The following is a 115461-nucleotide window of genomic DNA, read 5'->3' on the forward strand; positions in this document are numbered from 1 at the left end:
AGGGACGTGGTCACCTGGAGCTGGCAGTTAGTAAATGATAGCAGCCCCATATAATGTAAATTTAGGGTTAAAATGTAAGATCAAAAAGCTGCAAATGTGCTTTATTTACTAATAACCCTTGTGAAGGTAAAATCATTAAGATCTAACTATGACGCTGCTGTGCCAATGTCTTTTCTCTGTGCCCCACTCAGGCCTTGGAAGATACAGAAGTGGCACCTCCGCAGACGGCCAGATCAGACATCACACAAAGGTGGGGCTTGTGGACAACCGTGAAGTGTCGTCTTTTGTATGTGAAAGTTGGGGCGATAAAATGATTATTATTAATTTGAAAAAGGGCTACAGGTGAGCCTGAAACGTCATGTTTGTTGCAGATCCTGAAGCCATGTGCAAATAAAGGCTTTTTAGATTATTATCTTGACTGGAGCTGTGTCATATATTGGAATACTTCGTGAAGTCGGTTGGACAGTGGGCCACTGGACACGTGCACCACCAGAATCACTAAGAGGTTAATAAGTGGGTGAGTGCTGACTAAAAAACTTATTTCGATAAAATGATTATTACAGGTATGGGCAGGGTCGGACTGGGGGCCCAGGGCCCACCGGTGCTGCTGTCCCAGGGTCCCCCTCCAAACCCTTGCCCCCCGACGCACGAACTCAGTTTTTTATGCGTGCCCCCCCCCCTTTTTTTTTTTTTTTACAAAAGTGCATGTTGTTTTTTTTGCCACAGTAGAAGATTATCCAGGGATCGGGTCTGGGCCGGCGTGGCCCACAAGAGCCGGGGCCCACTGGGTTTTTTCCCGTTGGCCCACCGGCCCAGTCTGACCCTGGGTATGAGATCTGTTATGCTGAAAACTGTTGTCCAAAAAGCAGTAGCTTATACTTGATCCCAACTAAGGTCTGAACTACACAAGCGCTTTTGTAGGATGGTGTCGGATTAACAAAACGCATCCTACAAGTCGTGTGGGTTAAAATAAAATGGGACTGATACAAAAATCGGATGTAAAATTTGTAAAATTTTCCATCCAACATGACACGACTGTCGGATGTAAACTCTGCATCTTCATCAGACAAGATAAAAACCGATGGTGTTGGAAAGACTTTTTTTCCTCATTGGAATAAATTGACAGTCTGATATAAACGCATGAACTAAAGACTCAATCCAACTTATCTGACTTTACATTCTAGCCTAGGGGCACCAGATTTTGTAGCATCCTACAAAAGCTTGTGCTGTTGCGTGGTGTTGTGTGGCGTTGCACAGCATAGTGTGGTGTTGCATGGAGGATCAGGTAAAATATGAGTCATAAAATCTGATGAAAAACACTTGTGTAGTCCTACCCTATTCCTTATTGGAAGCAAAACGAGCCTATTGAGTTTATTTCATGTTTACATGATTTTTAGTAGACTTTGGGTACAACTATACGAGCATATTCAGCGTGATTCTTGGGGATCTGACACGTTACGCGGATGGTGTCGCAACGTTCATCCGACACGACTGTCGAATGCAGACGCTGCATGTCGGATGAACGCTACGACATGATTCAACATTTGTATTTCTTACCTTATTTTCCGTCGCATTCGACTTGATGCCTGCGTTTTGGCGCAGCACATCGGATCCGCCAGAATTGCGTTGAAGACGCTCATGTAGTTCTACCTTTAAGGTATGAAGAACCAAACTACCAAAAGACACGTTATTTGGAAAATCCCAGGTCCCAAGCATTCTGGATAACAGGTCCCATACCCTTACGGTTATTTAAATCAGGCTGGGAGATGGCTGCTATGCATAATATTAGGAGTTTTCTCCTTTGAAAAAGTCCTGAAAATGTACTTCTACTCCTAAACTCTATGCAGAAATATTCCATTCAGTAGGATTCATCCAAAAGAACATGAAGTATAAAGAAGCCTCTATCCTCGTGCAGATACACAATCCACTCACACAAACATTATTTTACATTTACACAAAAGGAACCCGTTTTAGTTGTCAGCCGGAGACGTTTAGCGAATTAAGACTCTTGTTGGTTTGCGTTGGTTTGCGTGTTTACATCCAGACTCCAACTTGAAAAAAAACAAAAAAAACACTTTTATCTATTTGGAATTAAGAATGAAACACACTTGGATCAATAAAAATTTATGCACTCAAATTTCCGACAGCGAGAAAAAAAAAATATGGATTATGCTAATGTTTAAAAATGACTAAATCTGGTTATCATTCAGTGTTTTTTTTTTTAAGTTTAATTTAAAGCAATTTGGCATGGAAGGATTATTACGTTAATTGCCAATAAAAGCTGTTCTTTTAACGTAAGTGTACACCGGGCCCTAGGGTATGGGCTATTATCTTTTTTTTTTTTTTGTTTCTCCCCCCTTTTTTTTGTCATTATAAGATATTCTACATTAATGTTGAAAAACTTGCAGAAGAAATTTCAGAGGCACTGACTTAGATGCAATAATATCAAAGTTAAAAAAAAAAAAAAGGTTTAATAGCAAGTTCATGACGTAGAGGAGAGTTACACGATGGGCTAAGGTTTCCTCCTAGAGGAATTATGTGGCATTACACCGTCTATAGATTCCTGGTGCGGTTTAAGGAGCATCGAATACGTATTTATCATTTGTACAATCAGGGGCATATTTATTATGATGTGTAAAAAACAGCAGGATAGTACACCACACATCAGGGCACATTTACCTAGGGTCGAATATCGAGGGTTAATTAACCCTCGATATTCGACTGCCGAATTGAAATCCTTCGACTTCGAATATCGAAGTCGAAGGATTTAGCGCAATTCGTTCGAACGATTAAATCCTTCGAATTGATTTTAATCCATCGGTCGAAGGATTATCCTTCGATCAGAAAAAACTTGTAAAGCCTACGGGGACCTTCCCCATAGCCTAACATTGGCCTCGGTAGGTTTTAGGTGGCGAACTAGGGGGTCGAAGTTTTTTTTAAAGAGACAGTACTTCAATTATCGAATGGTCAAATATTCGAACAATTTTTAGTTCGAAACGTTAGATTCGAAATCGAAGGTCGTAGTCGAAGGTCGAAGTAGCCAATTCGATGGTCGAAATAGCCAAAAAAAGATTCAGAATTCAAACTATTTTTCCTCTATTTTCCTCTATTCCTTCACTCGAGCTTAGTGAATGGGCCCCATCATCATCACGCTTTGCAGTGTAAAAAACTGCATCACAGTTTAGAGTTTTTTCCTTATTTGAAGTCAGGGTCGGACTGAACGATTGGGGCCCACTGGGCTCCAAACCTCCGGGGCCCCCCGGCGTCCATGAAATGCATGCGCAAATGCGGCATCAGCACACATGCACGAGTGTCAATGTGCATGCGTGAACACAGACGTGTATGCAGGGACACCGGCGATTATGCACGGATGCAGCCGGGACACATTTTATTTTTTTTAATGGGGCCATCGAACGGGGAGAGGGTCTGGGCTGGCGGGGGCCCATCGGGTTTTTTCCTGGTGTCCCGCTGGCACAGTCCGATCCTGGTTGTGGCTTTCACTAGAAGCAATGTAAAATCTAGTGATCGCAAAAGTGAAGCCAATGCACTCATGCAACCAGTCTGATCAGAATCTGCAATTTGTCTGCCAGCACAAGGAAAGTCCCATTATACTAATCTGCAGCCCAACTGCAATCAGGAGTCTGTATTCTAAACGAGTACAGGTATGGGACCTGTTATCCAGTATGCTTGGGACCTGGGGTTTCCGGATAATGTATCTTTCCGTAATTTGGATCTTTATATCTTAAGTCTATATGAAAATCATGTAAACATTAATAGTGATGGGTGAATGTGTGCGATTTGCGAAAAGATTCACGAAATGGCCGCGAAAATTTGCTGCCGAACATTCGCCGGCGTCGAAAAAAAATTTGCCGTTTCGCGAATTTCGCAAATTCGCCCATCATTAAACATTAAATAATCCAATATGCTGGTTTTGCTTCCAATAGGGATTAATTATAAGGGATTAATAATAATAGGAAATAATTTTTGAAAATTTGGATTATTTGACTTTAATGGAATCTATGGGAGATGGCCTTTCCATAATTCTGAGCTTTCTGAATAATGGGTTTCAAGATAATGGATTTCTGTTCTACTTCGGGTTCTGAAATGGATTCTAACCTACAGGGATGAGTAGTGTTTAGGACGATGCTGGATAGGGAAGATAAAGGTGCTTTTACATTGCTAAAGGACAAGTAATACCTCTTGGGGGAGGACAGTAATGGCAAGCTGATGGTCCTCTACTGACAATTGGTCTCCCTATCACCCTTTATGATCTAATAGTTGGCCTGGAGACCAAGCAATAGGATCATCCTGATTTTATCCCACATATTGGTGGCTAAACCAGGAAAATATCTCCTCATTTGGTATCACTGGGATCTGTATCCAATTTAGCCATGAACAAATCAAGACTTCTGAATTTAGTTTGTTTGCACAATATACTGGAGTCTATGTGCTTATCACTTATGAGGACAAATCAGGATGATTTGGTAATTTGGCCTCACGGCCTAACAAGTGGAGCTTATAGTGTATGCCTACCTTTACTATGTGATTGTGCAACATAAAAGGATGTGGTTACTGTTTATAAAATAGATAAAAATAGGGTGAACAAGTTTGCAAAAAAAGGTATCGTAATCAGATCTGGACCAAATGCTAGGGATGCCAAGAGCAGGCCCATGTCCGTCACCACTCTAGCCCTTCCCACTGTGCTAGCCAACTTTCCACTAACCACAACTGCATACTTATTCATCTGTATGTGCTGGAGCTACAGCAGAGGTATGTGCCTAAGGGTTCCACTGCCCGACGTACATGCCTCTGCTGCCTAGTGATGGGCAAAGGTTTCACCTCCAAAAATGACGGCCATAGACTCAAATAGGTGAAAAAAAATAGACTCCAATACATTCCGGTGAATTTTCGCCGTTTAGCAAATGTTTGGCAAAGGGAAATGGCTCAGATTAGACCATCACTACTGCCTACTCGTAGTTCTGGCCCTGATCATAATAAATACCCCACTTTAGCTCTAGGAGAGCTTCCCAGCAGCTATTTACGTTGGTACTCCAGCCTACTAGAGGATTACACCATCCCAGTGTCAGAATGCGGGCCCTTGGGCCCACTGAAGGTCCAGAGCTCAACTCCTCTATGGCACTGACCAAATGCTATTAAAATCGACCATTCCACCCAGCCCCCACCAGCTGACATCTGCCCCACCGGCACTAGGAATGCAAAATTCACTAATCCAGGGGTACGGATTTGGGGGAATACCAAACTGAATGCAAACCCTTCCACTGGTAGAAATACCCAATGGCCACGCCTAAATGGTCATGTGTGAGTAGCGTGCACACCAAATTTTTTCAGTTATATACTGTTCATATTTGGTTTGGCCAAGTTCTTAGATTCAGACAAATCCAAATTCTGCTAAAAATAGGTTGATTTGGATGAACCAAATCAGTGATTTGGTGCATCTCTAACTGGCACAACCAACCATGCACAACAATGTATTGCTCCTGTGCAAAGTGAACATCGGGCAGGTATCGCTGAGCTGGAGAGAGGGAAATAAATCGTGGCATACCTATGGTTTCTAACAGTGTACGTGAAAGATCATTTTAGTGTAAGTGGGGCAGAAGCATGCGCAGTTGAACGAAATAGGCGACCTTTTAGTTAAAGTTCGGCTTTTCGTTCTACTGTGCATGTGCAGCCGCGTGAAGAAAGAAGAAACCAGAAGTGGATCGCTCCGTGGTGCTCACTGGTATAACCCCGGGCCAGTGCAGTTTTCTGCTGATAGGAGCACCAGCCTGGGGTTTCAGGAAAGTCAATACAATCACTTGGGGGTGCCTAACATTTGGCACCCCCAAGTGCACAAAGACTTTCCTTCTCCTTTAAAGGAGAAGGAAAGGTTAAAACTAAGTAAGCCTTATCAGAAAGGCCCACCTAAATACACCAGTAAACCCTCAAAGTAGTGCTGCTCTGAGTCCCCTGTCAAAAGAAACACTGCATTTCTTTCCTTCTATTGTGTCATGGGCTTCTGTATCAGACTTCCTGCCTTCAGCTTAAACCTCATTGCCCTGGGCAAGAGCATGCTCAGTTAGCTCCTCTCCCCACCCCCTCCCTTCTCTACTGTAATCTGAGCCCAGAGCAGAGAGAGACTCAGGCAGGAAGTGATGTCACACCACATTAATACTGCAACTCCTATCCTAAAAAAACAGAGAGTTTATAGAGCTTTTTACTCAGGTATGGTAAAATATTCTACAGAATAAATATAGCATTCTAGCTTGCACTATTGCAGCTAATCTATTGGCAATAAATAGCTTAGCTTATCTTAGCATAGCTTTCCTTCTCCTTTAAAGTAAAGTAAAAGCTGCAGGTAGTCTTTCTAAATGAAACCAACAAGATTTCAAATGTCTCTTTTCTGTTCATTGTTTTTCCATTCACCGTGTGTTTTCTTTTCAGGGTTTTTGTTCCATTGAGTCGTTTGTAATTGGCAAATTCTCTCTCTACTGTATATTTACTAGAGGCACTAAATAAGCATCACCCAAATACTAAACAAACATCTCTCTGGTTTGTTAATATAATGAACTTCCCCATAAAATGCAAATAACACCAGAATCTGGCGGCTTTGCACTTTTGAACGTTCGGCATATTTTCTAGACATCGTGCATTTTATTTTGAATACGTTGACCTTCTTTTTGTAAGGCTTCCTGACCCAGGTCATTAATATGTATTAGCCAACGCTTTGTTTAGGCAACAGATAAAATAAGTCTACAGACAGCAGAGTTAATAGCATACAGAGCAACAAAAAGCAGGGCTTCTGCACTGGAGAGAACATGTTTGCAAGATGAGGACAGAATTAACCGCTTTCATTTCATCTTTTACTATTTTTCTCTTTTACAGGTCTATACCTGGACATACATGGATTGTTAAAGGAAAACTATACCCCAAACAATGTAGGTCTCTATAAAAAGATATTGCATAAAACAGCTCATATGTAAAAACCCTGCTTCATGTAAATAAACCGTCTTCATAAAAATATACTTTTTTTTTGTAGAAAATTGCCATTTTATGCACTAAGGACCGCCCCCCTGGGATCATATGATTCACGGTGCACACAAACTAAGAGCACAACAACATGTTATGTCACATGAACCAATCAGTGGACAAAGTTCTATCTTTTACTCCCACACTACTTCCTGTTACAGTTAGAGCTGCAGTATTTCTGGTCAGGTGATCTCTGAGGCAGCACAGAGAATATCATAAAATGGTGTCTCAAGAGGAAAGCTTTAAAAGGGCAATATTTACTGATATCTATATTCCAGTTTGGCAAGAGTCTTTAATAGGCCACTTAATATGATATAAACTTTCTATTGGTTAAGTGTTCATTCTGTGAGTTGTGCCATGCACAACTATGGGCAAAGTTTGTCCTGGTGCTGTAACCCATACCAGCCAATCATTGTTTGTTTTTATGAATCTTACTGAACTTGACCAAAATGGTTTCTAGGGTTACTGGTCTTGCGTAGGTTTATGCATAATGATAATAATAATAAAAACATTGAATCAAGCATGCTTGTAATAAATTAATGGACATAACAGATGTCAGGGTTTTCTGTATATTTTTCAATTCAGTGTTATATATATATATATTTTAATATGATCAAATTTTTTATTACAGTGTTCTAAAATGTAAACTACAAAAACGGCAGCCCAAAACTGCCAAGTTATGCCCAGACACTCCCCTGATCTGCAAACAAACCCCACCCATTATGAGGGGTGCAATCTGCAAAGTAAAGGGGTGGTTCACCTTTAAGTTAACTTCAAGGGGGTTATTTATCAAAACCCAAATTTTTCAGATTTTTTAAAATAAAAAAGTCAGACTAAACTAGAATCCGTGATTTTACCTTAATATCAAAACAGCATTACTTTATCAGATCAGGGAAAAACTCAATAAAATCGAATGAAAACCTGAATCGTACAATTTTTCCGGAGGTTTTTCCCAAATCGCTCAATATTTTTAGGGACTTTTTCCCAGAAAAGCCCGAAATAGTCGGATTTCCAGCGCAGACCACAGAAACTTCCAAACAGGATAGGGACCTCTAGGGACTTATGTACAACCCCGGCAGGTCTGAGATGGCAGATTTTTGGTTCGGGCTTTTTGCAGCATTGGACTTTAATAAATCCTGAAAAGTTTGAGTTTATAAAAAATTAAAAAATTTAGAGTTTTGCACCAAAATGTCTGACTTTTGCAAATAAGTGACTAATTCTAAGCAACTTTTCAATTGGCCTTCATTTTTTCTTCTTTATAGAGTTTGAATGATTTGCCTTCTTCTTCTGACTCTTTCCAGCTTTCAAATGGAGGGGTCACTGACCCCATCTAAAAACAAATGCTCTGTAAGGCTACAAATGTATTGTTATTGTTACTTTTATTTAATCATCTTTCTATTCAAGCCTCTCCTATTCATATTCCAGTCCCTTATTCATATCAATGCATGGTTGCTAGGGAAGTTTGGACCCTAGCAAGCAGATTGCTTGAATTGCAAACTGGAGAGCTGCTGAATTTAAAAATAAATAACTCAAAAAACACAAATAATAAAAAAAACAAATGCAAACTGTCACAAAATATCACTCTCTACATCATACTAAAAGTTAATTCAAAGGTGAACATCCCCTTTAAGATGTAACGCTTACGTAGGACTCTATGGGCTAAAGTGGTAATATGTTCCATGGTATTGTAGTTGCTCTAGAAGCTGAGAAGAGCTGGTATTATTGAGACTTTGCAGCAGTCATTTTCCAAGGATTTTTGAAGAATTCTCTGTTGTTTATCACAACATGGTGCCCCTAGTGGTAGAATGCAGAAACTACTGTTAGGTTGACAAAAATTAGGAACGTTATTTTAAACTTTAAGGGGCCGATTCACTAAATTCGAGTGAAGGATTCGAAGTAAAAAAAACTTCGAATTTCGAAGTATTTTTTGGGCTACTTCGACCATCGAATGGGCTACTTCGACCTTCCACTACGACTACGACTTCGAATCGAAGGATTCGAACTAAAAATCATTCGACTATTCAACCATTCGATAGTCAAAGTACTGTCTCTTTAAAAAAAACTTCGACCCCCTAGTTCGGCAGCTAAAAGCTACCGAAGCCAATGTTAGCCTATGGGGAAGGTCCCCATTTCATTTATTTCCTACAAATACATATTAGCTGTAGTGATATGCGAATTTGGGGAGTTTCGCTTCGCTGAAAAATTCACAAATTCGCGAAACTGCAAAAAAATGACAAAACGGCGCCGGCGTCTAGTTTTTGATGCCGGCGTCCATTTTTTTGACGCTGGTGCAAATTCGTTGGCGAAAATGCGCCAAAAAAAAGGACGCCGGCATCCATTTTTTTTATGACGCCCACTAATATTCGCTGGTGAATTTTCATGGCGGTGTCGCGAATTTATTCGCCGGTGCCGAATTGCGGGAATTCGCCGCTAATTAGCTGCTATATGTGCTTATGGTTTTCCTCTGGCAGAGCAGAGATGTCCGTTTCGGTAACAAATGCATTTGCTAATTAGTTATCTTGTTTAGTGTCCCTCTGCATCAGCTAACGTATTTATAAGACAGGAGGCACTTAAATGGTTTCGGAGCACGTGTCCTACAAAAGAGGGAATGATTTAACTTAACAGATTCTTATTCCAAACCTTGTTACGCAGAACTAAATGGGATCAGACACTTCTTTATACATGCGGATAGAACATGCAGAATACAAGTTAAGTGGGAATAAAAGGTAAATGGATTATTGAGTAGTTCTGTAAATAAGTGCAATTGCACATGGCCTGTGCCCCGTCTAATAGTTTCTCTTTGTTTTACTTAAACCCACCACCTAGATCTTTTAATATACAGGTATGTTTTCCAGAATGCTCGGGATCTGGGGTTTTCTGGATAACAGATCTTTCCATAAGTTGGATCTTCATACCTTATGTCTATTAGAAAATCATGAAATAAACCCAATAGGCTGGTTTTGCTTCCAATAAGGATTAATTATATCTTAGTTGGGATCAAGTACAAGTGACTGATTTATTATTACAGAGAAAAAGGAAATCATGTTTACAAATTTGGATAATTTGAATAAGATGGAGATGGCCTTAACCTAATTCTGAGCCTTCTGGATAATGGGTTTCCAGATAACAGATCCCACACCTGTACTAGCAGACCTACCTGTGTGTGCATCTTAAAACTCACAGCTTTTTTACACTATGGTGTGATACCATTGTAGTTCAGGCAGGGCCGCCATCGGGGGGGACAGGGGGGACAAGTGTCCCGGGCCCGGGCATCAAGGGGGGCCCGACAGGGCTGCACTTTTCGAAGAGCCGGACCCCCCTTGACAGCTCCGAAGCGGTGTCGCTCGATCTAAGTCACGAACAGTCGCCGAATGCGGAAGTACCGGACAGACGAAGTCCTGAAGCCGCGAAAAGACCCAAAGTCACGAAAGGAGCTGACACTGAAGTCCTGAAGCGGTGAAAAGACCCGATGTCACGAAAACAGCTACAATTGAAGTCCTGAAGCCACGAGTTCAATTCTACTGACACCAATCTGGGTTTTTTTTGTTTGTTTTTTTTTTTAATCCCCTGGCCGCCAATGTTTTATTTTAATACTCTATAGGCCCCTGCCAATTTTTTAAAAAAAATATTTTCTGTGGCCCCAATTTTTTTTAACTGGTTAGGGGGCCCTGGCGCCAAAGGTTTTTAAAAAAATATTTTATGCGGCCCCAATTTTTTTTAAAGGAGAAGGAAAGTTCCAAGAAAGTTTATTGGCAACAGATTAGCCACAATAGTGCAAGCTAGAATGCTATATTTATTCTGCAGAATGCTTTACCATACCTGAGTGAACAGCTCTAGACACTGTCTCTGTTTGTTTAGGATAGAAGCTGCCATATAAACTTGGTGTGACATCACTTCCTGCCTGAGTCTCTCACTGCTCACTTATAGCTCTGGGCTCAGATTACAGCAAGGAGGGGAGGAGGGAGGGGGAGAGGAGCAAACTGAGCATGCTCAAGCCCTAGACCTGGAGGTTTAAACTGAAAACAGGAAGTCTGATACAGAAGCCCATGAGTACACAATAGAAGGAAAGAAATACTGTGTTTCTTTTGACAGAGGACTCAGAGCAGCATTACTTTCAGGGTTTACTCGTGTATTTATATAGACTTTTCTGATAAAGCTTACTTAATTTTAGCTTTCCTTCTCCTTTAACTGGTAAGGGGGCCCTGGCGCTAAGGTTTTTTAAAAAAAATATTCTCGGGCCCCACTATTTTTAACTGGTAAGGGGGCCCAGGCGCCAAAGTTTTTTTAAAAAACATTCTTGGGGCCCCAATTTTTTTAACTGTAGGGGGGCCCTTACAACCATTTTTTTAAAAAAAACTTTTATGGAGGGCCCTGGCACCACAGTTTTCTTTTTTACTTATAAGGGGGCCTTGACCATCAATAGCTTTTTATAACTTGTGTGTGTGGGGGGGGTTACCTTTTTTAGTGCTGATGTCTGTGTGGTCTTTTAACTGTGATGTGCAGGTGGCAGGGTCTGGGTGGAAAAATTTTGTTTTATGGGGCCCTGTTATTTCTAGTGGCGGCCCTGAGTTCAGCAATAAAGAAAGGGTCCATTTTGAGGCTCAATTATAATGATAAAAGTTACTTTAAAAATTATCATTGAGAGATGGGCAACGAATAAATTGGAAACAGTGCAGCTATTAAAAATAATTAGCTCTTTTGAAGATCCTGGTTGGGTCTTCAAAAAATGCTTTAGACAAAGCAGAAACAGTGGTGGGTTATAATATGGGCATTTAAGGCTTGTTACATGTAGCAGCAGTTATTTTCTCCAATTGTGGAGAAAATAAAGGCTCAACGGCCAAAAATATGGTTAGTTCTAAGTTCAATATCCTCCCATCATGGCCAATGAGAGCATGCTACCTTATTAGTGCTGTTTAGTTTAGGGGGCCAGGAAATTATTATAACTATCAAAAGAGGCACAAAGTACCCCAGCTATCATACCGCATTTTTTTACTTTGGTTTATTTGAAAATGAGAAGAAATGCTGGAGCCACTGAACTTTGTGGAGCAGATGGCACTGCAGGGATCCGAGGTTCTCTTTGTCCTCCACTGAACAGAAACATGATAGAATGTCTATACATTGCACACTAAGGGGCAGATTTATCAAGGGTTGAATAGTAAATTTGAATTCGAATTTACGAGTGTCAACATTTAAACAAGGGAATTTTAATCCCCCTATTCAGATGAATATTCAAATGTGAGATTTATCACACCTCGACGATGGAAACAGTCCTAATTGGAATTTTCGCCACCTAAAACCTGCTGTGTTCATGTACAAGTCAATGGCAGAGGTCCGTTAAGCCATTTGGAGATGTCAATAGCCTTCCTGACATTCAAATATTTTTCGGGAGAAAAATTTGATTCATGCGAATCGAATACGATTCGAATTTTTGGGTCGGAACCATTCAATCAAATATTAGACATTCCAGTTTTTTCTTAAATAACCTTTAAATCGCATGAATTCGAAATTCGACCTTTGATAAATGGGCCTCTTAGAATAGGAGTTGTAATTTAGCCTAAAGGTATTCATTAGGGCAGTGGTTGTTAAACCTTTTCACTTAAAGTGATACGGACACTAAAAAAAAACCGACTTTTTAAAATATGAATGTACATTAAAAGTTACCTATAGATCGCGTTGATTGTTTTTTGCTGAGAGGTTTGTTTTTGCAAGCAATTGTCAGTTGAAGTTTTTAAACCTGACTGTTTTGCCAACCTGTAAGTTAAAGTTTTTAATACTAACGGACTCCTGCTGCACAAATATGGCAGCCCCCTCATACAGGAACATGGGGCATCAGACAGGTAATGTAAAAGCATTGTGCGAATACTTTATGGCAAAGTTATAAGTAGCTTTCAAAGGCAATATTATGATAGATGTAAAAAAGAGTTTAATTTTTTAAAGTCCCTCTTGAAGGTCACTTTGTTCATGGGACCCCCTGAAGGTCCACTCTTTGGTCAGGGCCCACTTTGCTCATGAAATGGGTACAGATATAGGAAATGTGTTAATCATATAGCCATAGTTCTCCACAAGGCCGGAAAAAATGTAAGTAAAAGATTATATTTATTAGTAGAAATTAAAAATAACACAATCTCCATGGCTCCTACATGTTTTGTACCCTAAGGGCGTACCCCATGACAAAGTGCCTTTAGTGCACGAAACACATAGGGCCCATGGAGAGAATTATTTATTTCTATTAATAAATATAATTTTGTACATACATTTTTTCTGGCCTTGTGGATTTCTTTGAGTGCCGACTAGTCCTGGTTTTTTTTCTATTTGCACATACTGGTTTGCCACTCCCTGAAGCTGAGGGTCTGGGGCACCTGGACCTCTGGATGTACTTAGTGAGCTATTTATATTGATATTCTGGAGCACCTTTTCTTTTTCTGTTCATATCTAGTAATCTGCCATTCTTCCCAATTCTCACCCAAACTGGCCTTCAGGCAAGGCCGCCAACCAGGGCTGGGTCAAGCCAGCTGGGCGCCCTAAGCAACTCACTCTCCATTGCCCCCCTCCTGTGCACACATACCCCAGACAGAGGGGACAAAGGGTGGAAGAACAACATAGGGGAAGGGGGAGAGTAACAGAGGGAAGGGGGAGAGTTAAAGAGGGGAGTGCAAGGGGGAGAGCGATAGAGGGGAGGGGAAGGAGGGAGAGCGACAGAGGGAAGGGGAAGAGCGACAGAGGGGAGGGGAAGAGTGAAAAAGGGGAAGGGAAGGGGGAGAGCAACAGAGTGGAGGGAAAGGGGGAGAGTTACAGAGGGGAGTGCAGGGGGGAGAGCGTCAGAGGGGAGGGAGGGAGTTACAGAGGGGAGTGCAAGGGGGAGGGCGATAGAGGGGAGGGGAAGAGCGACAGAGGGGAGGAGAAGAATGAAAGAGGGGAAGGGAAGGGGGAGAGCGACAGAGGGGAGGGGAAGGGGGATAGTGATAGAGGAGAGGTGAAGAACGACAGAGGGGAGGGGGAGAGCGACAGAGGGGAGAGAAAGGGGGATAACGACAGAGGAAAGGTGAAGGGGGAGAACGACAGAGGGGAGAACGACAGAGGGGAGGGGAAGGGAAGAGTTTGGCGGAGGGAAGGGGGGAAACCAAAGAGGGCCAAGAAAATGGACCAGGGGTGGGCAAAAGACAATTTAAGAGGTACCTGTCCAGCACCCCCCTATCATTGCACCCTAGGTAGGTGCCTCTTCTACCTACCCCTAGTTCCAGTCCTGCCACCAACCTCCCACTGCTACAAGCCCATCCCCCAGGGTTGACACACACACAGTTTGGGAATTACTGCATTACAAGGTTACCATAGCTATACAGTATATTGCTTGTGTTCATTACTCACAGCAACCACACAACCTATTGCAGTTATAGTAAAGGGGCTGTTTACCTTGAAATTAACTTTTAGTATGGTGTAGAGAGTGATAACTTGCAGTTGGCTTTCATTTAATTAATTATTTAATTATTTTGCTTTTTATTAAGCAGCTCTCCAGTTTGCAGTTTCAGCAATCTGGTTGCTAGGTTCCAAATTACCCTAGCAACCATGCATTGATTTGAATAAGAGAATATGAATAGGAGAGGAACGAGGAGAACAATGAGGAATAAAAAGTAGCAATAACAGTAAACATGTAGCCATACAGAGCATTTGTTTTTAGATGGGGACAGTGACCCCCATCTGAAATCTGGAAAGAGTCAGAAAAAGAATAAAATAATAAATAAACTATATATAAGAAACTATAAAAATATAAAAAAGAAAAAATGAAGGCCAATAAAAAATGTTTAGAATTGGCCATTCTATAACCTACTAAAAATTAAGTTAAAGGTGAACCACCCCATTAATGAAAAAAACAGATCTGACTGGTACATACAGGTTATAAACTGGAGAAGCCTGCCTTATACTACTACCTCAAAATTCCAGGACAATGTATAAAAAGAGACAATGAGAATAAAACACAGTAGTTTCAACAATTATATTTTATTGTAACAATATTTTCCAAGAAAAAAAATCCTTAATTCTACTATAAAACCTTCTGGATACAGTATTTCTGGATACAGTGGATAATAGATCCCCTACTTTACACCAATGGCATATATATATATATATACATATATATATATATATATATATATATATATATATATATATATATATATATATATATATATATATATATATATATATATATATATATATAGACAAATATATACAAGAGTCCTCTGCACTCAACCCATTATCAATATATTTAAGACAGCGACATTTTGTGCATACTGCTACTAAAAAATGCCTTACCCTTTAAACAAAACAGGGATTGTTTGTCCATATATTGCAATGTATTTAAGCTGAACAACAACTACGTCAAACTCATCCCATATCTGGCCAGTCCTACTCTTAATTTTCATCTGATTCATTAAGAATTCAATTGCTTAATTATATATTTTACAAAGGGACTAAGTTTTACCTGCAACTTAACTTGCTGCTTTCAAAGTAAAACTGCCAAACTTGGCTGCCCTTTTATTAGACACCAGTGGGATCACCTGACTATAGCTGGGAAGGGTGGGAGCTACAACATGGAGCTGGTCACTGCTCCTGTATAAACCATAAGAAACAAGGGAATATGGGATCCATTATCTGGAAACCCGTTATCCAGAAAGCTCCAAATTCCAGAGAGGTTGTCTCCCTTAGACTTCATTTTATCCAAATAATCCAAATTTTTTAAAATGATTTCCTTTTTCTCTGTAATAATAAAACAGTAGCTTGTACTTGTTCCCAACTAAGATATAATTAATCCTTATTGGAGGCAAAACCAGCCTATTGGGTATATTTAATGTTTACATGATTTTCTGGTAAGGTATGAAGATTCAAATTACCCCCAGATCCCCCCCCCCTCAGATACCGAGTATTCTGGATAATAGGTCCCATACCTATATATACACACATATACATATCCATGAATCAATACAGCTGACCAAAGCACAGTTATGAACCAATGCCCCTGCTCACAGTTAAACTCTTTGTGCCCATGTTAGCCCATATTATAGGTTTCATACCAGTTATTGGATCCATTATTATCCATAAACCTGTTATCCAGAAAGCTCCGAATTACAGTAATAGCATCTCCCATAGACTCTAGTTTATCCAAATAATCCAATTCTTTTAAAAATAACTTCCTTTTTCTCTTTAATAATAATTAATCCTTATTGGAAGCAAAACCAGCCTATTGGGTAGACTTAAGGTATGAAGATCCAAGTTACACAAAGATCCATTATCTGGAAAATCCCAGGTCCCAAGAATTCTGAATAGCAGGTCCCATACCTGTACTACACTCCAGGGGGGGTTTTATAGGGGACAACATACACCCTATTATAAGTGGCATTTATCTGCAGGTTTAGAGATGACTGGCGCCTGTCACATTGATCTATCGCCCATAGACACCAAGAGTGCCGTCATTTTATGCCAACTACGAGTGCCTAGGAGGGTGCTTAGTGCCAGCGGAAATGTAATTGGTGCTCTTTTACATGTTGAAATACAAATATGCCCTACCTCCTACATTATTACCTTTAGAAAATGGAAAATAAACCTTATTATACATGGAATACCGATTCCCTACGGTGCTGAGAATAATCATCCGCTTAGGATGTAATATCATTTTGCAGCTATTATCCAGCATTAGCCAATAACGCACCTGTAAAAAAAAAAAAAATACACGGAAGAAGCATTAAGCAAATGTGTACTCTGTTGTTCCATTATGATAGTAATAATGCTACAGTAATAATCCCATTTGTTTGTTTCCTTAAACACAACAGTGACAACAGGTATCTTGGGTTTTCTTTGAATGAAAAAGGGATCCTTTTCTCTGTTCACGGTCTTTCTACCAAAGGCTCTGGCCTCCTTCAATGACTAAATTGTGGCCTGTCATATAATCAGAGGCTTCGGATGCCAAGAAGACGACAGCAGCCTGCAAGTCTGTTACTTGAGCCAATCTTCCAGCAGGAATATCATTCAACCAGCGCTCAACAAGGGGTTTTAAAGCATCGGAGTGGATGAGTGGAGTGTCCACGATGCCCCTGAAATACAAACAAGATACATTAACAACCTGTATATTATAGCAAAAATACACAGCAAGAAATGCACATTAGGTCAAAGCTGCCACTGATATATATTCACTAGGTTCTCAAAACATACTTTTAAAGGGGGACTACAGTTCAGAATTACGCTAGAAACCTAATGTTTGGGGTTATGTACCAGCCCAAGGCCACCACAGCCCTTTAGCAATGAATATCGTATGATGTCCCAGTAGCTCTCCATCTACTTCTTTGATTTTTTAGAACATGTTTTGGGCTGGTGTCTCTTGACCCAAAATATACTGTATATACACAATATAAAATGCATTATAAAAAACAGATAAGTAATTAATTTAGATAAACAATACCAGTGCATTCTACAATATCAGTGAATAATAATCCCTCAATTTCTTCAAAATTTTTGAGGATATTCAACAGCAATGGCTGGAACTACTGGTAGACAAAGTAGACAGCTGCCTAGGATGTGTTGCGTGGAAATGTGCATTTATAAAAATGTAATTGTATAGTGTCTGTGCTCCTCCTGCCACTGGAGAGGGAAGGACAAGAGGTACTTGCCTTGGGTGTAAGAACCAGGACTCACTTGTGCAGTGCTAATAGCACACATAAGATGGGCCTTACAAAATCCAAAATGGGGAGTTGCTGTGGACACTTTAAAGGACTGAATAATTACTATTATTGGGCTGCTGAACCTCTAGGATTGAAATTAAATAAAATACAGCATGAATAGCCATATTTTTTAGACACTCTCTTTAACATGAGCAATTCACCTTGAAGTTAACATTAAGGGGCAGAGTTATTATAGACGAAACTTGAGACTCCAGAAAGATTCTCAGAAGTTTCTTTCCTAGAAAAATTATGTTTTTTGGTGTACAGGCCACCCCCTCCAAGATCTCTTACCCAAGACACCTCAAGTCTGCCATCATCATAGTCCTCATCTCCAGTTATGTACCTGCCACCAAAGCTGCTTCATTACTTGTGAAAGTTCCTAGGTTGCTGGGTAATGTAGATGCACTAGCAGATATGGGAGCACTAGAGGCATTGGGAGTACCAAGGTGAGGCTACTGTGCACTGGATGGAGTGATATGGTGCTATGTTATGTAGTAGGGATTCACCAAATCCAGGATGCAGCTGAATCCGAGTCTATCAGATTCAAATTCATTTGAATGGGTAAAATGGGTAAAAATTGCTGCACTCAATTCAAAATGCATCGGGAGTTTCTGCCTGTAAGCTGTCAATTTCTAGGTGCAACCAGGATTCAGGTTTGGTATAAGGCTGAATCCAGAGAAGAAGATTCCGAGTTTGGTGCAGTTGTTTTGCAGTTGGTGGCCAAACAGCGGACTGAAGCATAATGCATGGACATTGAGTGGACACTGGGACAGTGCTGCATATTGCTTACGATAATTCTGTAGATAAAACAATTCTAAACACATTGTGAATTGCAAGTGCTTTTTTAAAGTCTCTCCGAGAGCCAAACTGCATGTTTCCGGATCCATTTTCTTTGCTATTAAAGCCCATAAGAGGATGTTAACTTTCTCGATCAATCAATCTCCTGTACACATCTGTGAGCAACAGGTATATTAAACCCAATATGCTGTCACGCAGCAAATCTTAAGGGGCTGGGCTGGTCATTTTTCAGTCCACCCATAATATAAATTCCTTAGAGAGAGATACAATTGACCAGAGACACTAAGAGGAGAGTTCTTCAAATCATTAGATAAATACAACTCAATTTCTAAATACTTCGTTTATTTTTACTCTAAAATGCTCTTCTGTAAGCCCAGTTTTCCCAAGAGCAGCTATCCGGTAAATACCTGAGATCTACCTGGCCAAGGACACATTCGGAAAGCAAAGCCTTCCGAAGGGTATTGGTAACCTGTTTGTTAAGACCAAATCCCCCCAGTAGCACCATTTAATACAATTGGGGTTATCTTTGACCTGTCCTTCTCCTTCTTTAATCATATAAATAATTCTACTAAAACCTGTCGATTCATCCTCCGCAATATATAGACAAGATACGCTAGTTTCTTTGACAAACAACAGCCAAAACACTAATCCATGCCCTTATCTTATCCCGTTTAGACTAATGCCGTCTCCTGTGTCTTCCTGACTCCCATCTCTCACCTCCAATCAATCTTAAGGTGGCCATACACATAGAGATGTGTTTTGCGTTGATTCTACCAAACAAGCAGATCTCTTCCCGATATACCCGCCTTGAGGTGGGCGATATCGAGCTGATACGATCATGGGCGTTTCGATCGCATCAACAAACCGATGCACAACAGAAGTTTTACCCTTGCCCAATCGACATCTTGGCCAGATATCGATCAGGGAAGCCCGTCGGAGGGCCCCACACACAGGCCGATAAGCTTCAGACCGGGTCTATCGGCAGCTTTTATCGGCCCGTGTATGGCCAGCTTTAAACTCTGCTACCAGGATCCTTCTGCTCTATCCTAGTAGGGAACCTGCCCAACCTCAACTAAAATGCTTAGCATGGCTGCCTGTTAAGCAAAGGATAACATATAAGCTCCTTCTGCTTCTGCTCGTCACTGCATTTCTTCACTTGTCTCACTCTATGTTCCTGCCATTTCCTCCTCTCCTCTCAGAGTCACCTTCTCTTCACACCTTCAACATCCACTGCCACCTCTTGTCTCAAACCTTTCTATCTTGCTGCTCCTTACCTCTGGAATTCCATCCCTGAATCCCTCCGTAAGGAATCCTCTCTCAATCTCATCAAACTAAAGTCTACCTTTTGGATCACTAGAACATTAGCCTAGTCCTGTGCCTACTGACTATGCCTTACCTTGTGCACTTTTTCATCTCCAATTTGTGCCTGTATGTTAGCCTCCCATCCACTTAGACTGTAAACTCTACAGGGCAGGGTCCTCCTTCCCACTATGTCTCTTACCGCATAGCACAAGCTCTTTTTCCTGATATGAATTCTGTGTATATTTATTATTTGATTTGTCTTCCCCGTGTATACTTTTATATATATATATATATATATATATATATATATATATATATATATATATATATATATACAGTATATATTGTACTTTAATTCACAGAGCTGCGGCTCCTTAACAGTGCTTTACAAATAAAGTTATACATAGATACATACATTAAAAACGTAACAAACAGCATTTCCACCCCCTTGAATTAATGAGAACAGGCCACAATAAAACCAACACTTCCAATTTCGCCCCGCTTTTATGAATTTAACTGACACTGATTGGCGATATCCTTCCCCGGCGACGTATTTATGCGTTCTTCAATCTATAATTTCTTTTGCCCGAGAACAAATCTATTTACATAACTCTCCCTAACAGGAATTGCATTTAACTTCTCAGGGATGACAGTCACAAAAATCTGAACTGGCAATTCTAGTTCATTAGTGTGGCAGGAATGAAATCCAAATGTTAATAAAAATTCCAACATGCTGATAAATTAGCGCTTCTAAGGAACGTGTGACACCTTGGTTAACATATTCAACCTCAATTATATTTGCCTTCAGCACCCTGTTATCTGGAACCTTTGCTGGCAATCAGAGGTGCTGTTTTCAACGGCCAATTTTCTAGATAATGTAGCTTATCAACACAGTGGGTAAACTTGCCAATGAAATCAGGCGGCGCTGAGCCACGCAAGCTAATTGCATGCCTTTTTTATGCATATTTACTTTCTGTCATTTCAAAGAAATCAGTGGCCCATTGAGCCACCCAGTTAGCCGGGAGAACTGACGCTTGCAAATTAAAATTAGCAAACAAACCAGTGATAAATATGAAATGAGCAAGTATGAAAAAAAATGTGTCTCCCCCCCAGAAACATCATCTTAATTCTAATTTAAACTATTGAGGCTCCTGTGGATTGGAGAAAGTGTCGGAGCTCAGAGACGTGGGGGGATTCTTGTTTTGTGTACAATGCAGCTGACCGGTGACTAAATTCACCTTATAAATACCAGGCAATTTATAGATAGGCTCGTTTGCTTTCAGCAAAGGTTATTGCAAGAGCATTTGCTCAATCTCGCTGATTTAAAATACAATTCAATTATTAAAGTACATGACATTTATACAAATGTGTTTCGTTACGCACTCTCCATATAGGTCACATTCAGGAGGGTCTATAACCCTTTGATGGCCAGAAACGGTGTAGCTGTAAAACTGATCCCCTTATTTCTCCTCGCGGCTTTCTCTGTGTAATATTGTGTTTTACAGCAAAAATGTATAGCACCATGTTGTCTTCATGGTGTTAGCAAGTGGAAATAATTATGGACATAGATGGATGGTTTAGAATGGTGGCCCCCATGGGCCAATGCGATATATTGGGGGCCAAGGACTGCATCTATGGCTCAATGCAGTCCTCACCCAATGGAATCTTCCAGACTCTCCAACCAATGGCGTAACTAATGAAGCCGGGGCCCCCCCTTCCATCCCTCGTGCCTGGCCTTCCCCCCCACTGATTTCAGTACAGTGCTGATGGGCACCAAGGGGTGAGCAGGTCCAGTTGGGCAGATCCGTGTCCAACCTGGACCCACTGACCTATAACCTGACAGACACCCAATAAGTTCCCCTACCTAGACCAGCTACCCGCACCAGCCCACAAATAGTTTTATTACCTTCCGACGCGGGAAGCATGAAACTGGAAGTGACATCACTGCAGTGATGTCACACTAGAGCCGAAACAGATCACTAACAGGACAAATTTTGCACACACTCAGGGGAGGGCCCTATACCACACCTTAGCTGCATACCCAGTCGGGTTATCGCCTGATCGTGGAATCTAAACTTTCTACCCAAAACTTGATCACTTTGCAGGTATTTTGCGGGTACTCGACCCAATGCAGAACTCTAGTTGAAGGCCCAGGTGGAATCACAACTCCCACACCCCTGGTATTTACCTCACTGTCCCCAACTGATAACTGAAAGAGTCTTGATTGCCAATGTTTTGTCCATATATGCTGGACAACATCTTGACTTGGTCAAGACTGATTTAGGGTTAATTTATCAACACTAGACAAATTTGCCCGTAGGTAGCACCCATAGCAACCAGTCAGTGATTGGCTTTTTTTCAGCCATCTACAGGCAGAACAATGAATGCAACAATTCAATTGGATTTTATAGATTACTGCCCATGGCCAAATTTGGCCAGTCTTAAAAAAAGCCTCCCAATAGGTCAACAGCCAATATCTGATGATGTATAGCAAGGCTTAGAAATCAGGTGAACCCTAGAAATAAAATAAGGGTCCCACATGGGTCAGAGGTGGAAGACAAGGTCCTTGAAGTGTTGTGAAATCAGTTACTAAAGTGTGATAAAGTGAAGGTTTATATATATATATATATATATATATTTTAGCATGGGCTCCAAAGTACAGGTATACAGATGAGGGTTCTTTCTGTAATTTGGAAGTCCATAGCTTAAGTTTACTAGAAAATCATGTTAACACCAAATAAACCCAATAGTCTGGTTTTGCTTCCAATAAGGATTAATTATATCTTAGTTGGGATCAAGTACAAGCTCCTGTTTTATTATTACAGAGAAAAAGGAAAGTCTACGGGAGATGGCCTGTATAACGGGTTTCAGGATAACAGATCCCATAGTGTAGTGGAAATATTTTTTCAATCACAGTAGGTTTTTATTTCTCTTTATCCTGCAATTTACTACTTTTTTGGACAAACATCGTTATTTTATTTTCTAATTAAATCCTCATGTCTGTGTTATATAGATCTTGGGGTTCTAACTTATGGCTGGTAGGCAGAACGAGAAGGAAACTTTTGGAACAGGCAACTGTAGGAAAATATAATCAAGTTTTTTTTTTCTTGAAACTTTGGAAGTGTGCCACTCTGCATCTTCGAGAGGAAGATTCATTTGAATTATGTCCAACATACCTCAAGCAAGTGCCAATGCACTAATGCGATCGTGTATTGACTGTGTCTTGCTAACAACCTATTAGCGATTTCTGCTCCATGCCAACATTTCATTAAGGATTGCTTTTCCCTCCAACAAATAGCAGCCGTATATTTAAACCAAGGTAGCTTTTTATAGCCTGCTATAATCTAATAACATCAGACACTTCCAACCAGTACCTCACTGTTGTTGAACTACATTTCCCATTATCCTCTGATGATTAGCAGCTTTTTGAAAAGGTTATACACACAACAGCCTATAGTTTTGATGTAAGCAGGAATGAATTGGGCAGCAAACTGGAAAATGAGGTTCAATGTTGATAAATGCAAGGTTATGCACTTTGGCAGAAATAATATAAAGTTATACACTAAGGGGCACATTTACTTAGTTCGAGTGAAGGAAAAGAATAAAAAAAACTTCGAATTTCGAATGATTGTTTTGGCTACTTCGACCATCGAATTGGCTGCTTCGACCCTCAACTTCGAATCGAACGATTTGAACTAAAAATCGTTCGACTATTTGACCATTCGATAGTCGAAGTACTGTCTCTTTAAAAAAAAACTTCGACCCCCTACTTCGGCAAGTAAAACCTACCGAGGTGCAATGTTGGCCTATGGGGAAGGTCCCCATAGGTTTTCTGGTTGTAGAAAAATCGTTCGGTCGATGGATTAAAATCCTTCGAATCATTCGATCAAACTAATTGCAGTAAATCCTTCGACTTCGATATTCGAAGTCGAAGGATTTACCTTCGGCAGTCGAATATCGAGGGTTAATTAACCCTCGATATGCGACCCTATGTAAATCTGCCCCTAAATGTCAGTGTGTTGGGAGTTTCCTTAAATGAGAAGGATCTAGGGGTCTTTGTAGATAACAAGTTGTCTAATTCTGGGCAGTGTCATTCTGTGGCTACTAAAGCAAATAAAGTTCTGTCTTGTATAAAAAAGGGCATTAACTCAAGGGATGAAAACATAATTCTGTCTCTTTATAGGTCCCTGGTGAGGCCTCATCTGGAGTATGGGGGCAGTTTTGGACTCCAGTCCTTAAGAGGGATATAAATGAGCTGGAGAGAGTGCAGAGACTAAGTGCAACTAAACTGGTTAGAGGGAGGGAAGACTTAAATTATGAGGGGAGACTGTCAAGGTTGGGGTTGTTTTCTCTGGAAAAAAGGCGCTTGCGGGGGGACATGATTAGACTTTACAAGTACATTAGAGGACATTATAGACAAATAGCAGGGGACCTTTTTACCCATAAAGTAGATCACCGTACCAGAGGCCTCCCCTTCAGACTAGAAGAAAAGAACTTTCTAGTTGGGGACAAAATACACACAAATGCTACTTCTAATTCAGCTTTTTCCATAGACTTCAATGGAGTTTTCATGAGAAAAACAATGAACATTTTTCTCATTGAATTGCATCTGACTGTATGGAAAACTCTGGTATTGAATAAGAAGAAACGTTTTTCTTATCTAATTGAATATGGCTCATAGTATGAAGCAGGAGAAAGCTGGACCCTTGGTATCAAAGGCAGGTAAATTGAGTGATGGAAACAGATTATTTCACTATCTACACAAATAAAACAATTCCTGGCTGGTTGACTGGAATTCAAACAAGACTAATATGTGATATGTAAAACAAAGGCCCTGGACCTGATGATATTTACCCAGGGATAATAAAGCAACGTAGTTGCCAAGTGACTTACTGTATGTTTCAAGATTATCTGCCTTTCAGCCAAAAGAACACAGAAAAAAAGAAACTTTTTAGACTTCTTAGTGCCTTCAATAGGAGCTGGAATGACTTCTTGAACAGGCAACGAGAGAAGTTTAGAAGAAAAGGATTAAAACCTTGTAGGGGTGGATGGGAGAGAAACAAACATCCCTCGGGGGCAATTTTATCAAACCACCCCAGACAATGCTGTGACCAACCTAATCACAGTCAGTCAGTCTAAATTAAATATTTAATCTGCCATTGCCTCTTCTCACTGTGTAGATTGGGCATTGGCAAAGGTTTAAGTGAGCCTCAGCAACTCCTTCCTCAAGCTGGCCATAGATGTTGAGATTTTTAAAAGATCAGATCCTGATCGTGAGACCACGATCTTCTCAGAACGAATTGTCCATCAACTAAAAAGACCAATTTGCCAGGAAAACAAAGGGGAGCTGCCTGCTTGGCCCTGCAAACATAGATAGATTGCACTGGGACCGATCAATTTCCTGACAGATGTCGGCCGAAAAATCGTAAGATGTACGATCATTTGAATCCCACTAACCGCACAATAATTTCGAAGGATCGGTCGGGCTTCCCTAAAATCAGTCGTTTGGCAAGAAGAATCGTCGCGTCTATGTAGTGTTGCCACCCGGCCGGTATTTTACCGGCCAAGCCAGTAAAACACCGGCCAAGGCCAGGGCCGGTATTACAAATTTACTGGCAATGTAGCTGCCGGTAAATTTGTAATACACTTTAAAAAAGCCCGTGGCCTGCCCCCAGCCTGCTCCAAACTTACCTTTTTTCCTGGGTTTCTTGCCAAATTTGCGCGTTTGGCTCCGCCTCCTTTGGCGTCACAATCCGGCCAGCCAATGGCGAGCCCTGGCCCCACCCCCTTTATTGTCATGGCCCGCCCCTTTAACACCGCCCCTCCACCTGCCGGTAAAGGTTATTTTAAAAGGTGGCAACCCTACGTCTATGGGGAGCTTTACTCTCCCTCAGATCTGCCCCTACAGGCTGTAGTTTCAAATAAACAGAACATATTTGGTACCTGCATGGATAGCCACATTACACATTATATAATATGTTATTTATAGCATTAGAGCAGCCTGAACCACTAGGTCTGATATATTAAGGAACATCGAAAATAAGATTGCTGTCTACTGTTCCCAATTCAATTTTGGACTGCTGTCTGACAACTGGAATTGTTGGTGCTCCCACACAATGATTGGGACTGAGACCTGCACCAGTCAGTGTATTATAGCCAGTATTACAGTCAGTGTATTATACTCTTTTAAATATAAAAAGAATATGCTGAGAAAAGTACTAGTGTTTTTTAGCTGATTTATTCAAAATGTCTGCAAAAAAAAACACTAGTCCCGCCCATCTGTTCCACTTCCTGCTGTCTCCTTTTCCCAGGATGTGCAGGGGAGACTGCGCCATTCAGCACATTGCACTGTAAGATAGGAGCCAATCAGCAGCTAGGCTGACCTGATAGGGAGCTAAAGTCTACTCATCTTCTGCCAGGGACCGTTAGACACACTCACCCCTCATCTGAAACACAGACAGGGACCCTAGGATTCCAATAAAGGGGCATTTTAAAGATAATTTAAATTTTTAGTTGTAATCTCACCCAGATATCACAGATGGACTGCAGATGATTAAGGGGTAGATTTATCAAAGGTCGCGGTTAATTTTCGAATGAAAAAAATAGAATTTCGAGCTATTTTTTGTATACTTGGACTAGGGAATAGTCCAAATTCGATTCAAATTTGAAAAAAATATATCATGTACTGTCTCTTTAAAAATTCGACTTCGACCATTCGCCATGTAAAACCTGCTGAATTGCTGTTTAAGCCTATGGGGGACCTCCTCCTATTTGGAGTCAATCAAAGTTTTTTGGGGGGAAAAACTTAGAATCGAATTGGATCTTCCTTCGATTGGTACGATTCGTATACGAACCCATTCGATCGAAAACTGACCTATTTGACCAAAAAAAAAAACCTTGACTTAATTTCTGTTGCTCTTTTTGAATTTCGAAGTTTTTTCAATTCGAAATTCGACCCTTGATAAACTATGATTAGCAAAAAAAAAACAGGTGGCTGCTGTGGATGCGTCCATGAATGCGTTTTGGGAAGACCCCTTAATCATCGGCTGTTTACCCATTAATTTTCTCTTTTTTTTTGTCTTGGATATTACAGTTCACGTAAATTGTAAATGAGCCCCAATGAGTAAACAATATGAAGTATATGCTCCGCCAGCATTAAGGTTTCTCCATGCGCTGTTACCATGGATTAATATAATGAAAGAGATGAGAAGCGAGCTTCTCCCAAGGTTGGCTGGCTATGCTAATAACCTGTAAGTGGTCTAACTGGCTTCTAATTGATGTTAAATTGTACAAACCACCTTTTACTGTATTTAGCTGGAAAAACAAAAGTGTTCCTATTATTTACAGTAAATCTGCCATATTAAATAATGGCTTGCTAAATGCACCCTGCAATTCCACCTCCCTCATTAAAATACTAGAGACTGGACCCCTCCGGCAGTGCAGGAGTTAGTCGATTTAATGAGCAAGAGGACTCCATTATGTGAGGAAGTGACAGGCCACTTCTGCAATTAGGAGATTAATAAAAGAATACTTAATGAAGCAAATCAGCCAGGCATGATCTAGTTCAGTAATGAAACACTCGCTGCAGGTAGGGCCACTGCACACACAAATACACAGTTGCTCAGCAGATGCATCTCTGGGGTTTCACAGAAACCTGAATAAGAGCACAGATTGAAAGCATTTTCTTGCCTTTTCTTATTATTAAAAGGATATGATTAGAATGCCCCCCTCCCCCAATAAAAATAAAAAAATAAAATATATATATATATATATATATATAGATTTACATATATGTATATATAGATATATCTATCTATCTATCTATCTATCTATCTATCTATCTATCTATCTATCTATCTATATATATATAGATAGATATATATATATATATATAAATATCTATATATATATATATATATATATATATATATATATATATATATATACACATATATATATATATTTACAGGTATGGGATCCATTATCCGGAAACCCGTTACCCAGAAAGTTCCGCATTAAGGAAAGACTGTCTCCCATAGACTCCATTATAATCAAATAATCCAAATTTTTAAAAATGATTTCCTTTTTCTGTGTAATAATAAAACAGTTGCTTGTACTTGATCCCAACTAAGATATAATTAATCCTTATTGGAAGCAGAACCAGCCTATTGAGTTTATTTAATGTTTACTTGATTTTCTAGTAGCCTTAAAGTGTAAAGATCCTACATTATAGAAAGACCCGTTAACAGGAAAGTCCCAGGTCCCAGGCATTCTGGATAATAGGTCCCATACCTGTATATATATATATATATATATATATATATATATATATATATATATATATATATATATATATCAATGTTTAGACATGTTAAATGGTCAAATATAATGACTAATTCAAATGATATATACATGTAGGGAAGGGGATCTGTTATTCGTAAAAGCTTTATCCAGAAAACTCCAAACAACAGAAAGGCCATCTCCCATAGATTCCATTTTATCCAAATAGTCGAAATTTTTAAAAACGATCTCCTTTTTCTCTGTAGTAATAAAACAGTAGCTTGTACTTGATCCCAACTAAGATATAATTAATCCTTATTGGAAGCAAAACCAGCCTATTGGGTTTATTTAATGTTTACATGATTTTCTAGTAGACTTAAGATCCAAATCAAGGAAAGATCCGGTATCCGGTAAACCCCAGGTCCCGAGCATTCTGGATTACAGGTCCCATACCCGTACACTTTCTCTAGTTGCACAAAGCAATATATACAGTATTTTATTCTGCCTCCTTCCTGTTTTAAGAGATTACCTGCCTCGGCAGCAGAAAATTAGGCGTGATTAGGCTTCTATATCTAAATGGCTCATAAGAGCTTTAAAGCCTGACCAGTTAACAATAAGATAAAGGGATAGACACATGCATTTTTTTTAATTGTCTCATCTCCCCAGTTTTTCTTCTGCATACAAATCATCAAGCTGCAGGGTAATATTATAGAGAACAAAGGGTCTTTTTTTTTTTTTTTAGTGAGACTGAGCTAGAATGAAATGACAGATGTCAAATGAGCTAGAATGATATAATGTGTGCCTTGTTTCCCAGGATTGCCCTGTTATTGTCTCTGGTGCATAATCTTGCACTCTCTCTGCGGCTGTGATAAGCAGGTCACAGAACGTTCCAGTTCTACCATAGCCCATTCTGGCCATGCCCATTACCCGAACCTCAGTCAGACAATTGCCGCCTTCAAATGCAAAAAAAAAAAAAGAGTAGGGTGACAAGGAAAGCCAGACTGGAATACCTTGCCTCTAGTACAGGTATGGGACTTGTTATACAGAATTTTAGGGACCTGGGGTTTTCCGGATAACAGATCTGTAATTTGGATCTTCATACCTCATCTTAGTTTGAATCAAGTACAAGGTATTGTTTTATGATTACAGAAAAAGGGAAATAAATTTGAAAAAAATAAATTTGGATTAAGTGGAGTATATGGGAGATGGCCTTTCTGTAATTTGGAGCTTTCTGGATAACGGATTTCTGGATAACAGATCCTAAACCGGAATCTGTAATCTGGCTTTGGCTTGTGCTGTGCACCCTACCCCCTCCAGTTTAGGAGGGCAACAATTCTAATTGGGGATGCTATCAATAGTTTTCTATGGGAGAGTGTATAACTGTATACTTATATATGACAGTCTATTATAAATAGAGATTAGAAATCAGCACTCACCCTTAGGGTATATTGGATGCAGGTGCAGGTCTGAGGTGGCCACTTCCACCCGTTCTGTAAACAAATTCGATGAACAGACAGCACCACACTTGAGATATATTCTTAAAAGGCCTTTATTCCAAAAGGGCTTATTTCAGGACAGACAAACAGCAGCGACGTTTCAGGCTCACAATCCCTTTTTTTCAAGCGATTGTGAGCCTGAAACGTCGCTGCTGTTTGTCTGTCCTGAAATAAGCCCTTTTGGAATAAAGGCCTTTTAAGAATATATCTCAAGTGTGGTGCTGTCTGTTCATCGAATTTGTTTACAGTTAGTCTTTTATACACAGGCCGATAAAGTTTCTGACAGCCAATCTCGGCAGCTAATTGACCCGTGTATGGGGCCCTCCAGATATAAACAGGACGAGTTTAAAAATCCCGTCAGAACAAGGACCACATCGTCTCGTTGCTCCGACCTCCTGTATTGCTGTCACTGAGATCAGCCAGATATCAGCCACCTTAAGGTGGGCATTTCAGGGACTGGGTAGAAATCTACTTATTTTGGTGATCTTTCCAAAACAAGCAGCTCTTTACTTGTATAGCCAGCTTAAGCCTCCTTAAATTTTCATTATTCTCCGTTCATGTGACAATGGCCACCTTCAACTGTAAAAAAAAAAGGTAGGGTTGCAACAAAAACCCAGACCCACAAAAAAAATCTGTGTTTTTTGGTTGAATCAAATAGAACCAACTTCATTGCTACTGACTCTGTTTAACAACCAACCATAAGCCCACCCACCAGATAGGAAAGCCAACATTTGGACAGTCTCACTTAATAATTTCTTAATTTAATGGAAAAACAAATATTCAGCTGAAACTGCCCAAGAAATGTACTTCCCCCTGTGAGTATGCTGCTAGTTGGGAACAGGCTGGTATGGATCGAATGAGGCCAGTATGGGACTGGGGGGGGGGTCTGGGCCCACTGGGCTGACACATCAGACACCAGCCCGAGCCCCCCCTCTCTGCCAACTTCAAGGCCCCCCTCACCAGCCACAAAGCTCTTCCATCCTCCCCCCCCCCCGACCAGAACGTAATTGCTTTTTTTCTATTGGTCAGGGCAGGAGAGGTTAAAGGAGAACTTAACCCTAAAAATGAATATGGAAATGAGGTTGGTCTGTAAAATAAGCTGATGCCACAGGGCTGATTATTAAATTCTGGTGCTAATTGCACTGGTTTCTGTGCTGCCATGTAGTAATTATGTGTATTAATTACTAATCAGCCTTATATTGTGACATTTCTATTCTATGTGTACTGTATATTGTGAGTGTGTCCCTAAGCTCAGTAAGTGACAGCAGCACAGAGCATGTGCAGTGAATCAGCAGAAAAGAAGATGGGGAGCTACTGGGGCATCTTTGGAGACACAGATCTTTACTGCTAAAGGGTTGTGGTTGCCTTGGGCTGGTACAAAAGCACAAAACATCATGTACAACATTTCTAGCTACTTCTTTAGTTTAACTATCCTTGTCTTTTAAGGAGTGAAGAGTTTCAGGCAGCGGATCTGGGCTGGCGGGGCCCACCAGGTTTTTTCCCAGTGTCTAGCCGGCCCAGTCCGACCCTGAGTGAGGCTAAAGTTTGGCTGGCTGGGAGTTTTCTTGCTCTGGTCTGGGATGTGATTTGTTCTCACAAAGACATAATACACATCCATACACAGGGTCTCTCATATTACAGTAAGCACCTGTAAAACAAACAGTGACTGACACAAACAGTGCAACAGCTCCACTAGTGGCCAAACGGTGTATTCACAGTTTAGGTCCTGCACATGCAAGAAGCTACTCCCCATACTTTACTGAAGGGACTTTATGGATAATATTCCCTGTTTAAAAATAGATTTAGAATTGTAGCTACAAAGGGGCACCAAAACCTGTGTTTAAATTCAACACCCGTCGCCCCCTTGACAGCTGGCAAGCAGGCTGAACAGCCCTCTAAATTATAGATCACCCTATTCATAAAGGAAATTGAAATTTTAAATGAAAAGTGTTTATTCACAGCTCATGTGCTATAAAATTAATCGTTTGGATTTACTACAAAATAGAAGAATGGGGGAAAGAAATGCCTTTGTGTAGGCAGCGCTGTCGCTTAAACTGCCGCTCCTATTAAGCCATAAACATCTCATGTTTATTACCGGCTGTAATTATTCCCCGTGTGATATCAATAAAATGGAGTTATGAAGCCTGATAAGGTGGCCGCTTTGCAAGTGTTTCCTTGCTGACTCGCTGGACACTGTACCTATAATGTACATAAAAGTATCATTTTTTTTGAAACACTTGTCACGGTTATAAAAACGTTGGAGCAAATGCCACTCACTTCATAAGTCAAGAAAATAATTTTGTTTAGTTGGCCTTTACATCAAGTTACGTTGTCTTTTTAGTATATTATAAAATGGCTAATTCTAAGCAACTTTTCAATTGGCCTTCATTTTTTATTTTTTACTGTTATTGAATAATTTGCTTTTTCTTCTGACTCTTTCCAGCTTTCAAATGGAGGTCACTGACCCCATCTAAAAAACAAATGCTCAGTAAGGCTACAAATGTATTGTTATTGCTACTTTTTATTACTCATCTTTCTATTCAAGTCTCTTCTATTCATATTGCAGTCTCTTATTTAAATCAGTGCATGGTTACTAGGATAATTTGGACGCTAGCAACCAGATTGCTGAAATTGCAAACTGAAGAGCTGCTGAATAAAAAGCTAAATTACTCAAAAACCACAAGTAATAAAAAATGAAAACCAATTGCAAATTGACTCAGAATATCACTCTCTACATCATACTAGAATTAATTTAAAGGTGAACAACCCCTTTAAGAACTCATAAAGGGCATGTGATTATGTTACCTAAAATAAGTAGTTGTTGGATTTTCGTAGCAGCTCCGATTCCCCTTTGGAGGTCCACACTTAGGGCAGTGACCCCATAGCTAATAATAATGTTTCAGACATAGGAAAATATTGGTGTATGGTGTGAATATTGTGATGAAATTAATTTAATTAGCCAAGAAGTGTCCTCTGAATTTTCCCTGGTCAGTAGTGATGGACGAACGTATTCGTCAGGCGCAAATTTGTGGCGAATTTCCGCTTTTGCCGTCGGCAAATAAAATTGTGAATTTGCCGCAGCGGTTTCGACACTGGCGACGGTTTCAATGCCAGCGACAATTAAACAGACGGGCATTTACTTTAATGTGCGTCAATTGTCGCTGGCATCAAAATTCACATTTTGCAAATTTTAGTCCCGTTTCGTGTATTTCATGGGAAATTCGCAAATTTAGTGGCGAATTTGTGACAAATTTGCCCATCACTACTGGTCAGTTGAAACCAGACTAACATCACAAGATGTAGCTTTTATCACTAACCAGAAAGCTCTGAATTATGGGAGGCCGCAGACAGACTCTATATTAAACAAATAATTCACATTTTCAAAGATGATTTCCTTTTCCTCTGTTATAATAAAACAGTAGCTTGTACTTGATGCCAAATAAGTTATAATTAATCCTTATTGGAAGCAAAACCATCCTATTGGGTTTAACTAATGTTTACATGATTATTTAGTAGACGAAGGTCTGGAGATCCACGTTACAAAAAGACCCTTTATCCCAAAAACCCCCCAGGGCCCGAGCATTCTGGATAATAGTTCCCATACCTGTACTCATAATAGACCAAAGGTGCATCAGACAAAGATATCGCCTTTCTACATGATACATCCAGTGGTTCTCTTATATTTCAGATTGTAAGCTCTTTTGGGCAGGGCCCTCTTCACATATTGTATCGGTTATTGGTTGCTTTGTATGTAAACTGTATAAACCCATTTATTGTACTGTGGCATATGTTGTCGCTTTATTAATGTGTGTTATTATTATTAAAAAAATAATAAAAATAATAAATAATTATTCGTGATGATACTTACGGTGATATGCAGTTAACCCTTACTCCTCTGTCAATCTATTCTGTTCCCAAAGTCTGAGTCAACTTCACCACCCCGGCTTTGGATGTGTTGTACGCTAACTGCTTCTGGGGGTGGGGAACTGAAAGAGAAGAATCAAAGAGTAGGACACGGTCTGTTCCCGAGAATGTTAATTTCTATCATACTGAAAAAGAACCGTGTGTGATTAGTGCACTTTCTAGGTATTTGTATGTAGTCCTGTTTGAGGCTTGCGATGGGAAAGATTTCTCATATACTTTCAGATATTTTATTACAGTGCCCTGGGCGGAATCAAACTCAGTACCCCAACTCTGCGAAGCAAGTGTTAATCACGGAGTTCATTCTTTCAGTTCATACAAACACAAATAATGATGTTGTATAATAATTGATACACATCTGTAGTATTCATTATGGGGACGTCCAGTCTCAAAGCATTTTCTTTCCAAGGCTGGAGGGCCCTGAGCAATAAGTCCTTCCTTGAAACAGGCCCTGAGCAGCGCTTGGCTAAACTCACAATTCACTAGATGAAAAGCCTCATCCAGCTGCCTGTGGCTTATCAGGAGGTTCATTCAGTATTTTCACGAGGCTCATTTAAGCCGTCACAGGAGCTGTTTATTCTGAGAGGCAGCTTAGTGTATGGAAAATAAGCCTCTGGAGGAGCGTGCTGTTAGTGTGGAGAAGCTGAAGTCCATGTAATTGTTTTTTATGAGAAAGGCATCTGAATGGGAAAGCTCGATCATATCCAGGGAAAGCGGGGACGGCAAATGCAGCTGTTGGGAAATACAGCTCCCATAATCCTCAGTCAGCTAAGGAAAGGTGGAATTTGGAGCTCCCAAAAGCTGTAGGTCGGGTACAAATTAAAAGCAAAAAGTGTAGGTGTAAGTTTAAGTGTAGTATAAACATATTTTACTAAATAGATAACCTACATCTAAAAGGATTCACAGTTAGTTATACAGCTATAGGATTGGAACCTGTTATCCAGAAAGCTCAGAGTGTGTATGTGTGTTGCGTGTGTGACTGCTATCCAGAATGCTGGATAAATACAAGAGGTGCCTTTGGACTTCAGAACAGTTAACAATTTACAGTAAAAATCGACGTCATTAAGCTTACTTAATTTGGCCAAAATTTTTGGAAGGAATTCGCACAGGCTGAACTTGAGGGCTGGCAATATATTTTCCTCTTTTGTGTGGGCAAGTAATGGTTGTATATCATTTGTAGAAGTTGGTCAACTCCAGAACGTTAGTCCAAGCACAGTAGAAATAGAGGTTAGTCAACACTACAACATGGATTAGACCGAGCACTCACGGTTTCTCTTTGTCCCACCCCTTGGTGTCCAGCCCCATAGTTTGGGAACTATGGCTTTAAAGTATGGTTTAAAAAAACTTGGAATAAACAAACAATGATTCAGAACTCAAACGTGGAAACACCCATGTTGCTCTAAAGAGTAGATCCATGGTCAGTATGATAAAGAACATTTTGTTTAGTTGGTCCGCTAGTTACAGGTGTCAGTCACCAAAGACCAGGTTGGAAAGTTTTGGGTATCATACAGAGAATAAAGAGTTCCCAACAGTGGTACCAGTTATTCATGCTACAAGAAACCTATTACTTATTCCCCAACTGTCTACATCTTCTTTACGTTGTAACAAATTCTATGAGCCCCCTGCTTGCCCCCCACAAGGGAGAGTTCAGAGACCATATAGGAGTCACTCAAAGGTGAGGACACAGGTCACTTCTGTCATGGCAAGGAGTCTTGCTCTTTAGAAATTATTCGGGGTGGACTGAATCCACTATTCGGGATTCGGCCGAATCCCTGAATTCTTCATGAAAAATTTGGCCGAATCCAAATCTGCATATGCAAATTAGGGACGGGAATGGAAAAAGAGGAAAAAACATTTTTTCTAGTGTCTTGTTTTGTGACAAAAAGTTACATGATTTCCCTTCCCGTCCCTAATTTGATATATGCAAATTAGGATTCCGTTCGGCCAGGCACGAGGATTCAGTGGAATCCTAATCCTGCTGAAAAGGCAGAATCCTGGACAAACCCTGAACCGAATCCTGGATTTGGTGAATCCCTAGAAATGAGTAAGGTGATTGCACCTTCCTCGTTTGTAGGGGGATGCTTATATAGAAAGGTGGTAGAATAGAAAGGTGCTCTGGGCTACCCCCTCATGAACACATGGGTGTCTAAACTGCGGCAGTGCAAAAGAACAAGGAGATATGTGGATGAGACTGCTATGAGCTACTAACTGCCTGCTGGGTGCAAAGTGCACAAAACAATGTGTTTTTTTACCCACATTTACAGCACCCAACAAAATCTGGCGACATCTTTGCATAACATAATAGATGAAAGCAATAGGCACTGTGTGGGTGTCGCCTTCTCCTTGCATGCCCCTTATTTGTATGTTATTGTGTGTGGGAGCAAGCACTCAAGGAGCACAAGCAATAACAAAACTGCCACTGGCACAAAGAACATTTTCTAAATACAATCAATTAAAAATTCTGTACCATTTCTGAAATAATACAGTTTGTCTTCACTATCCCTCTCCCTCTCTCAGTATCTGTTTCTCTTCATTCTCTCTTCATGCAGCAGTTGGGTGTCAGATATTCATTGACAGTTAGATCCAATATATCTTATAGGGAGGCTCCTTTTGCCTAGAAGATGTATTAAGCTGGCCATAGACGCAAAGATCTGATCGTACGAGTCGAGGACTACTATTTTCTACTATTTTCGGACCGTGTGTTGGGAGTCCCGACATTTTTCGTCCGGCGGAGATCGGTCGTTTGGTAGATTGGACAGGTTAAAAGATTTCTGTTGGCTGCCGATAATATCTCTGCATGTATTGCCGTTCATACGATTTTCAGAGGGAGACTGTCACTAGCTTTAGTCGGACTTAACTTTTCGAACATAGTCTGATCTGTTCTTTTGTACTTTATTTGATCGGAATGGTTAGTGGCAGGTCGGGAGATGGGGAAGTCCGATCATACGTTGATTCGTACTATCGGATCTTTGCATCTGTGGCCAGCTTTAGAGCTCACTCTATTAAAATCACCAGACATCATGTCTCTCTACATGCAGAATTTGTGCAAAAGGCAGTTATTTTGTTAGATTTTGTTTGTACTGGAATCAGTTATTTGAATGAACTCTAATATATCTGATAGGAAAAGAGTCCCTATAAGATATATTGGATCTAACTGTCAATAAATATCTGACACCCATCTGCTGCATGAAGACAGAATGAAGAGAAACAGATGCTGAGAGAGGAATAGTGAAGATAAACTTGATTATTTCAGAAACAATGCAGAATAATTAATTGATTGTATTTACAAAGTTTCTTATTTTGCTGAAGTTTATATTCAATTTTCATTTTCACGATAGTTCCCCTTTAAACAAAATTAGGTTTGCTGGTGGATCGTCTGGCTCCAGGGCCACAATTGAGAGTAGACTGTCTGCTTGTTGGGCATCACTGCCTTAAAAACAAATTAGTATTTTACATCCACTCCCAAACTGTGTGACAGAGGAGAACCCGGGAAGGTCAGAATTCCACTGAAGAAAATGAGGATTTACTATTTCAGCTAATACACTGTGAAAACAGACTTTGCCACCGCTGGATTATGTGCTGAATTTAAAACCGATCTAACCGTGTCGCGTCTGTGTATACACTGACAACAAACAAGACGAGATCTGTGAGAACGTAAAAGCCTGTTATTTGTTCAAACGCCTGTGACGGCCGTGGGACAGATGATTGCTCGCACTCGCTCTGTTGTATCTTGCAAACACGCTTGTGCTTTATCTAATACACGGCTTTCTTCTGTAGCGTCTCACATCAATCCCCGCCGTGCCGGATCACAAACAAGCCATCTTTGTGCCGCAGATCAAATCTTCCAGGTCTTGTGAAGGTTTCATTGAATAAAAGGAGAAATCAATGCAACAGAGAATTTGCTAAATGACTGAAAATTACTCTTGCCAGTTAAAACGGTGACAGGAAAATCATCTCGTTCGTGCAAGAGTTCCACCCCTCAGCTGCAGACACAATAGAGCTTTCACATTTTGAAGCGTTTGACTCTGATCTGCCATTTAACCTTTAGCACCTGCCATTTTGTTTTCACACAGACGCCATCTTGTTCGTGAGGGCCATATCTGCATGGGTTCTTTCCAACAGATGCAGAACGCTGCTCTGCTTGGCCACAATTATTCTACCATATATTAGTTACTTTACTTCTTGGTATTTTTTGTTTTATGTCGGTGGTACAAGCCCTCTTGAAAGACCAACCTTTGGTCAGGGCTCCCCTTAAGCTCACAACAAAGTTACAAGCGTAGGAAAATATTGATGTTTTAGCCATAGTTACTACAATATGCACATTTACCCCAAATCTCACCCTAACTTGCCTTCAACCCAATCTTTCAGGAGTACAGTAAATGGGAGAGCAAACAGGCCTTCTCCACACATCTCACCCTACCTGCAGCTGAAAATGTTCTCTCTTATGGTCTCATATATTCTTCTCACTATTAGCCTTGGTGGGTGCTGGAAGTTTAAAAGAAGCATACTACCTCCTATAGATTATGTAAATTAAGTGACAGGTGAATATATAGGTTTTCACTTCAGATTTTCACTTATGAGATGGCTCATCCTGATGAAGGCTCTATTAATGAGCCGAAACGTTGAATAAACCTTGAGAGCGAGATCATTTAGAATAGTTGAACTTGACAGTGCATATGTGGTTCTGACTGGTACTCTTTAATCTAAGTATGTATGTAGTTATGGCCAGGGTCAAACGAGGGTGTGAGGGGCTCATTGGGGCTCCCACCATCTGCCCACTCTCACAGCAACAATCAACCCCCCCCCCTCGTGCACCTTAACTTACTTCTGCTGTGATCGGGGACAGGGGGCAGCTGGGGTCCGGGTTAGTGAGGGTCGATTATCGGGTCCGGGTTAGTGAGGACCGTTGTTTTTTTTTTTTCAGATGTCCCTTCGGCCCAGTTTGACCCTGGTGGTGGCCTTTACAGTTCTGGTATGGACCTGATAAAAGCATAAAGTGATGGTGGCTCCAAACAATATATCATTACAATCAAGATTAAGTGGTACGTTTTAGTTTTAAGAGCTACAAGAAGTAAGGTCCCTGTCCAATGGTGGAGTAAATTAAGATGATACATCTGTTCGGCCCCTGAGCCAAAGATCACATCACATTGAGGCCAAGTGCAGGCTGGTTGGGGAAGACTATATATATGATCTAATGTCCTCCTCCTTTCATTGGATCTTCCAACCTGCCTGATCACTATCTAGCCATTGTTTAGCCAGACAACATAGTCTTCTGCACGGACAGCCTCTGTTTGCTAGGGTCACTGATTGCAGCATCTAGATATATAAATATATATATAGGAATTTTAGTGGAACTGTCTCCAATCAATTCTACAGGCATCAAGGCAAATAAGTCAACCACAGCATGTGTCGGACCAAGGAGAAGGCCCTACAGTGCTCCCAATCCGACAATAAAAATTGCTCCATCTGCACCAGCATCGTCTTTATATACCATTCAACTTCTAATGACCACGTTCTGCATTTAATCATTATTTCTACATTCCTGCAACACTGAACCATTCACAACCGAGTGTATTTAAAAATGTCCAAAATAATGACATTTCAAAAAAAAAAGAAAAAAAGAAAATCAAATTATGACTCATTTTATAGCCCCTGTTCTGATTATTTAAAATCAAACCCTGTTTTTAATTATAAATAGGGCAGGTGGCGCGGACACTTAACCAAGGACTCGTAACACAATTATAAATGCATTTTTGAAGAAACATTTATAGTTTGTTCTGCAATAAAGCGAGCAGAATGCTGTCCAATGTCACACTGGGCACAGTAAAAATAAACGTTATTCCCAAGGAAAATAAAAAGCCTGCATATTTCTATAACATTCAGCAGATGGGCGTAATATTAACGCCGCGGCTTTCAGTTGTACTTTTATAGCTACTGGATTTTCTTGCTGAAACTTGGCAGCCCCCGAGCCCCGTTTGATTTTTGGATTTGGACAATACTGAAACAGATGTCCAGACCAATAAAACAAATTCCTGAAGGGCTATGCTTAATTTGTGTAATTGATCAATTTTTGTTCCACGGCCCTCGGAACACCAGCCTTCCAGATTAGCTCAGCAGTTGGGATTTCGCTCCATATGTTTCGATGGTTTATTGGCACTTTGACGACACTGCTGATACAGCAAAGGCCTAGGCAAGACACCTGTTGGCAGCCTTAATGAAATGGAACAACTGGCAGGACATTCTGGAATAAAGTGAAAGTTACTAGACAAATATTGCACATAATTCTCTCTTAACGGACCAGATTTGCATGTTCGACAACTTTCCAGGGGTGTTTGAGATAAACGGGAGAGAAGTTCAGCCATCCTTCGAGAGTCAAAGTGTCCTTTGCTTTTAGAAGCCAACAATTGTAGATTCTGCTCCTCCTCTCCTTTACTATGGAAATCCTGCCTGGTGGTGCTGAACTCCTAGACGGTCGGCACACGTCACTCATACGTAAGAATCATGGAAAGAGAGCCGCACATACACCATATTGTTTTGCAGGCGGGGAACTTGCCCCTTTTATTTTAACCACCCATGCATCAACGATTCGGGGGGTTCACCCTCTTTTTTAGAAGACCTGGATAGATTGCTCCATGAGAAAGGACAATTTCATAAAGGAGCAAAGGGCCTGAACTCTGCCCCTATGGGAAAGGGCACAGGAGATGCATTAATACAGAAGCTTCTGAACATGGTACTAGAACCCCGACCAGGGTCGGACTGGGTCGGCGGGACCCGGATGGGCCCTGCTGACCCAGGCCAACCTCCTGTCCTCCTGGCCTGGTCTTGCTTAGTAAAGGGTGCACGCACTAGCAGGGGTGGGTACGGGCGTGTGCGGGAGTTGTGTGTGCGCACCAGCGGTCCAGAGGGGGCTTTGCAGTAAGGACGGGGGTCGGAGGGGAGCCTCGTATGAAAAAACAATGGGCCCCACCGACCCAGACACACACCTGTTTGCTGCCTTCACTTGCCCCTGCTGTCTCCCGATCAGCTCCTCTGGTCCCAATCACGGGCGCAACTAGAGACAGGTACGTGCAAAGGGCCCGGAGGGAGGGGGTTGCGTTGCGCCTGGGGCAGGGGGGCCTGTAGAGGGTTGTGCCTGTGGAAGCGGGGTCTGAAGGGGGGTGGGGGCCCTTGTGTTAGAAGCCCTGGGGGACCTTGGACCCTCCAGTTCGGCACTGACCTTCACCGAAGACAACCACCCCAACCCAAACAAACCACAGTTCACAGACTAAGTACAGGTATGGGACTTGTTACCCAGAATGCTCGGATCTGAGGTAATCTGGATAACAGGTCTTTCCGTAATTTGGATCTCCATACCTTAAGTCTACATCATGTAACCATAAAATAAACCCAATGGGCTGGTTTTGCCTCCAATAAGGATTAATTATATCTTATTTGGGATCAAGTACAAGCTACTGTTTTATTATTACAGAGAAAAAGGAAATCATTTTTTAAAAATGTGGATTATTGGATAAAACAGCGTCTATGGGAGATTACAATTCTGTAATTCAGATCTTTCTGGATAATGGGTTTCCGGATAATGGGTTTCCGGATAACGGATCTAATACCTGTAGTATATACTGTATAAAAGGTTTGGCCTGGGGGATTACAGTCAATTTTGGAATAACGGTACTGTGCGAGTTACAAATATCATGCAGAGTATTCAATCCTGTAGTGGATCCAAGATCCAGAAACCCATTATACAGAAAGCTCCAAATTACAGGAAGGCTATCCTTCCTCCATTCCATTTTAACCAAATAATTAATTATCTCCTTTCCACCCTGTAATAAAACAGTAGCTTGTACTTGATCCCAACTAAGATATAATTAATCCTTATTGGAGGCAAAACCAGCCTATTGGGTTTATTTAATGTTTATTTGGTAGACTTAAGGTATGAAGATACAAATTATGGAAAGACCCCTTATCCTGTACACCCCAGGTCCTGAGCATTCTGGAAAATAGGTCCCATACCTGTATATACTTTATGGGGAATTTCGAGATCTAATACTCACAGGGCCATGTTCTGTTCTATACACAGGCAATAAATCCTGCTCAGAATATCATTTCCAGTTCAGTTCTCTGGCTGGGGGATTACAATGCTCATGACAATTGTTGTGCGATAGACTAGCCTAGTAATTACAGATAACAGTTGTATTGCCATGGCAGGGACAGTTTTAAGACAAGGCAGAGAAGGCATTTGTCTTGTCATTTCAGCCTCAACGCAGAAAATATAAAAGCGCAATATTACACATTATTTTACTGTGCAACAAGAGCAACATTTTTGTTTCTTATTTTTTATAAACCCTCGAATGATGAATTCTATTTATTAGAATTACATTTATAATTAAGTGTAAATAATAACAACTAACAAGGCATGACAGTGTTTATAGTGGTACAACAGCTTGCCAACCAGAGCAGCAAGCTCCAACAGGAACAACGGCAAAATATATTGAAAAGGAAGGTTCTCCTTTAAAGGGATACTGTCACAGGAAAAAATGGTTTTTGTTTTTTTTTAAAACACATCAGTTAGTGCTGCTCCAGCAGATTTCTGAACTGAAATACTTTTTTCAAAAAAACAAACAGATTTTTCTATATCTAATTTTAAAATCTGACATATTGTCAGTTTCCCAGATGCCCCCAGTTATGCGACTTGTGCTCTGATAAACTTCAGTCACTCTATACTGCTGTACTGCAAGTTGGAGTGATATCACCCCCTCCCTTTCCCCCCAGCAGCCTAACAACACAACAATGGGAAGGTAACCAGATAGCAGCTCCCTAACACAAGATAACAGCTGCCTGGTAGATCTAAGAACAGCACTCAATAGTAAAATCCAGGTCCCACTGAGACACATTACATTGAGTAGGAGAAATAACAGCCTGTCAGAAAGCAGTTCCATCCTAAAGTGCTGGCTCTTTCTGAAAGCACATGACCAGGCAAAATGACCTGAGATGCACCTACACACCAATATTATAAATAAAAATAATATACTCGTTGGTTCAGGAATAACATTTTATATTATAAATTGAATTACTTGCAGTGAAAACATTGTAATTTATAAATAAAAAAATACATCATAAAAATCATGACAGAATCCCTTTAAGTTAACTTTTAATATGTTATACAATGGCTAATTCTAAGCAACTTGGTCTCCTTTAGTTATTTTTACAGTTTTTTTTAATTATTTGCCTTCTCCTTCTGACTTTTTTTTTAAATTTTTAAATGGGGGTCACTGACCCCATCTAAAAAAAAAGGTAAATGCTCTGTAAGGCTACACATTTAGGGCAGATTTATCAAGGGTCGAATTTCGAATTTAAAAAACTTTGAAATTCAAATTAAAAGAGACCATCTGAAATGTATTAAAAATAAATCTAAGGTTTTTATGCGGGTGAATAGTCCGTATTTGCTCAAATTCTTATCATACGAATTGAAGTAATAGTGCATTCGATCAAATTCGTTTTGACGTTTTTCCCAAATAAAAACTTCAATTTGACTCCAAATAGGTTCTTGGAGGCCCCCAGAGGCTAAAACAGCAATTTATCAGGTTTTAGATGACAAATGGTCGAAGTAGAATTTTTAAAGAGACACTACATGATAAATTTCGATATTCAGAGTTTTTTCAAATGAGGCCTATTCCCTTGTCAAAGTACACAAAAATTAGCTCGAAATTTGAATTTTTTTAATTAAAATTTTCACTTAGACCTTTGATAAATGTGCCCCTATTATTGTTGCTTTTTATTATTCTTCTTTCTATCCAGCCCTCTCCTATTCATATTCCAGTCTCTTATTCGTATCAATGCATGGTTGCTAGGGAAACCTGGACCCTAGTAACCAGATTGCTGAAATTGCAAAATGGAGAGCTGCTGAATAAAAAGATAACTCAAAAGCCACAAAAAATTAAAACCAATTGCAAATTGTCTCAGAATATCACTCTCAGCATCATACAAAATGTTAATTTAAAGGTGAACAGCCCCTTTAACACCCTTAATACAAACCTAAGCTCTCTATTTAAATACCGTAATATATGGTTAGTATTGCAGAGCTGGGGGTCCCAGGTTCAATTCAATCCAGGACACTGTCTGCAAGGAGTTTATATATTCTGTGTGTGCTTTTCTCCAGGCAGGTTAACCCATACCTCCCAACTGTCCCATTTTTAGACCCGCAGTCCCTCATTTGTACTGGAAAGTCCCGTTTTTCTCTGCACTGAACAGCCAGAAAAGAAACAAAGTTTGTAACTTAATTGGCTTTTGGCAGAGAGACCAGAACAGCCACAGCTGCAGATAAGATACTTTTGTAACAATTTTGAGATAAGCAAATAAGTAATTGTAACAATATAAGATAACAGGTCTCTTGGGAGAAGTTAGAATCACAGCTTAAAGGGCAATTCACCTTCATTAGCAAAACTGTAATAACTCGAAAAAAAAAACACAGAAATATATTCAAACTTTCATAACCTGCCAAATTTTGTAAAATGAACATGGTAATTAGGGGTGTGTTCACAAATGGGCGTGGTCAAAATTGCCGCACTGGGCGCGACAACTTTTTTCTCTCTCTCTTTTTATTAGGGATGCACCGAATCCACTATTTTGGATTCGGCCGAACCCCTGAATCCTTTGTGAAAGATTCGGCTGAATACCCAACCGAATCCGAACCCTAATTTGCATATGCAAATTAGGAGTGGAAAGGGGAACAAAATACTTCCTTGTTTTGTGGCGAAAAGTCACGTAATTTCCCTCCCCTAATTTGCATATGCACATTAGTATTTGGATTCGGTTCGGCTGGGCGGAAGGATTCGACCGAATCCTGCTGAAAAAGGCCGAATCCAGAACCGAATCCTGGATTTGGTGCATCCCTACTTTTTATTTCCAAAATGTCAGGAGGTATGGTTAACTGACTCCTGATGTAACAGACCCTAGTTTGTTTATGACAGGGCCTTTAGAGTGTAAGCTCCACTGGGGCAGGGACTGATATGAATGATATCTAATCTCTATAAAGTGCTGCTGTCATTAGGCTTTATGATATGAGAATATAGTTTATCTAACAAAATGAGTTCCTGCTCGGAGCTGTTGCATAGATATACACGTCCCATCAGATCGCACAGGTGTGGAACTGTGTGACAAGCCTTTAAAAAAAAAAAGCCATAAGTGTTTGCTAATATATTTTTTGACCTGATACAAAGTGTCAGTGATTTACCACTTCCCAATACACGCTTAATTAAATCAGATGGCATGATTACTAATTAAACTAGGAGTTCCAAGGCGCAACTGTCAAGACTCATCACTCACCTATTAAACTCGCCATAGACGCTGTATTAATTATCTTGCCGTATCCTTGACTCAGCATAACGCGGCCCGCAGCCTACGGAGAGAATTAAAAGGGTCACCGTCCCTCCCTTTTTTTTTTTTTTTTTTTTTGTGAGTTGACAAGAGGATGACACGATAATGAACAGCTCTTGCCTCTAAATACAAAATTTCAGCACTGAACATGAAACCAAAAAAAGAAAGAAAAAAAAAAAAGAAGAAGAAAACACCGATAAGGACCTAGAGAAGTGGTGTCGATTGCTATTTTTTTTTTTAAAAAAAAGGGAAAATTGCAGCGCTTTGATTTTGGCAGCAGGCGTCTATACGTTTATCAATGGAAACCCGGAATCTTCAATTAATTAGCAGTTTCCGCTGTTAATCCTAATTAACGATTAAGAAATAGCCCAGAAAGGCCACGCTTCAAAGGCTATCCAAAGCATTCATTTACTTTGCAGCTGAGAAGCATTACATGTGGAGTTCTCTGTTGCTTCTAAAGGGCCTCCAACCATTTTTGGATTTTCCCACTTAAGAAAGCACTGCAAAAAATGCGGGACCCGTTATCCAGAAAGCTCCAATGGACTCCATTATAATCAAACAATCCAAGTTTTTAAAAATGACTTCCTTTTTCTCTGTATTAATAAAACAGTACCTTGTACCTGATCCCAACTAACATACAATACATCTATTGTGTTTATTTAATGTTTCAATTATTTCTAAATAGACTTAAGGTATGGAAATCCAAATTTGAAAAGATCTCTTATCCAGAAAACCCCAGGTCCCGAGCATTTTGGATAACAGGTCCCATATGTGTACAATAATTGTAAAAATGGCAGTTTGTTATGTTAGGGTAGAACTACACGGACGACTTCTATGCGTTTTTGGCGGATCTGACGCGAGTGCCAAAATGCCGGTGTCAGATCGGATGCAACGGAAAATAAGGTAAGAAATACGACTGTCGGATTCATGTTTACCTTATTTTCCATTGCATCCAATTTGATGCCTGCGTTTTGGCGCCAGGCCCGCATTTGTGGAGAGGCCACCAAGGCTGGGGCCTAGGGAGGCAGGATTTTAGGGGGCGGGATGCTGCCCAACTGCACCAACATTGGTTCAAAAAAACCTGAGGATGCACAGGAGATCGTTTTTTAAATCTCCCTTACGCCAATCCCTATTGCTCCCAATGATGAAAATTTGAGTGGTCGGGGGGGGGGGGGGGGCAATGATAACGGGCCTAGGGGTGCCCGCTATGTAAATCAGGCCATGTTTGGTGCAGCGTGTTGGATCCATCCAAAACGCATAGAAGTCGTCCATGTAGTTCTAACCTAAAACTCATACAGGTATGGCATCCATTATCCGGAAACCCATTATCCAGAAAGCTCCGAATTACAGAAAGGCTGTCTCCCATAGACTCCATTTTATCAAAAAAATCCAAGTTTTAATTCATTACTTCCTTTCTCTCTGTAATAACAAAACAGTAGCTTGTACTTGATCCCAACTAAGATATAATTAATCCTTTTTGGGGGCAAAACCAGCCTATTGGGTTTATTTCATGTTTACATGATTTTCCAGTAGACAAGGTTTGAAAGATCCATTATCTGGAAAGCCCCAGGACCCGAGTATTCTGGATAACAGGTCCCATACATATACAGATATACAGTATATATATATATATATATATATATATATATATATATATATATATATATATATATAAAAGTTCAGAAAGTACCTGCACTATATCCCTTCTGGTTTGTGGTGTGTGCTGGGTCAAGGTTATGACATATAATCTTCAAAAATGGATCCGCACTCCAAACAATTCAATCAAAGTGATTTTTATTGAATTATCACTCACGTGTCCAACGTTTCGGCCCACATTCTTGATAAAGGCCCTAATGTGGGCCGAAGCGTTGGACACGTGAGTGATAATTCAATAAAAATCACTTTGATTGAATTGTTTGGAGTGCGGATCCATTATTATTATATGTAGTAGCCCAGATGACAGCACTCCAAGGAATTGTATCAAAGACAAAAGTTATTGCTGAAGAAAATTGCAGGTTTATTCATGGTTGGACTAGGGGGCCCGGGGCCCACAGGGGCCGCTGCCCAGAGCCCCCCTCCGGGCCCCTACCCCCCCTGAGCCGACTCAGCGCCCATGTATAAAGGCCTGTATAAAAGCCAGCGCGCATGCGCTAACAGCGTCACTCAGCGCGCATGCGCGTTTGGCACTGCGCGACACAGGAAAACAGTTTTGGGGTACAATCCGGAGAAGGGTGTCTTGCCCGGTTTTTTCCCGGTGTCCTGCCGGGCCAGTCCGCCCCTGGGTTTATTAGACCAACATTTCAGTTCCTTACTGAAACTTTCGACAGGGAAAGTTCCAGTTCCAGTAAGGAACTGAAATGTTGGTCTAATAAACCTGCAATTTTCTTCAGCAATAACTTTTGTCTTTGATACAATTCCTTGGAGTGCAATCATTTGGACTACTATATTTGTATATTTTAGACTGGCACCCAGGTCTCCTATTACACTCGTGGTTGTGCGTTCCAATCCAGTGTTATATATATATATAAAAGAAATCCAAGAAGATCCGCACTCACAGGTCTTATTAAAATAAATAGAAATGTTTTCATTACAGAGCTTACAGCCTAACGTTTCGTATGAGAAAGGCCTTAGGATAGGTCGAAACGTCAGTCTGTAGCTTTTCTTAATAAAAATTCTGTATTTTTAAGACCTGAGAGTACTGGCATCTAGTTGGACTATATATATATATGCACACACACACAGCTTTAATGAAAACATGATATATAGGAAAAAAAAATGACATAAAATGTGTGTTATTGAATTCAAGCAGCAAAATTTATAGGTGACATTTCTGGACTCACATCCCTTTACAAATCGTATCACCGGGACGCAAGTCCTGAACCGTTATGTGTAATTTTGGCTGCTTGAATTTGCATATTTATATTTCATTGCAGTGCTGCAATATTTGGGATTTGCAGATTTTTTTAAAATCCCCTATACTCTTAACAATCAACATGGCAGCACCAGTCCTAGCCACAGGCCACCACAGAAAAGGATAATACCCACCTGACAGCACATGAAAAGGCCCCGCAGGTTCACACTGAATGTTTTGTCCCACTCTTGCAGCGTGGTATCTTCACTCGCCGAATTCATATTAATCCCAGCGTTATTACATGCTACGTCAATTCTCCCCCAATTAGTCACAATTGTATCTACAATCCTTTTCACATCTTCTTCTTTGCTAATATCTGCTGCTATGGCAACTGATTTTATTCCTACAGAAAGGTTTGGTATAGATTACACATTATTAGCAAGGAAAGGGTAAAAAAAAAAGTTTGGGAGGGGGGAAATATTTATACTTTTCGGGATTAAAAATATTTATACACTTATTTATCGATTCTTGAATGCACGAATGATAAAAGTACGCGGTACTGCGGGCTCTCGGTCCTGATAAAATGCATGTTTGCAGACCATCAATTATTATTGTCAAAGTTATAGATGCTTCATAGAGAGCTAAATGTTTTATTGTTGTGGTGCAGTGACACCTGCTGGCCAGAAGAAAGAAAGCAAAGCTCTCAAATCATTTGGGGGGTGGGAACTGATATTACAGGTATGGGATCCGTTATCCAGATGCCTGTAATCCAGAAAGCTCTGCATTACACAAAAGGCCATCTCCCATAGACTCTATTTTATCCAAATAACTCTTTTTCTCTGTAGCCTGTACTTGATCCCAACTAAGATATAATTAATCCTTATTGGAAGCAAAACCAGCCTATTGGGTTTATTTCATGTTTACATGATTTTCTAGTATTATGGTATGAAGATCCAGAGAGATTATCCAGAAAACCCCAAGTCCCAAGCATTCTGGATAGCAGGTCCCATACCTGTACATATATTTTTAGAGTGCAACCAGTGTAGTTATACACAGACAATAGGTAAGCCCCTGCCTGAAATTTATCAACACTCAACAGCTTTCTAGCATTTTTTTTTTTTTTAGCATATTAAAGATAACCCCCCAAATGGCCCTAAGTTTGCCCAGGAGCAATAACCTATAGCAACCAATAAGATAGCTGCTTTTAAACAGATGACCAATAAATGCTACCTGCTGATTGGTTGCTATGGGTTACTGTCCATGGGCAAACTTAGTGCATTTTACTACATAACCCCCAAAGTATATAAAACAGTGGGGATAAAGGCAAAACATTTAATAATATTAAATACAAGATTATCTCCAGTAATTCTAGTTATGTTCATATAACAATGTGGCACAGGGGTAAAGCAATGCTACCTTATGACATTTGGGCCCTGAGTCTATGAGATATCTCCCCCCATAAAAAGCCACAGGGGTCCAATGTAGGACCAATGCTTTGGTCTGGAGATAATTAACTACAGAAAAGCAAAGTTGCAGGGAGCTATCAACTACGACTGAAACTACTGTGAAGGTAAGTCCCTACTACTGTAGAGGGCTCAGGAGTGTAAAGGGCTCAGGAGTGTAGAGGGCTCGGGAGTGTAGAGGGCTCGGGAGTGTAGAGGGCTCGGGAGTGTAGACGGCTTAGGTGTGCAGAGGGCTCAGGGGTGTAGAGGGCTCGAGAGTGTAAAGGGCTCGGGAGTGTAGAGGGCTCGGGAGTGTAGAGGGCTCGGGAGTGTAGAGGGCTCGGGAGTGTAGAGGGCTCGGGAGTGTAGAGGGCTAGAGAGTGTAAAGGGCTCGGGAGTGTAGAGGGCTCAGTGGTAGGTCAGTTCAAGGGTCTAGTAACCTATTGTTATGCCACTGTAAACAAAAAGTGCACTGGGGGTGTCCTTTTTGTGCTCACAGTTCAACACTCCCCCACCCCATTCACAATAAAGGGAGGTGTAAACTGGAGGCGAATCACTGTGGTTACTTACCCTTCAGGTGTAGTTCAAAGGCAACAGCCTCTGCTTTTTCAAGCATCAGGTCTACAATGGCAACTTTGGCTCCTGCTTCCCCCAATGCATGCGCAAAGGCTCTGCCAATACCCTGATCCCCACCGGTCACGTAGGCCACCTTTCCATCTAATCGAAGACCTTTAAAGCCCCAGAACACATCGTCGCTCACATTGGCATCCTGTCTCAGGTAAACATAAACTGAACTTGGTGAGTTTTTATGTTAATCAATAAAATCCAGTTCATTAGAGAACATTAGAAGAAGAGAAGATGGGTAAAGATCAGGACACGAGTAGTTATAAAACTGCTTGAGACTTAAGAGAAGCAATATGTAAATGTACCTTACCTTGACATCTACTGATGGAGGAACAAATCTTCTTCTTGCAACAATGATGGAACCATCTATGGGTAGTGTAACCTATATAAATGCAAAGAAAACCCCATCATTTAGTATTTCAGGGAGCCCTGCCCATATAGTTATCACACAGTCTCTACTTGCCTTTACCAAAGGGTTTCCTATTGTTCTGACCTTGACCGGCTCATTTCTCAACCCAAGCTCTTCCCAATACTTCCCTATATTTTATAATCTCACCCAGTTGATTACCTTGTAACCACGTCTACCCATAGTGATTAATCAATGCTTTCTGATGATCAAACATATTAAAAGTCAAGAGGTGAATGTTTGCTGAAGTCATTCTTTGTGCCCCTAAACAAGTCACTTATGAATAACATGGTATAGGTTTATGGTGGTGGTGCAGTTACCTAGAGGAACCAATGACCAATTAGCATCTACAGTATTGGTGAATACATACTGAATGATAGATAAAGCCTTTGTCTGAGTAAAGACATGCTTCTCTTACCTCCTGGTGCACCATTGTACTAAATATGGCTGCCAGGAGTCCATTCAGAGGAAAGCCGTACACAATGCCCCCTCCCTTAGAAGGAACAGCAATATCATCCAGCTTTATTCTATGTGGAGGGTTTTTTGCCCATTAGACCTTTTTCTTTAGGGCAGATGCTATTAAAATTATGAAAGAAGTCTGTGGACCATTATACTGGCTGGTAAGCTTTAAAAAATCCTCGGAAAGCCATACAGCCTCTACTCTCCGCACTAAAAAAGAAAATATTGGAAGGCCAAACAGCATCCACTCTTCTCACTAAAAAAAATCCTTGGAAAGCCATACAGCCTCCACTCTTCGCACTAAAAAAAATCATTGGAAGGCCATACAGCCTCCACTCTCCGCACTAAAAAAGAAAATATTGGAAGGCCAAACAGCATCCACTCTTCTCACTAAAAAAAATCCTTGGAAGGCCATACAACCTCCATACAACCTCCACTCTTCACACTAAAAAAAATAATGGGAAGGCTATACAGCCATGCTTTCCCCCTGCCTGCAACATATTCGTGTTCGCACAATGTTTTTACTGCAACGTTTTGAATAAAATTGGAATTTTTAAACAATTTTGGCCAATGGGTCCAGTGTCTATGGCAGCCTGCTACGGTGCTTTTGAGTTATTATACAGCCTCCACTCTTCGCACTAAAAAAAATCATTGGAAGACCATACAGCCTCCACTCTTCCAACTGTTTCAACCTCAATTCAGGTGGCCAGGACCCGATTTACATAGTGGGCGCCCCTAGGCCCACTTCTGTTCATTGCCCCCATCCCCTCCCCTTTTATTCGTGCAAATCATCTGAACCGGAGCAATGGGGATTGGTTCACGGGAAATTAAAAATATATATTTTCTCCCCAGCGCATCCCCAGTGTTTTGTGGGTGTGGTTCGGTAGCATGCCGCCCCCTTAAATCCTGCTGCCCTAGGCCTCGGACTTGTTGGCCTTTCCACAAATCAAGGCCTGGGTCTGGCAGTTAAGATGATTTTCAACTCCACTGCCCAAAAATCGAGGCACCTATGGAAACCCTATGGTCAGTGCTATCTTACCATCTGTGCATGGTCAATTAGAATATATGGGACCATGCAGCTCTTTTTCTCATATATATTGACCAGTGTACGGTCTCCCCCAAGAGTAAAGGAGATTCCTTGTACATATATTGCGATTACGGTCTCTTACTTTAAGCCACAGGCTGCATTGCTTGAATTTCCATGAAATTGCTTGTAGGAAAAAAAAATCCCATTCATGTAAAATCAGTTATTTTGTATTTCATACTGTATGAGCTGCTTGTTCTGGGGCAGATTATAGTTTCATTCCATGGTCTTCTTCAGCAAATCAGCAATATAATAAATAGAAGGAGCTTGCGATTATCAAAATGTCAAGTTGACGGATACAGATGCACACAATCCAATTAGTGTTTTTATTCCCCCCCAGGCAAATGGTTCCTTTTATGAATCCCATGTACGACTGCATGTAAATTCTCATTCAAATGTGCAGGCGTTTGTTCCCTTACTGACGTTCTAGTAGTTAAAGGGGAGATTTTCCTTTTGATCAAATAGTATTGCTTTTTTTTCTTTAAATATTCACACTTTTAATCTGACTTTCTCCAACTTGGAATATTTAAAGGCAACTGGCCGCAGCGCCCAGAAAGCAGAATGTATTTATTAAATATATCCAATTTCACCATGGATATTTTCTGAGCAAGTACAAGAATGGGGAGGTTGTGGGTGCACTCCTAAGGCCATATAAAAACTTATTTAGGGACAATAATCCCCTGTCTAAATAATTCAATGAATATGCAAGTGCATGTATTTAAAAAAGAAAAACAGGGTTTTTTGTTACAAAGTTATGATCATAAAGTTGATAAGCCACCATACTACGTCAAGGTAAACCCCATACGGTGGTCCCTAACTTGTTTACCTGTAATCAAAATATAAAAGGTCATATACTTCTCTGCTTAACAGCATTACTTGGCTATTTAGCTCTTCCTTTTTCATTTTCTGTTCACATCTATACCCTCACCTGTACTTATGCCTATACTCACACACATATACACACAAGAGTGCACCTATATATACAGCTTTACTTTGCCTTTATTATAGTCTCTTCATTATCACATTTTGTTTAAAAATGGGCATTGGTTTGGGCAGTCTCTCTTTTAAAAGCCGCATATGCAGGTGGCGGAGGCAGATCTAGTCCACAGATTGAAAGCAAGCTTCAGGAGATTTTTACTCCAAGTAATGCTGTTAAGCAGAGAGGTATATGACCTTTTATCTTTTGATTACAGGTAAACAAGTTAGGGGCCACCGTATGGGGTTTACCTTGATGTGGTATTGTGGCTTATGGTGGGACCTGGGGTTTTCCGGTTAACGGATCTTTCTGTAGCTTGGATTTTTATACCTTAAATCTACTAGAAAATCGTGTAAACATTAAAGGGATCCTGTCATCGGAAAACATGTTTTTTTCAAAACGCATCAGTTAATAGTGTTGCTCCAGCAGAATTCTGCACTGAAATCCATTTGCAGAGAGCAAATAGATTTTTTTTTATTCAATTTTGAAATCTGACATGGGGCTAGACATTTTGTCAATTTCCCAGCTACCCCTGGTCATGTGACTTGTGCCTGCACTTTAGGAGAGAAATGCTTTCTGGCAGGCTGCTGTTTTTCCTTCTCAATGTAATTGAATGTGTCTCAGTGGGACATGGGTTTTTGTTATTGAGTATTGTTCTTAGATCTACCAGGCAGCTGTTATCTTGTGTTATCTGGTTACCTTCCCATTGTTCTTTTGTTTGGCTGCTGGAGGGGAAAAGGGAGGGGGTGATATCACTCCAACTTGCAGTACAGCAGTAAAGAGTGATTGAAGTTTATCAGAGCACAAGTCACATGACTTGGGGCAGCTGGGAAATTGACAATATGTCTAGCCCCATGTCAGATTTCAAAATTGACTATAAAAAAAATCTGTTTGCTCTTTTGAGAAATGGATTTCAGTGCAAAATTCTGCTGGAGCAACACTATTAACTGATTCATTTTGAAAAAAATGTTTTTTCCCATGACAGTATCCCTTTAAATAAAGCCAACAGGCTGATTTTGCTTCCAATAAGGATTAATTATATCTTAGTTGGGATCAAGTACAAGGTTCTGTTTTATTATTACAGAGAAAATGGAAATCATTATTTAAAAATCTAGAGTCTATGGGAGATGACTTTCGTGTAATTTGGAGCTTTCTAGATAATGGGTTTCTGGATAATGGATCCCATACCTGTACAGCAAACCGGGGAGTTGCTGGGGTTTAAAACTTGGCTATCCAAATGGAGGCTCCATCGGATGTGGTCATTTAAGACATTTTTATGGTTCTTGTCTCCAGAAGGGTGTCCTAGACTTCATCATTTTAATATAACCCAGCCCACAAACATGCGACGAGACAGATTATCAGGCCATAATAACTTGAATGGCACCTAGTGTAGAGGACCCAATGTGGTTGTGACTGAGGTGCAGCTTTCCAAATACACTGTTGGCTGAAGGCCGAGGGGTGAAGCTTGTTGAAGCCCAATATCCTCTTGCTGTGTCACTGGGCATAGGGAATTAATAGCTACTCTGGGGACACATTTAAAGTAACACACAAAATGTTTTTTCAGCTAACACCATCTACCGGATAAAAGCACGCCCCTACCCACTTGTCACTTCCAAATACTTTGAATGTAGATGGAGCAGTGAAAAGCAGATGTTAGAACCAAAATGTTTGAGTGTGAGCCGTCACCAACACCTCTATGTCCAATAAAGCCCTTTACATTCAAAGGTATTAGAAGCAGTGACAGATATACAGATTGTTCTCTTCCAATGGAAGCTGGCTGGGGCAAGGGGCCCCTGAGATGGAAGCCCCTGTGGGCCCCGGACCCCCACGACTAAGTGCTCTGGGTGGCACAAAATTCACAGAGATAATGGAGACATGACCTTTTAAATTAAGCTACTATAAATAATATATTTTTTACACTATTTTTGGTGACACTATGGAGTTTTTTGAGTGCCTGGACACCCCTTATTTTCTGCTATTGGTTTATCTGCTCCCCAAGCTGAGGATCTGGGGCCGGGGCAACTGGACCACCTGATATATGTGGTGAGTGCTTTTAAATGCTGATTTCTGTGCTCCTATTTGCTGTTTTGTATTGAGCAATCACTGATGCTTGTGTGTCCAATAAAGTGCTTCACATTCAATGATATTAGAAGCAGTTTCAGGCAGACACGAAAACTGACCACATCTGTACTCTACTGTTGGGAAGTCACCATCAAAATAACCCAATGTACCATTATCCTTACAGTTTGCCAGGGGCAGCAGTGTCGGACTGGCCCACCGGGATACCAGGAAAACTCCCGGTGGGCCCAGGTGTCAGTGGGCCCTTGTGCTGCTAAACATTAGGCCCATTTCATGGTCATTCGCTGTTTCTATGAGAACAGATAGGCTAAATAGATGGAATAATAGATTATAGTATGTATACCTAAAAGAGACTAGAAGAATAGATGTTGAGTGAGGAGAGGAAGAATAATAGTATTGAGAGTGGGCCCCTGGTCTAAATTTTCTTGGTGGGCCCCTGGTCTAAGGTTTTTGGGTGGGCCCCTGGTGTCCCAGTCCAACACTGAGGGGCAGTATTAGTCCTTGGGGTCTTGCATATATACAGATGGACAGCTAACACGGCAGAGAATGTCACATCATTGGAAACAGGAATGATATACTGGCCCGGACTGGCAATATGTGGATTAAAGCAAATGCCAGGGGGGCTGCTACTGTATAACATGCCATAGGCAGTTACTATTTAGTGAGCTGATGGGGGGCTGTTTGGGCCTCTGGTGGGCCTCTGGGTACTTTAAATGCCAGGGCCTATTTTGAATCCCAGTTCATAGTGATTATGATCCATTATGACACAGAATGACACAGTGGTATTTGGAGAACCATATGGCTCAAATGCCAAGATAAAGAATTCAATTTTTCCTAACACCAGGCCCTGGTGATGGGTATATAGCTATAAATGCTTTGTTGCAACACTGGGTTCAATTCCCGCCTGGGCACTATCTAGCTGTATGTTTTGCCCTTTTCATTGTGGATTTTCTCTGGGTTCTCCTGTTTTCTCCCACTCCATAATCATACAGGCTCCTGATAAAACTGTCCCTAGTGTGTGTGAATGTGATGTAAGCTCCACTGGGGCAGGTACTGATGGGAATAATGTATAATCCCTGTAAAGTGCCGCAGAATATGTTGACGCTATATAAATAAAGCATAATAATAACAACTCCTTATTCATTATATCTTGATTCCTTTTACCCACCCCATTGTGCCTCTGCCCCCCACCCTGACAGCACCCACCTGCTCCAAAGATGGGTCGGAATTAATTGCATCTGTCACTTTCCTGGCCGCAGCAGATCCCTCCTCATCAGCCATGATTTCCCGGGAATGATGCTCTTTCACAAAAGCGTTTTGCACGCAGATCACACCGTTCATTTTTAGCATATTGCTGCTCATAATCAGGTTGTAATAGTTTATATGACTGCGCTCGGTGGCATCGATAAACACCATGTCAAATTGCTCGCCTGAAGCGGACAACTCCTGCAAGACAACAAACAGACACGGAATACAGATGTAGCGGATTAAGTGTGAAAAGGGGAAAGAGACGAGCGATAATATAGACGCCTCGGAGACATCCCAAGCAGAACCGGAGAGAATTACTGACAAGGTGCACACATTTATTCAACACAAATTTAGATATCTGTCCTTGTAGCAAAACACATTCTTATTTCAAGCGTAAAAAGACAGAAAATTACACGGCCCCAGCGTTGCATTTGTTATAGAGCTGGCTTACACATGTGGGCACAATGGCTATTTATGATCAACAGTCACAATTGGCCTTCAGTTCCTATAGCTGGGAAATAAAAACCCATTGTTGATCATTATATATTGGTTTTTATTTCTATTTTTTTCTACTGTAAATGATAAATATGTTAGAAGTTCTCTGACCATATAAAGACACAAGGCTGCAGGCTGAGTTATACAGGGAACTCTGAGTATCACTCATGTATTATAAGGGATAATGTACCCCCTACTGTAAATGATAAGGATATTAGAAGTCACTGAGGGGTTCTGTGACCATATAAAGACACAAGGCTGCAGGCTGAGTTATACAGGGAACTCTGAGTATCACTCATGTATTATAAGGGATAATGTACCCCCTACTGTAAATGATAAGGATATTAGAAGTCACTGAGGGGTTGTTCTGTGACCATATAAAGGCACAAGGCTGCAGGCTGAGTTATACAGGGAAATGAGTATCACTCGTGTATTATAAGGGATAATGTACCCCCTACTGTAAATGATAAGGATATTAGAAGTCACTGAGGGGTTGTTCTGTGACCATATAAAGGCACAAGGCTGCAGGCTGAGTTATACAGGGAACTCTGAGTATCACTCATGTATTATAAGGGATAATGTACCCCCTACATCTGGAGTATGCAGTGCAGTTTTGGACTCCAGTCCTTAAGAGGGATATAAATGAGCTGGAGAGAGTGCAGAGACTAAGTGCAACTAAACTGGTTAGAGGGAGGGAAGACTTAAATTATGAGGGGAGACTGTCAAGGTTGGGGTTGTTTTCTCTGGAAAAAAGGCGCTTGCGAGGGGACATGATTACACTTTACAAGTACATTAGAGGACATTATAGACAAATAGCAGGGGACCTTTTTACCCATAAAGTGGATCACCGTACCAGAGGCCTCCCCTTTAGACTAGAAGAAAAGAACTTTCATTTGAAGCAACGTAGGGGGTTCTTCACAGTCAGGACAGTGAGGTTGGGGAATGCACTGCCGGGTGATGTTGTGATGCTGATTCAGTTAATGACTATAAGAGGGACTTGGATGATTTCTTGGACAGACATAATATCAAAGGCTATTGTGATACTAAACTCTATAGTTAGTATAGGTATGGGTATATAGAATTTAATTAAAAGTAGGGAGGGGTGTATGTATGGATGCTGGGTTTTTATTTGGAGGGGTTGAACTTGATGAACTTTGTCTTTTTTCAACCCAATTTAACTATGTAACTATGTAACTGTAAATGATAAGGATATTAGAAATCACAGAGGAGGGGTTCTGTGACAATATAAAGGCTCTCTGAAATCAGCAGCAGATGAGCTTCAACTTTGCATGGTCCTGGACAGCCGCTGCTGGAAGTCAAGCAACCATTTATTCTGCATTTTATCCGCAGGTACAGGACTATGTTGGGGAGTGTGGGTGGAGTGGTTCGAGAGGGGAGCCTCTACAATGGCATTATGATGTACATACCGCTTTCCTTACTTCAAAAGCAATAGAGAACTTTATTTTTTAGGCTAGGGCCAGATTTATGGTGTGCACTGAAAAAATCAAGTAAATAAATGTATTGTGCATCTATGTAAATGTGTAGTGTACACAATAAGCTCTACAGTCGAGTTCAAATTCAATGAATAATGGTGAAATTGTCACTGAATAAAAGGAGATTGCAATTTGTAGACATTGCTTAAAACTGATTGCATTTCCAAAATAGGCTGTTTTGCCTGCTGCACAGATTGTAATGAAGCTGCTGCCTCCTGCTGGTAAGAAATGGTACTGCATATATAACAGCAGGCTCATCTTTTACTACCAACAATAATGTATTTATACATACAAGAGTGCAGAGGACTCTTGTATTTGTCTATATGTATTTTGTGGTCACAGCCTCATTGCACCCCCGCCTAAAGGTTTTAAAAATTAGTGGTGAGCACAACTTTCCCTCGTTTGTTTTATATATATATATATATATATATATATATATATATATATATATATATGAAAAAAATAAAATTTTCTTTATTGCGTACATATATACAGCGTCCGAAACGTCGGACATATGTACACAATAAAGAAAATTTGATTTTTTTTCACAAATGGAGTGAGGGTCTTTTCAACAATTTCATATGTAAATCTTTTGACCCTGCACCCGAATCGAGTCTGGATTAGAGTGTGGCTGCTAAGAATTGACTATATATATATATATATATATATATATATATATATATATATATATATATATATATATATATATATATATATATATATATATATATATATATATATATATATATATATATCCCTTCTAGAAAAGCTCACCTATTCTCTAGGTAAGTGCATTAGGGCCATGGTTGATCACAAATGCCCTTGGTAGGTATGAGTACCATTCACCTCCTAATCATTTAAGCAGGAAATGTGCTGCCCAGGATGGATGCTCGAGGCTGCATAGAGACTGAAAATAAAACCTGATAATTATTAAATTAACAAGGATACCATTAAATGCTGCCGATTATCCAGACTGCCCTCTCTACACTTGCATTTCTGCCCGTCGTAGTGTTGGGGAGGAAAAGGGGGGCACATTTCAACCTTCTGTAAATCCACAAAGTATCTTCAAGGCAATTTGACTGAGGTCAGGCAGAATGCAGGTCTCTCCGAGCAAAGCTAAAAGCTAATTTTATGTTAGAATAAATGTCTAATGCAGCAACATACATATTCACCAGGCAGACCATGGGGAGCTTAAATTAGCCATAAAATCATCAGTTTTATCTGGGTCAAAAACAGAAGAAGAGAGAGAGAAAAAAGGTATTAGCATTAAGAAAATGGAATGCGAATTTCCAAAGTGTGCGGCTTTGCACTTCTCCCGTCCTGTCACCCGTCCCTAGAATGATTCCCACTGACAAATCATGATCAACAGAACAGAAGACAATTTTAACACCCAAGAGAGCGCTAATGGGAAGAATGATCACTCATATAAAAGGTTTGTAACTAATGGCATTAGAGAATGTGACACCGCCATTTAATATCCACTGATAGTAAGAACGCTTCCATTTCAATACAACTGATTCATTAGCTCTACGCCCTCACCCTGCTGGCACCGCTTGGACGGTTTTAGTGAGACGTTTGGCACAGATGACTAATCAGGAGGGGAGATTCGGCATCCTCGTTTAATGCGAGTGCATTCGTTTTCCCTTTCAGGGTAAAGCATTAAATAATAATAATAATTTAGCAGAAAACTGTTTTGTATTTTTAAACATGTTTTATTGGTATACATGCAACTGCACTATATCTATGATTTACATGAGCAATAACATATAATGTTTGAAATGAGGAGAAATTAAAAAAAAACCTCGGTTAAGAACTATTTAAATGGTAAAGGTTACAAGTGAGGACAATTACCCTGGACCCCAGGAGATTTGGGCTTGTTTCATATATAAATATATATATATATATATATATATATATATATATATATATATATATATATATATATATATATATATATATATATATATATATATATATATATATATATGAAACAAGCCCAAATCTCCTGGGGTCCAGGGTATAAATAAATATATAAATAAATAAATAAATAGTATAGTACGGAGAGATGGTGTCTATAGTAACAGTGGATAATAGTCTCTGGGAAGGGAGTGTGACTGTGGGATAGCAGGTATAGTAGGGAGAGATGGTGTCTATAGTAACAGTGGATAATAGTCTCTGGGAAGGGAGTGTGACTGTGGGATAGCAGGTATAGTAGGGAGAGATGGTGTCTATAGTAACAGTGGATAATAGTCTCTGGGAAGAGAGTGTGACTGTGGGATAGCAGGTATAGTAGGGAGAGATGGTGTCTATAGTAACAGTGGATAATAGTCTCTGGGAAGGGAGGGTGACTGTGGGATAGCAGGTATAGTAGGGAGAGATGGTGCCTATAGTAACAGTGGGATAATAGTCTCTGGGAAGGGAGGGTGACTGTGGGATAGCAGGTATAGTAGGGAGAGATGGTGCCTATAGTAACAGTGGGATAATAGTCTCTGGGAAGAGAGTGTGACTGTGGGATAGCAGGTATAGTAGGGAGAGATGGTGTCTATAGTAACAGTGGATAATAGTCTCTGGGAAGGGAGTGTGACTGTGGGATAGCAGGTATAGTAGGGAGAGATGGTGCCTATAGTAACAGTGGATAATAGTCTCTGGGAAGGGAGTGTGACTGTGGGATAGCAGGTATAGTAGGGAGAGATGATGTCTATAGTAACAGTGGATAATAGTCTCTGGGAAGGGAGTGTGACTGTGGGATAGCAGGTATAGTAGGGAGAGATGGTGTCTATAGTAACAGTGGGATAATAGTCTCTGGGAAGGGAGTGTGACTGTGGGATAGCAGGTATAGTAGGGAGAGATGGTGCCTATAGTAACAGTGGGATAATATATCGCTTCCTGCCAATGATTAGCCACAAGAAGATTCCTGATGCCAAAATACCTTTGCTCCCTAACTGCCACCTAATAAAGAGGGACAGCATTCCAGCATTAAAAGAGGAACAGCAAAGCAGAGATCCTGGTATGGACTGTGAAGAGAATTAGGTTGATTACATCCACATTTCCCAATCCAAAAGTAGAGTTTGACTCATAAATTAAATATTTTCATCCAGCAGTTTCCATCAACAGCCCCCAAGCTGACCCTTCCACCAGACGCAAAATATATTATTGAAAACCCATTCTGGGTCTGTTTTTTATACGTACGACATATGGTCAGTGTCAGTGATTGACCAATGTAACTTGCAGTTTCTTGTCGCTTTACTTCAACAATTAAATTGTAGAGTTAAACTGCCAATACACAGGTCAATAAAAGCTGCACACCTGACCACTTCAAGGTCAGCAGCTTATTGCCCTGTGTATGGGGCCCTTGGGAGGTCCCGCCCAATTCATGCCTGGCTGAGAATTAAACCCTAAAAATAAATATGGCTAAAAATGCCATATTTTATATTCTGAACTTATTGCACGAGGCTAAAGTTTGAGCTTGTCAATAGCAGCAATGATCCAGGACTTCAAACTTGTCACAGGGGGTCACCATCTTGGAAAGTGTCTGTGACACTCACATGCTCAGTGGGCTCTGATTGGCTGTTGAGAAGCTAAGCTTAGGGTAAGGCCACACTAAGCGATAGCGCGGCGATTTGACTCGCCGCGACTATTCGCCGCGACTTTTAATCCTCAATCGCTGGCGAAACTTTGGCGCTGGCGTCTATGGGAAATCGCGCAAAATCGCCAGCGTAAAAACACACGCGGCGATCTTTTTTCTATTGTCGCTCGAAATCGCCTAGCGAGGCGATTTCGAGCGACAATAGAAAAAAGATCGCCGCGTGTGTTTTTACGCAGCGATTCCCCATAGACGCCAGCGCCAAAGTTTCACCAGCGATTGAGGATTAAAAGTCGCGGCGAATAGTCGCGGCGAGTCAAATCGCCGCGCTATCGCTTAGTGTGGCCTTACCCTTAGGGCTCGTCACTAATTATCCAGCAGAAAATGAGCTTCCCTGGCTGTAATATAAGCTGATGCTACAGGTTTGCTGATTATTAAATTCTGATGCTAATTGCACTGGTTTCTGTGCTGCCATGTAGTAATTATCTGTATTAATTACTAATCAGCCTTATATTGTGACATTTCTATTCTATGTGTACTGTATATTGTGAGTGGGTCCCTAAGCTCAGTAAGTGACAGCAGCACAGAGCATGTGCAGTGAATCAGCAGAAAAGAAGATGGGGAGCTACTGGGGCATCTTTGGAGACACAGATCTTTACTGCTAAAGGGCTATGGTTGCCTTGGGCTGGTACAGAAGCACAAAACATAATGTACATCATTTCTACCTTACTTTTTTAATTACGCTGAAGTTCTTTAATTGATAAATTAACAAGTAACGCTTGAAGTTAACAAGCGAGGCGGAGGAGAGAGCGCAGCAGGGAAAGATAACATATGACCATCCAGATAATAGACCCACGCCAACTCACAAAGCCCCCAGTGGATTAATGCAGGTATTTTTCAAGACAGTCCCGAGTTCTAATCGGGACCATACCTGACAAATAACAGTGAAACACTCTTTTATATCTTTAATTCTGACTTTATTAGAATCAATTCTAAAAATAAGGCAACATTTAAGGAGTGGAGTTTTTATTTTCATCTATCTAACACCTCCCAAACTTGCCCTTCCAACCGGCGTAAGATAGTCAGCACTACTGGCACATTACATGGCACATAAAACGTTAGCTTCTAGTGCAATGAGCGCTATAGCTATAGCTGAGCCAAATTTCTGTGTTAAAAAATGGAAATATGGCACCAGGAGGCGACTCTTTGCTGCCCCTGGTAACTGGTAGCTCACTGCTGCCTGTACATGTACAAATAAATTCCAAAAAAATTTCATACAGTTTTCAGTACATGTATGGTGGTCCACCGATCCCAAGCAATGTTCACCGATCACATCCAACGTTCATGTATTATGGATATCAGTCAGGTTGCCACATCAAGGGCCCGCCCCATACCTCAAAGATTGCTGTTAGAAAGGTGGCAGAACGTTTTTGACCATGCCCATTCTTGTGGCCACACCACCTTATTACCATTTTCATTTTACAAAATTTGGCAGGTTATGAAAGTTTTAACACATTTTTTGTTATTACTGTTTTGCTAATGTGCTGAATTGCTCTTTAAACAGTTTCCCCAAGATCACTGCTTATTTTTAATTGTTACAATTGTTTCTTTGCTTATCTTAAATTGTTAAAAAAGTAGCAAAGTGCACTTTTTGCGTATTCTGGGCCTCTTATTTAGTTAAGTTTCAAAAACTTTGTATCTTTTTCTGGCTGTTCAGTGCAGGAGGTCAAAGAGAAAGTAGGGACATTTCGGTAACAATCCCAGACTGCGGGTTGAGTTATCAAAATCGAGACTGTCCTGCAGAAAACAGGATAGTTGGGAGGTATGCACCCCCCACCAGCCCCACAGGCCCCCCAATGCAGGTGCAACCTCTCCTCTGCCCTCCTTCCCTCCTCCATCAGTACTTTCTCATCATGCAGCTTCAATTGGAGCAGGGGAGGGTTCAAGAAGAAGCAAGCAAGTACGGCACATGTCCTTTTGGTCCCTGGACTTCTCTGTCGAATACTGTATAAAGTTGGCCCTTTTACAGCCCTATTATAAAATCAAAAAAATTTGTGGTGCTTTTGACACCTCTGCAAAGCTGCCTCCATATAAATATATACAAAAACCTAGAAAATAGAACTGGCACCATTCCGACACCCCAAAAATATTGATGAATTAAGTACAATCCAGGAGTCTCAAAATATGGGTAAAGTAGTACAAAAAGTTTTAGGAACGCGTCAGGCTATTATTTTTTATACAAGATGTAAATAAAGATTTTTGTACTACTTTACCCATTTTTTGAGACTCATGGATTCTACTTAATTCATCAAAATTTTTGGGGTGCCAGCTCTATTTTCTAGTTTTTTTTACGTATTTCCTTCCTTGCTGAGGGTTTGGAGCATGAGCACAATAACCCCTTATGGAAAGTGGTAAGCTTATCCTTATATCTTAAAAAGTCCATGTTTTTTATGATTTCCTCCATATAAATATATATGAATACATTATACACAGGCAGAGAACTTTGCTGAAATATGCTCTTTACACGCAAAAAGCAAACTGAAAATCTTTACGTGACCCCATAACCAGCTGGAGAGTCTGCGCTACTCAAGGTGAGCAAAGCACAACTTTCTACCTCTTAAATGATGAAATCAATGCTGTTTTATCATCTCCATAAATTAAGTTATATCCCTTTCATATAAAAGCGCTGAATTCAAGATAAATGTATTCTTTTTCTGCTGCCTTTGACATCTTTTTATCACATTTCTGGCTAATTTTAAATCTTTAAAACCTTTAAGAAGTTGGCAACAAAGTGATATTTTCATTGTTCACTATTTATCATTCATACACTTGAAATTCTGCTTTTAGAGACACACACCGATTTCCATTCATATTCACGCCAATAACCTTTATTATTTGCTTAAAACTGTAATATGTATAGTTTTCATTCTTTTCTTTGAAGTAATACATACAGTTATCTGCGAATATTGACGAGAACTGCAATATAATCACTAAAACTTTCTCTTGGTTCAGAGTTTACAGCGATACTCACCCCTGCTACTTCGTGACCTATTCGTTTGTAAGTTCTGCTTATTGAAGCCTTTTTGCATACTCCCATTTTTTGTACAATGCTCCATAATGTTGGTACTTTATAAATACGCATTCCTATTTTTTAAAATTTACCCCACAAAACAAACATGAAATATGTGACAGGATGGCGCATGGACCTCCCTAATTTCCTCTGACAGGTGTAACCCATTGTTTCCTTGGCTTGTCTGCTGACTTCAAGAGAAGGGATGCACCCAATTCCAGGATTCGGTTCAGGATTCGGCCAGGATTCGGCCTTTTTCAGCAGGGTTCGGATTCGGCCGAATCATTCTGTCCGGACGAACCAAATACAAATCCTAATTTGCATATGCAAATTAGGGGCGGAGAGGGAAATCACGTGACTTTTTGTCACAAAACAAGGAAGTAAAAAATGTTTTCCCCTTCCTACCCCTAATTTGCATATGCAAATTAGGATTCGGTTCGGTATTCGGCCGAATCCTGCGTGAAGGATTCAGGGGTTCAGCTGAATCCAAAATAGTGGATTCGGTGCATCCCTTTTCAAGAGAAACATCAGCGATCAGCCATATTGGTAAAGCAGAGGCTTCAGGTGAATATATTTAGCTTGAACAGGGATTTAACCACTGACAGGTGCTCAGCTTACTTGTATGGTCCTTTGTAATGGTCCTAGCTGTAAATCTGGGGATTCTGACAAATGCCAGAGGGGCTGCTCTAAAAAACCTTAGACCAGTGATCCCCAACCTACAACATGTTGCTCCGGGCCAGAACTAGGGGTAGGCAGGGTAGGCACGTGCCTAGGGCACCAAAAAGGGGTTGCCAGGCACGTACCTTTGACTGCTGTCTACCCCAGTCTGGTCTGCAATCCAGCTAGTTTCACTTGTTTGCGCGCCTCCAAGCGCATACCAGCAGTGAGGTGGTGATCCTGCCATACGGGCTGCAGAGGAGGCTATGGGGCTGGCCGGGTTGCTCTCCAAATCCTTGGATGTTGCTCCCAGTGACCTTAAAGCAGGTGCTTGTTTTTAAATTTCTGGCTTGGAGGCAAGTTTTAGTTGCATAAAAACAAGAGTCTCCTGTAGGCTACCAGTCCACATAAGGGCTACCAAATAGCCAATCACAGCCCTTATTTGGCACCCCCAGAACTTCTTTCATGCTGATATTTCTCTACAACTCATTTTTACATTTTAAAAGCTAAGGAGTGGGGAACCCTTGCCATAGACAGTAGTAGTGGTGTGCAGGCAAGCCCGAAACCTTAGGTACCAGTTTCGGCCGACTTTTGAACACGATTTGCGGGTGGGTTTGGGCTAAGCTCTCACCTTCCGTCCTCCTTGCCCATGACCTTCCTCTTCTTGGCTTCCACCTCCATCGGCCACTATTTATAGGCCTGTTCCTGCCCACACCCATCGTGATTTCAGAGATGGGATGAGTTAAATAGAGGAGCTTCGCTGGGTCGGGTTAATTGCAGGTCGAATCTTAGTCAAAATCTGAATGACATGCATGTTAGGGGCGTATACAGGGAACCTGCATGTCTCTCACTTCCACCCCTCACCAATAAAATGCTGACTCAGCTAGCACTGTATTCATGGGGCAAAATAGTTTTCTCTGCTCCAAACAGAAGTGGAGATCTGCAGCAATGCAAGAAGAGTTGAACACATTGTGCAGATTGAGATTTTTGCACTTTGCTGTAACAACTTTACCTGGTGGTCTAGTGGGGGGACGGCAGGTGCACACGGTGTGCCTCTGTTTAATTTCTAGGTCGCAGTCGGGCTGGCGTGATGTCACCAGCGCTTATTGGGCAAAATTCAAACGCTATATAAGGCGCAATTGGGCTGGTGATCAGGATTTGTTCCTGGAGCTTCTGAGTATTGTGCTAATCTGTGTATCTGATCTGATTCCAGTTGTGGCCCTTGCCTGGTTTATTGACGATTCTGACCTCTGTATCCTGACCCTTGCCTGATATCTGACTTCGCTTATTCTTAATCCCTTCTGATTGATCGCCTGGTTTTGATCCTTGCCTGCCTGACTTCGTTTGTACTCTGCCTGCCCCGACCCGGCATGATCTGACTACGATTCTGTCTACGCCTTGTACCGCGACCTTCTGCCCAAAGACTTTGCTTTACCGTTGTGCCCCTTTGCTTGTTCAGAACCCCTCGCCTTGCACCTCTCCTAATAAGACCTGGCGGCATCTGAGTAGCTGAGGGCTCCCCCCGAGGCCAAAGGCGGCTGCTACAGGCAGAAGCAAGAGCCAAGACCAGGGTGCTTGGCATCGGTTCTGAATTTAGGGTGCCAACCATGCCATTTGCCCTCTGCTTTCTGTAAGGTAAGTGATCTCAAAAGCCAAAACCAGAGATGTCGACCTCCCCATATTTTCAGTAGTCTTTCTGATTTATACAGAGGGCTTGGGGCTGGGAGGTTGTAACTGGGCAGAATGAAGAAAGGCTGAACATCTCCCCCAAAAAGTTCTTGTTTCCGCAGAAAGTGAGACATAATTGCACCATGCTTTCCATATCAGCGGGCTTATGGGCAGAGATAAAAGCAGCTGTCTCCCTTGGCATGAACTCCGTGTCTGACTGTACAGATATTTTTGTTAGGGCAATGCAATTTATCAATGGCTTAAGCAATTTCTGACCTTTTGTGTTGTGTTAGTCTGCCAACCTGAAGTCTCCTTAGTCTCTAGCATTTGTTCCTTTCTTCTACCCCCCTTATGAGCGCAGCCTGTGTTCTCTAGTACAGCTACATCCCAAGGGAAGACTGAGAAGAAATACAATTTCTGGTAATAAGAGCTCACAACAGTGAATACTCTCCACTTATCCCCATCATTTCCTGCTATTTTGGACTCTTTTCTGAATTAACCTTTCATATCAAAAAGGAGCAATTCTGCACACGAGAGACTTCGACACAATTTCATGCATAATTTATTCACCCAGTTTAACATTAAATTCAGAGTCCTTGACTTTGTCAAGGTGGTTTCCCTTGGCAGACTTCACAAGTAGCAATTCAGTACAGGCAATTGTGCAGGGGCTGAAACCTCTCTCTCTCTCTCTCTCTCTCTCTCTCTTTCATTTATTTAGATGGGGGGGGGGAATAATACAGTGCACTTGAAGTAAGAGCAAGGCAGAGAACAATCCTCCAATTTAAAGGGTAAATATTTGTGAATTGTATTCACAATAAACCATTTCCAGTTCAAACATGAACTACTGATGTGACCAGAGAATGCGCAATGATCACCAGTAGTGACTTTTTGTTGTTGACCTGCACTCGGCCCTAACCCGCCCGCTCCCAATCTGCACCCAACACAAACCCACCTCAAACTATTTTTTTTATTACCAGCGCCCAACCCTATGATGTCACTGCCCCAACCTCTCTAATAATGCCTAGTAACAGATTCTCGAAAAGATGCTGACCCTACATTTAGGGGCAAATTTATTAAGGGTCGAACTGAAAATTTGAATTCGAATTTTCGAATTTTTTTTTTATGGTCAAAACTGTCAAATTCCGCTAGGAAATTATCGAAACTCGATTCACATTTTTTTAAAAAAAAAATTGGAATTCGATTTTCGAGATTTATCATACTCTGGCCCTTTAAGAATTCGCATTTGAATATTCGCCACCTAAAACCTGCCGAATTACTGTATAAATCAATGGGAGAGGTCCAAGGATCAATTTGTAGATGTTTGTAGCCTTCCTGACATTCAAGTTTTTTTCTAAGTAAAAACTCAAATCATATATTCAATATATTCAATATATATATTGAATTCAAATCGAGTTTTTGAGTTGTATTAAAAATTCAATTTTTTAAATAAATTTCCCCAAGTTGAATTTTAAATTCAATCGAATTTAAGAGAATTTAAAAAAACTCATATGAATTTGAAATTCGAACCTTGATAAATGTGCCTCCCCATATTTGAACTGGAGTACTCCCACAATGCCTTGGATTACTTGCTCTTCTACTTTACTTACTAACATAACAGATAAGCTCGGTAGAATACAATGGGATTCTACATAACTTTTCTGTTATCTATTATGTAACCTGTGCCTTTTTCTGCTTTTAACAAACTAAATGGCTGTCCCCATGGCTACACAGCAGCTTGTTTATATAAACTATAGTAGTACTTATCTGTTATGTACTGTGCATCCTGTGCTTGAATGGCTGCCCCCATGGCTACACAGCAACTTGTTTATATAAACTATAGTAGTACTTATCTGTTATCTACTGTGTATCCTGTGCTTGAATGTCTGCCCCATGGCTACCCAGCAACTTTTTTATATAAACTATAGTAGTACTTATCTGTTATCTGCTGTGTATCCTGTGCTTGAATGCCTGCCCCCATGGCTACACAGCAGCTTGTTTATATAAACTATAGTAGTAGTGTTATCTACTGTGCATCCTGTGCTTGAATGGCTGCCCCCATGGCTAAACAGCAGCTTGTTTATATAAACTATAGTAGTTCTTATCTGTTATCTACTGTGTATCCTGTGCTTGAATGGCTGCCACATGGCTACACATCAGCTTGTTTATATCAACTATAGTAGTACTGTTATCTATTGTGTATCCTGTGCTTGAATGCCTGCCCCCATGGCTAAACAGCAGCTTGTTTATATAAACTATAGTAGTTCTTATCTGTTATCTACTGCGTATCCTGTGCTTGAATGGCTGCCTCATGGCTATACAGCAGCTTATTTATATAAATTATAGTAGTACTTATCTGTTATCTACTATGTATCCTGTGCTTGAATGGCTTCCCCAATGGCTACCCAGCAACTTGTTTATATAAACTATAGTAGTACTTATCTGTTAACTACTGTGTATCGTGTTCTTGAATGGCTGCCTCATGGCTACACAGCAGCTTGTTTATATAAACTATAGTAGTAGTGTTATCTACTGTGCATCCTGTGCTTGAATGGCTGCCCCCATGGCCAGGGGCGCGCCGCCAATGAGGCGAGCTGAGACGCTCGCCTCAGGCGGAAACGCCGGAGCGGTTTCCAGGGGCGGCAAAAAGCCGCTCCTGCACCTTTAAGAGCCGAATTTCCGTTTTTTAAACAGGAAATTCGGCTTTACGAATGCGAGAGAGCGCAATTGCGCTCTCCGCATTAGTGTTCCTGCCTCCCCTCCCAACAGGTAAGTCGGCGAGGGGGGGGCGGCATTGCAGGAGCCGCCTCAGGCGGCACTAAGGTACGAATCGGCGCTGCCCATGGCTAAACAGCAGCTTGTTTATATAAACTATAGTAGTTCTTATCTGTTATCTACTGCGTATCCTGTGCTTGAATGGCTGCCTCATGGCTATACAGCAGCTTGTTTATATAAACTATAGTAGTACTTATCTGTTAACTACTGTGCATCCTGTGCTTGAATAGCTGCCCCCATGGCTAAACAGCAGCTTGTTTATATGAACTATAGTAGTTCTTATCTGTTATCTACTGCGTATCCTGTGCTTGAATGGCTGCCTCATGGCAATACAGCAGCTTGTTTATATAAGCTATAGTAGTACTTATCTGTTATCTACTGTGTATCCTGTGCTTGAATTGCTGCTCCATGGCTACACAGCAGCTTGTTTATATAAACTATAGTAGTACTTATCTGTTATCTACTGTGTATCCTGTGGTTGAATGGCTGCCCCCATGGCTTCACAGCAGCTTATTTATATAAATTATAGTAGTACTTATCTGTTATCTACTGTGTATCCTGTGCTTGAATTGCTGCCCCATGGCTACCCAGCAACTTGTTTATATAAACTATAATAGTATTTATCTGTTAACTACTGTGTATCCTGTGCTTGAATGGCTGCCTCATGGCTACACAGCAGCTTGTTTATATAAACTATAGTAGTAGTGTTATCTACTGTGCATCCTGTGCTTGAATGGCTGCCCCCATGGCTAAACAGCAGCTTGTTTATATAAACTATAGTAGTTCTTATCTGTTATCTACTGTGTATCCTGTGCTTGAATGGCTGCCACATGGCTACACATCAGCTTGTTTATATCAACTATAGTAGTACTGTTATCTATTGTGTATCCTGTGCTTGAATGAGTGCCTCCATGGCTACACAGCAGCTTGTTTATATAAACTATAGTAGTACTTATCTGTTATCTACTGTGTATCCTGTGCTTGAATTAGCTCCATGGCTACACAGCAGCTTGTTTATATAAACAATCAGTGGATTTCCGTGCTAAATGCAAAGGCTTGTGTTTTTTTGCTGGAGAAATTTGTTTGCGCAGAAACAGACGGAAGGCGAAACAAGAAGAGGATACTGCTAGCGGTGAGAGGCTGATTTAGGCTCCGTCTAGCCCTAGCTTAACTGTTCCCTAAAGGTGGCCATACACATAGAGATCTTATTTGGTGATTTCTCTCCTTGAGGTTGGCTGATTGGCCTGATCCAATCGTGGACCCTAGGGCCCAACGATCAGATCATAATGTAAGGAATACAGGCAGTCGGATCGTGGGACCACATCAACGAACAGATGAGGTCCGCATTCCGACTCTCGGCTACATATCGATCGGGGAAGCTCATTGGAGGGCAACACACACTAATATGCTGCCGACTCTGTCTGTGGTCAGCTTTTATCAGCCCGTGTATGGCCACCTTTAAACTTATCAATGTCTGGGCAGGTGCCAGTTGATCTGAGCAGGGCCTGTACTGTCCAGGTTTAAGATTTGAGACATGAAGATACTGTCCTGTTGACTATATGACCAGAACTTCATAAGACAGTAGTCAGAAAGGGAACTCTCCATCATAACAGTCATCCAACAGATTTCCCACATGTCTAATCATCTGCACATTATACAATTCCCAATAGATAATCAGAAATCCACTTCTAATCTGCAGTGGTTATCTGCATTAAGGTACTGGATAATCACAGCTGGCCTTATTAAATTGCAGACAAAAGGCTTATTAAAGGCCACAAGCTGCTCAATTGTGCCTTCAGGTCTTAGGAGTCCATTTGATTCTATATAACCTTAGCTTAACCCTGAGTTGTGCCGTGGTTTTCTAGAGCAGATATTTAAAGAATGCAACTTTTCAGCAAAGGGGTTAGTCAAGTTACTGTGTAAAACCCCTGTATTGTTGTGAGCACCTACTGTAAATTGTAGGGCTAAAAAGAACAAGGGTCCAACCAGGGCATTAGAAGATTCATAGAGAGATGCCAACTTGTAGAACAGATCACTAAGGCACCCATATAATTGGAAAGTGAACAGGTTCGAAATTATCTACTTCCTGAAGAACTTCTGATTTGCACTCATTCAGAAATGAACCAGTCCAGGAACAAAATTCTCCAGCCATGAATTTGGACCACAGCTAAGGGCTAAGTACCCATCCCCAGTGAGATTTCATCAGTTTAGCCTGAGGGGTAAATGTTTGGAAGAGCCACCTGGCCAAACAAGTGGATCAGCTTTAGAACCAGTTTCAGAGGTTAGAAAAACCTACCAATCAGATTCATTGACATATTCACAGCACTAATCAATTTGTGGCCAATAGAAGCATTAGGGCTAAAGAACTTGCAGCCAATTAGATTGATTCTGTATGATTTTTTATATCACATATATCACATATAAGATCTATTATACGGAACTCTGTTATCCACAGAGCTCCAAATTATGGGAAGGCCATCTCCTATAGACTCTATTTTAATCGAATAATTACAAATTTTAAATTTAATTATTTAGTCATTTATTTTTTTTTCTGTTATAATAAAACAGTAGCTTGTACTTGATCCCTACTGTGATAGAATTAATCCTTACTGGAGGCAAAACAATCCTAGTGAGTTTATTTAATGTGAACATGATTGTTTAGTTGACTTAAAGGAACAGTAACATCAAAAAATGAAAGTGTTTTAGAGTAATAAAAATATAAAACAGTGTTGCCCTGCACTGGTAAAACTGGTGTGTTTGTTTCAGAAACGCTACTTTTGTTTATATAAATAAGCTGCTGTGCAGCAATGGGGGCAGCCATTCAAAGGAGAAAAGGCTCAGGTTACACATCAGATAAGCTCTGTAGAACATAATGGTGTTATCTGTTATCCACTATTTAACCTGTGCCTTATAGACTTTTTTCAATTTCCGTCATTGCTACACAGCAGCTTGTTTATATGAACTATAGTAGAATTTCTGAAGCAAACAGATCAATTTTATCAGTGCATGCAACAGTACATTATATTATTACTTTAAAACACTTTTATTTTTTTGGTGATCCAAATTACGGAAAGATCCCTTATCTGGAAAACCCCAGGTCCAGAGCTTTCTGCATAACAGGTCCCATACCTGTATTTACAAACAGGTTAAGTGTCATGCAATGATGGGTAGATAAGGCGCTGACTGTGTGCCTTTCTCTTTCATGTCAGGCAGTAACGTGTGGGGTGTAAGTGTCAGTTTAGCTAGCAATGTGGCAGCAGGTGAAGTAAGCCAGGGTGCAATGGCACATTACAGATAATAGAATGTGCAGCTCAAGGAATAAATAACAGATGACGCTTACAGAAATATCCATCCCTGTGATAATCACAAACAGTAACTCCCAAGAACGACTTCTGCAATGATGTTCAATCTAACATGTGCCCCACAATCCTGCTAAATGAGTGTAAATAACACAGCTTCAAGGGGAATGTTTCCATTTTCAAAGGCAAGTGGGCTGTCCCTTGGAGTGGTGCTCCACCTCTCCGATTTCCAATCTCCAAATCTCTAGTTTCCAATATACATTCATTACATATATTCACTTATTTTTGAAAGGTGTCTTTCCTGACTCCAAGTTGGCAATCGGACCAGTCCCTGGATTAACTTGTACTAAGAGCTATTTCCAATAATGCTGTATTTAGGGATGCACCAAATCCAGGATTCAGTTTGGTATTCGGCCAAGATTCAGTCTTTTTCAGAAGGAAAACCATGTGCCTGGCCGTACCGAATTAAAGGAGAAGGAAAGGTACCGAAGAAGTTTATTGTCAATAGTTAGCCGAAATAGTACAAGCTATAACACTATATTTATTCTGTAGAATGCTTTACAATACCTGAGTAACAGCTCTAGAAACTCTCTCTGTTTGTTTAGGATAGAAACTGCCATATTCACTTGGTGTGACATCACTTCCTGCCTGCATTTCCCTGCTCACTCATAGCTCTGGGCTCAGATTACAGCAGGGAGGGGAGGAGGGAGGGAGAGAGTAGCAAACTGAGCATGCTCAAGCCCTAGCCCTGGAGGTTTATGCTGAAAGCAGGAAGTCTGATACAGAAGCCCATGAGTACACAATAGAAGGAAAGAAATGTTGTGTTTCTTTTGACAGAGGACTCAGAGCAACATTACTTTGAGGGGTTACTGGTGTATTTATATAGACCTTTCTGATCAAGCTTACTCAGTTTTAGCCTTTCCTTTTCCTTTAAAATCCTTAAAATGACAAGACTTTTCGTCACGCAAGTAAGGAAGTAAAAATATGTTACTTCTTCATCCTGCCTCGCCCTGCTTTCTATATGTAAATAAAGATTTCGATTTGGTTTGGTTGAATCTTTAATGAAGGATCCAAGGTTCGGCGGGAATCCGAAAATAGTGGATTCAGTGCATCACTACCTATACTTGTTAAAAAGCTATCCAAACCATTCTTGAGGCGATCTATAGCAAAAGTCAGATAATCTGAAGAAAATTGAGCTACATTGCCTCACAAGTCACAACTAGAACACAAAATGGCATAATTGCATTTGTTGTGTAGGGGTACCAATCTGTAATTTACCTTCAAAATGTCGCAGGTCACTCCAACCTTTCTTTATATCTTCCCGGCCTGGGTTGAATGGTCTTGGCATTTCTGGGTTGAGGGACTGTCTAAGCACAGAATTATCTTTCCATCCTGGGGTATAACTTTTGCCATGGTAAGGGCTATGGAAGTGAAGCAGCTGCCCAGTGAAAGGATGTTTTTAGTTCTAGTCAGATGTGCAAGCATCTTATAAGCATCAATACCTAGAGGCATAACAGTAAGTCAATTAAATGCGCAGATGGGTCCAGAAAAACAGTAGAACTTTTAGGACTATGGGACACAGGAAGATTTCCAGCATTTTATCACCGGTGCAGCTTCCAGCAAGTGGAAAAATGGTTGGAATTGACTCTACACTAGTCTTTGTGGTAATTGCCTAGAGTTTGCAGGGGCTTGTGCTTTGAAAGTCTTCTGCTGGTCCCCCGTGGTATGTTATGAATGATCAACTCTCTATAAAGGCCTGCATAACTTATCCATGTCAAGTAAATCAAGGTTAATTAATTAATTAATTAATCAATTAATTAATTAAATACAATTGGAGCATTGGCCTTTATAGGACTTAATTCATGGATGGGGTTTTGTTTTTGGAGAACTAAATCTCAAAACCCAGTACGGCAAAGTATATATATACAGGTAGGGGATCCATTATCCTGAAACCCATTATCCAGAAAGATCCATATTACCAAAAGGCCTTCTCCCATCTCCATTTTATCCAAATAATCCAATTTTTTTAAAAAAAACAAAAAAAAAAACAATTTCCTTTTTCTCTGTAATAATAAAACAGTAGCTTGTACTTGATCCAAACTAAGATATAATTAATCCTTATTGGAAGTCAAACCAGCCTAGTGGGTTTATTTAATGTTTACATGATTTTCTAGTAGACTAAAGGTGGCCATAGACGCAAATGGCTATATCGGGGGTAATCTGAACGTTCAGCCCTATGGCCGAACTGTCGGGATTGGTCGGGACAAAATCAAACCTGTTCGATCGTCTGGACCTGATCTCCGCCTGGACGAAAAATGTCGGCACTCTCCAAACACGGTCCGAAAATCGTCCGAATCCTCGATTCGTACGATAGGATCTTTTCGTCTATGGCCACCTTTAAGGTACAGAGATCCAAATAAAGATCCGTTATCCGCAAAACTCCAGGTACCGAGCATTCTGGATAACAGGACCCATACCTGTATATATATAACTTACTGTGCTAATCTAAATGCCCAGCATCCAAAATTGAAGAAAGAAAAGGAACTCTAGTAGTAATTACTGCAAATAAACTTTTATTCGGAGTGGCAGCAACACAACATGTTTTGGGTACAATACCCTTTATCAAGTGAATCAATCACTTTATAAAGGGTATTGCACCCGAAACATGTCGTGTTGCCACCACTCGGAATAAAAGTTTATTTGCAGTAATTACTGCTGGAGTTCATTTTTCCTTTTTCAATTTTGGATTCCACTAAGTAGTTGCAGCACAGAGCAACCATTAAGGAATTGGGCATACCTTATTTTGAATTCGGCACTCACCACCAACCCCCTTTTCTTCTATTTAAATGACCAGCATCCCTGAAAGAGTTTTGGTTTTAATGCAGTGCTATGTGTGTAGCACAAGACATGTGAATACCAGAAAGAAGCACAAATTTTCGTTATCCAACACAAATAAAAATATTTTTCAAAATGTATTTACACATACCTGTACATTGTCCATTCTGGGTATCTTGTTTTGTGGTATTTCTAAAAAAACAAAAAACAATCATTTACACTTATATACATTTAGTTATACAATATATTGTTGGCACCATTTGAGTCAATTTATCTCTTTTGTTGCTGAATGGCTGAAGCAGCAGCGTACCTTGAAGATACCCCCGCAAAAAAATCTTTAGAGAGCAGGTGCGAACAGTCTCTCCTTCCCGCCCCCTCCCGATCGTTACCTACTTGTGGTGCGCCTCTACTTTTTGCAGAAGTTTAAAGGTGGCCACACACGTAACACTTACGATCTTTCCTGTGACCATTGGTTACAGGAAAGATTGTTTGTTCTGATTGCAAATGTTTAGAGCTGAATCATCAGATAAACAGGTAGAAACAATAACATTCTGCCTCTATCTGGTGATTCAGCAGTAAACTCTGGTCGATGTTCGGGCACCTTCAAAGCACCCAATCAAAATTCTTCGCCTTGGCTGATCAATGAGCCGTCTGATAGGCAAGTCTTTTGCAGATATCAGTAGGCTTGTCTTCCGCCATACACACACCAAATATCATACGAAAATTTCTTTTCTTTATAATATCTGTGTGTGTATTACCACCTTAAGGTAGGAGAGGTGCTGGGAAGAGGGTAGTGCAATACAACACCCTGTGGTCTAGCCGCCCCTGTTGCCAAGTTACGCAACTGGGCTAAAGGGTCCCATAATGGCTAATTTGAGGTCAAACAAAAGGAGTGTGGTCATCTGGTCACTGAAACCACTATCCAATTATAATCTGGATGTTATGCCCTTCCAAATTCCTAAAAATGTTAACCACACTTTGGAGCCACAACTCCAAAATAACATGGCCCCAAGCATTTCCTGTCACATGATCATCCCCATGCGTTTCTGACGTAACGAAAGCCCCTGTCCCACACTTTGCTTCCAAGCAATTGCGGCTTTAGGGGTGTGAGTCTGTGACAAGCTCTGAGAGGGGGCCAGCAGGAGAGCAGGACATTAAGGAGGCCATCTCTGCACTTTTGGCAGTGAAATGCAGGGGGACAGTTGGGGGGGTATGAGATTACCTGCATGATGCACCGGCACATTCATTCTTTGCTCTCAGGTCCGTTACAATATTAGATGCTGTTTCCAGGCAAATTCTCAGCTCTTCAGGAAATTCATTCCGGCTGCCGCTACATAAATCGGTGATTTTTTCAAGATACTCAGCAAGAAGATCCATTCTTGTACCTAAAACTCAAACGTTTTAGCCAATGAGTACCAATTAAATGACATTCATTTAATTAAAACATATTCTGCTGAAACGTTCCACAAATGTTTCCAGTTCTGGAGTTAAAAACAATGAGGGCTGCCAATTTGGCAGCCCCTGGTGACTAAAAAATCTTTGATCGCCTTCTTTAAAATACAAACAGGCCTTGCCACACCTCTGTACATCTGCCAAATTACCACAATGTAACTACTTTCCTCACACAAAATGACTGATCACCATAGCAACCAACTGCACAGGTAAAACTGCAATGTCCTGTACAGACAGAACCTTTGCACAGCAGTCTTACCACAGCAGTCTCCCAGTTTAGGCGGGAAAGACACAAAGTGCAGAGCCCCAATGGGGAGGGGCTTACTGGGATGTGCTCAGGGTAGGGCTGCCAGGTTGGCGGTTTTCCAGCCAAATTGGGCTACTAATTTAAAGCTCAGGCGGGTTTTGAAAGTGCAAACAAGCCAAGGTACGGATTTGGGCTGGTTTGTACTTTGGAAACCATCCAAAGTTTTTTCTTGCCCTAATGTGGGAAGCCTGCGTCTCCCAATGCATGTTGGGTAATATAGTTTTTGTTTAATAATTTGCCAACTGTCAAGTTCAATGTAAGACTACAATACCCATCATGCAATGGGAATGAGTTGTGTAGATGTCGGGAGTTACCAGATTTTGGGCTCTGTACCCCAGTCTCCTGTCGCATTCTCGCATTTTCCAGTGACTTTCCTCAATTTCAAAAATTTTGAGTCAAAAATTTGCTGGCCACCCAATTGTCTATAGGTTGACCTGTTTTACCAATAATTATTGAAATTTGCACATGTAATAAGGTCTATACCTCCCGGGCCCCCCTCTGTAGTTACACCCCTGGTGACGGGCAAATCTGTCCCATTTTGCATCATGTAAAATTTTTAAAAAGATGTATTTTCACATGTATTCATTTATTTTTTAAGACTTTTATTCACTGCGCATAGTGTGCAATTTTTTGGGCTACTTTTGAAGTGCTAGTTTTGGGCTTGTTTTGTAGCTGATTTGGCTGGTTTTGAAAATTAGACCTGGCAACCCTCAGGGTTTAGTCAGATCAGGGCATGTCTGGCCAGGGCATGGCCCAAAATGTTTTATTTGTAAATACTGACAGGTAAAGGAGTAGATAGATCTTTGATTTCTATTCTATAAATGAATATAATGAATGCATCCCTGGTTACCTTTCCACTCTGGGCTCTACAACTTGCAGGTAGCCAACAGAGGGAATCCCCACCTCTACGTCACCAAGCCTTTCCGCAATACCGCAACACCGCCAGTGACACGGACGATCGTGTGTCAACAGGATCGGATCGTGACACAAGCAGTGATCGGAGTACCTCGAGGCGTTTTTTAGACGCTGGCCGGAAGAGGGGCCAGAGAGGCAAACAGCGGATTTTCGGCACAGAAAGAGACGCAGGAGGACGAAGGGACAGCTATGAGGATTACAACACAGTACAGAGGCGATCCCAACGCACATCAGTGAGGCGCCAATTCTACAGACCGTAACTGAAGGAGAAAGATCCAACGATATGTGTAAGTCCACTGACTTAATCATTAACTTATCCAGCCATATACTGACTGCAGCAGAAATAGGGGTCCTAAACAAAGGTTTAGGTTTTATCCCCACACACTCCACTGACAATTTCCAATGGAAAGTAGACTTTCATAAATTTATTCGAAGATTGAAATTAAAAATGCATTTCCTTGATAAAAAATGTGAACCTGCTGAACGTAATTTACATAAAAGTGATTTATTGAAGGTTAAAAGTGATTTTACGCCTGATATTACCTGCCAATCATTAGAAACTTTCCAGAATGTGATTTTACATGAGGTTTCAGAGTTATGGGGTGTACAAAACTTTTGCAACTTAAAACCTGTTTACAATATTACTAAAAAAGAAAAAGAGGCACTAAAGTCTTTACAAAAAAATGATAACATTGTTATCAAAAAGGCCGACAAAGGGGGTAGTATTGTAATCTTTAACAAGGAAGATTACATTAAGGAAGCAATGAGACAACTTACGACCCCAGGCCACTATGAATGTATTGATCATGACCCCACATGGGAGATCTGAAAAACTGTGGATGATACAATATCTTATGCCTGTGATTGTGAGATCATCACAGAAAATACAAAAAAAATTCTAAGTACACCACACCCCAGAACTCCACTCCTATATCTGTTACCTAAGGTACATAAAAAACTGGTTGAGCCACCTGGACGACCAATTGTTTCAGGAATGGGCTCGGTGTTACAACCACTATCACAATATGTTGATACATTTTTGCAGGAGGCAGTACAAAAAATACCACAATGTCTAAAAGATACCACTGCTTTTCTAACAAGATTGTCAAATTTGGGTAAAGTGAAGCCTGATAGCATTTTATGTAGTATTGCTGTCCAGTCCCTATACACTTCTATTCCACATGAGGAAGGTATGACCTATATAGAAGACACGCGACTCCAGAATCCCCTATACAGTAACAAAATTGCCTGTTACTTTCGATTTGTGGACGACATCTTCTTAATTTGGGACTCAACCATAGAGGAACTGGAATCCTTCCTATCCTTTAAAAACACACAGCACCATACTATTAAATTCACAGCTGAACACAGTCCCAAGAGCATTCATTATCTTGATGTTAAGATTAATATTGAGAAAGGGGAATTAACCACTGAACTTTACAGTAAACCACTCGAAAGAAATAACATCCTACTACATGATAGCTTCCACACCCCAAATACAATGAGAGGTATACCCAAGGGACAATTTTTACAGGTAAGAAGAATTTCCTCTGACGACACTAAATACTTGGAAGCATCCAATACCCTTATAAAAAAATTTGTATATCGTGGCTATGACAGAAACACTCTAACTAAAACAAGGGATGAGGTCCTTTTACAGCCACATGAGAGCCTTTTGCTGAACACAAAAGAGAGAAACACCAAAAACAGGATCCCATTTGTTACAGAATATGGCCCTTTAAGTAGAAAAATTTAATACATTATCAAAAAACATTGGTCCTTGTTAGGACAGGACCATACCTTTGGAAAACTGTTCAAAGATTGTCCCATATTCTCATATAAGAGAGGTAAAAATATTGCCAATTCTTTAGTAAGGGCAGAAGTGAACACACCTGACCATAACAATAAAACCAGGTACTTGTGTAAACCAAAAAATGGGACCTTCCCGTGTCTAAATTGCGGGAAATGTAATTCTATAATTAAAGGAGATTATATTACACATCCATACCAAGGAAATAAAGTCCCTATCAAACAATACCACACATGTAATTCTGACTACGTTATTTATGCCCTGAAATGCCCATGTGGCAAACTATATGTAGGGCAAACGACACGGGCAGTCAAAGTCAGGATAGAGGAACACAAAAGATCAATAACCTCTTTTGACCCTAACAATAGTAAAACGCACACACCAGTTGGCAGACATTTTTTTAATGAAAGACACAGTCCGACAAGTTTGAAATGGATGGTGCTACAGAAGGTTAATATGCCCAGTAGAGGGGGCGACAGGAAAACTATGCTTTTGCAACAGGAAGCCAAATGGATTGAACTACTAAACACAATAGAGCAGGGTCGGACTGGGGGGACCGGGGCCCACCGGGACTGTTGCCGAGGGCCCCCCTCCGGCCACCCGTCCTCCCACTGTGACGCGCCGGGGACGAGCAAGGAAGCCGCTCGGTGCGCATGCGCAACAGCGCCGCTTGGCGCGCATGCGCAGGCGGCGCTGCTCAGCGCCGATAATTTTTTTTTTTTTTTTAAATATAAATATTTAGAGAGGGGTTCTGGCCCGGCGGGGGCCCATGAGGGTCGGGGCCCACCGGGTATTTTCCCGGTGTCCCGCCGGGCCAGTCCGACACTGCAATAGAGCCAAAAGGAATGAATGAAGCTTGGAGCCTTAAGTGTTTTTTATAAGTTTATTGTTGCATCTTAAAATATGATCCACTAATTGTTACATTTGTTGCAGACTTTACTACCATCTGGTCAAATCAATACAAATGGACTGATAAACTGTGAACTACTAACAACCAGATGTTAGGAGATACTTTATTTACATTGTTACACTGTTTAAACTAAATGTGTTCTGAAGGTCAGTTTTTAGGATAGACCTAATTGGTAGTATCCATGTTCTAATTGAAATTGTAATTTATATACTTGGCCTGAAGATGGAGCTAGTATACAATTGTTTGATCACATGATGGTTGTGGGATGGGTTTGTGGGCTTTAAAAGGCCCCATTCACTCAGTGTGTTGTAACTGCACCAGAAGAAGGACCCCAGAGGTCTGAAACATGTAGTGCTTTAATGCATCTTGAATAAACGTCTTTACTGTTTCACTAAAAAAGCTCTTCAGTGAAATCTTCATTTCCAACTTGCAGGTGTTGCCTAAGGGTTACCCGACATGTCAAACCCCCCCCCCCCCCTCCATTTTCTCAGGAGTTACCAGATTTTGGGTTCCCTCTCCCTTATGGCGGAAATACTATATGCGCATGCGCAGAACATTTCCGTCACGTCAGCGGGAGTGATGTGCACATGCAAACACAGAATTTTTGGCTTCAGGAAAGGTCTGCGTATGATGTCACTTCCGCCTGCGTCACTTCCGAGTAGGGAAAATGTTCCCGAAGTGAGCAAAAAAAGTTTACAGCTCTGTGTTACTAACCCTACATTCAGGCCCAGACAGGAAATCTGTGGATTCTGGCAAATGCCAGAGGAGCTGCTGGAAGATGCCATAAAGAGGCACTATTTAGTGGGCTGCTGGGGGGCCGTTTAGGCCTCTGTGTAATTGAAATGCCAGGGCCTATTTTGATTCCCAGTTCAGACCTCCCACACTGTTCCTCCTCCTCAGTGGAGCACAAAACTGCTCTAGCTTCTATAACAGGAGCAGGCCCAGAGGGCCTGGTGAGGGCGTGAACGTGCACCCGAGGTAACAATGAACTGGGGGGGGCAGGGTTCCAGGTTGGGCTGTTTTTAAAATCTAGTGGCGGGTTTTTAAAGTCCAAACCTGCCAAGAGAGGTACATGCTTTGCGTCCCCACTTCTTCGCACCTAGGGTTGCCACCTTTTCTGGAAAAAAATACCGGCCTGCCTATATATTCATCTTTTTTCCCTATTAATAACATTGGGATCAACCATCATTTTTACCGGCCAGGCTTGTAAAATACCGGCCAGGTGGCAACCCTATTTGCACCCTCGACACAAGCCTCTTCTACCTACCCCTAGTTCCGGCCCTGAATAGGAGTTACCTCAGTGGGGCTTCCTGCACAGTAGGGGATGTTATCTCAGATCGCTTACTAAAATAAATGATATATTTTGCTATGCAATTCAGTGAAGCAGGTAGAGATTCAGGTGCATATTTTTTTAATCCTTATATTATTCACAGGTGCACTGCCTTTCTAATCCAGCAACCTACGGCCCAGCAGTTGGCCTTGGCCCTAAAACGCAACTCCAATCATTAACCTACAGCTAAAAGCAGTGACTTTTTGTAGCTCACACTGGCCAATAAAAGAGTTCTACCCACCAGTAGGGTTGCCAGTTGGCCTGGCCGCTAAAAATGATGGTTGATCCCAATGTTATTAATAGGGAAAAATGTTAAATATATAGGAAGGCCGGTATTTTTTTTTTCAGAAAAGGTGGCAACACTACCCACCAGTTCTACACTAGGGTCAGTGGCATAACTTGGTAGCGTGGGGACCCCTCCGCCAAAAAATCTACTGAGGGGGCCCGGCACTAATGGTCCTCCTCCCCTAGCCCACCCCTCCCGACCCACTTGCGCCACACCTCCTGGGCCAGCACTGCAACACTATTTTAAAGGTAAAATACAGGTCAGAAAGGGGTACTATGATGTAGCAGTCTGCCCCCCCCTCCCCCACGCGATCACGGGATCTACTGTATAGGTAGTTAGTGACTAGGGTTTTAATTTTTGGCTGATATAATGTAAAGCAAACAGCAAATGAGATGCAAGAAACAGTTTAAAATTGCAGACTCTGCAACATTTCTTTATGCCACTTTTTGGGATTTTGTTCCCCCCTCCCATGTGCCATGTAAAATTTCAGGTTTTCTTTGGAGTCAAATTTCAAACCCCCTGGGATGTATTAGCTTTTGAGCGACAGATACACACCTGTGCTTAATTACTATAAGAAGTAAGACAGATTCTTAGAGCTCTCAAGGCCAAAACTGTATCAAAGGCCAAATAGTATTTACATACCTCCCAACATTTTGGAAGTAAAAAGAGGGACAACCAATTTTTTTGCACGTAGCGCAGCAAAAATTTTTGACCACGCTCTTTCTGTGGCCACACCCCTAATTACCATGTTCATTTTACAAAATTTGGCAGGTTATGAAAGTTTGAAAAGAATTCTCCTTATCTAAACTGTTTTTTTGTGTCTCAAAATTGTTACAAAGTATCTTATTTGCACCTGTTAGCTGTTCTGGGCTCTCTGCTAAAAGCCAATTAAGTTAGAAACTTTGTTTCTTTTTCTGGCTGTTCAGTGCAGAGAAAATAGGGACTTTCCAGTACAAATGAGGGACTGCGGGTTGAGCTGTCAAAAGCGGGACTGTCCCTCTGAGAAAGGGACAGTTGGGAGGTATGTATTTATGGGAAGTAGTAGTAACAAAGCCCCCCCCTTTATTATATTAAACAGGGTGTATTTTCTGCCAACAGTTCTCAACCATTGCCCAACAATGCCAATTCCATATTCTCCCTTAATTATACTTTAATGTTTTGGGGGGCAGAAAAGCACCATTTCCAGCTCTGTTTGTTAATGGAAAATACTCAAAGTCAGGGCTATTTTGCATATGGAAACTCACCAAGAATGAGGATATATGTAGTTTGTAATAGCTAAAAGTGCTTTAAAAGGCATACAAAGAAGCAGCGACACAGTTAAGGTACATGATGCTACATTATTATGTGTTGCATCATATCCATGAGCATAACTAGAACTCTCAACATTAAACAGGTATAGCCTTCTATTGAATCAGGTTATGCTCTAAGCACAACTTAGTGATGCAAAGTCTCTTTTTTTTAAGCTCCTACTATACAAAATGTCTAATCATAACACGGGGTTTAGCCTCTTCACCTCTAAGACACAGGCAACTTCAGCCACGACAATAACTGTTCTCTTTACCCTTTGGTATAACAAAGCAGCAATGAATCGCATCATCACTTCACTGACAAAGAATGGCAATAAATACGTATTGATGAATTCGTATTCCTGACTGAAAACATGTGTGGGATCGGTTATCCGGAAAATTTTACAAGCTCCGATTTACAGAAAGTCCGTCTCCCATAAACTCAAATTTTTTTGAAAAAAATTATGTTTATGATAATAAAACAGTAGCTTGTACTTGATCCCAACTAAGATATTATTCATTTTTATAGGAAGCTAAACAAGCCTATTGGGTTTATTTAATGTTTACATGATATTCTAGTAGACTTGAAGATCCAAATTATGGAACGATCCCCAGGTCCTGAGCATTCTGGATAACAGGTCCTGTAACTGTATTATAAACTGCCTGAAACCCTTATTAACACAGAGTGCTCCCCTAACATACCGGAATTGCGACGGTGACGTTGATCTATAGTACAACGCGACTCCTTGCACCTTCACCCTGATTCACCTACGTGACAGGCAGTGCATGTGAGACAGGCTTTCCAGTTGTTCCCCGAGGCAAGGAGGGTTGGGCTGGGTCCTGTCCCAGACCAATGAGTATCCCAGGTTCCATGAGTTAGGAGTGTCCATGAATATTAATTTTCTTCTTTTTTTTTTTAATTTTATGTAACTGTGATGGTTACACAAGTAGGGGAGAGCCCTGCCCAAAAAAATATATGTAACAGGTCTCCTCCTGCCTCCCCAAACATGTTTAACTTATTGTAAACTATCATTTGTATTAATGCCTTAAAGAAAAAAGTATCAGATGTAAGAGGTTTCATAAGAACTATTTTTCCCCCCTCCCAAGTCACATGTTTCCATACTGAACTTCTCCTTATGTAATGCCAAATTTTGTTTCTAATCATCCAATAATTTTTTGCTTTATTTGTACATCGGTTCTCTTGTGGCACAGGGGTTCTGTTATTATGTATAATTAAATATAATTTCCAATCTACACAGATTCCGCATTTTTTCAGTGGTTTCGCCATTATCTGTAATTGCTGCCAAAAAGTATATTTTCTGATGGTTTCTATACACTTCACTGCTGGCACTGACTTCTGAAACAACACAGCAGATGCCAGCAGATTCATAGACCTGAAGGATAACTGACCTCTGCTACTAAAGAGTCAGAACCAGAGAGCAGAAAATGGTAACAAAAGGTGCTTTCAAAATTGCAATAATTTTATATTTATAATAATAATCTGTAATGAGGAGAGATCAGTCGAACGCATGTTGTTGGTGGGTGGTATTTAAGAAGGCGGTATCTCAGGAGTGTTGCAGTTGGTCTTTTGTGTATGCGTGGGGGTTTTTTGAAATTTTTATTCAGTTTTTCCTCTCTCTGTCTCTGTCTCTGTCTCTGTCTCTGTCTCTCTCTCTCTCTCTCTCTCTCTCTCTCACACCCAACTAAAGATGAAAATCTTAAAATGCAGATCAGTGGTTGATTATAATATACAGTAGGTGTTTTTTTTGCCACCATGCAGTTACTATAAATCAACATCTTGCACCTACACACTTACAGAGCTGACGTCTGCCAGTGTTTGGGTCCTGAGTTTGATTCTGACCTGAACACCATTTGCATGTGGTATAGCTCCCAGCACCTAATACAGGCAAATACTGCTGAGAATGATGGGATTGTTTCATAACCTATAGCTTATACAACCATAAAATGTAAATTAAGTTGTGGGACCTTTTTTCTTCTGATGTAACTTACACAACTTGTCAATGAGTTGTTCCTCCCAAGGCCCAGTCCATCTCCCTCGTGCATTATACAATAGACAGGTGAACTCAGGGAACTGCCTCTGCAGACTAAGGATTGGCTACTCATTGTTCCAGCCTAGTATAAATACATCTTAAGTGCAGTCAAATTTTAAGTAGCTTTCAAGTATCCCTTGGAAAGAAACTGATACTGCTTAGACTGCAAAGATGCCAGCCGGTGAAATCTACCCAGTGGCCCCTGTTCGGGAGACCTCCATGAGTGAGCTGCCCTGCGTTCATGGCAAGCAGAAAGAATACCAGCTGATCCAGGTGAAGAACACTTGGTGCCGGGTGGAGAGTGGCCACGAAATTCCATGCACTTGGGAGGAAGACCAGATTGTGGTTTCTCAAGCCAAAATGTAAGTTTGTTGGGGAAGGGGCAGGCTGTGCTTTTAGTGTGTTGCCAAGTTTTAATTATACAGTATTGGAGTAAGTTTGCACCATGTCTAGTAACCCATAAAATCCAACCAGATGTCTGCATGACTACCTGCGGATGGGTTACTATAGACATAGTGCAAGCTGTGTTACTTTTAGTACATTTCCCCCTTTATGTAAAGATCTGGTATTGCTGAAATGTTAGTTTCTCTGCATAGCTTGAGTGCGTGTTACGTGCAGTGGAAGGCAAGGTCTTTCTAAGAGTGAGGACTACGGACAAAACACTATTTTGTGCCCTGTTATTTATAGTAGGGATGCACCGAATCCTGGATTCGGTTCGGGATTCGGCCAGGATTCGACCTTTTTCAGCAGGATTCGGATTCGGCCGAATCCTTCTGCCCGGCCTAACCGAATCCGAATCCTAATTTGCATATGCAAATTAGGATCGGGAGGGAAATCACATGACTTTTTGTCACAAAACAAGGAAGTAAAATGGTTTTCCCCTTCCAACCCCTAATTTGCATATGCAAATTAGGATTTGGATTCGGTTCGGTATTCGGCCGAATTTTTCGCAAAGGATTCGGGGGTTCGGCCGAATCCAAAATAGTGGATTTGGTGCATCCCTAATTTATAGAGTAGGTTAGACAACCCATGGACCATAAACTGTTGTTGAACCTCGACTTTTAATATCTTCTGACAGCTCTTCAGTGGTTAGCAGCCTACTGGCAGCTGAAGAATCAGAGCTTGGGCAATACTGATAAAAAGTGTAGGGATGCACCGAATCCACTATTTTGGATTCGGCCGAACCCCCGAATCCTTTGCGCAAGATTCGGCCGAATACCGAACCGAATCCTAATTTGCATATGCAAATTAGTGGTTGGAAGGGGGAAAACCATTTTACTTCCTTGTTTTGTGACAAAAATTCATGTGATTTCCCTCCCCGACCCTAATTTGCATATGCAAATTAGGATTTGGATTCGGTTCGGCCGGGCAGAAGGATTCGGCCGAATCCGAATCCTGCTGAAAAAGGCAGAATCCTGGCCGAATCCCGAACCGAATCCTGGATTCGTTGCATCCCTAAAAAAGTGTAACCATGGCCCTTTTGCCCTACCATATATCAAATTCTACTATCTTCAAATGTTTTTCCTTGGGGACCAATGTTTTTGAGCCAAGGACAGTCTCCCTATTTGCCCAACTTAATGAAAGCTCTGCTTCTGTTCTTTGCTTCATGCCATTCATTCTTCCTATATGCTTTAAGGGCATATCATCAATATCATGTTCTTAATTTTTTTTTCATTTCTTTTCAGTGGGGAAAAAACCTCCAATTCTGGAATCTCCTGGACAGTACAGGCTCCCATTGTTTTCCGCTACAAAGTTGTAGAAAGCCAGAATCTTCTAGACCCATGCAACCCTACGCTTCTCTATGGCCATGTGTCTGACCCTCAAGAGTTGGAGACTTACCAGAAGAAGCCACAAAAGCGTTTAATAGTAATAGACGCAACTGTCGATAAATTTTATGGCTACAAAGTCCGAAAGTACTTTGAGGCCAACAATGTTAATTATAAGATTCTGCCTTTCATAACCACTGAAGAAACCAAATCCATGGAACTGGTGATGAGTATAGTAGAGGAAGTTCACAAATTTTCTCTCGATAGGCGTACTGAGCCGATCATTGCAATTGGAGGAGGCGTGTGTTTGGATATTGTAGGCCTAGCTGCTTCCCTTTACAGGCGACGCACCCCTTACATTAGAGTCCCCACCACCCTCCTCTCCTACGTTGATGCAAGTGTTGGGGCCAAGAATGGGGTCAATTTCTGCAACTGCAAAAATAAGCTAGGAAGCTACACTCCTCCAGCCGCCACCTTCCTGGACAGGTCCTTCATCCAAACGATTCCACGCCGGCAGATCTCCAATGGCCTTGGAGAAATTCTAAAGGTGCTTATAGATGCTACTCCATGCGTTCTTCATTGTCACGACTATATATTTAGGATTGTCCCATTAGTATCATTACAACATTTTTGCATTCATACAAATGTACAATGTTACAAATGTTACAAAGGGTAGCAAATGCAACATAAAGTGGAAAAGTCCACTGTTTACTATAACATCATCTATGTTTCATGCTAAACATAAAAAGATACAATTTTGTGTAATAAAAGCAAATTTAATTTAGAAACAACTTATTAATAAACATGAATGCATATAATGGGTATTGCTATTAAAACCAATTCTTTTGCCCAGCACTGTTGGTTCCAACTACTTGTAACTCTAAAACAATGTTGCAATAGTTAGCTCACTTCCGGTTTTCACAATGTCTAAAACACTTCTGTGATTTTTTTTTTCTTTACAAATCTAATCATCACAGAAAATGTGAGACATTTTGGGAAGTGGAGTCTTGGTTGTAGAGCTGATGTTTTAGTGGTACACATAGTCAGAAACAGTAGTGCAGAGAATAGTCTAGGACAGATACATACAGTGTCCAATAGTAATAACCTTACAAATAGCTTTAAAACCATTGGAAATTTGTATTTTTGTACAATTTCATTTATTTTTATTATGTAAAACGATATGTTAGGGCTTAAAACTCATTTAAACTTCTTTAATATATATTTTATTTCCCAGATGGCGTTAATGAAGCATAAGGAGTTGTTTGAACTCCTGGAGCTGCATGGGAAACACCTGTTAGATACAAAATTCCAAACCAGGATTGGTGTTACAAGCCGTGGCGACCCCGCCCTACAGACCACCAGAATTGCCATTGAAACGATGTTGGAAGAGCTGGCCCCAAATCTCTGGGAGGATGATCTGGATCGTCTGGTTGACTATGGACATGTCGTCAGCCCAGAACTTGAGATGGTACGTGTTTCATCTTTTGCTTTCTTCATTTGTTAATCAAAAGAAACATGATATGGAGATTTAAGCGGAAAATTAATTTTTAGTTAGTTTTAGGGCTCTTACTCATGAGCGTTTTTACCTGCGCTCCCCTGCGTTCCGTTTTTCGGCGTTCAGCCGCAGGGGAGCGCAGGAATAGACGCATTTCATTTTTTCAAATGGGGGTGTACTAACACAGGCGCATGTAGGCGCCAAACGCAGGTTGAGACGCAACATGCTGCATTTTTCCTGCGTTCAGCGCCTACATGCGCCTGTGTGAGTACAGCCCCATTTGAAAAAATGAAATGCGTCTATTCCTGCGCTCCCCTGCGGCTGAATGCCGAGAAATGGAACGCAGGGGGGCGCAGGTAAAAACGCTCATGTGTAAGAGCCCTAAGTGCTCCCCTGCGTTCCGTTTTTTGGCGTTCAGCCGCAGGGGAGCGCAGGAATAGACGCAAGTCATTATTTGAAATGGGGCTGTACTCACTCAGGCGCGTGTAGGCGCCGAACGCAGGAAAAATGCAGCATGTTGCGTCTGAACCTGCGTTCGGCGCCTACACGCGCCTGAGTGAGTACAGCCCCATTTCAAATAATGACTTGCGTCTATTCCTGCGCTCCCCTGCGGCTGAACGCCAAAAAACGGAACGCAGGGGAGCGCAGGTCAGAACGCTCATGTGTAAGAGCCCTTAGGCAGAGGGCAATTCCCTAGCCTCCTGTGTCAAAGAAAAACACATATAGTAAAGTACCTATATAGTAATGTACACATATGTAGCGGTATGAGACCCGTTACCCATAACACTTGGGATCTGGGGTTTTCTGGATAAGGGATCTTTCTGTAATTTGGATCTTCATACCTTACATCTACTTAAACAACGCAATAGGATTGTTTTGTCCAAAAAGGATTAATTATATCTTAGTTGGGATCATGTAAAAGGAACTGTTTTATTATTACAGAGAAAAAGGAAGTAATTTTTTAAAATTGTAATTATTTTTAAGTCTATGGGAGAGAGCCTTCCCATAATTTAGAGCTTTCTGGGTAATGGGTTTTTGGATAACAGATCCTATACCTGTATATGTTGCACAATGACAGTTCATTTTTATCCCAAATCTGCTTCTGAAACCATAACCCCCCGAGGAAGAGAGACTCTTATTCTGAGTTAAGTGTTATTTGTCATCCCTGCAGAAAATCACTCCCGGCAGTGAGCCTTTTGAAATCTTTTTAAAGAAATTAGGGAAAATATCACCTCTTTTTGACATGAGTTTATTTAAAGACAAACAGGGCATAGTATTTACTGTACACGTAAACATTAATTAATAACCTGTTTGACTGTTCTGTATGTAATGAGAATGCGCATTCCTCCGGCATCCAGACCTGTCATTCAGTTCTTTTAATAAAGCAGTGTTAGTGTTTGACCTCATTTGCTTAGTGATTGCCTGTCTATCTGTCTCATGGATAGATAGACAGTCAGACATACAGACAGATATATAGACAGACATGGACTGTTACATTATTTGCTAGCAGCACACAGGGAGATATTTCTGTGTGTTTGTTCCTCCTTTGGGACTATATATATATATATATATATATATATATATATATATATATATATATATATATATATATATATATATATATTAGTGAATTCTCTTAAATATCGCTTTTATAATATAAAAGAAATATTGCTACATACTACAGTGTTCAAAGATAAAAGGCCTTTTTTGTACAGATATGGGACCTGTTATCCAAAATGCATGGGACCTGGAGTTTTCCAGATAAGGGGTCTTTCCATAATTTGGATCTCCATTCGTTAAGGGGGTTATTTACTAAAACTAGGTTTTTTTTTTTCTCATATTTTACCAGAAACAAACTCAACCTAACTCCCGCCCATGAATTTGGCTATTTACTAATAATTAAACTCGGAAAAAATCATATTGGAAAAAAAAACTCGAAAAATGTAAGTTTTAAGGCTTAAAAAACTTGAATTTATCGAGTTTATAGGTTTATAACTCAAATTTTTCAGTTCCAAGCTAAAACCAGTTTCAAACATCCAAAAACACCTAAAAATCGCGAAGGCAAATAAGATTTGACTGGTTTTAGCTGGAGTATTTTTAGATTCGGATTTCTTGCTGCTTTGGGGAATAATAAATCTCTAAAAATTTGACTTTTTTCTCTAAGTTTTTTTTTAAGTGGATTTGGAGAAAACAAGACTTGACCTCGAAAAAATAGACCCCTATGTTTACTAAAAATGAATTTTTTTCTAAACTAATTAAACCCAATAGGTTTGTTTTGCCTCCAATAAGGATTCATTATATCTTAGTTTGTCTCAAATACAAGACACTGTCTCCTTATTACAAAGGATTTGATTAAATCAAATGGGAGATGGTCGTCCTGTACTTAGATTTTCGGATAACAGATTCTATACCTTTTACCAACACAATTGGCAGTTTGTTTTGATTCACATACTACCAGTTAGGAAATAAAAATAAAGATATGATTTGTTGCTGTGGCCAGCTGCACCTTATTTAGCACTTTTGTTTATAAATGAGCTGTAAAGTGTTTTTTTTTGTACTTTGCTGCAATGGGATTTTGCCCATGGGGCCCCAAGGGGTTGAATTTTTTTGTCCTCCCAAAATGGAGCATAAAGTTGGCAAATTCAAATTGCCACAAAACATATGGGGAAGATATTTTCAACTTGTTCCTGTTGTGACAATTTCCAGAAAGTCTTACCTGCCCTAATGCATGGAGAAGCGGTGAACACAGACATGGCATTCATGACACACGTATCATATGTTCGAGGACTGATTACATTGGAAGAGAAGGATCGTACCATTCAGTGTATGAGAGGTCTGGAGCTTCCAGTTTGGCATAAAGACTGTACAATGCCACTCATTAAGAAAGCCCTGGCTGAAAGATTCAAGCACAGTGGGGGAAAGATGCGACTCCCTCTACCAACAGGACTGGGAACTGCAGGTACTGCAATTACTAAATATTCAGGGGCAGATCAATCATTCTTCTTACCTTAATCTATACGTGTTTAGTAGTACAGGGTACTTTAACTACTGTAATTGTCTAGACCAGGGGTCTCCAACCTTTTTTACTCATGAGCCACATTCAAATAAAAACAAGTTGGGGAGCAACACAATCATGCAGAAAGTTCCTCGGGGGGGGGGGGGGTTACTAAGTAAGTACACCTGTTTTTATACAACCAAAATTTGCCTTCAAGCCTGGAATTCAAAAATAAGCACTTGCTTTAAGGCCACTGGGAGCAACATCTGAGAGGTTAGTGAGTAACATGTTACTCGTGAGCCACTGGTTGGGGATACAAGGTCTAGACCTTGGCTATTCAACCTCAATCCACAAGAACCTTAAAACTCCATTAAAAGTCCTGCTTAACAATAATTAGGGTGTTTGGCTATGGAGTTTCATCTCCAGGATGAGGACACATTTCTTGGCCTGAATTGACATGATATTCTGTACCTTTTATTTATTTCTCAGAAATCTTCAATGATGTGACTGATGGTACCATAGAAGCAGCCTATAAGATGTGGGAAGAGAAATGCAGAGACAATACTCCGTGAACATTAGCTGGACAGGAGACCTATGAGACCTCCACATAGGGTTATGGACATTATAGGCCCAATGGGTGTTTGTGGTTTACTCCACAATTTACACTGCCTGAATCTGGGACTGTTCCTACACTCCAAACCAGCAGCAATTGCATTATAGGCTCATTAAGCACTTTAGTTCAAGAACCATCAATGGGACAAGATTGTAAGCGTTGAGGGAAATAGGTTTGATTAGCCGATAATTTAATTTTAGGAAGATACATGGAGTAATATGTATAATTTGGAATTTTTTTGTAAAACAATTGATTGTGGATACAACTGTATTTTTATAATTATACTAAGCACAATGTATAAGGATCCCTGCATGGATAATGTTTTTATAATTATTATCAACATGTATTTTTAGAGCATCAACATATTGCACAGTTGTATTTGTAAAACTGGGTAGCAGTGGAAACACTGAACTACTACTATAGATATTGTGAGCATCGATCTTGCCTAGATCTACTAATAGCAAGTGGTATGCACAACAGTCAATGAATGCTTATAATGGAAAATAGCAGAAAATACCGGGTAATACCAGCCTCTACACTCCTCCTCACTCAAACGATCCAGCAAACCAATCATTTATCGACATTCTGAAACCAAAGTATTTGGGAATTATTTTAAACCATACCCTATGGGTATAATGAGAAAACTCAGATGCTTGATGCAAATTTCCAAAGACCGTACAACTTTGTAACATGCTTAGATGAGCAAAAAAAAAAACAAAGCAAAAAAAGCTCAATCAGAGCCAGATAATCATTATGAAGATGGCAGTTGGATATATGAATTTTATATATATATATATATATATATATATATATATATATATATATATATATATATATATATATACAAATTTATTTTATACATTATATTATAATTTGAGAAATTATAGTACCAAAGGATGATGGTACAGGTATAGGACTCCTTATCCGGAAACCCGATATCCAGAAGCTCCGAATTACGGAATGTTTGTCTCCCATAGACTCCAGTTTATCCAAATAATCCAAGTTTTTAAAAATGATTTCCTTTTTCTCTGTAATAATAAAACAGTACCTTGTACTTAATCCCAACTAAGATATAATAAATCCTTAGTGGAAGCAAAACCAACCTATTGGGTTTATTTAATATTTAAATGAATTTCTAGTAGAGATCCGTTATCCGGAAAACCCCAGATCCCGATCATTCTGGATAACAGGTCCCATACCTGTATTGATTTTTTATAAATAAATTGATCTTGTTGAAGACTCGTGTCCTTTATAATTCTTGTTGTATTTGTGTGTGTGTAAATGTGTGTATGGTTTGTGTGTGTGTGTAAATCTGTGTGTGTTTAAATGTGTGTGTGTATGGTTTGTGTGTAAATGTGTGTGTGTGTATGGTTTGTGTGTAAATGTGTGTGTGTGTGTATGGTTTGGCTTCTTGTACAGAAATGGAAGATGACAACAAGTATTTTGGATCTCCATACCTTAAATATTCTAAAACTTCAATTAAACATTAATGGGATTGTTCACCTTTGAGAGAAATGTTAGTATGATGTAGAGAGTGATATTCTGAGACAGTTTGCAATTGGTTTTCATTTTTTACTATTTAGGGTTTTTGAGTTATTTAGCTTTTTATTCAGCAGCTCTTCAGTTTACAGTTTCAGCAATCTGGTTGCTAGGGTCCAAATTCCCCTAGCAACCATGCATTGATTTGAATAAGAGACTGGAAAATGAATAGGCGAGGCCTGAATAGAAAGACGAGTAATAGAAAGTAGCAACTAAAGTTGCTATAATAAAAGTAGCAACAATACGGGGCACATCTACTAATGGTCGAATATCGAGGGTTAATTAACCCTCGATATTCGACCTCCGAAGTAAAATCCCTCGACTTCGAATATCGAAGTCGAAGGATTTACCGCAAATACTTTGACCGATCGATCGAAGGATTTTAATCCATCGATCGGAGGATTTTCCTTTGATCAAAAAAACCCTTAGAAAAGTAATGGGGAAGGTCCCCAGAGGCTAACATTGTAGCTCGGTAGGTTTAAAGTGGCGAAGTATGTAGTTGAAGTTTTTTTTAAAGAGACAGTACTTCGACTATCGAATGGTCGAATAGTCGAACGATTTTTAGTTAGAATCCTTCGAAGCAAAGGTCGAAGTAGCCTATTCGATGGTCGAAGTACCCAAAAAAAACCTTCGAAATTCAACGTTTTTTTATTTCGAATCCTTCACTTGAGCTTAGTAAATGTGCCCCTACATGTGTAGCCTTACAGAGCATTTGTTTTGAGATGAAGTCAGTGGGGCCCATTTATCAACACTGGGCAAATTTGCCCGAGGGCAGTTACCTATAGCGACCAATCAGTGATTTTTAAAGCCAGCTGCAAGTAGAACAATGAATGCAGCAATTTGATTGGTTGCCATGGGTTACTGCCCATGGGCAAATTGGCCCAGTGTTGATAAATGACGCCCAGTGATCCCTGTTTGAAATCTGAAAAGAAGGCAAATAATTACAAAAAGCTATAAAAAATAAATAATGAAGACCAATTGAAAAGTTGCTTAAATTGGCCATTCTATTACATAATAAAAGTTAACTAAAATATTAACTATCCATTTAAATAAACTCAATAGCATTTTCTGCCTCCATTATAGATTAATTTTATTTTAGGATCAATTAAAAAGCACTGATTCATTGTTACAGAGAAAAAAGAACTAATTCTTAAGAATTTGAATTATTGGATTGAAATGGACTGAATCCAACAATGGGCTGATCCAATAACAGAAACAGAAATAACCGGCACAAGACTCAATCAATCAAAGAATAACATTGAAATACAAATAATAAGTGCACGTCCAATCAGCCCTGTAAACAAATAGTCACAGTATAAAGGCTTGGAACACTTTTTAGAAGAGGGTAAATTAGTGTTCCAAGCCCTTATACTGTGATAAATATTGTGATAAATTGGTCTTAACTATTTGTTTACAGGATTAATTGTATGTGGAATTATTATTTGGATTTTGAATGTTATTGGACTATTGCACTTTCTGGATACTTTTTCTGAATTTGGAACAAATGTGAATTATTATGGACTCTTTTTGATGGACTTAAATATGATGGACTTTCTGCTTTGGAGTCTATGGGAGATGGTCGTCCTGTACTTAGCTTTTCGGATAACAGATTCCATACCTTTTACCAACACTGGTGCTAAATAGATTCAGTTTCCCAATTGGCAGTTTGTTTTGATTCACATACTACCAGTTAGGAAATAAAAATAAAGATATGATTTGTTGCTGTGGCCAGCTGCACCTTATTTAGCACTTTTGTTTATAAATGAGCTGTAAAGTATTTTTTTCGTACTTTGCTGCAATGGGATTTTGCCCATGGGGCCCCAAGGGGTTGAATTTTTTTGTCCTCCCAAAATGAAGCACAAAGTTGGCAAATTCAAATTGCCACAAAACATATGGGGAAGATATTTTCAACTTGTTCCTGTTGTGACAATTTCCAGAAAGTCTTACCTGCCCTAATGCATGGAGAAGCGGTGAACACAGACATGGCATTCATGACACACGTATCATATGTGCGAGGACTGATTACATTGGAGGAGAAGGATCGTACCATTCAGTGTATGAGAGGTCTGGAGCTCCCAGTTTGGCATAAAGACTGTACAATGCCACTCATTAAAGGGATCCTGTCATCGGAAAACATGTTTTTTTTCAAAACACATCAGTTAATAGTGCTACTCCAGCAGAATTCTGCACTGAAATCCATTTCTCAAAAGAGCAAACAGATTTTTTATATTCAATTTTGAAATCTGACATGGGGCTAGACATTTTGTCAATTTCCCAGCTGCCCCCAGTCATGTGACTTGTGCCTGCACTTTAGGAGAGAAATGCTTTCTGGCAGGCTGCCTTCTCAATGTAACTGAATGTGTCTCAGTGGGACCTGGATTTTTACTAATGAGTGTTGTTCTTAGATCTACCAGGCAGCTGTTATCTTGTGTTAGGGAGCTGCTATCTGGTTACCTTCCCATTGTTCTTTTGTTTGGCTGCTGGGGGAAAAAAGGGAGGGGGTGATATCACTTCAACTTGCAGTACAGCAGTAAAGAGTGATTGAAGTTTATCAGAGCACAAGTCACATGACTTGGGGCAGCTGGGAAATTGACAATATGTCTAGCCCCAAGTCAGATTTCAAAATTGAATATAAGAAAATCTGTTTGCTCTTTTGAGAAATGGATTTCAGTGCAGAATTCTGCTGGAGCAGCACTATTAACTGATTAATTTTGAAAAAAAAAATTTCCCCATGACAGTATCCCTGGCTGAAAGATTCAAGCACAGTGGGGGAAAGATGCGACTCCCTCTACCAACAGGACTGGGGACTGCAGGTACTGCAATTACTAAATATTCAGGGGCAGATCAATCATTCTTCTTACCTTAAAGGGGAAGGAAACCTAGTTGGCGCAAACCCCCCACCCCCCCTCCCGTTTGTTGCCCACCCTCCCTCCTCCCCCTGGCCTACCCATCCCACTGGGCAAATGCCCCTAACTTGTTACTTACCCTTCTGTGCAGGTCCAGTCCAGGGAGTTCACCGACGACATCTTCTTCCACGCGATCTTCTTCCTACTGTGAACGGCTTTTTGGCGCATGCGCAGTAGGATCATTTCGCCGGTACGGATCTACTGCGCATGCGCCAAAAGTCACGCACATGCGCAGTAGATCGTACCGGCGAAATGATCCTACTGCTCATGCGCCATTCAAAGCAGGAAGAAGATCGCGTGGAAGAAGATGTCGTCGGTGAACTCCCTGGACTGGACCTGCGCAGAAGGGTAAGTAAGAAGTTAGGGGCATTTGCCCAGCGGGACGGGTAGGCCAGGGGGGAGGAGGGAGGGTGGGCAACAAACGGGAGGGGGGGTGGGGGGTTTGCGCTGACTAGGTTTCCTTCCCCTTTAATCTAAACATGTTTAGTAGTACAGGGTACTTTAACTACTGTAATTGTCTAGACCAGGGGTCTCCAACCTTTTTACTCATGAGCCACATTCAAATAAAAACAAGTTGGGGAGCTCTTTTTGATGGACTTAAATATGATGGACTTTCTGCTTTCTATGAGCCAATTGAAGTGGCCAGGGTGTGCAGGTGGGTTATTTATTAATCCAATAGTCGTACATAATTGCATTCAATAATTGTCCCAAGGACGGTCAGCCTAACTAGCACCATAAGCAAAGTACTGAAGAGAGTTCAGCCTGAAGCTGTGGTCATTAAAATGACAATCACTTTTGTTAAAAAGGAATGTTTCTTCTTAACAAAAGGACATAATTAGGCAGCTGCAATATTTAGACAGCTACAAGTACAGCGTATATTAAATGCATGACCTTTGACGTGTGGAGGCAAGACTTTCCAGCTCTACTATCCACCTGTTAAATTGGTTGTTCACCTTTAAATTAACCTTGAGTATGATGTAGAGAGTGGTTTTCTGAGACAATTTGCTATCGGTTTTCTGCTATTGATTAGCTTTTTATTCAGCAGTTTGCAATTTCAGCAATCTGGCTGCTAGGGTCCAAATTACCCTAGCAACCACGCATTGATTTGAATGAGAGACTGGAATATGAAAAGGAGAGGCCTGAATGGAGAGATGAGTAATAAAAAGTAACAGTAACAATACATTTGTAGCCTAACAGAGCATTTTATTATTAGATGGGGGTCACTGACCCCCCCCATTTGAAAGCTGGAAAGATAATTTAAACATTATAAAAAAATAAAAAAAAATGAAGAACAAATGAAAAGTTGCTTATTTTTGGCTATTTTATAATGTACTAAAAGTTAACATAAAGGTGAACCATTTCTTCAAAGGAGAATTCAACCCTAGACTCCCTCCTCCACTCAGCCTAAGTTTTACCCCAGGCAAATGCCCCTAAGTTTTACTTACCCCTCGGTGCAGATTTAGGCATCGGAGTTCACGGGAGAGAATTGCTCCAACTGCGCATTCGCTGCCACGCCGGTGTCATTCCGAAGATTTCTGAACAGAACAAGATGGCGCCCGTGAACTCCGATGCCTGAATCTGCACCGAGGGGTAAGTATAAAGTTAGGGGCATTTGCCTGGGGTAACCCTTAGGCTGGGGGGAGGAGTGAGTCTATGTAGGTAGGGGTTTTTTAACTTTAGGGTTGAATTCTCCTTTAACTCCTTTCACCAATCTTGTAGGCCAGGTCAGCACTTTTTACCAATTGTGTGAACACAGAGTTTGGACTGGAGCAGTGGGGACCCCCGGGTTCCAAACTACCAGGGCCCTCCGAACACGTGCGTGAACGTCGGCGCACATCGCTCACCATTTTTCGCAGGGGTCGGCAAATTAGAGGAACAGGTCTGAGCCAGCAGGGGCCCATGAGGGCTGGGGTCCATCGGGTTGTTTCCCAGTGTCTGACCCTGTGTGGACACCTGCAGAATTTTCTGTTGGGCTCCACAATATTTTGTGGACATTTGTGTCATAAGAAAAAACATTGCTCATGAGTAAAAGCAATAAGATTGGACAAAATCAAAACTTGGAAGGGGGTGTGGACATAACCATTGCGTCTGCTCCAATGTTTTAATATAATTTGGGCCCTATGACACCATTTTGTAACATTCTGTGTGTCCCTCACTGATCACCCGACAGGAAAAAAAATAAACCAGGAAGAAGACTCCTCTGGCCATTCATTGGCTAATGCAACCTAGCCTGTTTTGTTTGCGTGAGAGCACAGTGTCTCATACAAGCCAGAGGGATGGACTTTAGTCCTGTCAGCACATACAAAGTACTGCTTGCCTACACAAACATATTAAAAGTGCTTATGCAAGACCCAAGTAATAGGTGTGAATTCAGCTACAAAATGTTTATTTTCATGGTCTCTTCTTAAAAGTGCCCATGATATATGCTTTGGAAAAGTTGTGTCTAAAAAACAGAAAATGCCGATGGCCCAGTGAGAGAAATGTATAAAACTTGCAGGGAAGCATTTACAATAAGCAAACGTATGAAATGTCTTTTCAGTTACAACACAATCAGTGGGGACACACAGCAAATTATTTTTAAGGCCCCCAAAATGCCTAGAGGTTGACCTGTATTGACCAATATGTATTGAAATTGTATATGAATTAGGGCCTCATGGGCCCCCTATACCTCCTGGGCCTCTCTGCAGCCACAGGGTCTGCTTCATCTGTAGTTACACCCCTGTACTCAATATTTCAGATGATCTGCAATAGGTTTTTAGACTCGTTACCAAGGACCTTGAAACCCGCCCACTTCATAAACAGTGTTCCCCATGTTCAGTATGTACTGGAAACAAGACCTAACAACATTATAGGCTGAATTTGAAAGAAAGTGGGGTGAGATCAGGTGTCCCTGGTACATCAGCAGCATGTGTAACAGGTGGGGTGGTTCCGACAGAGTTGACAGACTGAGTTGGGGTACTTGGACTTTTACACCCTTTCAATTTAACCATAATTTTCAGCTGACTCCCCCCCCAAGATGATACCACAGTGCTATGATACAAAATATCCCCTACTGTAAATTACAAGGAGAAATTAGAAATCATTGAGGAGTTCTAGACATATAAAGGCACAAGGCTGCAGGCTGAGTTATACAGGGAACTCTGAGTATCACTCATGTATTATAAGGGATAATGTACCCCCTACTGTAAATGATAAGGATATTAGAAGTCACTGAGGGGTTGTTCTGTGACCATATAAAGGCACAAGGCTGCAGGCTGAGTTATACAGGGAACTCTGAGTATCACTCATGTATTATAAGGGATAATGTACCCCCTACTGTAAATGATAAGGATATTAGAAGTCACTGAGGGGTTGTTCTGTGACCATATAAAGGCACAAGGCTGCAGGCTGAGTTATACAGGGAACTCTTGAGTATCACTCATGCTGTACCTAGCACCAGGCAGCACTGTCCCTACTACCTGCCATAGGGCAGGAGCTAAGTACAGGGTTTTGATGTGGTCTGCACTCTCCATCACTTCCTAACTTGTGTTATTTTATGGGATGGGCAGGGAGGAGGGTTTTGCCTATGTGCCGCCATACATTCCTCTTCTATACAGGGCTATCAAATGCAGGCAGCACTGTATTCACATGGGGGTCGCATGCCCTTGTGCTCCGTTTTGAAGTACAGAGACCTGCGCCAATTTTTCAAGGTGTAGTCCTGCAGAGCAGGGCACAAGATGCAAAAACATGGTGGATTTTGCCCAATTTGCACTTTGAACTGCACTTAAATGACCCCTCTACAAGACAATAAGATATGTATAAATACAATACAGTTCAGATCACCCATCACCTCCAACCTCAACAAAGATTGAGCAACTAGGGGTGCATTAAAAGGTACGGCTTAGATTCTATGTGATATTAATTAATACAGCTGATGGTTTCACTTGGTTATGCAACAACAGAATATGCTACACCTTTAAAACACAATATCTGCTGATGAAAGCAATTTGTTTCCTCGAAATTTCAGGTTATGCATAAGCATTCAGCATATCGTGGCACTTCAGGGCAAAACGTGACTGATTTAGCTAAAAGAGTAATGAAGCCTGGTATGGGAGCACAAGGAGTTATTCAACTCCAGTTTGATTGATAAGTCATCCCTCAGGTCAGGACAAGACTTCACGTATCTCACTGTAGTTATACAAGTGATGTTTTATAATCTCCCTGCAGTCAGTTCACTATCTAATTAAAGCTGTCAATTGAATGGTAGGAATGCCGGCAGTGGAGTTAATTGTTGGGAAAATGTAGACATAATACTGTCCTGCTTAAAGGGATACTGTCATTGGAAAACATGTTTTTTTCAAAACACATCAGTTAATAGTGCTGCTCCGGCAGAATTCTGCACTGAAATCCATTTCTGAAAAGAGCAAACAGATTTTTTTATATTCAAGTTTGAAATTTGACATGGGGCTAGACATTTTGTCAATTTCCCAGCTGCCCCTGGTCATGTGACTTGTGCCTGCACTTTAGGAGGCAAATTCACTAAGATGCGAAGTTGCGCCAGGCGCAACTTCGCCGCACTTCGCCAGGGCTCCGCAAATTCACTAAAATCCGAAGTTGCGCACAGGGGTAGCGTAAGGTTGCGAAGTTGCGCTAGCGTTGTTTCGCTATATAAAGCGAAGTTGCGCTAGCGAAGGCTAATTTGCATACGGCGCGAAATTCAAATTTCAATGGAGGAACACGTATCTGCACTACAAATGCCTAGAAAACCTTCAAATCAGCCAATAAAAATTTTATTTTGCCCTACACATGTGCCCACTGTCTAGGTAAGTTGCCATGAGTCAGGAAATGTAGGGGGGAGGAAGGGGAACCCCAAAAATTTTTCGATCTTTTTCAGCCTATCAGCCATCATGTAGAAAACGCCAGCGTTTTTTGGGACTTAGAAAAAATTTTGACTTTTTTTGAAACAATCCCTATCTACTCTATTGCGCTTCGCCAGGTCTGAGGTGGCGAAGGAAGTCTAGCGTAAAAGGTAGCGTTCAGTACACTGCGCAAGTTAGTGAATTTGCGTAGTTTCGTCGCTAGCGAAGATTCGCCTGGCGTAAGGTTGCGAAGTAACACTAGCGAAACTACGCCAGCGTTCGTTAGTGAATTTGCGCAGTATCGAAAATGCCAAATGCTAGCGAATTAACGCTAGCGTTCGGCGCTTCGCGCGTTAGTGAATTTGCCCCTAGGAGAGAAATGCTTTCTGGCAGGCTGCTGTTTTTCCTTCTCAATGTAACTGAAGGAGTCTCAGTGAGACATGGGTTTTTACTATTGAGTGTTGTTCTTAGATCTACCAGGCAGCTGTTATCTTGCGTTAGGGAGCTGCTATCTGGTTACCTTCCCATTGTTCTTTTGTTTGGCTGCTGGGGGGAAAAGGAAGGGGGTGATATCACTCCAACTTGCAGTACAGCAGTAAAGAGTGATTGAAGTTTATCAGAGCACAAGTCACATGACTTGGGGCAGCTGGGAAATTGACAATATGTCCAGCCCCATGTCAGATTTCAAAATTGAATATAAAAAAATCTGTTTGCTCTTTTGAGAAACAGATTTCAGTGCAGAATTCTGCTGGAGCAGCACTATTAACTGATTTATTTTGATTTTTTTTTTTCCCATGACAGTATCCCTTTAATGTGCCAGAGGTGTTCTCTTCTTTAGCACTGAAAGCCTTTGTACACAAATGGTTGACCTTTGACATAGGTAAAAGTGTTGACTACAGGGAAAAAAGCCCTTATAAATCCAAAAAGTGCATGTAATTTACCATTGCATTTGATTTTGTTTTTGCAAGTTCTAAGGATGAAAAATGCAAAAAAAAAACCAAAGAGGGTTCATTTCCATCACATCTCTGGTTACATGTGAAAAGGGATTATATGACTTTCTTTCTTTCTTTTTCTCTTTCTTTCTTTTTCTCTTTCTTTATTTTTCTCTTTCTTTCTCTCTCTTTCTTTCTTTCAAAAAGAAAGTACTGCCTTTTCAAAGTAAGATACACCCAGGTTAACTGCAAGCTATAGGAAAATATGGATTTTTAAAAAACATATGCAGAATACATTTTCGTCACATTCCTATTTATTGTGTTTGTGTGTATACTGCCCCTTTCATTTATTTGACATTTTCAATAAATTCAGCTTTTAAATATTTAAAGGGGTTGTTCACCTTTGCGTTTAATTTTAGTATGATATTCTGAGACAATTTGAGAGGCCTGAATAGAAAGATAAATAATAAAACGTAGCAATAGCAATGACTTTGTATCCTTACAGAGATACAAATGGGGTCGGTGACCCCCATTTGAAAGCTGGAAAGAGTCATAAGTAAAATAATTCAAAAACTATTTAAAGACAAAATATGCTGAATATACTTTTTGTAAGTTTGACTTGATTTATTGTAACTGCATCCTAAGCTTTGTTTTGACAATAAATACAGATATAGAAACATGATTTATAATCATTGCCCAAACCCCTTCAGCTGTGAGTTGTCATTGAGCATTATTGCTGAATGGGATTGGGATGGGAGCATCAAACAATGGGTCACTAAGGTGGAGCTCATGTTTTCTTTGAATGTTCCTTTTTGAATGCTAAAGTAAAGTTGGCGAAACAGGCTGACCTCCACCCAGCAGGCATTAAAGGAGAAGGAAACCCCCTGGGCGCAAAAACCCTCCCCCCTCCCCCCTCCCCTGTGTTGCTCCCCCTCCCTCCTCCCCCCTGGCCTACTTGTCCCGCTGGGCAAATGCCCCTAACTTGTTACTCACCCCTCTGCGCAGGTCCAGTCCACGGAGTTCACAGACACCATCTTCTTCCAGGCGATCTTCTTCCTGCTTTGACCGGCGTTTTTGGCGCATGCGCAGTAGGAGCATTTTGCCGGTACGGATCTACTGCGTATGCGCCAAAAGTCACGAAGTTTTCCGATTTCACTTCGTGACTTTTGGCGCATGCGCAGTAGATCCGTACCGGCAAAATGCTCCTACTGCGCATGTGCCGGTCAAAGCAGGAAGAAGATCGCTTGGGAGAAGATGGCGTCTGTGAACTCCGTGGACTGGACCTGCGCAGAGGGGTAAGTAACAAGTTAGGGGCATTTGCCCAGCGGGACAGGTAGGCCAGGGGGAGGGGGAGCAACACAGGGGAGGGTTTTTGCGTCCAGGGGGTTTCCTTCTCCTTTAACTGTCAAAAGTTATCTTAGTTATAGTTGCAGAGACAGTGTAAAGCTGTTTCGAACCTAAGCGATATCTGTTGGGCTAAACCTGTAGTAGGAGATGCAGCGTGTATTTTAACATGGTCTAATAAAGATTTTTCATTTTTAACTGATGGTCCGGTGTGCGGAATCGCTCTTTTTATTCATCTTTGTCTTCTACGGCGTGGGACGCCGAAGTTCCTGCACCCAGACCTGGATTCATTGTGTCGGCTGCCTTTGACTAATTTGCGGTGAGTCGGAGCGGTTTTGCTTTCCTTATTGTTACAACCTGTAGTATAGTCAAAAAAAAGAGCTCTACTTGTCGTTGGAATAAACACATTTGCAGCAAGCACTGCTTACTGGCTCATTCACAGTTCCTTCTTTCCTAAATGCATATTGCTATTACCCCTGTGGCAGGGGTGTGTACTACAGAATTGAGCCTATAATTGACCCACACTCAGCCACCTCCACGCTTTGAAAGAGCTCTCCTTTGTAATGTAATGAAAGTTAGTGAATGGGCCCCTTAATCTAATTCCACAAGACCAATCTTTAGTTGTGTTAATAGCATATTGCACAGTGTGGGGGGTTAAGTGTAGGGAAGAAAAAGATCTTACTAGGCAAAAGTTCCTTGTCAACCTGGCACAGCAATGCTAGAGAAAGTGGAGACTGTAGATTAAATATTGGGCCTCCTGGTCTAAAACCACTAGACTTCTGGTGCAGCATTTGGATGATCAATAAGTAGAGAATACTGTTTATTAAAAGGACAACCTCTTGAGAATTGAGGTGTTTTTCATTTTATTATCTGTTCTGCTTCTATATCCCCCTATCACCCCTAAAAATCACTTGGTTATCGACCAATGGCAGAAAGGTAAAGTATAACTAAACGCTTTCATCTACTCCTTCATGTACTTACATCATTTGGCCATAAATATATCCAACATAGGCACAGGGTGGGTTAATGTCAAGAACATAATCAGTTGTTGGGGGATATTTTTTTAAAGGGATTCTGTCGTGATTTTAATGGTTTATGGTTAGTTTCTTAATTACACTTTTACATTGCAGATAATTCACTCTACTGTTTAAAATGTGATTCTTGATTTTTTTTTAAATTGTAATATTGGTTTGGGGGCAGACATCTCAGTGCATTGTGCCTGATTCTGAGCTTTGAGAAGGAGTCAGCACTTCAGGATGGAACTGCTTTGAGGCAGCTATTGTTTCTCCAATTCACATTGTACTTCAATAAGACCCAAGTAATGCTCCCTAGCCCCACCTAATGGTTGACATGAGAAAAGTACCTAATCAGTAAAAAACTGGGGTTTTCCTGCATGGGTGCTTTTCTTTTCTACCATTAGGTGGGGATTTTAGCAATGCAAACAAATCCATCAGCAGAGGTGTCCAGTAGCTGCCTATTATTCTGTTGATAGGTTGCTGGGGAGGGGGGAAGGGAGGGGGTGATATCACTCCAACGTGCAGTGTAGCAGTAAGGTCTAACTGAAGTTTATCAGATCACAAGTCACGTGGCTGGGAGCACCTGGGAAATGGACTTCATGCCTAGCCCCATGCCAAATTTCAAAATTAAATAAAAAAAAGTCTGTTTGCTCTTTTAAAAAATGGATATCAATGCAGAATTCTACTGAAGCAGCACTGATGCATTTTGAAAAAATGACAGTGTCCCTTTAATATCACTAATGATAAAGGTTAGTGATGGGCGATTAAATTCGCCAGGCGCAAATTTGTGTCAAATTTCTTCATTACAAAAAAAAATTTCCAGTGTCAAAAAATTTTGGACGTGCGTCGGAAAAGTCGATTGCGTCAAAACCGCCGAACGTCAACATTATTCGGATGCCCTTTGACTTTAACACCAGGGTAAAAATGTACGCGACCGTCAAAATTCGTGTTTCGCACATTTTTTGGGACAAATACGCCCATCACAAATAAAGGTCATTTTCTTTCTTCATTATATAAATGCAACACGCTTTACAACTTGTATACAAATAGCTACATGCACCGAATATTGCCTTTTGTTTTACTTTTGTATGAAGAGAACCAGTCTACATGCATCATGTGAAAAACCAAAAATGTTTTTTTTATTTATTCTATCAAGAACAGTTGAAATGTTTTCATTGCATACATTAATATTGATTCATATCGAACAGAGATATGGACCAAATGCACGACGCTGCTTCCATGAGCAGCATAGTGTGTATCACAATATTACAGTACCAAGCATCAAAGCAAGAGAGCATGTCAATTATGTCACTGTGTTATCAAGTAATAAAAAGTGTACATACTATCATCTTCCTTCCAGTGCATTTTCTGTGACCACAAATAAAGGCGCGTGTGCTTTGTAATTGTATTTTTCTTAACAAGTCCTATCCATCACTAAGGAGCCTTCCTAAAGGCAAAAGAACGGAAGGTGGTCCTTAATGAGTTTATTGCTAAACTGTAGAAAAAGAACGAAGCAACATTATCTTATTTCCTACAATCATTAAGTTGCGTTTTGGCAAAATGAGAAAGTGTTGGCTTTTTAATGGTTTCTAGTGATGGGCGAATTTGGCGCGAAATTCGCGAAACGGCGAAAAATTTGCGAAACTGCGCCGGCATCTCATTTTTGACGCCGGCGCCCGTTTTTGACGCCGACGCCGGTTTTTTTATGCCGGCGGCCGTTTTTGACGCCCATCGCCCATCACTAATGGTTTCATATTCCTTTTGTCAACATCGTCCTTTTTGTGCCTCATCTAAAAAAATATGGACAATGCTGAAATTTTCAAATCATCATAGAATGTAAAGCGATCGATACTTATTCATATCACAATTTTGTTGAGATGTTTGAAGTTCACTATTATCAGGACAGCAAATTGGTAATTTATGAGCTTCTGTGCCAGATACAATTGAATTTATTTTAACTGATTTACTGAAATGATATGGAACTTTATTCGTATACACTACGATACTCAATTTTATTTTTTCATATGTATTTCTTCCCTGGGAATTTTCATTCAAAGCATATCAGTGAAATATTTTTTTTTTACCTGGTATAGTTTAGTATAAAAACATTTTTTATCCAAAAATCTGAGATAATAAGTTGAAACATTTCTCCTTTTAAAGGAGAAGGAACGGTCTTTTAACTTGGGGGTGACAAAAGTTAGGCACCCGCAAGTGATTGCATGTACCTGAAACCCCAAGCCGATGTACCTATTGGGAGAAAACTGCACCGGACCGGGATTTTTCCAGCGAGCACCACAGAGTGATCGTCTTCTGGCTTCTTCGTTTTTCTCGTGGCTCCACATGCACAGTAAAACGAAAAGCCGAACTTTAACGAAAAAGTTGGCAATTTTGTTCTACTGCGCATGCATCTGCCCCCGGAAATTTGAAGAAGCCGAAGCCAATCACTCCGTGGTAACTCACTGAAGAATCATGGGACAGTTTTCTTCTGATAGGAGCGCCGGTCCAGGGTTTCGGTTAAATACATGCGATCACTTGGGGGTGCTTAACTTTTGGCACCCCAAATTAAAAGACCTTTTCTTCTCCTTTAATATAACTGCATTCATTATATGGAATCACATTGTAATACATAGGATACCGAACTTTTTTATTTATTTATCTCCTGTTCATTTTAGTGTACAGGACCCCAAAAAATTATCATTTTTACTGGGGTATTTTAGAAATTCATTTTGTTTTCCGAATTTTTGAAAATAAGTTGATTTTTTATTTCGATCTAATATGATAAATGCCTAAATTATATGGAACCAGAATACTCAACTATATTTATTTCTTCCTTGGGGATTTTAGTTCACTGGATCATTTTTTGTTCCTTTAGAATATCAACATTTTGTCCAAAACTCTTGGAAAATACATTGAAATGTGTTTTCCTTCTCTTGTTTCCCAGCAATATTCAAAGATTATTGAATGGATCTAAGCCGTGGCAATTTAAAGATACATTCACATGGCATTGTACCACCGAGTATACAAAAACTATATTTTTTATGATTTGCCTGAATTCCAATTTTTTACCAAAAATCTGTCAGACTGTGAAAGAAAACCTGAATGAAAATTTGCATATTCATAACAGAACTTTAAACGTCATATCAGATTGAGACTGAATTAACTTCTGTGGAACACTCACGATTTCAATAAACCTAATCCTGTGCTGGGATTCAACCAAATCTCAAACTCAGTCCTGGATTTGGTGCAACCCTACTTTATACCAACATCATTATGGGTTCCCAGATACTAATGCAAGAGGCCATACCTTTATCTTGTTGTGTTGGCTTTATAAATAGTGATGGGTGAATAAATTCGCCAGGCGCGAATTTCCACGTTTCGCCAACGGTGAATAAATTCATGAAACTGCTGCGAAAATTCTTCGGCATCAGAAAATTTTTTTCAACATTCAGACGCCCATTGAAATTTAACGCCGGTGTCAAAATTTACAAGAGTGGCAAAATTCGAGTTTTGCTGAATTTCACGAATTTCGTTGGAAACTTTCTAATTTTTTGGCGAAACGGGACAAATTCACCCATCACTATTTATAAACGCATGGTATTCAGATTAATGATTTTACATCAGTCTTAAGCCAAGTCATAAAAACATTCATTGGTTGTTTTTCTAGTCATATTAATACAAAATCCTGAGGTAAGATGTAACCAAAATATATATTATGATGAAAACCATAGGTCACTGGAGCATGGATCAGACTATGCAGTAAAAAGTTAGCAATATTATCAGTATGGGTCCAGCCAAACTTTATGTGGATTCCTAAAATGATACATTTGGCAAATCAATATCTGGTACAATTGACCAGAATTTAAAACTGAATTGACAGTGAAGAGCCAAATGATACTAATATTTAAGGGAATTTCATTTTTTTCTACTATTCTCCAAAAAAGTGTGGTTTTCCCCTTTTTTTTAAAGCTCTAAAAGTTCAAGATTTATTAAGGGGGTTATTTATTAAAGGTTGAGTTGTTTTTTTTCTTGAATTTTTCAAGATTTATTATACCCTGAAGTTGGAAATTGTTTGAATCTGAAAATACTCCAGCTAAAACCTGTTCAGGTCAAATACAAGTCAAAGGCAGAGGTCACTTGAACCATTTGAACATGTATCCTTTATCTTTTTTTTCAGTGGTTTTCACAAAAAAAAAACTCGATTAGTTTGAGTGAATCAATTGGAATATTCAAGTTTTTCACCACAATTGCACAGATTCAAGTTTTTTACATTCGAGTTTTTTCCTAAATTAGAAAACATTCGAGGTGTTAAAAACCTCATAAACTCGACTTGATTCCATGACATATACTTTTAGGGGGTTATTTACTAAACTCTGAATGCAAAAATCACAAAAGAATAATGATTTTTTTTTATAAAATCTGACTTTTAAAAAATCACAAATTTTTCTTTAAACCCAGAGGATGGAAAAGTCTGAATCTAAAAATCCGGCATCTCAGACCTGTTGAGGTTGCATATAAGTCAACGGGAGAAGTCCAAATGATTTTGATATGCACTGGGTTTCGTGCAATAAAAAAAAAAAGCATAAGAAATCAGAGTTTTTGGGTGAAAAACCAGAAAAAATCATGAAAATCAAATGAAAATTTCAAAAAAAATCTTGAAAATCTGATTTTTTCCCGCAAAGCAAATTTTCGGGAAAATGTAATAATAAATAAGCGTAAAAAACCTAAGCGGTTAAATCGGTGTTAGTAGCAGAAAATATTAAGATAAATTCAGACTTTGATCATTAAAGAGTTTGTGAGTTTAGTAGTGGTTTCAAAAACCTCTCATACCACTAAAATTCAACCTTTGATAAATATGCCTCCACTTGTTAGATATCATGGAACTTGTCCCTTACATGGCCAGCCAAAATCCTAAATTAATTTGCATAAGAAATGTATAACCATCCCAACTTAATGTCTGAGCCAATGACTTCCTTTAATGAACGTTTTTTTTTTAAATAAGCTTTTTTCTAAACTGGTATATTCTACCTGAGATATCCACTAAAGATAATACTGCTTCTTCAACCTTTTTCTCAATCTTTCTCATTTTAATGTGAGTGAAAACCATCAACAACTTGACATTCACTGGTTTTTTTTTGGGAACCCCGATAATAAATATGAACACCAACATCCTTCATCTTAATCATACATCACAGTCTTTCCGAACACTTCAATGAGATCTATAGACAATGCATAAGAAAATTGGCACTTTATCTACATGAAATTTTGTTTTTCACAAATATGATACATCCCAGCAAATCAACACAATAAATGTGGAAGCACTTTTTTTGTTGCGGTTGCCTAATAAGATATTCTGCTATGTCCAAGTTCACAATTATACCGTAAAATTCCAGTGGGTTTCACTATGACATTCTTCAGTCAGTGCGCTCCAAAGGAAAAGCGACTAAATATATAAGGCACTTCATTCTGAACGATTTATAATTCTAATCTGCCTACTACAAGACCAGAGGTTGTGGTTCCTCGGAATCAAATCAATTAGGCTATTCAGCTTGTAACAATATGGTGTAAGCCCTGCGCGGCGCCTAATGTGGATAAAACACAAGTATGACTATCGTTATTGCATAGGTCTACATAATTATTACACTAAAACTACTTTTACAACATTGTTTCATATTAAAATTTAAATATACCGATAAGTAACAGTTATCTGAAGATTTAAGAGTTTGCGGATACGCCTCCCGAAGAGCCTGCACTTTAGCGCAGATAAATCAATTTCCCAGAAGGCATTTCATATTCACATTGCTAAACAAACTGACAAAAAAAACACTGAATCATTGAACCAACGAACGTCTTCAGAACCCAATGTGTTTTTTTTTAACGTAGCTCTAAAAATAAATAGTTTTTTATTCTCCAAGCGGCATTTTGGCTAAAGCCTAAAAGCACTAGTTCTTAAACATGTCTTTAATTAATATACAAAATATTCCCAACTTCTTTGTGTGTGTTTTTTTCACAGCAGAAATCTAATATAAATTCTCAAATGCTGCTTGACATTTTCTTAACAATAAAATACAAAAATGTGCTCATCCCCCCTTAAAAAAAAGTTCAGTAAAAATAATCAATCAAATTAAATTAACCTGTATAAGATCATTTCAAAATAATACAAATTAAAACACTAAGAATGTCAGAAAAAAAAGTAGATTTTTGTGAACGATGACATCTTTATTTTCTAGGGCTTAGAAAAGCATACTGAATAAATTGTTTGCATTGCTAACCCCTAAACCCACAAACAGTCTTATTCTTTCATTGAAGTTTAGAGTGAAAGTAGAATATTTCTGCTCTGAAAACAGAATATTTCCAGGAATCTTTAAAGGAGACTCTCCATAAAATAATGGGGATTCTCCATAAATTATAAATTTTTCCAAATTAAGGGCTTAATATTTAAACAATTTATGCTGATCACCATCAGGGCAGTTCGTAAAAAGGAAAGAAAAAGATTGCAGAAATACCATTCTCAGATTTTATGAATATCTTCTTATACAGGGCAACTGGTTAACTTACTTTAAGGTATTTGCAGAGAGCAGAGACTGCTGACCAACCAATTCTAAGAGGGAACAAGACCATAGAAGACTCTTGGGTCCTGACTGCTCAGCAACTAAATATGTATGTGGAACAGGTTATCGTCACCCATAGTCAGGGGATGGGGCTAAAACACAAAATGAGAACACAGATATGGTAACCCTTAGGGTTTTTTTTCCTAAACTCCAAATGCAAAGATCACAAAAAAAAAATTGGACTTTTAAAAAATCACGAATCGGAATTTATTCAACTCAGAGGATGAAAAATCTAGTCCAAATCTGAAAATCCGGCATCTCAGACCTGTCGAGGTTGCATATAAGTCTATGAGAGAAGTCCCAAAAATGTTTGGATGTGCGCTGGGTTTTGTGCAATACCCCAAAGGTTTTTTTGGAGTTTTTGGACAAAAATCTGAGTTTTCAGGGTGAAAAATCAGAAAAAAAAATCAGAAAAATCAGATTTTTCCGGCAGAGCAAATTCTCAGCAAAACTTAATAATAAATAAGCGTAAGAAACCCGAGTGGATTTGATTCGGACTTTGATAAATAACCCCCTTAGTGTCAAGTGCTCAGCATCTCAGTGTCTGAAGGTGGGATGCCGAACACTTACAAAAAAACCAATATACAACCTCAATGGTTTCATTGGCATAAAGTACAGCACATAAATGAATGCATGCCATGTTATCACATATAAATGCTATATACCAAGTTGGCCCATGCACGCCAAATGAATTCTGAACATGCATTGCATCGTGGTATGTGTTATGCATCAATGCATTTTTTACTCAATAATTTAAGATACCCGTGTTGTCACACCCTGAAAGCAAAGAGCGGCCAATTAGGAATATATTGTCAGAAACACCTATATAATATATATATATATATATATATATATATTTTTATTTTTATTTTATATATATATATATATATATATAAATATAAATATATATAAATATAAATATATATAAATATAAATATATATAAATATAAATATAAATATATATAAATATATATAAATATATATAAATATATATAAATATAAATATATATAAATATAAATATATATAAATATAAATATATATAAATATAAATTAAATATATATAAATATAAATATAAATATAAATATAAAATATATAAATATATATATATATATATATATATATATATATATATATATATATATATATATATATATATATATATATATATATATATATATATATATATTATATATATATATATATATATATATATATATATATATATATATATATATATATATGCATAGAATGGACCAGCACTCCGTTTTCTTCAATCAACACGTTTGATTGAAGAAAACGGAGTGCTGGTCCATTCTATGCATATATAAAGACTTTGACCGAGCACCCGGACTGGAGAAAAAAGAGGACAGAGTGCAGGTGTTTGTATTATAATATATATATATATATATATATATATATATATATATATATATATATATATATATATATATATATATATATATATATATATATATATATATATATATATATATATATATATATATATATATATATATATATATATATATATATATATATATACTGTAATGAAGCAATCCCTGATAGGCAGTAAAGAGCATTGCTAAGACACCCTGAATCTGCTAAAAAAAAACAAAACAGCACAGGCGATATTTTTAATAGACAAACACGGCAAACACTCATTTAAGGAGGATGTTTGGATTTCTGGTCTACAAGAATATCAGATGATCTCCTGGTGGGACTAATGGACTCCACCCTAGAAGAATTTTCATCAGACCATCCTTATTTCTACTGTGGACCAATTAAAAAAAAAAAAAAACAATATCATTTGACACTTTCTATATCTAACCTCTGTGAGAGTGGGCCCAGGTAGTCAGGTTCTATGGTGGGTTCTAGGACCAACTCTGACATTAAAATGCTAATTGGCAAATACATTCAAAGGAAGAGAACTTAGAGTGAGAACAACACCTTCCCCTTAGGCCTATTGGCCTGAAATAAGTTATACTCCATTTGCGTCTTCATTTCTAACTGAGGAAACAAGTCTGTGAATGTTACAACATGGTTTTTCAGTTATCAACTTGTGTAAACTTTCTTATTCTTGGTAAGCTGACCTTGAGATTTACTCAAGCCTCTGGGTAAAATAATTGGATCCATGGAGGGTCACGGTCACAGTTTCAAAATACTGTGACTAGTGTCACTAACTTAGGAAATACTGTTAATGGCAATAGCAGACATAAGAAGGAGAATATAGTCCAAGATTAAATATTTTTTTCAGCTGTTGTCCATATAAATCAAGAAACAAAGAGATTTGATTTGGTGCCAATAGTGGTTACTATATTCTCCCTTCAGATGTGGCCTTTTTTAGAAAGTATGGGGATGTATTTATGCAGATATTGTAAAAGACTTCTCACTATAGGTTAAGTCAGTGATCCCCAACCTGTGGCTCTTGAGCAACTTGTTGGTCACCAACCCCTTGGATGTTGCTCCCAGTGAATTCCTGATATGGAAGCAGGTTTATGTTGCATAAAAAAGAGGTGTACTACCAAACTGAGACTCCTACAGGCTGCCAGTACGCACAGGGGCTACCAAATAGGCAATCATAGCCCTTTTTGGGTACCCACCCAGGAACATTTTAGATGCTTGTGTTGTTCCCCAGCTCTTTTTACATTTGAATGTGGCTCATGGGTAAAATTGGTTGGGTACCCCTGATCTAGTGAGTAATATTCTGGGTTAGATAATTATATTATTCCCCGCAACAAAACTGTCCCAAAAGTGCATTATTTTGAAACACATCCATTAGTATCAAAACATAAATCAAAGAAAAGAACGTAGCCATAAATGACCACCTCTTTTGAGCTGTATATAAAAACGAATGACCCCCTCAGTCTCACGTGCCAGTATCATATGACAGAATGGCAATACACAATAAAGCCATTGTTAAATCACTAGGTCAGCTTCTGTGATGGTAACTCATGGACCCTGCATTTTCTGTGAATTGCATTTCTGCAGAACAATCAACAATGTTTCCTGTAGTATACTTGTACTGTACTGCTGTAAATAGAAGTCTATCTCTGTTCTTCTACTCCAAACTCCCTCAATATGACAAGATGTGCCCAGTATTCTTCTCCCCTTCTGTGC

The 115461-nt window shown here is 40.1% G+C and overlaps 2 protein-coding genes across 2 annotated transcripts; one reads left to right on the forward strand and one right to left on the reverse strand.

The window, feature by feature from the left end:
* Positions 1-16329: 16329 nt before the first annotated feature.
* MGC147226.L (uncharacterized protein mgc147226 L homeolog) lies at positions 16330-77323 on the reverse strand. Its single transcript, XM_041590887.1, is given in 10 exon segments — positions 16330-17111; positions 33480-33597; positions 44852-44924; positions 47948-48156; positions 49766-49964; positions 50130-50201; positions 56030-56269; positions 74387-74610; positions 76095-76135; positions 77166-77323. Coding segments are annotated over 10 exon segments (1527 nt in total). The 5' UTR covers positions 77321-77323; the 3' UTR covers positions 16330-16915.
* An 8462-nt stretch (positions 77324-85785) lies between these two features.
* LOC108714718 (2-epi-5-epi-valiolone synthase) lies at positions 85786-93912 on the forward strand. Its single transcript, XM_018259190.2, has 5 exons — positions 85786-86652; positions 87976-88603; positions 89291-89524; positions 92258-92510; positions 93036-93912. The coding sequence occupies exons 1-5, from the start codon at positions 86462-86464 to the stop codon at positions 93116-93118; spliced, it is 1389 nt and encodes a 462-aa protein (XP_018114679.1). The 5' UTR covers positions 85786-86461; the 3' UTR covers positions 93119-93912.
* The last annotated feature ends 21549 nt before the right edge of the window (positions 93913-115461 follow it).

This window comes from Xenopus laevis, chromosome 4L, assembly GCF_017654675.1.
Source record: "Xenopus laevis strain J_2021 chromosome 4L, Xenopus_laevis_v10.1, whole genome shotgun sequence".
In the NCBI taxonomy this organism is placed as follows: domain Eukaryota; kingdom Metazoa; phylum Chordata; class Amphibia; order Anura; family Pipidae; genus Xenopus; species Xenopus laevis.

Coding starts and splice junctions, on each gene's coding strand:
- LOC108714718 (XM_018259190.2), top strand. CDS start 86,462: ATGCCAGCCGGTGAAATCTACCCAGTGGCCCCTGTTCGGGAGACCTCC. Junction 86,653..87,975: donor GTGGTTTCTCAAGCCAAAAT/GTAAGTTTGTTG, acceptor ATTTCTTTTCAG/TGGGGAAAAAACCTCCAATT. Junction 92,511..93,035: donor AACAGGACTGGGAACTGCAG/GTACTGCAATTA, acceptor TTTATTTCTCAG/AAATCTTCAATGATGTGACT.